General features: G+C 35.0%; 6 protein-coding genes and 3 pseudogenes across 14 annotated transcripts in view; 2 read left to right on the top strand and 7 right to left on the bottom strand.

The window, feature by feature from the left end:
* Nucleotides 1–24,332: 24,332 nt before the first annotated feature.
* On the bottom strand, nucleotides 24,333–28,699 carry LOC147386374 (putative E3 ubiquitin-protein ligase LIN). Of its 4 annotated transcripts, XM_086424299.1 has the most exons (9): nucleotides 28,189–28,699; nucleotides 27,994–28,085; nucleotides 27,097–27,157; nucleotides 26,138–26,269; nucleotides 25,914–26,060; nucleotides 24,954–25,354; nucleotides 24,738–24,826; nucleotides 24,536–24,641; nucleotides 24,333–24,436 (listed from the first exon to the last, which is right to left on the bottom strand). In XM_086424299.1, the coding sequence occupies exons 2-6, from the start codon at nucleotides 28,029–28,031 to the stop codon at nucleotides 25,307–25,309; spliced, it is 426 nt and encodes a 141-aa protein (XP_086280425.1). In that variant the 5' UTR covers nucleotides 28,032–28,085; nucleotides 28,189–28,699; the 3' UTR covers nucleotides 24,333–24,436; nucleotides 24,536–24,641; nucleotides 24,738–24,826; nucleotides 24,954–25,306. The 4 variants fall into 4 exon arrangements, 3 of the variants coding, with proteins under 3 accessions (XP_086280425.1, XP_086280424.1, XP_086280426.1); XR_015172266.1 differs by having other exon boundaries at nucleotides 26,138–26,259; nucleotides 27,097–27,161; nucleotides 27,994–28,692; XM_086424298.1 differs by having other exon boundaries at nucleotides 27,994–28,699.
* A 1,427-nt stretch (nucleotides 28,700–30,126) lies between these two features.
* Nucleotides 30,127–33,242, bottom strand: LOC147386373 (endoglucanase 13-like). Its single transcript, XM_086424537.1, has 7 exons — nucleotides 33,189–33,242; nucleotides 32,505–32,646; nucleotides 32,313–32,380; nucleotides 32,143–32,229; nucleotides 31,567–31,719; nucleotides 30,329–30,601; nucleotides 30,127–30,243 (listed from the first exon to the last, which is right to left on the bottom strand). The coding sequence occupies exons 1-7, from the start codon at nucleotides 33,240–33,242 to the stop codon at nucleotides 30,127–30,129; spliced, it is 894 nt and encodes a 297-aa protein (XP_086280663.1).
* Nucleotides 33,243–44,711: 11,469 nt separating this feature from the next.
* Nucleotides 44,712–46,876, top strand: LOC147386372 (L-type lectin-domain containing receptor kinase IV.2 pseudogene; annotated as a pseudogene).
* Nucleotides 46,877–55,219: 8,343 nt separating this feature from the next.
* On the bottom strand, nucleotides 55,220–91,854 carry LOC147386370 (HIPL1 protein-like). 6 transcript variants are annotated; one of them, XM_086422402.1, is made up of 13 exons: nucleotides 91,447–91,854; nucleotides 89,805–89,955; nucleotides 88,325–88,459; nucleotides 87,608–87,747; nucleotides 85,478–85,519; nucleotides 84,169–84,219; nucleotides 83,863–84,035; nucleotides 83,542–83,775; nucleotides 83,047–83,115; nucleotides 58,662–58,751; nucleotides 58,522–58,576; nucleotides 56,779–56,846; nucleotides 55,220–56,669 (listed from the first exon to the last, which is right to left on the bottom strand). In XM_086422402.1, the coding sequence occupies exons 3-6, from the start codon at nucleotides 88,374–88,376 to the stop codon at nucleotides 84,208–84,210; spliced, it is 246 nt and encodes an 81-aa protein (XP_086278528.1). In that variant the 5' UTR covers nucleotides 88,377–88,459; nucleotides 89,805–89,955; nucleotides 91,447–91,854; the 3' UTR covers nucleotides 55,220–56,669; nucleotides 56,779–56,846; nucleotides 58,522–58,576; nucleotides 58,662–58,751; nucleotides 83,047–83,115; nucleotides 83,542–83,775; nucleotides 83,863–84,035; nucleotides 84,169–84,207. The 6 variants fall into 6 exon arrangements, 1 of the variants encoding a protein (XP_086278528.1); XR_015171728.1 differs by lacking the exons at nucleotides 83,863–84,035; nucleotides 84,169–84,219; nucleotides 85,478–85,519 and having other exon boundaries at nucleotides 89,805–89,836; nucleotides 91,447–91,850; XR_015171732.1 differs by lacking the exons at nucleotides 83,047–83,115; nucleotides 83,542–83,775; nucleotides 83,863–84,035; ... (4 more) ...; nucleotides 89,805–89,955; nucleotides 91,447–91,854 and adding an exon at nucleotides 60,379–60,691.
* On the bottom strand, nucleotides 63,431–83,985 carry LOC147386371 (pentatricopeptide repeat-containing protein At5g48910 pseudogene; annotated as a pseudogene).
* A 16,517-nt stretch (nucleotides 91,855–108,371) lies between the features above and the next one.
* Nucleotides 108,372–116,515, bottom strand: LOC147386369 (uncharacterized; annotated as a pseudogene).
* Nucleotides 116,516–125,441: 8,926 nt separating this feature from the next.
* Nucleotides 125,442–134,544, top strand: LOC147386368 (inactive receptor-like serine/threonine-protein kinase At2g40270). Its single transcript, XM_086422613.1, has 10 exons — nucleotides 125,442–125,600; nucleotides 125,962–126,119; nucleotides 126,215–126,353; nucleotides 128,146–128,217; nucleotides 128,480–128,623; nucleotides 128,711–128,845; nucleotides 129,841–130,433; nucleotides 130,874–131,064; nucleotides 131,647–131,779; nucleotides 133,703–134,544. Exons 2-10 carry the CDS (start codon nucleotides 126,011–126,013, stop codon nucleotides 134,296–134,298), a joined length of 2,112 nt encoding a protein of 703 aa, XP_086278739.1. The 5' UTR covers nucleotides 125,442–125,600; nucleotides 125,962–126,010; the 3' UTR covers nucleotides 134,299–134,544.
* A 4,640-nt stretch (nucleotides 134,545–139,184) lies between these two features.
* Nucleotides 139,185–139,613, bottom strand: LOC147386367 (uncharacterized). Its single transcript, XM_086424536.1, has one exon. It carries the CDS (start codon nucleotides 139,611–139,613, stop codon nucleotides 139,185–139,187), a length of 429 nt encoding a protein of 142 aa, XP_086280662.1.
* A 2,927-nt stretch (nucleotides 139,614–142,540) lies between these two features.
* The window catches only part of LOC147386366 (exosome complex exonuclease), a 2,408-nt gene continuing 769 nt past the window's right edge, over nucleotides 142,541–144,179 (bottom strand). Inside the window, exon 2 of the mRNA XM_086424322.1 lies at nucleotides 142,541–144,179. This exon is cut by the window's right edge and continues 256 nt beyond it. Coding sequence (XP_086280448.1) covers nucleotides 142,659–143,951 — 1,293 coding nt within the window. The 5' untranslated portion in view covers nucleotides 143,952–144,179 and the 3' untranslated portion in view covers nucleotides 142,541–142,658.

Raw genomic sequence — 144,179 nt, 5'->3', positions numbered from 1 at the left:
ATAACTGACAAAACAAAAGAAAAAAAAGATGGTTAACAGATATAATTGCTACTTTCAAAAAAGAAAAAAACATTGGATATGTAGTTAGTATAGTGAAGAGAGAAACTTACTAATCAATTTTGGATTTCAATTAATTGCTTTCCATAGAAAGCACTTCTCCACTAATGGACCATTAAGTATTTGAAACAGTAGAAATTTGTTGGATCATCCAATAGTCCCCTCTTTCTTCTTTTCCTTCTTCTACTATTTCACCTCCACGATGGTGGCACAACCTCTTGATGAAGTCCTCTAGCATGTTTTTTATTCTGAAATCATGGAAGGATTTGAGATGTTGAAAACCAAATAGGAAGATTTTTCAACTTTGGGCATTCATCTATAGCGAGATCTTGTAGGCAAGGCATTACCCCCTTTTATATCTCACTCAACTCCTCCAGCTCAAACATCTTCCTTATAATGAAAAATCTTAGTTTTGGAAAACTTAATCTTCCCTCATTTATGTTGTTGCCACCCCAACCAATCTGCTTTCCCAAGTAAACATTAGTATTTAGTATAAGTATCTCAAAATTAGGAAGTTGTGCCAAGATGCTAACTGGTTCTTCCATTAAATTGTTCCATCCTAATGCACATTTCTCGAGGCATATCCATTGAGGTAAATGCCCTTCCTTCAAAACCACACCTAAACACGATTTCTCAAGACTAACGGGGGAGGTGCTGACATGGTTCCCAAATCAAGGATTTTCGTAGTATCAACTTCACATATTTTCAAAGAGTGAATGTATTGCATCTTTTCAATGGTAGCACAGAGCTTTACACAGTATTCTTCTTTGACTTGAATAAGAACTAATTTTCAAAGTTGGATCAAGTAACAAAGTTGACTTACTAAGCTTTCATCAATGAACATGAATCTTAGTGTTTGCAGGTTACTTTAGCTGCTATTGGTTCTTTCTAATGTAGTAGATAATCACAAATGGACTTCTAGTTCATAACTCAAGAGAAGATGCCTCAGTAGTGGAAACAATAGAAGACTCTCCACCTTTGTACCATGAACATCCAAAGTTTGTAAGCTGTATAGCTTACGCAATGAATCCGGAATTTCATTTACCTGTGTCCCCTCACACTTAAATAATGCAAGTGAATCAAGTGAACCACATTACTTGGAAGATGTTCGATGTTTGCTCCAAACAAATCTACCACCTTCAACCCTTTGATGCTAAATACCATTTGAAATAAGGTAGATGGAAAAAATTGGTCGATAGAAAATGTTAAAAAGGAGTGGAACTTTATATTAATTGTGGAAGGTATTTCTTGGGGCAATTGACACGTGGAAATCCCGAGGAATCTAAACCGACCTTCTAGGTTACATTATTTTCTTTAGGTCGAGTAAGCTTCGTGAGGCCTGATAGGTCAAGTATGCCTATTCTTGCAACTGACAGTTAAGTGTAACTACTCCCACAAAAATCGAGGTAGATCACAGAGCAGGCACAACCACCCAAACAGGAATCTCCGAGAAGATCTAAAGAGATCTGTTAGTGGGAAACTCTATAAATACCAATGCACCCAAAATGTTAGAAAAAATCTTCCTAGAGAGCACTTTATTAGCTCGACACTAAAATTTTAACTTGATCGTCGGAGTGGTTTTGTTGCAGGCCACCCACTGAGCTTAAGAACTCTCAAGGAGGATCTCGAGATAGAGCAAAAAAGTGCATTTACAATTTGGCATCGTCTGTAGGATACGTTACAAGGAGAAAAATAACCAATATGGTGAGGGCAAGAGGTAAAGGACGCGGAGAGCCATCAAACCTCTTACTAGTGGACTCACCTCTATCACTACAAGATCCAATGCTTACAATGTATCATTTCCTAACGAAGATGAGAGAAGAGATGCGTAAGGGACTAGAGAAACAAAATGACGAGATCACAACAATAAGAAGAGAAAATGAGGAACTCAAACAAAGACTGAGTGAGGGAACTAAGATAGGAGGATGTCTAAAGGGAGAAAGTAGTCAGGGGCACATGCTCCTTGCAGCAGAACGAACTGAGGGTGATCAAAAAATGGATTCGATAGTAGTAAGAACGCAGTAGGAGTTGGGAGTCTATCTAATAGCTACAACATTTTCCATAAGCTCGATGCTATTCAAAGTAAACATCGGGTGAGAATATCCTATTTATTATATAAACAAAATGCTCAGCCCATCAGAGGTCAAATATACAAAGACCGAGAAAGTCGGCCTATTTTTGGTTTACTCAACCAACAAACTTCGACCATACTTTTTGTCTCATCGAATTTGGGTAGTAATTTACCACCCATTGAAGGACATGATGTGTAGCTCAGATAAGTCCAGAAGAATTGCAAGATAGGCAGTAATTCTTGGGGAGTATGATTTGCAGTTCTGGGGTCGAGCAGTGTTAAAGGGGCAAGTGTTGGCGGATTTCCTACCAAATTTCCCAATTGAAGATCCTAACTGGGAGTAAGATGCGGAATAAGATAAAAAAGTAGAGGAGGCCAACACATGGAGTAGACAAATAAAGTGGAGGATGTTTGTTGACAGATCGTCAAATTACACTGGGTCAGGCGTCGAAATAGTATTGGTAACCCCAAGCATGACAGGCTCGAGAAAGTATTAAAGCTCTGGTATGGGGCTTCGAACAACGAGGCAGAATATGAAACCTTCATAAACGGGCTCAAAATGATAAAAGACCTCAAGATCGATAGACTTCTGGTGTTTACCGACTCGTAGTTAGTTGCACATTAGTACACTGGGGAGTACGAAGCTAAAGATAAGTGGACAGCAAAGTATTTGGTGACGGTGAGAAATGAACTCAGCTGGTTCACCAAGGTAAAAATAAATAAAATTTTGAGAGATGAGAATAGGCACGTTGATTCACTGGCGTTCATTGTTTCAATGCTCGGAGATTCGGAATCCCAAGCGATACCCGTGGAATACTAGCAAAAGGCAAGCATCGGCTGCCTTAAGTCCTCATTTGGATTTATGCATCTATTTATTTCCTAAGTCTTAAGTCCTTATAAACCAAGCACAAGTTGAAAATTTTCTATATCAGATTGAATCATCAGTATGAAATCGAAAATCTTTTGAGACTACTCGATTTTTAGAACAAAGCATGCAAAAGAAAATTTTCTCATTAATGAAAAGCAAAGTTCATTACAGACATATTACAAAAAAGTTTTCTTAGTTTTAGCAGCATGGTTGGCATCGTTAGGGGTTTCTCGAGAACCCTCGGGTACAACGGGAGGGTAGTGGTAACCTTCAGGGACAACTCGATTTTCTGCAGTTTTTCCTTGAGCTTGTTGTAAGCTTTCTCCCATTCTGACTCTGATGTATCCAACTGAGCTTGAAGGGTGGCTAGCTAATCTTCGAGTGCCTTTTCTTTTTCTACCTCCTTGACCTCTAGTTGCCCCTTCAATGAAGCAATTTCCCTCTCTACCAAAATGAGATTATTCTTCGTCTGTTCTAGCTCGAACCTTGTGTCATCCAAATTACCTTGGATCTTTAGAGAATGGGACGTGGCAGCGTCCTTTTCACCTTGGTGCTTCTTTGTGAGCCCCTTAGCTTTGTCACGATCGGTTAGTGGCTCGTCCCTTGAATGACCAAGCTTAGCCACGATGTGTTGCACCAGAAAAATTATCAAATAAACAAGTGTTAAAGCTCGGTGTATAATGATAAAAGGAAGTCAAGATAATTAAAAATCTCACTATGATTAGAGTTTAGAAGGTATCATTAAAGAACCTCGCCGGATCTTTGGTGAAGTGTCTGTTGGTGATTGCTAGGTCTCTCGGGAGAACTGACAATTCAAAGAAAGCATGCACCACCCGAGAATTGGTTAGCGCGGAATCTTGGTCCGTCACAGGTTGGCCACCCACGATCGGGTTGACTACCCATGGGGAGGGCGGGGAACCGATTTCCCTGTGCCCCAACCTAATTGTCGAGGTCGAGGCTTGAGATGGCTCAATAGGGGTAGGAAGGGCAGTGGCAACCACCGATGGGGCAGGAGATCAGGGAGTAGTAACTCTAGCTTGTGAAGGCTGAGAGTCGATACCCCTCCTAAGCCTTTTAAAAAATGACTGTTCATCTTGTTCATCATCGTTTCCAAAGTTGAAAGGAGGTACTTCCATCACCTCGTCCTCATAGTCGTCAAAATTGATAGTGGGGATTGGACGATTAGATCGAAGAGACATGTCTTCGTCGCCTGAAGGTTGAGGTCGGGGATGTGTCGCCTTGGTTGGTCAATGGGAAAAAATGACTTGGTGGCATGGTGGTTCAACTTTGGATCGGAAAGCAAGTAAGTAATAACCACCGAGTCCCCAACACCCTTGTCCTTGCTCGGGCCTGCAATTATGGGAGAGAAAGAGTCAATATCCTGTGAAACTGCCTAAGAGGCTGCAAGAAGAAAAAAAGGTAAAGACTCATCGTGAGCATTAAAAGAATTGTACACCAAAAAGGGAAGCTCGTCCCCAGGCACACTCTCCCATCAATCGGTTATCTTTGTCGAGAATAAAAACCATTCCTTGTCCGAGTCGGGGAGCTCGAACAAGGACGGCTTCCCTCTCCTTTTAGTTAAATAAAAGAATCCATGTTTTTTGGGTCACCTCTTTAAGGTAAATTGGGCCTTGATATCGAGGAGTCTGAGTTGCAGACCTTTGTTTAATCGAGCATTCATTTGCTCAAGGCCATGGATTAAGTAGAAGAATTTCTCACTCATTTGGCCTTGGGCCCTCTGATAAAATTTCAGCACCTCTCGACTTAGCCTACTTAATGGGACTCAGAGGCTAGCCTTAAGTTTCCCCCTGTATACCATTGTAGTACTTGGGGAAAAGCTCTGAGAGGATGAGTATTCATCTGTGAAGAACATACCCACGTCATCAGGAATAGCATAAGGCTCCCTAGATCTCGGCCAACGGAGGGCATGTGGGGGAATAAGTTTTCCCCTTGGCCATGGGAAGATGAATAAGTAAAGGAAAAATAGATTTTTTAGGAGAGGGATGGGGTCTTGACCTCTAACCTTATGAAAGCAACTGGAAAAGGGAGCTTGCAGGTGCCGAGCTTAAAGAAAGAGTAAGAGCAAAAGACAAGAAGGCAAAGAGAAAGAGCATAAAACGAAAAGTAAAAATGGAAAATGAAGAGGAAAGGGGTATTTACAGGCTGAGGGAGCCTCGAGATACACAACCTAATGAATGGTCTGGATGCCCTCGATAAGCAAAGTAGTAATGAGTAAGACGACGCATTAATTAGCATCAGAAACAAGGGAAAGAGGAATGTACATGCGTGTGGAATCAACCATTCTTGGAGCACCACTTGTAAACATCACACAAATACGCCACATAACAAAGTAGTCAGGAGCACGCATTACAAGGGAAATAATTGCTTACGCTGTCATCAAAGTTTGAATGCTCGGACTTCAAGAATTAATGCGATTAAATGAGACAACCCATGTGAAGCCCAATGAGAGATCGCCACGTGTTTACAATTTGTTTTACAGTCTCGAGGTCTCGGATCAAGATCTAAAACCTCGAGAGGGGGTATTGTGGAAGGTATTTCTTGGGGTAATTGACACATGGAAATCCCAAGGAATCTAAACCTACTTTCTAGGTTACGTTATTTTCATTAGGTCGAGTAAGCTTTGTGAGGCCTAACAGGTCAAGTATACCTACTCCTACAATTGATAGGTCAAGTGTACTTGTCCTTGTAATTGACAGGTCAAGTATACCTATTCCTGCAACTGATAGTTAGGTGTAACTACTCCTGCAGAAATCGAGGCAGGTCATAAAGTAGGCATAACTACCTCGGCAGGAATCTCCGAGAAGATTTGAAGAGATCTATTAGTAGGGAACTCTATAAATACCTGTTAGCAACATGCCTAAAAGGTTAGAAAAAATCTTCCTAAAGAGCACTTTATTCGCTTGGCACTAACGATCTAACTTGATCGTCGGAGTGGTTTTGTTACAGGCTACCCAATGAGCTTAAGAACTCTCAGGGAGGATCTCGAGGTAGAGCAAAAAAGTGTATCTATATTAACTACGTTAGATGAAATGCTAAATGACGTGTTTTGAACTATTCACAATGTTTTCCCTCAATGATTATGTTATCACTTTGCCTAGTAAAAACGTCACCAAATTCTTCCTTCTTAATTACATGAATGGAAATGTCACACATGAGGTGCAATCTACAAGCCACTAGCCCAGAATTGTAAACCTTGTTATCAGCTTGCAACATACTCCTATCAAGGAGCTGAATGAGGTACCCATCAACAACCTCCTATGGTGTTTTTCGAGGCTGATCTTCAATAAAACCTTCGACTACCCACAAACGGACCGACCTTGATATCTAGATTCGATGATCTTTAGGAAACGGACCACAACACAAGAAACAATATTTTAGGTGAGGAAGTAAAGACGTGTAACTTGTTAATAAGACCCAACTTAATCTTTCAAGATCTTGATTATTACTTAGTTCCCAATCAAGATTCCCAAGTATGTTATTCCATTTTAATTCATTTGGGCTTTCTTCAACATGGGACCACCGATAACAACAATTGCCAGTGGCAATCCCCCACACCTTTTTATCATTTCCTTTCCGATTTGCTCCAAGTGTTGTGGACAATAATATAGATGGGATTCATTCTTGAATGTTTTTTTTTTTTTTGCAAAATAGACTCCAAGCTGATGCATGGGATAATGGCTCTACTTGATGAATATAGCAAGTCTCTTCTATAGGAGAAGCTACATACCTATTCCAAGTTGTGAAGATGACCCTACCACCACTTTCACGTGATAATGCCTATTTTACTCCTTCCCAAGCATTAACATTCCTAATATCATAAAGGATGAGTACATACCTTTTCCCTTGCAAATAGTTGTATATTGTTTCGCGGAACTGATTCGGTGTCATGCATCTGTATTACTAGGAATTTCTTCCTTCCTACTTTCATGAAATTCTTGGAGTAGTTGTTTCAACATCTCATTTACTTGAAATTCTTGGGACACAGAGATATTATAGCCTAATAACTGTGTGGCCCAATTGACCTACATGTTTTTAGAGACATCAATAAATAAGGATAAATCCTAATTAAATTAGAATTAGATATACTCTAGTATTTAGTAGGAAACCTTGATGGATAGGAATCCTACTAAAAGAGGATCTCTAGGTCCTTTATTTCCATCAATTTAAGTGGATCGACACCCTATAATAGAATAAGGCATACGCATAAAATGTAAGAAGAGATTGGATTTTGAATAGTGGTGATCTCCATCAATCACTAGAACCCTAGCTAGTCTAACATAGAAAAGAGAGAGAAGGTGAGTCTGGAAAATTAAAGAACACATGGATCAAAGTTCACGACTTGGGAATTTGCGCACAGCAAATCATTGTCACGTGGATTACAAAAGGCACATTTCTAACTATATCTTAGATCATTGATTTAACTTATGACACAAGGTAAGTACCCTAAATTTTTTATCTTTAGGAACATGAATAGGTTTCTTGAGATATATGAACGATTATTGATCTTGGTAAAGTATAGACTTATAGTTATGTGAATAAAGATTTAGAATGTTAGAAATCTCATATGTAGTATCAGAGCTATAGGTTCTTGAATCTTTATATCTTGTATTAAAGTCTATTCATGCATGATTATTATCATATTGGTTATATTCCTTTTGAAATCTTGTAGAAATGTTATGGTTATTAAACCCAAAAAATTTCGATTTCGTTTTGGGTACTATACCAATAAATTTCAGATTTTATTTTGGGCATTAAATCTATAAATTTCAGATTTCGCTTTGGGCAATATACCCATAAAGTTTTGATTTCGTTTTGGGTACTATACTCATAAAATTTAAATTTCGTTTCGAGCATTAAAATCAAAAATTTAAGATTTCATCTTTAGTACTATACCTATAGATTTTAGATTTCATTTGGGGTTATTTAAACCCATATTTTTCATATTTCGATTTTTTGTTTGGGATATTCAAACCCACAAATCTTAGATTTCAAATTTCATTTGGGTTTTATGAACCCATTAAAATTCTAGTTGTTAATTTTAGTTTGGATCTTACAAATCCATATCTTTTTTTCTTTACTTTTTCGATTTGCAATTGGCAAAACTTGTAGAAATTATATTTCGAATTATCAATAACTTTATTTAAATCATTAAGTAGTTTGATTCCTACTTATCATTAATTTCTTTATTGCCATTGTTTTAATGTTTCTTGCTCATTAATAATTTTTTAATTGTAACCTCACACTATAGCAGTTTTACGTAATATTATTATTAAAATATTTTGAGAATAACATAAAATTTTAATGAATATTATTGTTCGATTCAGATATCCATATATTTTATTAATTTTTCAGTCATCAAAGTAGCCTAAATTAGTAAAATTTATGAAATACATAATTTTATTAAACTGTGGTCATTGAGGTGACATTAAAGAACAATAATATTTACAATGATATATTTTATTAGGTAAATGTCATCAATCCAAAAGAGCATTTCATTTAACTACTTGAAATCTGGTTAAGATAATATAATCTACATAAATTTAACAGAACTAGGATTGGATATCAAAAGGTAATAAAATTGACTAAATAAATAATGTAAATTATATTAGCCTTATAAGATAATCTAATTAGACTATTACTCTAAAAATGAGTGAATAATAAATGTATCTATTTTAACCCAAATGATAAATTTTGATGATATTAATAAGTTTATCAAATAAAACTCAAGGCATTTATTAGAGCACTGTCCTTATTTAATTTTAGTACTCGGTACATTGCACTCTTATGCCTTTACTGCTCGATCCTTTTTAGATAATTTTTTTTGAAATAGTATGAGCACATCCAATTCATTCTGGGTGTTTAAGATCTTGACGTATCACTTATTTCTATGAAACCTACAGTCATTCACACTTGGAAAAGATCAAATAGGCTCAATTTGATGTTTATAAGGATGATGATCTCTAACAACATTAAGACATCCCTATCTTTGATTGACAGTACACAGGAGTATCTGAAGAATGTGAAAGAAAAGTTCAAATCTATTGATAAATTGATTGCAAGCATTTTGATGACTGAATTGACGACTATGAAGTATAATGGGGCATGAAGAATTCAAGATCATATCCTAAACATGATTAACAAGGCTGCAAAAGTTAAAAAATTATAAATGAGTATGGATGATTCCTTCTTAATACAGTTTATTCTTAATTTTCTTCCAACTTAGTTTGGTTACTTCAAGATTTATTAAAATACCAATAAGGATAAGTGATGCGTGAACAAATTGATTAGTATGTACATTCAAGAGGAGACAAGATTGAAACAAGAGGGAAACATATTACTTTTATGATGACTCAAGAAGAGAGAAACAAATGAGGAAAGTCAAATAAATGAAAAAAGAATCCATCAGAGAATAGTAAAAGGCATAGGAATGCAAGTTGGGCTGAAGGGAGAAATAACAATAATGTCAAGTGCTACTTTTGTGACAAAGTTTGAAACATAAAAAATGACTGTGCAAAACGGAGAAATTGGTTTGAAAAAAAGGTATGAATCAAATCTAGTTAAAGTTCCTTCAAATACTTAGTTGATTGATTCAAGAGTCATAACTCATTTACAAATTCGATGTAGGAATTCCTTTCAAGCAAGAAGTCGATGTAAAGTGAAAAGTCCATTTTCATGGGGAATCGTCTTGGAGCGCAAATGCTAGTTATGAAAACCTATCGTTTGGTATTGATGATTGAAGGCGCCCTTTATCCACAGGGTGCGCAGATCCGCTTTTGACCCTTGAGGTTTGGGAGTCGCCACCTAATTATTACGGTCTACGAACCGAATACTGACTCTAAAAAAAGGCAAATATTACTAATCTACGAAAGAAAAAAGGGTTCGGGGATCACGTTATGGGGTTGGATGGTGTTAGGCACCAACCCCGCCCGGCCAATGTCAATCTCTACTTATCCCAAATAAGATTACATTGCTAACAATAAAACCTAGATAGAAAAATAACAGAAATTTTACCTTTTGATACACTAAGATCTTGTTCCCTCAAATCTGACAAAAACTGCTCATTGTACCATACTCCTTGCTTCGTTCTGTCTCCGGATCTGATTTTTGATCTCCGAGGTAAGGTATCTCTTTCTTGGATCTAGGTTCTTTGAATTTGCTATAGATTTTGAGGTATTTTTAAGGGTTTCTACATATTTTTCAAGCTAAAATTGAAGTATGGGTGTTAAGTAAGGAGTTGGGACTTCAAAATTAGGGTTTGTGGGAGGCTTTTTGACCTACTTCTCTTAGAGTTTATCATTTGATACGAAAATAGGGTGTGAGGACCCCTATTTATAGATTTTTTTAAGGGTTGATTTAGATAGAATTAGTGTTTAACTAGAATTCTTTTAGTTAGAGTTGTATTTTAGTTAGAATTGTTTTAGGTAAAATTGTATTTTAATTAGAATTATTTTAGGTAGAGTTATATTTTAATTAGAATTCTATTAAATAGAGTTATTATTTAATTAGAACTCAATTAGGAATTTGACTTTTGGTCTTATTTGATTGACTTTAATTTTTTGGAGAACCCCCCTCTATTATATCTTTAATTCTTTGGACCCACAAATTGAGGGGTCCTTGAAGAAATATCTTGCCAACCCTCAACAATTTTGCCTGAGAGCCTGATTGATCGATTTTTTAGTTTAAAATTTTAAATTAATTTCATTAATGTTTCACTTTAATTATTTAATATTTTATTTATTAATTTTAAAATTTTTAATTATGAAAATTATGAAATTATCATTTTGCCCTCGGAGAGGACTTTTTGCGTTTCAAGTCGATTTTTGATGTTCTAAGATGTTTTAGAATCGGTTTTTCGTAAGGAATTCAATGAAAATGTTGGTTTGTGTCATTTAGGAAATTTTTGTGTGAAATGGTCATGAACTTTATGAGGGGCATTTTCATAATTTTGTCAAATTTTGTGAAAATTGATGAAGTGGTTTATTTAGTTTCGATTTATTGTTTTATATGTTTAAAAGGGTTTTCCTAAGCGTAATGTAAGCTCTAGAGATATTTTAAGTTTAGGGGTATTTTGGTAATTTGATCATTTTTTAGTGATTTTTATTGTAAAACTTCTTTTTGATCTGCAAGATAACGATTTCTATATTTCTGGAGTCGTATTTTCCTAGCGTAGCGTGGTTTCTAAGGTTTTGTCTTTCGAGATACCTCATCCGGATTTCTGAAATATATCTGGTAACAGAACAAAGCATTAGAATAAACATCCATCATTAGGAACCGTTGTGATCGGGTTGACGAGTTGATTAATCAGGCGAGTGCAAAAATGAGGTGTCTACAGATGCCCCTCTTTGGCAGAGGGTTGAAGCAAACTAGATAGCAAATCTATTTTGGTAGATAGTGCGATATCCCAATGCCAAAGCTAGTGACAGTTCATTTTGCAGCCTGATTTAGCAATTCGTCGGGGTGTTCGGAACCTTGAGGGAAAACTCTCCTCGAACTAAAAAATGTCAGGTCCTTGAGCGCGAACTCTCATTGATGGTGTCAGATCCTTGAATTTTAGAGAATTCTCCCTGGCTAAAAAGTGCAAGTGTGAGTGTGTGTACTGTGTGAAACTGAGTAAAAATTGAGAAAAACTGAGTATAAACTGATCATAATCTAAGCAAAATTCGGATGTCTTACTCTACCTACCTTGGGTGAAAGAGTAAAATTTTTTTTTTGGGAAGTTCTACTCTACCTACTCGGAGTGAAAGAGTAATGAACTAATTTTTTTGGGAAGTTCTACTCTACCTACTCAGAGTAAAAGAGTAATAAACTAATTTTTTTGGGAGTCCTACTCTACCTGCCCAAGGTGAAAAAGTAATGAACTAAATTTGTAGAGAAGTTTTACTCTACCTACTCGGAGTGAAAGAGTAATGAACTAAGTTTTTTGGGAGTCCTACTCTACCTGCCCAGGGTGAAAGAGTAATGAACTAATTTTTAGGGAAGTTCTACTCTACCTACTCGGAGTGAAAGAGTAATGAACTAATTTTTAGGGAAGTTCTACTCTACCTACTCGGAGTGAAAGAATAATGAACTAAGCTTTTTGGGAGTCCTACTCTACCTGCCCAGGGTGAAAGAGTAATGAACTAATTTTTAAGGAAGTAATGAACTAAGCTCTTTTTTTTTAGGAAGTTCTACTCTACCTACTCGGAGTGAAAGAGTAATGAACTAAGCTTTTTGGGAGTCCTACTCTACCTGCCCAGGGTGAAAGAGTAATGAACTAATTTTTTTGGAAAATTCTACTCTACCTACTCGGAGTGAAAGAGTAATGAACTAAGCTTTTTGGGAGTCCTACTCTACCTACCCAGGGTGAAAGAGTAATAAACTAATTTTTTTGGGAAGTTCTACTCTACCTACTCGGAATGAAAGAGTAATGAACTAAGCTTTTTGGAAGTCCTACTCTACCTACCCAGGGTGAAAAAGTAATGAACTAATTTTTGAGGAAACAAACAGGGGATTAACCTTACATTTGATTTTTTTTTTTTGGTAAATAAAAAGCTGGATTTTATGAAGGTCCGGTAAACAATTTAACTTCTTTGAATCTTATGAGTTTTCAAAATTGCTATCAAAAGGGTAACCTTTACTTCAAAGTTAACCTTATCATTTGGGGTTGGAATTGACCAGGTTTCAGAACCAAAATGCCCCTAGTTTGACAGGGAACATTGCACTGGGGATAATTGAGCATAATTTGAAAAAGAAAGCCTCTAGTATAAGGGGGGAACTGTACTCTTTAGAAAAAGGGAGTGCCCTTGTTATGAAAATTTGAAATCCTTGATTACCACAAGCGTTATAAAGGTTTAACTTTTAATTTTGACTTTATATTGAAGATTTTGAGTCAGGCTCAAAGAAATTGGAAGAAAATATTTCTTTCTGAAATTCATTATAGAATTTATTCTTTCTCCCCGTCGGTTCGCTTAGGGACATGAAACTCTTCAGATCAATCATAGATGAGATACTTGTATCCACTGAGTCTATATTTGTTCAAACTGGGTATTGAAACTTGATCATTCGGACTTCTGATGTTTTGGCTCGGACTGCCTGAGATTTTCTTTTGTTTTTCTTTGTTGCTCTAACTTTTGCCTAGATCGCCTTTCAAGTTTTCGATTTAGCGAGCTTGCTCTAGCTTTTACCTAGATTACCTTTCCTAGTTTTTAATCTAGCGAGCTTTTTTTTTTCTTTTTGCTCTGATTGTTACCAAGTCCGTCCTTTCGGATTTTCAACTTGCGAGCTTGCCTTAGTTTTTGCCTAAGTCGCCATTTTGGGGTTTTCAACCTAGTAGGCTTTTTTTTTCCCTTTCTGAACTTATGGACTTGCTGTCTGATTATGCTTTGTTATCTTCCTTGGTTTTTCGCACGGTACTTAGGAGGACTTTTATAGGTAAGCTTAGGACTGGACAAAAAAAGAAAGGAATTTTGAGGCTCAAAAACCCAAATACCCCTTGTGTGGCATTTCTTTTTAAATTGTTTTCTTTTTTCTTGAATTTTCTTCCCCATTTTGGATGATATTTCTTTTTCTTTTGAATTTTTTTCTTTTTAGATTTTTTCTTTGTAGGGGAATTTATTTTTTTATTTTGATGTGGTCGGGCCTGAAGTAACTTTTCAGGTTGCCTACGTACCCCAAAATTTTAGGATCAGACCAAGACGTAATTCGAATCTTCCCTCCCCTAGGTTAGGTGATCGGGCTGAGAAAGAAAAAAGGCATAATTTTTCTTTTTGAAAAGACTGCAAAGGGGTTGAGAAAGGATATATTGAACTGGGTAACAGGAGAATTGATTCGGCCAAAGATGACCTCCTTAAATGTAGTACCGTTTGATTTGGTCAAGGTTGGTTGGTTCTGGTAATTATATTCCATCATGATCTTGAAGTCTAACAGTTTTTTCAGATAATATTTCCTTAATGATTGAATCTCTCCAATTGGGTTCAAACTTTCTATGATCGAGGAAGAGTACTCAAAATTTTTTTTTTTAGGTAGTCTGATGCTTAGATCCTTGATTTATAAGTGATGAACTTTGACTTTCTTATCAAATATGCGAGTGACTCCTCTCCATTGACAGACCCAATCTATTTCTAACAATTAACTTCCATCAAGACCTTAAGATATAGGATTTTCCCTTTTAACCGATAAGATTGCTTCCATATCATACTAGAGTGACTCTAGTAGAAGACTGTATTGAAGTATAATATGTCCATAATGCGAATGGTAACTTCTCTGGCCAGTCCCGGTGTGATGTGTGATTGACACATTTTCACGATGATTGTCTTGAGATTTTTACTAGCTGCTTCAACTATTCCATCGATTTTAAAATTCCAGCACCGATACATTTTATAATCCCTCCTCTGGCTATGTCAGCCTATTCTGGTTGGTGTTCTCACAGGATGGGTATATATTTCATGTTGAACAACACTCCAAATTTAACCGACATATCCTCATAGGACCATGTAAGCCATGTAAGTAAGTCTTTTGAATTTTCTGAATAAATTCATCATCTCTTTGTACTTCTCTGGGGATAAGTCAGTTCCAATCTGAATTTCTTGGGAATTATTTTTGTTAAGAGGTCAATGACCTTTAGTTCCTCGAACAAAACATTTATCTTCTCATTCAAGAGGGGGTTCCTTATTAGAGGAATTTCTCTTTGAAACCAATTATTAGTTAACTCGTTAATGCGCTCAAGGTATTCAAAAATTTTCTTTATTCAATTAAATTTAGATGGGGCGACTGACACCATTGCAGACTCGACAAACTAACTTGACTTGAACAAAATAAGAAAAAAGACAGACTTAATTACTGAATTGATAGAAAAAACTGAACTCAAGACTCATAAACAACTAAAGACAATTACCCACAACAGGCTTGATTACAGACTGAGAACTCGAGAAACTATTTTCAAGCGATTGGACTGAGTCTTCTTCTTCAGATTCTTTGCATTCTTCAGACTTACTTCTTCTCTCTTGGCCAAGACTGCATTTGGTGGTGAAAACCTCATTAGGGACCGTCACTCTAGTAAGAGGGGGGCTAGGAGGTTTATGATTGACTAATCGGATGAAAAAGATTGGGTCAAACGAGAGTTAAGTATTGGATACCATGTTCAAAGTCTGAGGAGGTGGTAAATGGGTAGAGGGTTTGTAGTAACATTTGACTGCTCAGGGGCAGGGACAGTAACTTTTTTGGCGTTAATGAGGTCTTGAACTATATGACGAAGAGCAACGCAACGATCAGTAAGATGACTAAAATTTTGGTGAAACTCACAAAATAGGTTGGGATTGTGAGAAGTGGGGAGTGGATTTGGTAATGGTTGAGGTTGGAAAGGTGCAATTAGCCCTTTACTTAATAGTTTCTGAAAGACAATGCTCAAAGGCATACCAAGATTGGTGAATTTCTTACGTGGTCGAGGTTGACTAGGGTTAACTTGGTTACTAGGCAACATAGTAGACTGGACGGGTGTAGTAGACGTATGGGTTATATAGGTGTGATCAGCGCTAGACTTGGAATTGGTGAAAGGCTTTTTGAACTTGTTGTCTGAAGGATTGGAAAGGATTCCGGAAGCGAAAGCATCTTCCAATTAGCTACCAGCTTGCAATAGAGACTCGAATGTAGGAAGGCATTGGGAGACTAGATGTTGGGCATACCCTTGCGAGAGATTTTTTAAGATAATAGCCACTTGTTCTTTCTCTGAAGGTCTATCCCACATTTGTGCAGCCTTGGCCCTCCAACTATAAATGAATTCAGTAAATGTTTCCCCATTCTTCTGTTTAGTTGACTCCAAGTCCCTTCTTGAAGTTTCAATTTCGTACTGTATTTGTATTGATGCCAGAAAATCTGACATGTTCTCCCATGTACCTACTGTAGCTAGATCTTGAGACATCAGCCATCGTAGAGCTGATCCTAACAGAGTTCATTGAAACAGTAATGTCATATGTTCAGCGCTAAGCCCCATAGTGCGCATGTTAGTAACGTACACTTTAAGATGCGTTTTTGCACAACCTACCCCACTAAACTTGTCCATTTCAGGCATCACAAATTTTTCTGGCAAATGAATTCTAGGGATACGGTTTAAGGCTTCAATACTCACTGCAATTTCATCGATACCCTTTATACTCTTCATAGCTGACTCCAGTTGAGACATTCTTTTGGCTAACACTGGATTCTCATCAACATACTCTTCGTCTCAATCGAGTTTGAAGACTTTATGAGCAATTCTCGCTGTATTTTCTTCTACCCTTTTTCCTTTAGGATCATCAATGGGATTGCCAGTTGATTCTGAAATCTATTCTAAGACTTCCACTTTGCCCTTTATACTGTTGATATCATTGGCAAAGGCTGTCAAATCTTACGGATTTCTGTGAGCTCAGATTCTGAAGTCATTTCTACCTATTGACTTGGTACCAACATTCGTTCTAACCGACTGGACTTACGACTCCAACTAGGAGGTGGACGCTTGAGTTTGGATGCAATGATAACCCTAAAACCCCATCAAAGGTGGATTACTAGTTACGGACCCTAAAGTAGACTTTTAATAAATAGAGGTTTCTTTTGATAGCATGGGTTAAGTTAACCCCTAGATTCCAAATCTCTAACCAATGAAATATTTCGATCGAGAAATATTATATGAAAATGATTTACTAATCTTGTTAAGTATGAAATATTCAGTCCATTGAATTAAACTGGCTGATGCAAGGTGATTGGGACCATGTTCCCATTTGAGTTTGGGTCGGTTCAACCCCATGGATTTGAATATTTCACTTGCATCACTTCATCCAATATTTTTAAGCCAATTAGTTCAACCGGTCCATATGTTGATCCATAAGATCCATTTACCAATGGGGCTAATTAGTTTAATTTGATATTGACCAGTATGTCTCATCAATTAAGTTTATTGGGTTGGACCGATATTGCGGGTTTGATTGGAACGGTGTGGACCGATCCATCCACTTACCTTTTAGTTGGATTAAATAGAGCAACCCGGGAACACCCACGATAAATTCGAGTCGTGGCCTACAGGGGAGGTTTCTAGACTCTAAGCTTACTATATGCAATGCATTTTTATCTGGCCACCCTTGCCCAAGCAAACCTATATACCTCTCGATACGTGATGACTTAGTTTGATATACCGTATAGGTGATAATCTAAAACTTCAACTCACTTCTCTGAAGCCAAAAACAGCCAGTTTGATCCCCAGTTGAGAGGTGGCACACGATGCTAAGCAAGGGCCCACTTAAATACCTCTCGTCTAGAATAGACGTAGTCTATCCCCCTCGTACAGTAGGATACAGCGGGGCAGGATCTCCCTTAGGCACCGGTTTTGACCAAGAAGTGCAATTGATATACTTGGATTATCTTGTATATACCTACGGGTACGAGTCAAGAGTTGTAGCTTTCATAAATGGTTTACCATCCCACGAGGGGACCGACCACGTACTAGTACTACGTTGGCAATCAGGACATGTGACTGTGTGGCTCACAATAGGTTAAAGGCTCAGGTTGCTCCAGCCTGGGTGCATCAATATACCTCTCAGAATCACCTGATCAGACGGTATTGATGCCCCAGTTTGATATACCCAAAGGTACGTGACTGGAGTTGTGGTTTTCATGAATGACATCGCATCTTCGAAGAAATCGAGCCACGCACTAGTGCCACGTTGGCTTTATGGGATGTGTAAGTGTGCAAAGCAGTAAACGTCCATGTGGTGTGTGCAAAATAGGGTGGGGTGTGCCCGGGACCTTTTCTAAACAAATGGGCCCATGTGTCCAATTAAATCATACAACTTTGATATCATAGAGATAATAATCAAGATAATGCACAAACCAACAACATCAACATTATGATCAAAATAAGCAATTCCCACATACATATCAATCAAGATTACGGCAATCAATAAGCATACCACACAGATTAATAATTAGAGTCAAGCACTTTATTTGATCCAAAAGAGATTTTTATTTTTATTTTTTATGATTCAATCAGGGGTTATTTGGGGTGACCCTAGACAAATTAGGATTTCAAAGAACGCTAAACCAAGGATGAAATAATAATTGAAAACTAATATGATTATCCAAGATTTTTTTTGTTATTATATTTAAATAAAAAAAACAACAAGAAATTTAATAAGAAAAACTACTTAAAAAAAAACAAGCCAAGGTCAATCTAAAAGAAAACTTATTGCCACACCGGTCCGTTTGTAATCGAATAAAGAAAGCGTTAATCAACAACATGATATAATGTGCTCTATGCAGAAAATTCGTGTGATAATAAAATAGTCCAAAATCAAATTTGAAACATTCACAAAACCCAGAATAGAACATAAAATCACAGATTCTAAAAGATCTAAAAGAGACAATTGGCAAAATCAAACTACAAAAAATTTATAACACCTTTTTTTTGCAATAAAAAATTTTGAAATTAGAATGCCTTGAGTCCGATGCGAAGTCTAATCCCTTTTTTAATCGTTACACAAAGGGGCTGTTAATCTAAATAGCAAAAGAAACGAGAGGAAAAGAAGAAAAAAAGAAAAAAAAAACAAAACAAAAAACATTCACTTGATTGGCGAACTCGACTCCTAAAACAGCAAGGTAAGAGCAGGCCTACTTACCCATTTAATTCTCTTAGAAATAATCGGGCGTAAATTCCACTTTTAATTTCAGCCAAAACAACAAATATATCCACAGAATCTGACTTAGACGAATCGACTAATCAACCAACAAAATCAGCAGTGTTATTTGGAAGCAAAACATTGGGAAGCTCTTTTGAAAACCCAACCGATCGGTAAGTTTGGATCCTAACATCCTATGAGCACCAACGATCATTCTAAAATAAAAAAAAACAGCAAGTTGAGATCAGGGAAGATATACTCGCAGCAACTCTCAAACCGAAACGTCGATCACCAATTTTGGACCAACTGATTCCATGATCCGGTTGAACAAAACAGCGAAAAAAAAAAAAAAGACTCCTCTAAGGTACGAGTAAAAATCGATTTGGGTGTTCAAATATTTGAGCTTTTTAACTATCCTAACCGGCGAACCGTGCATTCTTCTTCAACAGAAGAAAGAAATAGAAGAAATTGATTTACGTTTGGTGAAATGCTTCTTCTTTTTTTCCTTTTTGACAAAATCATTTGAGCCAGAATCAATTTCAAGAGGGAAGGACGGTTCTTAGCTTTCACTCATGAAAAAACGACGATTTATGTGGAGTTTCAAGTTGATCTGGACTGACTTCCACAGATCGAACAGAAAGATTGAATCGGTTTCGGTCAAAATCGATGTCATTGGGTGAACTCTAATTCAAGAAGATGAAGTTGTCTGAGAGAGAGAGAGAGAGAAAGCAGAGAATGGAGGGCGTTTTTTCTGTTTTCTTCTTTCTCATGTGGAGAAGAAGATAAAACGGTAAAAAACTCTTTTTTTTTCACACACTAGCCCTTAATTTAAAACAAAGGGTTTAATAGTTAAAAAAAAATTTATTAATGACACACCCACTTAACTCTCCCTAACAGCACGTTTGAAAAGAGGAAATTACCTTTTTTTTTCTTTCTCTTGCTATCAACACAGATCTAAATATTTTTTTTTTTTTTTTTAATAAAAAAAAACTACTGTCAAAGGACAGTTTGACACCCTTAAATAAAAAATTCAAAAAGTATATAAAAGAAATCTACTTACATGAAAATAATAATAATAAATAATAAAAAAAAAAATCAGAATCCAACAATTATTATCTCATCTATTCCCTTGAAATCTATCATTATTCAGGGTCTTTTTAAATAATCCTTGATTGATCCGTAACAAATAACACGCCAAGTCATGGCATCCAAAATCGAAACCAATGATGGTAATAGAGGATAATACAAACCACCAAATAAAAAATAAAAATAGTGAACAAAATATTTAGGGTTAACAACCCGTATTCCATACCTTTACCTTCTTGAAATCCTGTATTATTCAGGGTCATTATGAATGATCCCAAATTGAACCGTAATAAAGATATGCAAAAATATTCAACATCCCAATTAATGATCAACAATAGAACCAAAGAAAATAAAAAATAAATAACAAAAAATTCTAAATAAAATAAGATAAAAACTAGGTCCTACTCGCAATGCTTCCCATACTTGGGGTTTTTCAAGTTTGATCCTCAAAATCCCCAGCGGAGTCGCCACTGAAAGCGTCCTCGATCCGCGGGGTGCACGGATCCGCTTTTGACCCTTAAGGTTTAGGAGTCGCCACCTAGTTATTACGGTCTATGAACCAAATACTGACTCTAAAAAAAGGCAAATATTACTAATCTACGAACGAAAAAAGGGTCCGGGGATCACGTTACGGGGTTGGATGGTATTAGGCACCAACCCTGCCCGGCCAATGCCGATCTCTACTTATCCCAAATAAGATTACATTGCTAACAATAAAACCTAGATAGAAAAATAATAGAAATTTTACCTTTTGATACGTAAAGATCTTGTTCCCTCAGATCCGACAAAAACTGCTCCTTGTACCGTACTCCTTGCTTCGTTCTGTCTCCGGATCTGATTTCTGATCTCCGAGGTAAGGTATCTCTTTCTTGGATCTGGGTTCTTTGAATTCGTTATGGATTTTGGGATATTTTTTAAGGATTTCTACATGTTTTTCAAGCTAAAATTGAAGTATGGGTGTTAGTTAAGGAGTTGGGACTTCAAAATTGGGGTTTGTGGGAGGTTAGGAAGGCTTTTTGACCTATTTCTCTTAGGGTTTATCATTTGATACGAAAATAGGGTGTGAGGACCCCTATTTATAAATTTTTTTAAGGGTTGATTTAGATAGAATTAGTGTTTAATTAGAATTCTTTTAGTTAGAGTTGTATTTTAGCTAGAATTGTTTTAGGTACAATTGTATTTTAATTAGAATTGTTTTAGGTAGAGTTATATTTTAATTAGAATTCTATTAAATAGAGTTATTATTTAATTAGAACTCTATTAGGGTTTTGAATTTTTATCTTATTTGATTGACTTTAATTTTTTGGAGAACCCCCCTCCATTATATCTTTAATTCTTTGGACCCCCAAATGGAGGGGTCCTTGAAGAAATATCTTGGCAACCCTCAACAATTTTGCCTGAGAGCCTGATTGATTGATTTTTTTAGTTTAAATTTTTAAATTAATTTCATTAATGTTTCACTTTAATTATTTAATATTTTATTTATTAATTTTAAAATTTTTAATTATGAAAATTATGAAATTACCGTTTTGCCCTCGGAGATGACTTTTTACGTTTCAAGTCAGTTTTTGATGTTCTAGGATGTTTTAGAATCGATTTTTTGTAAGGAATTCAATGGGAATGTTGGTTTGTATCATTTAAGAAATTTTTTGTGTGAAATGGTCATGAACTTTATGAGGGGCATTTTCGTAATTTTATCATATTTTGTGAAAATTGATGAAGTGGTTTATTTAGTTTCGATTTGTTGTTTTATGTGTTTGAATAAGCGTAATGTAGGCTCTAGAGATATTTTAAGGTTAAGGATATTTTGGTAATTTGATCATTTTTTAGTGATTTTTATCGTAAAATTTTTTTTTGATCTGCAAGATGATTTCTATGTTTCTAGGGTCATATTTTCCTAGCGTAACGTGATTTCTAAGGTTTTGTCAGTTCAAGATACCTCATCCTGATTTCTGAAACATATCTGGTAACAGAATAAAACATTAGAATAAACATCCATCATTGAGAACCGTTGCAATCGGGTTGACGAGTTGATTAATCAGGCGAGTGCAAAAATGGGGTGTCTATAATGATTGATCATCAGATGGATCTAGAGAGTAGTTTTTATGTTCCTACTATAATTAGGAATTTGATTTTTTTAGATAATTTAAGTTATTCAATTTATTTTGAAAGAAGACAAATAAAATTATTTTTATATTCAATTTTAGTTAGATCTAGGATATTATTTGATGGTTTATATAAAATAAATTTGAATTATGATTATGCTTAATCTTTAGTTATCTTGCATTCGAATAATAGTTTGAAACGTGACTTGATAAATGAAAATTCATCTATCTTGTCACATAAACGTCTAGGACACATATCTATAACTAGGATAAAAAAATTGATGAAGGACAAAATTTTAGATAATTTGGATTTCATAAATTTCTCAGTATGTATAGATTACATTAAAGGAAAGCAAACCAAACATACTAAGAAATGAGCGATAAAAAGTAAATAACTTGTTAAGATCACACACATTAATATTTGTGAATATTTTCTCACTACATGTCTAAGTGAAGAAAGATATTTCATCACTTTTATAGATGACCTCTCTAAGTATAGTTATGTTTATTGATACATGAGAAATCTCAATATGTGGATATCCTCCAAATATTATAATTGAGGTAGAAAGACAGTTAGATAGGAAAGTTAAAATTGTTTGGTCAGATAGAGGGGGTGAATACTATAAAAGATTTAATGAATCAAGTAAGAATCCTACTCCTTTTGTTAAACTCTTAGAAAAATTAGGTATTTGTGCATAGTAAACAATGTTTGATACACATCAATAGAATGATGTGGCTGAAAGACGTAATCGTACGCTTATTAATATGGTAGAAATATGTTGAGTAATTCAATAGTTTATGAATTATTGTGGAGAAAAAACATTAAAGATCGCTATGTATATCCAAATAAGGTTCTTAGTAAGGTAGTTCCCAAAACTGCCTTCGAGTTATGGACTGGTAAGAAACTTAGTTTAAGACATTTACATATTTGGGATTGTCCAGCGGAAACAAGGATTTACAATCCACAATAAAAGAAATTAGATCCCAAGACTATTTCATGAGAGATCTGATTGGTCTAGCTTCCTTGAGATTCTTGCAAAAAAAAAAACAAAAAAAACAAAACAAAAAATCACCCAATAAAACATGCTACACAAAGCCACACTACAACAAATATGGAAATTAGGAAAAGTTTATAACCGTTCCTAAACCAGTATGAAACGGTTGATGAACCGTCTTTAATCGAGGCGTCGTTAATGATTTTAAACGGCTAGTGGCCGTTCTAGATCTCAATATTTGGAACAGTTAAAAACCGTTCCAAAACTCAACAAAAAAAATACCTTACGACATCGATTTTAAATCTGATGTCTTATGTCTGAGACTTTAGACATCGGGTACAAACCGATATCTACAGTGGTCATAAACCGATATCTAAAGTTAAAAAAAAAAATTAATTTTTAATTTTTTTTTCTACACACCTATTACCGACGGTCAAATTAATTTTCATTTCTGCCGTGACCAAAATAGCTGTTATTGGTCAAAAAAAATTGGGCACAAAACAATAGAGAAGTAAATTCTTTTGAACTACATTATGACACCATTACACTCAGCATTCACCAAGACCTCAGTCATAATTGCTGTTGCATGACTTGTGGGCTCCTTCGACGCTCTCCATTGTTTTGATTCAGCTTTATTGAGTGAAAGCAATCAAATAGTAAAATGATACAACTAGTAGTGATTTGTTTGTGGTCTTCCCTAGTGAGAAAATTCACCTAATTTTGATTGAGCTTGTTGTCTAAACATTTTGCGATGTGTCGTCTCTATCACTTATAGACTCTTTGGCATTTATTTCCTGGTTTCAACCATCATGAAGAAGCATTTGTAGTCTTTAATCAATCAAGGTACCAATGCAGATCCACAAATTTGAAATGCACCCATATCGATACAACATTACATATGCCATAAAACATACAATACAGGTGGGAATTGAAAAACTATTACCTGACCAGCAAGAGCTAAAGCATCAGTAAGTAAAGAAACAGCCAACCAAACTTGCAAGCAAATTTGATGACCAGCCATAGATAAAGGGTTGATGTGTTAAACTGTTATCTCACCAGTAGATTGAATAATACAATGATTAAAGGGTTGATGGAAGACAAATCGATGATCTATTTGTGTTCGGCAGAGGTTCTTACCTTTGGAAGTCAACGGAGATCGATCGGACCTCGAACAGACCAAACAGGTACAGTATATTGGTTGCCTTGGAAGGAGATGGTGAAATCCCTGTCTTGTTTGCATTGCCAATAAAACAACTACGAGTTTCATTTGATTTTTTTCCTTGTTTGGTTTCTTTTAGAGGCCATCTCGGCCTCCTTGATTGTTGTTTCTCTCCTTTTTATTAATATATTACAATTATCAAAAAAACTACGAGTTTCATTTGTAGAGTACATCGTCGCCTAATGGTAATAATAAAATCAATTATTATATGTTAAAATTTTGTACTTCAAATATATATGCTACAAAAAAAAAAAAATCAAAATTAATCAATACTCACAGTTACTGAATTACCAAACTCTGGTTGAAATATCATCGTAGGTGAGCACCTAATCCATTGATTTCAGAAGGAGATGAAGTTGCTTAAGATGTCCCCATTTTGGTTGATTTAAGTTGCCTATATGATTCATTATTGGCTAATTAAGTATATAATTTACAAAATAATTTTTTATTTCATTTTATATATATATATATATAAATTTTGGTGAATATTAACCATGTAATAATTTTGGAAAGTGCCTCCAAACTGAAAGAAACGAGCAACGGCAAATGCAGGATCTTCAGCAGTTCTGTGTGGATCTTTACCACCCCAATTCTTATACCTGAACAAAAAAAAAAAAAAAAACCCCATTTTAAAATACCAATTTATTTATGATAATAAAATAAGTAAAAATAAATCAAAATAATAATAAACTCACCAGCCAGTCCAATTCTCAGTCCACATCTTTGGACTATTTGGATTGTTAGGCTCAAAACCATCACAGTACCATCCATTGCAAGTGTTGATCTGTTTAGAAATATTAACATAATTTATATAACCTCTATGAGTAAATATAAATATAATTAATTGTGAAAATATGCAAAGAAATGGTAATTAGTGATTATTTAGACTAAAATAATAATAAAATAAGTACCATTGGCTGAGGGACATCTTCCTGTTGGCACATAATCCATGGGACACCGATGGATATTTTTATGCACGAGTCCCTCCGTCTTAATTATTTTTAAGACAAATGAGCATAAACACAAGTGGAGGGACGACAGCCGACAACGATCATGAGCAACCAGCCACACGTGTTAGTTATTCCATACCCTGCACAAGGCCATGTGATGCCTCTCATGAAACTCTCATGTTGCTTGGCTGATAGAGGGTTCAAGATCACATTTGTGAACACTAACTGCATCCATGCTAGAGTCATCATGGCAGCTTCACCAGTGAAGGAAAACAAGGTTGGAAAGATATGTTTAGTTTCCATTTCAGATGGGCTTACACCAGAAGAACGGAGTGATTCCTTGAAGAAATTTGACACCATCCCTAAAACCATGCCGGCCCAATTAGAGAAACTTATTAGGAAGATCATCAAATCTAGTAGAAGTGAGAAGATTGCATGTGTCATCGCCGACACAACCGTAGGATGGGCGACCCCGAATTGCATTTTCCAAATAAAAATAACATTGTCCAAATTTGATGGACTTATATCCTCATGATTGTGTATACAAGGTAAGCATCATCTTTATGCAAATAACATTGTTACTAGTGGTAATAGCATGACATGCATTGAGATTACTTTAGAGGCCTCTAACAATGAAGTAATGACACTCATTCCATACCCACACCACCTCACCCAATTTTCAAGCCTCAATACATTGGGATCTAGACAGTCTTAAGGTTTTCAAATTAGTTTCAAGCTTTCAAGGCAACAGCCTAACATATTGAATCAGCAATCTGAAAATTTTCGTTAAGCGTTAAACACAACTTTAATGCAACTATAAGATAATAGGATATATATATATATATATATATATTAATTAATTATTTATTTAATTTATCTACTTGCAAACTAAAATATGGGATTTTATACTCAAATACTTACCTCACTTTTGAGAGCAGCAGTGGCAGTGCACTGTACCTGGATGCTGTAACCAGTGTAGCCACAATATAGTTTTTCATTTGAGATGGCAAGGCACTTAACATGTTTGTTGAAGTTTATGTTCTTTGGAACTCCACCCCACTTATATACCTGCAAACAAAGAATTTGATTAAGGAAGCGTACTTGTTTCAATTGTTCAAACAGCATCCAGACCATTGATGACTAACCTTAATCCAGTTCCTTGAGAAGCAAAGCATGCAAAGCTGGTATTGGCGACCAACTCGTATACTGCCTCTTTCACATCGTAAATCTGAACACAATGAATTCCTTCTGGTTTGATTTCCCAAACCTATAAATGGTTAAAAATAATTATTATTATTTAGTCCTTTGACAACCAATTATTATCCCATAACTTTACTATCCATCTCATTACATAGCAAGGATTCAGGATTTGCAGATTGATATAGGAAATAAACTCAACAACATCAGTCAGTAGAAAAATGGAAATTGCGTGACTGTCTTTATAGTGCTGATGGACAAGTAATGTGATAAGGACAATTGACCATCTCCAAAGATATGGATAGTAGCACAAATATAATACGACAACAAAAACAATAAAGCCTTATCCCAAGGATTTGGGGTCTGTTATCTCCATCCATTTTCCTTTTTTGTCTTCCTCCCGCTCTTTTAGTATCTTCAATTTGAATATTTCTTCAAACTAGGGATGTAATAGGCCTTCGTTGGACATACCCAAACCGTTTAAGTCGACTTTCTGTAGTTTAGTCAGTATAGCTACATTTTGCAATCAAATATGTGATAAAAATAAAGTGGGGAGGCAGTTGATAAAAGAAAATTACAGAAAATCTTATTTACATGCTCAAGCAAGTTAGAACACAATGGTAACAAACTACAACTCCCACCCTATGACAAAATTAGCATCTCCCATTAAGGATATGGAAGAAGCCGAACCAGATGTCTTACATTCTTTTCCAGAAGCCTGTGAAGAAGCCATATCTTAAGACTATGGGTTGCAATAAAAGAAGTAAATCGATTTAATAAATTTGATGATTGATTGTTAGTATATTAGCAATCAGGCATAAGCCTTAAGACCTCATAAATGAAAAAGAATAAGAAAGGCATAAGCCTTAAGACCTCATAGATGAAAAATATCAAAATGGTCACTTACCACATCTTGTTCCTCCAAATTAGCCAAGGATGTTGATTTCAAGCTTGTGTCGGCCTTCTCCCTAACTGATTAAAATATAGTTAAGTGAAAAATAACACAATTTCTCATCACCCAAATGAAAAAAAGAAAAGACCAAGATAAACAGTAACAACAACAAACATTAACATCTATTTTTCATTAAATCAGCTATGCTATATATAATGAGTATGCTAATTAGTTATACATGCTATTGAATTGCTTCCAAGAAAATAATATACTAAGAGTTGCAAGAACTTGAGCAAACTTGGGCCTCTACCTTAAATCTGGTACAAACTTGGGCCTCTATCTTTAAATCTGGTAAACAAGATCATCAATCTAAACTATCATATCCATAACCACCTCCTGGATTTGATTAATCAGAAAATAAAACCTATAAGACATTCTCAGTGACTACTTTTTCTCACCCTATAGACTCATAAAAAATGTTCTAGAAGGAGTCAAATTCATCAAATAGGATCTTCAATCCATGTGACTTTTCGGGCACTCGCAATAAAGTAGGAAGCCCAACTTTTACTAATTACTTCCCAATTTCTTAAATTATTATCACCCCCCAATTAAAGATTAAAACACAATATTCAAACATTGCAAAGGTTTGGCTCAAGTTATTATCTCAACATTATAACACATTCAAACAATTTTAGTAGTTGTTTACAATTAGGATTAAGCCCATATAAAATCCAATACTCAAATATAGAAATCTAACAAAACAAATGAGAGAGCTTCTAATGGCACCCCAACTTTTACTTGTCCTCAACCATTCATTTATTTTTTATATTTTTAATTGGGGTGTAATAAGTAAAACAATTATTAGATGAATTCTGTATTCCATGTGAACTGGATATTAGAACAAAGCCATACCTTCCACGAATAGAATTAAAATCCCCACAAACTAACATTGGAATGTCTGCACTAACATCAATTTTTTCTAATCCTTTCAAGAGAGTATGGACCTGATACAATAAAAAAGAAACATCTAAGGACACATATTTAAGTTGAAATATAAGATCCATAAGAAAATATGGACTTCACAGTAGAAAATGTTCAGCTAAGAACCTGCCAGAACTTAACATCCTTGAGATCTTGATGAACATTTACATGTGTATTCGCCTTAAATATAATGCCACAAAGAAAATACCAGAAATGGTTACACCATGTTCAGCACTACCAGTGGTCCACTGTACTCATTACTGCTGGTTGGCTTAAAGTCAAAGCATGCACCTTGAGAGGAATGTCCTCAGTCAATCAACTGAGATAAGGGACAACACCTTCCCCTTTAGTCCCTAGCAGGCATGGGCAAGAAACTGGTTCTCAGATTTTGGAGGCATTTTTATTGTCAAAACTAAAGAACTTTGACAAATCCCCCTTCATATCCACCATCCTGAACACACATGAGATCCTATCCTTTGCAGCCCAAACACACTTGTATCCCTAACTAATAACAGAAAAACTAGAATTATATGTTTCCAAATAGTACATCTGGTGCTTCAAATACTTATTAACAATCGTATGGCTACTTACAGAAATCCATAGCTCTGAAAATATAGATTCGATATATCTTAATCCCTTGTAATCTAAAAGATAAACTTCTTATATAAATTGGGATATCGATGTCAAGAGAAAACCTAATAGTTAATAAGAAAATAATCCATTTTTAGAGATGGAACTATAGGTTTACGAAATAGTTCCAATCAAATTATCACTCAAAGAACTACTACAAATCCAGAGAACCATAGCATCAATAGATAAATCCTAATTTCAGATTCTATAGTAATTGAAGAATACATAACCAAAAGCCATACAAAAACTAATAGATGTGGATTCAAGTCACACAAAAAACACATAAATCACTGCATTCATCAATATCTCAAGCATTTAAGATCTAAATTTAAAAAAAAATACACAAAAACAACAAATTTCATCGAATCTGTGACTATTAAAACCTCAGATTTCTCACAGGAACACTCAAATCTGATAACCCCTAATAAAAAATGCACCTACCTTTACCAACTGTGAAGAGAGGTTTCTAAGAGCTCATAAGCTCTCATTAATGGCGACTGCCACTCAAAACCTAGAAACAAAATCATTCCAATCCAACTGAGAGAGAGAGAGAGAGAGAGAGAGATGAGATCGAGGGGGATGAGATCGAGCGAGCGACTGAGAGAAAGAGAGATGAGATCGAGAGGTCGATCAAGGGAGAGATTGAGAGAGCGACTGAAAGAGAGACTGAAAGGTCGATTGAAGGAGCGACTGAGAGGTCGATTGAAAGGTCGATCGAGAGGAGATCGAAAGATCGATTAAGGGAGCGACTGTGTGAGAGAGAGAGATCCGTTGTCATATAATGAGACGGGAAATTGGGACATTTAAAATTTGATTAAAACGGTTTTAATAGGTAAAACGGTTTAAACCCGTTTTTAATTAGAAACGGATAAAATCCGTTTTATAATTCGGTTCCTGATTCACTATTTTCTTGTAGTGCCATAAATAACACTTGGACCATTTACGTGGATCGTGCCCAGTTTCCATATGCCACCCATGCCTTGCTCGTTTTACCCATGATAGCAAGGGTATGCAATCAACTGTGGTGATCGAAGTTGATATCTATGTTTGGGTACTCAACAATAATTCTATCTCCCACAACCAAATACTAGAATTCATTATAGAATTTACGAGAGTTGTTGGGCCTTGCTCGAAACATTTTATTGCTATTATCATTTTAATTAACTCAGATTACAATCACATTCTTTTCCAACAATATAGATTAAGATCCTTTCTTCAATTAACACACTAAGCTCAAATTGCTTGAACATGACTTAATCGAGTTGGTGTAGTACTAACAGTTGCAGGTTCCGCTTGTTGGAAATTTGATCTCGAATCCATGTATGCATCATTCTGATCTGGACCTCCAACAACGCCCCATGCAACACATTTGGATCAGGCTTGTCCTTATTAAACCAAGATTCATAACCACCTTTGCATGTCACGAGCTTGGGGTCATTCTTTATCAACACAATTGAAGCCCCCTCTATGATGGACTTTTGTTGGATAATTTGATCTGACTCCCACCATGTAGCTGATATTCTTCGGGTTGGAACCCAAAATGTAATCCACCTAACAAACCATAAACAATTCAAACATCAATTATTAGAGAGACAATGTACCTACATACATTTGTGCCAATTAGGCTGTTCTGTACCAGTGATTGAGCGTAAGTGATTAGATTAGCGAGACTAACAAGACCACCTTGGCATTGGATACTAGCACTCGCAGTGGTTAGATAGTCTGTCGTCACAAAGACAACAAATGTGATGTATTGAAGATCGTTCCATGGCTGCCACCATAACAAACCTCCAGGTGTCTTTATCACATTGTTGTTACCTTTCTGAACGCAGGAGCAGATAAATTGCTCTGCCTCACTCTTGTACTGTGCCCAAATATCTGTGTTCTCGACTTTTCCCTCCAAGACCAACTGTGAATCATATATATCTGAGGTCACTTGGAACTTAGGGACTTTGAAAGATAATATATTAAATCATAAAATTAATTAATATATGGATAACAGGTTTTATAGATCGCGTGATGATCAATGGATCAAATGAGACCTGAAATCTGATCCGTTATGATCTGATAATAACTTATTGTTTAGATCGAGGATTTGGATTTCCTAGAAGGACCATTAATGACTGAAGGGAATTGAAGGGGGTGCCATGACTCCATTTCTCTAATATCATATCTATCCATTATGATATGGATCTGATCAAATAATATGTGAGAAAATGTGTAAATTATGTTATATATTTATTTTGATACACGGTGTATATCTATATATTAAATCACATTTAGTTCCAAACATTTAGATCCCATAAGATTTTGATATGTTAAGAAATAGGGTAAATTACCATTTCATGAGCAAAATTTGATGAAATTATGATTCTAACTAATTGTTCATTTTAATTCCCAAAATGTGAATCTGCGAGATCACATGTTTTTCAAGTGACGAGATTGCAAGTTTAAAGTGACAAACTCGCTGGTTTGTATAGTGACAATCTCGTTATAAGTGACAAAACCTGTGAGATAATCGCTTGATACCTGCAACATTGTCACTTTAAACTTACAAACTTGTGTGCCACTTTAAAACCTCCGATTGGTAATTAAAATGAACAGTGAACCAGAATAATAAATTGGTCACACTTTCGTAAATATCTCTAAGAAATAAATCAAAGAAGTATCAGAATATTGGTTTTGGATCCAATCCGATTCTTGTCAAATTGTATCCACATTAGTTAATGTTAAACTCTTACATGGGTTCTACTTGACCTAATTACATATTTATAGTTTAATCAATCCCAATTGAAAGTATCATGAGACCCATTGTAGATATTCATTAAATAAGTGCACGTCACGAAGAATTTTGAAGGATCGATCCATTTTTACCTTTGCAACGAGAACCTGTGTGCTGACGAACTTGTCATCCCAAGAGAACATGGACCTCATGCCACCATTATCATAATCTGAATTTAGGTAATCTAAGTATGTTTTGTCACCAGTAGCTCTGTGGAGCCATGCAGCTGCCCACAACAATTCATCCTGTTCAAAATTACAAAATATATTATTAGTAATTCAAATTCTTGAAGTTTCAGTTTTCTTCAAAAATGAAGTGGAAGAAAGAAGCAGGTGTCACCGTAATCCAATGAGTTGTGATAATATGACTCGCCAGGTGGCATACTCAAAGGACTCCATGACATGATATTTGGGGATACTGTAGATCTGTATGCCTCAGGATAAACAATTGCACTTCCCCAGAAAAAAACATGTATCCCAAGGCGTACAGATCTACAGTTCCGAACTTATCGAGGTCATGGAGTCATTTGAGTATGCCACAAGGCGAGTCATATCCAATAGCAGTAGAGCTGTAAATCGATCGTACCAGACAAAATAATCAGAACCATTAACTTGAGATCTGAATCGTGGAGTTGGTCTGTTTCGATCCAAACCCGATTGAATTATTACCTTGAATCCACTTCTTGAATAGAACTTCCCCGCAGCGGGGATGCTGTCTTGGTACTGGCCATGATGGTAATATGCGAAATGGAAGAGCTGCAATTAAAAACAAAATGTGATTTATTATTATTTTCATCTAATTTATTTTAATATTAACTAAGAAAAATAGCCTAGTTTGCATGAGTGAGTAGTAAGTTTGCATATTTAGCATCCGAATTCGTGAAGGCTATCGATGCAGCAGCTAAAGCTGCAGCAGTTTCACCAGCAAGATCAGATATGCAACATTCATAATCAGAGTCACCATCACCAACTTCTCCATAGAGGACATTAGGCTCAGGCCTCAAGGTGTGCTTTTAGTAGGTAATCAGTACCCCATTTGTTGGCTTCCAAGGCATGCGAGAGCTCGGACTTTGTCGCAAGATGGCTATTGTACTCCACGGCACTCCATGCAAGCATTGTTATTGTAAATGCCAATGGAAACCCAAACTTCACATTGTACTCCACAAGATCTATCTGTTACACAAAAATTATTAGAGAATTAAAATTCATCATTGAATAGTTTTCCATCTTTGAAGTGAAAATATTTTACCAAATGATAAAAAATAAAAAGATATCAAGGAAAATTTATCAAAACTTGTTTTTTTTTTATATTTATTAATTCGGTAGATGTGGTTGGGTGAGATAAAAGTCAGATGGTGGCTTTATAAATTTAAGGGAAAATTACTTAATGAACCATGATGAAGGGATTTCTTTCTAAATACCCCTTAAGTTTTGGCAATATCTTGATAGTCCAATCAATTCAAATTGTCGAGATCAACGTTTGCTCCAATTGTCAATCTCGACGTTAGAATATGAATTGTCAAGATCAACAATTAAACGAAGATTTAAATTCCCTACAAGATATGTGTTTCTAAAAAAATACAAGTTGACATAAGAAATGAAAGAGCTATATTATTGTAATTTCATGTATGGTAAGAAAACTTAATTGTAATAAAAATTATTGAATGTTTCTCTCTAACTTATAAACAAAGGTTATTTAGATTGTTCATCCCTACCAGAAAAGCAAATGGATCAGGAATTTTATCTAGGATGTAACTTTTAAGGCCCATGATTTATATTTCTAGTAATTCGGTTATCTCCTCTTTCTTTCTTTTTTTCAAAGACTCGTTAGATCTAATGTTGATTAAATCATATTGATGTTCAAAAATTTACATCAAAGTTAAATCTAAGTTTGAAGAAAGGATGATGGTGTTGAAGGAGTAGCGAATGTAACAATGTATCTTTCAAATGCATATGGTTAAACCAAGTCAACCTCGATCTATTCCCATTGAACGACCCATCGTCTATCCTTAAGAACTCTCTCGTATGTGGGCTTTGTGATTGAATGAAGAGGCACGTCCCTTTTCTAGTCTTAGCTATGGCCCGTGGGAAGGGGAGCCATTGATTAAAGCACATCGTGGAATCACTTTCATTTTATCAGAGCATTTGTTCCCGAGGGATTGGATATTTTGGATAATAAATCCCAATATCCCAACATAAACCCATCATTATTCATGGGTTGGACCATTAGAATCAAGCCCGGGCTTAAGCTTACTTTCTTTAAAATTTTGTCCGTAGAGACCAACAGCATACCAATTTCAGCCCAAAAGAGTGACCTTTGTGCATCAATAATAAGATAGAGAACCTTTATGTTTCACAAACTTTTGTAAAAACAACTCCTTCCAAATCTTACTTCTTCAATTTATTTACAAATATTTTCTTTTCCAAATCATTTATTTTTAAATGACAAGATGCCCCTTTATTTTCAAACGTTAGAAATATACATATAATGTCCATTGTTATCGGACATGAAATATCCAACACAATGTGAAAAAAGTCCAAATTTGACGGCCCTGGGCCGTTAAATTTCATAAAATTCGATGGATCAAGGGGTTGAATTGGAGTCGAATTTTTCATTGTCAAATTTTGTTTGCGACGGGCCGAAACTATTAAATTAATGAAGGATGGGAGAAATTTGACAGCTCTAAGCCATCAAATCTGGGAACATCAAGAATTTCAACGGTCCTAAACCGTCAAAATTCAGTTTCTAAAATTTGTGGGCCTTTGCCCATCAATTTTTTCTGTCGAATTTTCCAGTTTTCACGTCGTGCAACACCATTAAAATATTAACTTTTAAAAGAAAAAAATACTCTCATTTAAAATTGGTAAGGTCCCACTTTTAAAAGAAATCGCTCTTTTTTTTTTATTATTGGATTCGGTCGATTACCTTCGATTGTATAATATCTCAAATCTCAAACACAGAATGCCTAAAAACTTTCCTCATGTTTTTATTCATCTACAGGTGCTTATCAACTCCTGTGTACCATGATCAATAACTAGATATGGATAAGGTGTTTGCCCACTCCCCTTGACGTTTTGATGAATATTTACCACTTGTATTTTCAAGCTGCTGACATGCTCATTTTGACCATCCCGCCCCCCATGTTTTTTAAGTCGTGATGTTCTGATGCCCCCCTATGACGTACACTCCCTGATGTGGCATGGCCTAGAGCCATTGATTTTTTTCCTTTAGATACACAATAATACATCCCATAAATATGCGCAATTGTGTATCCCAAGGAAATCTATAGTTGTAACACATGACGTGATCATATGGGAGTGTATGTCCTTGGGGGTGTTAGAAAATAATTATTCTTTTGTAAATATTTGACATACACCACTTGTGTTTTCAAACCACTTACATACTCACGTTGATCTTTTGTCCCATCCTTCTCAATTGTTGTCTGATTAAGATACCCGTTATCAAATGATGGCTATGTGAATACCTATTAGTGTAAAATTGATGACATTTCCCCTTAACTTCTCAAGTAGACAAATGGGAAATGATTTTCTTCCCACCAAACCCATCATCTTCAAGCTCTTCAACCTTATCATAACCTAGAGTTTTTAAAACAAAACAAAATAGAGCAACACAGTATGCCTTGCCCAATATTACCTTTTTATTCCATTAACATATTTTTTTTTTTAAATATAATGTCAAAAATTAAATATTAGGTTTATGTGTCTTTGTTTGAAATATTTTATAACCAGGTTTGTGAAAGGAAAAAAAAAGAAAAGTAAGAAAATTTAACATGATTTCTAGTTTTAAAAATAAATGAGAGGTAATTCTAACCAACAAGTATTAGGCGTAGTAATCAAGACATCCTTCCAAAATGAGAGAGGCTTTGAGTTTAAGCCTCCTCATTGATCACTCACAAGAATTTATTCCTACTTACTTGGTATGTGTGGTTTGTAGGATATTGCATGTACTCAGAGAATTTGAGCAAGATATGGTGCTCTAAGAGGCCAATTGCCTCACCCTTCCTACTTGGCTTATACGTCTGGAACCCCCCCTAAATTAAAAAAAAGAACTTCTATCTTATAAAAATAAATAAGATTTTAATAGTACTTTATGTTTTGTGCCAAACACCAAAACATACCCGTATCTTTCTTTTATTTATTTATTTATTAGGCTGCAAATAAAGGTAGTGTTGTCATTTAACAATGACAATTTTGTGAAAGAAAATTTATAACCAACTTAAAAAAAGTAAGGCTTGGATAAGGGGTCTCAATGGGTCATTTTCGGTTCCATTCAATTCAATATACCTAAAATCAACCATACAAATGCCCACCATCCATTGGGTATTAAAAACAACTAGAAGTCTTTGTTTATTGTAGTTGAGATATAGAAAGGATAGAAAACATTTAAAAAAAAAAAAAAACCACTATATTCTCCTTAAATTTTAATTTTAGCTAAAGATCTCTTTTGGGTACTTGACAAAAACCGGATTATTAATGTGTTCCCAACATAACTACCTAGAAGAACTAAACTGAAAAATAGTTAGGTTCATGATGAGAAATCTGAAACTGACTAAATAATTTCAAATATCGCAGATAATCGGATTGACACTCGTGGTTTGGAGGGAGTTGCTTCAATATTTGGGGAGAATATGTAAATGGTACTTAGGTTTGGGGTCTGCCCCACCAATAATAAAATGCTTAGGGATTGAAATATCTTGTATGGTGATTCATTTCCTTTGAGAATCCCTAGGGACAATCCTCTCATCTCATCCATTTGTCGTTCCTGAGTTCGACATAATTTTGAAACACCGTGTGGAATACATGCTTACTATTCAATTCACCCTATTTGGAAAATAAAACCCTCCTACAAGTCCAACACGTTATGCTATTTATCGTTGATCTCCAAAGTCAATGCTGACCAGATAATAGGGGAATGATAGTTCTACATGCAATATTCCTCTAATTACATGCTAATCATCTTGTCTTTTTCAATGAAGTTACAGGGAATTTGATTTGCGACTCACAGGACTCCACTCTAATTCAGATCTCTCTTGATTGATAATACAATTTAATAATCCAGTTATTATTTTATTTTATTTTTAATTAAATAAATATTCAAAGTCCACATTCTTATGTATCTTTCATGAGCTTTTTAACGGATATTATAATATATTATGATGATTTGTGATTGTGAATGACAAATGGCATATACATCATTTTGAAGATTTAGGGTATGTTTGTTACAATTGCCAGTTTCTACTTAAGAAATCGTACTTGGGAGAAGCTAGCTTATGCTTTTGGAAAGTTGTGACTAAAAAATTATTGTTTATTAATTAAGTTAGAGACATGTTGTGTTTTTGTTAAAAATCTAAAATTATTGTGAATAAAGTTAAATTGGTTAAAAACGGACACTCAAACACACTCATCTGACGTGATATGTGCAAAGAATCATACATTTTTTTTCCCACAGGATACACAAGAAAACAAATCTATGGTTTTGTGTGCATTCCATGCCAATTACAATGTGAAAAAAAATCCATATTCAACAGTCTAAGATTGTCAAATATCTTTATTTTTACAGGTTGAAATTATCAAATTAATGGTGAATGGGAGAAATTCAACGACTCTAAACCTTTGAATATGGGGATCATAAAAAATTCCAACAGTCATGAATCGTCAAAATTTGATTTCTAAAATTTGTGAGTCTTGTTATGATGAATTTTTTATTTTTCACATCGTGAGGTGAGTGTTTGAATGCTTTTTTATTATTTTATTTTATTTTTTATTTTTTTCACTCACTTTAACATGGTTCAATTATCATCGGTAAATAAAAAATGCTGAACTGACTTCATTGGACACAGTGCAGATGTGGGAGTGCAAAGATAACCATGAATATTTTCTCTTGTATCTCAAAAGAAAAAATGTATGAACTCTATGCACGCCCACGTTAGCACAGTATCCAAGGAAATATGTTTAGAATGACTCTTTGTTGAGTTACCAACTGTTGCATCCTGACAAAATGCCTAGAATGCCTCTTGCATGTATAAGAGACATCAAATGATATACTTCAGCATTCTAAATGAAAAAATACATTTTCAACTATCATTTTGTGGACCCCATTATTAAACTTATAGAAAAAAAAAAACTAACTTAATTTGTGAAAATTGTTGAATAAGTCCAAATAAAATAAAAGTACCCGAATGCCCCTTACTATATAATAATGCACCAATTCATGTTTACAGACATCATATGGGAAATATAAAAGTATGATGTACATTATTATGTCCTTCGTATCATTAAAATAACATTAAATAATCATTTTTTTAATTATTTTTTCTTCTCTTTGTCTAGTAGTTTGTTTACAACTGAATTATGGGAAATGTTCAGCACCAAATATTTTGGCAAAACATTTTTCAAAACATGGGTTAGAAGTTTTGGAATGGGCTGATTTTTGGTGAGGATGATCTCTACGGTGAGGAGATCATCATCACCAAAAATCAGCCCATTCCAAAACTTCTAACCCTATCAAAAATGGTGTACGAAAAATGGATGGTCCACGATTTTTCAACTTGTAAACATGGGACTAGAAGTTTTGGAATGGGCTGATTTTTGGTGAGAATGATCTCCTCACCGTAGAGAACATCCTCACCAAAAATCAGCCCATTCCAAAACTTCTAAATCATGTAGGACAAAAATGGTTGGCTAAAATGTTGGCCAAAATGTTTGGTGCTGAACGGGACCCCTGAATTATATATCCAAAACATTGTTATCTACTTCATTAACCCATAGAAACAAGCTTGCGTGTCATTGAAAAGTAGAAATTTTCATATATCACTATATTAATCAATGATAATTTATTAAATAATACCTTTTATTATTTGTCATGATGGACGTATGTAAAACATTCTTCCATTGTTTTCTTTTGTTGTAGTTATAAATGATTTCATCATTAGATCACAAGAACAACTGAAAGGTGCATAGTGTGTCATCAATATTACATACACACCACCGAAATAATAACAATATCAGTTGAGGAATCATTCAAGTAATAAACGATGAGAGGTAAAACTAAATGGGAGACTGAATTTGAAAGGTTTTTCACAAAACTCTATATCATCACAATGAAAGCAAATCACAAATAAATTTGATAACATCCAAGAAATAAATCTAACCAAATTAAAAACATCTAAAGACAATAAATAAATATTCAGTGATACTGGAGAAGTACAACTTGGTCATAACTCAGCCATTTGTCTTTTAGATATTATTATGCAGCCCCACTAGATACACATTTCCAAATTCATTGAATGAAAAGGAAAGACAAACCTATTTTCTTTTCAAAACTAACCATATATATGTCAAATGCAATATCTTTCTATGCATTTGATATGTGGGTCTCCATTGCCATCTCTATCTCTTTTAAGCATGAAGTTTTCTAGGCCTTTGGACAAGTCAAAATATCTAACAAGGACCACTCCCCACAAGTTTCTCCGTAAGATCTTGTGAAAGTAAAAAATGCAAAAGGAAATAATTGTGCTCTTTTTCTCTGACTCTTTCAAAGAGAGAAGGCTTTGTATTTATTTACATAAGAGATTCAGAGAACATCTTTTTGATTGATACAACCAGCTGAATTTTCCATGTTTAGAATATGATTTACACAAATTTGGTGATGAAATCAAGCAATATATATATGGACTGAATCATTAGTAATCCAAGAGATATGATTCAGTCAACTTTCCTTAACCATTCAACTTTCCTGAACCATCCACATTCTTTAACCATTCAACTTTCTATAACATGCACCCTCAAACATGACGTCACGGGTGTGATGGTGAGTTTGTTGTGAAGATGATGGAATCGAGTAGTACAGAGACCCATAGTTAAGATATCAGCGAGTTGATCCTTCGTGGAAATGAATCTAACATGAAGATCACCTTTAGCCACTCTATCTCTAACAAAGTGGAAATCAATTTTAACATACTTTGTTCGAGCATGGAAGACAAGGTTGGCAGAAAAATATATTGCGCCAATGTTGTCACACCACAAGGTAGGTGAATGAGATAGGAACAAGCTGAGGTAATAAAGTAGAGATTGAAGCCAAGTAAGTTTAGCAGCTGCCTATGCTAGGGCACGGTATTCACTCTCAGTACTCGAATGAGCCACTGTCGATTGTTTGCGCGATTGCCAAGAGATAAGATTGGAGTAAAAAAAAAAATCAAGTTGCCACCTTGGGATTTGTGGTTATCAAGACAACCAGCCCAATCAACATCTGAGTAGGCTGATAGATGGAGTAATGGACACCGAGACAGTATGTTTTAGGTATCGTAAAAGCCTTTTGACAAGTGCCCAATGTTTTTCAGTAGGTTGCTATATGAACTGACATGCCTTATTGACCGCAAATTAGATATTAGGCCTAGTAAGAGTCACATATTGGAGAGCGCCAACGGTGTTACGACATAAGGTGGGATTAAGCATGAGAGTGTCTGAATGCCTTGATAACTTGGTGTTTGATGCAATCGGAGTAGTGACAAGTTTTAAACCATCCATTTTTTTTTACGAAGAATTTTTGAGATGTACTTGCACTGAGAAAGGTGAAGGCTGGATGGAGTAGATGTCACTTCTATGCCCAAAAAGTAGTGTAATACACCCAAGTCCTTAATGAAAAATTCTTTCCCAAGCCGAGAAAGAAGGTGAAAGAGAGTTGTTTCTTGATTACTAGTCACAAGAATATCGTCAACGTAGACAAGGAAGAAGATGATAATTCTATCGCGGCGGTAGATAAACAAAGATATATCAGTTTTGAAACCGACAAAGCCAAGTTCAAGAAGAAAAGAGCTAAGTCGATGAAACCAAGCATGTGGAGCCTGTTTTAAACCATAAAGTAACTTCCTTAATCGACACACATGACGAGGATGTTGCTTGTCAACAAAACCTGGGGGTTGGGCCATATATACTTCTTCCATTAAATTGCCATGGAAAAAGGTGTTACTGACGTCAAGTTGGCGGATTCTCCATCCTTTTGAGACAGTGATAGAAAGGACAATTATAATTGTGGTTGGTTTCACAATCGGGCTAAAAGTATTTGTGTAATCAACTCCTTCTTGTTGATTATACCCCTTAGCAACTAAGTGAGCCTTGTGGCGTTCAATAGAACCATCCACACGACGTTTGATTTTGAAGATCCATTTACGACCAATGATTTTTCAATGGGTAGAGGGAGGTGTGAGAGTCCAAGTACCATTCCGTATGAGAGCATCAAATTCGAAAGACATTGCTTCTTGCCATTTAGGAAATTTGGAGGCTTGGGTAAAGCAAGTGGGTTCAATGTCAATAGTATCAGAAACAGGTAATGGATGTTTTGTGGTTGTATATGTTTGAAAGATGGAGGGAGACAAATATTTGTTGTTGGGTTTGTGGGTGCCAACCTTAAGTCTGGTAGTCATATGATGAGTATGGGATGGTGGTATTTGAGTGGGACAAGGCATAGGTAGAGATGTAAAGGGATGATTAGTAATGATTTCATTGGACTGGGGGTTGATTATGTTAGTTGTACTAGGGGAGTTTTTAGAGACAAGGGGATGAGATAAGGATTGATTAAGGAAGTTGGTAGGTGTAGAAGCTTGTGGGGGTGCACTAGGAGAAGTAGTTGGAAGAGAAGACTGGTTTGTATGAAGAGAATAATATATTGGTGGTGGTGAGGTAGAATAGGACATGGATATGGCTGGACTTTGGATTAAGGAATGATTTGGTATGGTGCAAAGGAATTTATCTTCGTCAAAGATGTCATGGTAAGTGATGATGATCTTACGGGTGGTGAGATTGAAGCATTTGTAGCTACGATGGCATGAACTATATTTGATAAAAACACACAGGGCTGAGCGGTACTGTAATTTGTGAGTTATAAGGACAAAGTAGGGGATAACAAGCACAACCAAAAATGCGTAATGAGGTATAGTCCGGTGCACCTCCATACAATTTTTCCCATGGAGATATATTATTAAGATTCGGAGTTGAAAGCCGATTAATGAGGTGAACTGTCACTTCAAATGCATGATTCCAAAATCGAAGAGGAACGGAACTATGTGCCATTAGAGATAGTCCCATTTCCACGATATGTGTATGATTTCTTTTTGTAGTACCGTTTTGTTCATGCGTATGAGGGCATGATACGCGATGGACGATCCCACAATCGCTTAAATACAGTGAAAGTGAGCATAATTCTCCTCCCCAATCAGATTGAAACTCTTTAATTTTTCAAGAAAACCCATTTTCAAATAATGACTTGAATTTCTGAAAGGTGGATAATACTTCAAATTTATTAAAAAGAGGATACACCCATGTAAACTTAGAAAAATTGTCTAAGAAATGCACATAATATCGATGTCCCTCTATAGATGGTATAGGAAAGGTGTTCCATACATCGGAATAGATGAGATCCAATGGGCCAGTACTTATAAACATAGACCTTGAAAAAGGAAGGTTGTGAGATTTGCCTAGTTGACATGCTAAACATACTCCTGGCCCTTTATTTGAAATGAATGGAAGACCATGTTTGTTGAGAATCTGACGAATAGTACGAAATGCTGGGTGACCAAGCCGATTATACCATTGTTTAAGAGATTGTCTTTCGCCAATAAGAACGGCTTTATGTTTGTTTTTATGGTGAGGGATGAATTGATAAAGCCTGTTGTTACTCGGTCCTTGATGGAGTATCTTCCCCAACATCGATCATTGATGGTGAAATAAGAATGATGAAATCCAAAAAATACGTTATTATCTTGAGTAAAGCGAGAAACAGATAATAAGTTTTTGGTTATTGCAGAAACATGTAGCATATCTTTAAGATAAAAATTAAAAGACTTTGTAGGCAAATTAGAGTGTCCAATATAATGTATGTCCAAACCTATTCCATTTCCAACTTTCACCATTTTTTTACCATTATAATCAGTGTGAAAATTGAGATTGCTGAGTTCAGAAGTGATATGGTTTGTGACCCCAGAATCTGGATACCAAACCTCATGAGGATAATTCATGGAAGCGTAAAGGGCATGAGATGATGATGCATTTGGGATTGCATATAGGGCTGCTGGTAAAGTGCCATTATCTGGAAGAAATGCATGATTAAATTGGTGATGGCACTATAAAGCAGTGTGACCAACCTGATTACAAACTTGGCATGGGGGTCTATAGGCATCCCAATTTGTACGAACCCGTTAGGAAAATCCAAATTTTCTCGAATTGATTCTAATTAAGAACTCAAGTTCCTCAACAGGATTGTATTGCCACGTGGCATTATTTTCATGCATACATGCATCATGACATATAACTTTGCACACTTAATCTTGTCCCTAACCCACTTTAAATCCATATTCATTCTCCATTAATTGACCCCATACCCTAACCCAAATCCATCAACAAAATCCATGCCCTAAGACCTTAACCTAAAGTCCATAATACCATTATCCATAAATCGAGTCTATCTTCTAAACTCAATGCCATTTTAAACCTATAACCCAAATCCATTTCCTAACCCAACTTAAGTCCAAGACAAAGTCCATTATCTAAGTCCTAAATCCAATGCCATTCTAAACCCATAACTCAAATCCATTTTCTAGCTCAACCCAAGCCCAAGACAAAATCCATTCTCTAAGTCCAAAATCAAATCTACTCTAAGCCCAATACCAAACCCATTCTCTCACATCCCCTCAAAAGGTGACACATGTTGATTTCCCATAAACCCTCAATGCCTAATGCTTTATCTAATTGATGTTAAGAGATTCAATTGGGCGTCTTGTGAGAAGAGTGAATTGGGTGTCTTGTGAGAAGAGTAAGAGATGGTATAACTTCCTCAGTAAGTCTATCCTTGATCTTAATGACAGACGGAAAAGGTCAATTGCAGCACAAGTCATCAATCAAATAAGGAGTATTTTTTTTTTTTAAATCTAATTAAAATTATATTTTTATAAAATTAATAAATTCTTTAAAATTACCAAAAATAAAAAGAAACTTGAATGGGCATTCAAGTGATATTTTTTCAAAATGTCTAAAAAACTACAGTTCAAGTATAGTTTTTTAAAATGACTCAAAAATGACAATTCAAATGTAGTTTTTTCAAAAAGAAGCTCTATATATATATATATATATATATATATATATATATATATATACATGTTAAATATTATAATATTTTAGTATTATATTTTAATATTTAGTATTATATGTTGTTATTGTTTTAATTGTATATATTTTGAAATCAAGATAGGGTTAGTAACTTAGTAATATTTGATATCTTACTAAGTGCCATTGACCCAAATGGATTATCATATTTGGCAATTCAACGCAACATTTTCAAGATTCTATGAACAAATCGAGATTCAAAGGAAGAAATAAATAAATCAAATACTAAACTATGGATTATCACATTTGGCACTTAATTTGTTTTTAGTACTTTTGCAGCTTTGTTAATTTTATTAAAATTATTATTTTAATTAATTTTTTAATTTACTCTAATAACAATAACTACATATAATATTAAATATTAAAATATAATACTAAAACATTTTAATATATAACATTTTTTTTTTTGTTGAGTTTTGTACTGAAAAACTACACTTGAAATATAGTTTTTCCACCATTTTGAAAAATTACTTTACGATGGGCATTTTTGCTTTTTTGTAATTTGTCAAAAATGCCTCTTAATTGAATGACTGTTCTAGGGTTTTTTTGTAAATTTAAAAAATGCATTACTTTTATTAAAAATAATATTTTAATTAAGGTTAAAAGAAATTCGCATCAAACCATATATGTCTTTTTTGTCGTGAGAAGGAGACTAGCTAGTAAGAAATATAAATTATGTAAGAAGGCATTTGCAAATTATTAAAAAATTGCAATAAAAAAAATAAAAAATTTCGGAATCAATTAAAAAATGTATATCTTCTTATTGTGAAAAGGAAAGTAGCAAAAAAAAATATAAATTATGTAAGAATGCATTTGCAAATAATTAAAAAAAATATATACAAAAGTTGGGAATCAGCGGAAAAAATAATCTAGAAACTTATGGAAGGTTGAACAAGTCCAAGTTCAAAGTTCTAAATACATACTCTCAGACTCCAAAGTCCACACGCCAATTTTGGTGAACTGATCTAATTTGTATGACTTTGCAAGTCATTGGATGAACTCAGCTTGATCTTATAAGCTGCAAAATTCTAATAAACAGCCTCCAACCTTATAGTAATTCCCAAAATAATTCCATGGCCACAGCTATCCTCCCCCTTGCTTTGCTTTTTCTCTACTTGCTTCCCAACTTTATAATTTCTCAATCAAATAATTTCACCTTCAATGGGTTCATCAATGGAGCTAAACACCTTAGTCAAGATGGATCTTCCACCATCACACCCGATGGATTACTTCAACTAACCAACCAATCTAACTTCATCATAGGCCATGCCTTCTACTCCTCCCCATTCAATATGTTCATCATCAATAGTTCCTCTCCTCCAAAAATTTGTTCCTTCAGCACATCTTTCGTTTTCGCAATTGTCCCCACGGACCCAAAGATGGGGGGTGGTCATGGATTTGCTTTCACTATATCACCATCGACGCAACTTCCCGGGGACTCGCCTAGCCATTATCTTGGACTCTTTAACTCATCAAACAATGGTAAAATTTCGAATCATGTCTTTGCAGCTGAATTCGACACAGTTAATGATCTAGACGAGATCGAGAGCATGGGAAAAAATCTTGTAGGCATTATCATCAACAGCATAGACTCCCTCAAATCAGAGACAGCTTCCTATTATGATAATAGCAATAAATTGGAAGAACTAGACTTGGAGAGTGGGAAGCCAATTCAGGCATGGGTTGACTATGATGGGGTTCATAAAATTGTGAATGTAACTGTATCTCCTATAAATGTACCTAAACCAATGAGGCCCCTATTGTCTCATCCATTAGACCTGTCCATTTTCCTTGTGGAATCCATGTATGTAGGCTTCTCTTCCTCTACTGCGAAGCTATCTAGCTCCCATTACATCTTAGGATGGAGTTTTCAAATGAATGGAGAAGCATTTCCACTTGATCTTTCTCTTCTTCCTTCACTCCCTTCGGGAACTTCGTCAAAATTCACAAAAAATATTGCCCTTGTAATAATCATTGTGAGCTTTCTCTTCTTGGCAACAGTGATCTTTGTTGTCTATTATCAATTGAAAAAGTGGAGGCAAGGTGAGACTCTAGAGGATTGGGAATTGGACTGCCCTCATCGGTTCCAATACAAGGATCTCTATGTTGCTACAAAGGGTTTCAAAGCAAGCGAGGTAATTGGGATTGGAGGATTTGGTGTCGTGTACATGTGCTACCTAAAACGGGAGAACAAGTTGCGGTGAAGAAAATCTCACATAATTCTATACAAGGAGTGAGAGAATTCGTGGCAGAGATCGAAAGCTTGGGAAGGCTAAGACACAAGAATTTGGTTCGTCTTCTAGGATGGTGTAAGAGAAGGGAGGATCTCCTCCTTGTGTACGATTTTGTTCCAAATGGTAGTCTCAATAGTGTACTCTTCAATCGACAAGGAAACTTGGTATTGAGTTGGGAGCAACGATTCAAGATCCTCAAAGGAATTGCATTGGGGCTATTGTATCTGCATGAAGACTGGGACCAGGTAGTAGTTCATCGAGACGTCAAGGCTAGCAATGTCTTACTAGACACTGACATGAATGGGAGGCTAGGCGATTTTGGTCTTGCAAGGTTGTATGATCATGGAGAGAATCCACGAACCACCCATGTTGTAGGCACATTAGGATACATAGCACCAGAATTAGCGCGCACGGGGAGGGCCACCACTAGTACTGATGTGTTTGCCTATGGTACACTACTACTAGTAGTGGCATGTGGAAGAGGATCCCTTGGTCCAATTTCGTGTTACACAACTTTGCTTGAGTGGGTCTATGATTGTCACCGAATGGGTCGGATTCTGGATGTAGTAGATCCAAAGCTCATGTCATCTTACGTGGTCGAGGAGATGGAGATGGTATTGAAGTTAGGACTTCTTTGCACTCAGTTCAAACCAGAATCCAGGCCTTCAATGCGACAGGTGACAAGGTATTTCAATGGTGATAATTCACTTCCTTCTATTAAAGTCTCCTCTGATGCATATATTCATGTTGATGATCGTGCTGAATCGAGATTTCAAGATGTGATTGTACAGGATTCGACCAAGTATTCGCATAATTGGTCCATTGGTTCAATCTCCTCTAATTACTTGGAAGTCGGCAGATAGCTAGAACATCTCATTCTTATGTAACTAATTGTATTTATATTTTGTGGAGGGGGAAAAATATTTTCATTTTATAAGCTTTAATGTAATTATTCTCTCAATTCCAAGAAAATGCAATTATAATGGTGATCAAGGTGTATAATGTGATGATCAATCCATTCAACAATTACACATGTCCAATCCTAGAAATAATTTAACCTATGAAACGGGTATTTTGAGTCGCTAAATGAATATTTTTCTCTATTCAATTTTGTCCAGAGTCATCTTAAGTAGGAATTGATAAACACCTCAAATCAATTATTGAAATGAGGTAGTTTCTCATGTCTTTCCTCCTACACATTTGTCAAGGAGTTTGGCTAGATCATATTACCAAGACTCGCTCGCACCCTTACCAACGTTCCAATGTGATATATATCTTAGACCCAACAGTCAAGTTCATAGAACATATGTTGAAGAATAACCAAACCAAGTGTTGTGGACAATAATGCAGAAGCGATTCATTTTTGAATGTTTTTTTGAAAAAAAAAGGATTCCAAGCTGATGCATGGGATAATGGCTCTACTTGATGAACATATTGGAAACTATTCTTGTATTTATTCACTGTGGGACTAAAGATTTGAAGAGTTCATAACCAAAAACCAAAAAAGAGAATCTTTGACTTTCAACTTATACAAAAATGTAAAAAAAGAAAAAACTCTGTTTAGTTTATGTTTCACCAAATAAGGAAATTTATACACTTTATAAAAAACACTCAAGTGGTCTTGAGTTCAAACCTTATCCTCAAAATAAATGAAAAAACTATGAATTTTACAATAATCTCCCACAGATTCATAGTAAAAAGAGAAGGAAACACTTAATATATCGGATACCTAATGTCGATGTCTCTTGGACTTAATCGACACTTAATATAGATAGACAGAACTCACAAGGACTTGATGTAACTAAGTTACTTAACCCTTTTCTTTTTAGTGTAAGTTAACTATCATATCATATATATCTTTCTTTCTATGACTGATAGAGTTTTTATGATTTGACACTTTGCGGCCATATGTTGAATCTTGTTCTTTCATGAATGCTTAAGAATATTTGCCTATAATATTCATAGGAAACGGTCCCAGATTCACATTCACATAGGTAAGTCCATCAAGTGTGTTTTATGACTATTACACACCGCCCAATAAGATTATAGACTATATTAAGAACTTTTGTTCATCCTCAACTCGTCATAAATGAGTACTACTTAACACCATAGGAAAAGGGACAAAGAGTTTGTTAACTCTTTTTCACTAGTGCTTCATCAATTGGTTTAGTGACTTGTTATTACCCATTGAATATATTTCTTAGGATCTCCAGTCATGTAGATTGGGTTTCTATCACAAACTAATTATTTACATAGGCATTAGTCTTATTCCCTTTGATAATTTACTCACTAACCCTCTAGTTAATGATTTTGTTAATGGATCTGCTAAATTATTTTCTGACCTTACAAAATTCATAGCAATCACTCCATCTGTTAATAATTTCCTGACCACATTATGCCTAAGACGAATGTGTCTACTCTTACCATTATACATATGATTTTTAGCCTTGGCTGTAGCAGCCTGCCTGACTATCACAGTGAATAAATACTAATGGCATTGGTTTTTTTTTTTTTTTATAAAAGAATACTTATCAATAGGTTTCTCAGTCATTCATCTTCAATTCCCGTTAACTCTAATGCAATGAACTCTTATTCCATTGTAGATTTAGCCATATATGTCTACTTGGATGATTTCCAAAAGACAATTCCTCCACTTAGCATAAAAATATAACTACTAGTGGACTTGGATTCATCAGATTCAGAGATCTAGTTGACATCACTGTACCCTTCTAACACATTTGAGTTTTCACTAAAATATAAGCCTATGTCCATGGTTCCTCTCAAATTTCTGAGAACTCTCACCAATGTTGTCTAATAGTCTTTACTAAGATTACTAGTGAACCTACTTAACACCCCACAATAAAAATTATATTTGGATTAGTACAGTTCATTAAATATATCAAATTTCCTATGATCCTTACATATTCTTTTTGTAACACACTATCACTTTTATTCTTTTTTAACCTCATGTTTGGATCTAAGGGAGTCAAAACATATACATTCTCAAAGTGTCCAAACTTCTTTAAAACTTTTTCTACATAGTGACTTTTAGACAATACAAATCCTTCAACTTTTCTTGTTATTTTAATCCCTAACATAACATTAACTTCTCCTAAATCCTTCATCTCAAATTCGAAATTTAGGAAAGATTTAGTTTTCTCAATATTTTTAGATTTATTTCCAAAATTAACATATCATCTACATTCCATTAAAGGGTTCAGATTTCAACAAATCAAGTTTCACATGTTCGGGTTTGAAATCCATGTTTCAAAATTCAAAAATAAAAACAAGATATAAGTAGAATTGGTTTTAAGATTGTTGGAAATTATTCTTGTATTTATCCGATGTGGAACTAAAGATTTGTAGAGTTATCATAACTAAAAAGCAAATAGAGAATCTTTGACTTTCAACTTATACAAAAAAGTAAAGAAAGAAAAAACTCTTTTTAGTTTATGTTTCACCAAATAAGGAAATTTCTACTCTTTACAACAAACACTCACGAGGTCTTGAGTTCAAACCTTATCCTCAAAATAAATGAAAAAAACTATGAATTTTACAATAGAACATAGCAAATGTCTCCTATAAGAGAAGCTACATGCCTATTACGGGTTGTGAAGATGACCCTACCACCACCTTCACGTGGTAAAGCATATTTTACACCTTCCCAAGCATTAACATCCCAAATATCATAAAGGATTAGAACATCCCTTTTCCCTTGCAAATAGTTGTATATTGTTTCACACAACTGATTTGATGCCATTGCATCCACATTACCAGGAATTTCCTCTTTCCTATTTTCATGAAATCCTTGGAGTGTTTGTTTCAGCATCTCCTTTACTTGGAAGTCCTGAGACACAGAAATATTAGAATCTAATAACCATATGGCCCAATTAACCTACATGTTTTTAGAGACGTCGATAAATAAGGATAAATCCTAATTCAATTAGAATTATATATACTCTAATGTTTAGTAGAAAACCTTGATGGATAGGAATCCTACTAAAAGAGGATCTCTAAGCCCTCTATTTCCATCAATTTAAATGGATCGGCACTCCATAATAAAATAAGACATACGCATAAAATGTGAGAAGAGATTGGGTCTTGAATTGTGGTGATCTCTATCAGTCACTTGAACTCTAACCAATCCAATATAGAGAAGAGAGAGAAGATGAGTCTAGAAAATTAAAGAACATGTGGATCACGGTTCACGACTTGGGGATATGCGCACATTGGATCATTGGCACGTGAATTATGAAAGGCACATCTCCAACTATATCTTGGACCATCGATTTAACTTATGACACAAGGTAAGTACCTTAAACTTGATATTTGGGAACATGAATAGGTTTCTTGAGATATATGAACGATTCTTGATCTTGGTAAATGATAGACTTATAGTTATGTGAATAAAGAGTTAAAATGTTATAAATCGCACATGTTGTATCAAAGTCATAGGTTCTTGAATCTTTATATCTTGATAAAAGTCTATTCATGCATGATTATTGTCATATTTGTATAAACTTTATGGTTATTAACCCATAAATTTTCGATTTCGTTTTGGATAATATACCAATAAATATCATATTTTTTTTAGCATTAAACCCATAAATTTCATATTTTGTTTTGGATACTATACTCATAAATTTCAAATTTGGTTTTGAGTATTAAATCCATAAATTTCAGATTTCGTTTTGGACACTATACTCATAAAGTTCTAATTTCGTTTTGGGTACTATACTCATAAAATTCAAAGGGCCAAGCATAGCCTTGCCTGGTTGTTGATCACAAAATGGCCACGCCATTGTTCTTCTAACCTTCCTTTATCTAGTGCACAGGTATATTTTGTACTGACCCTTACTTGTACATATCTAGGGTTAACTTGTTTTGGTTGTTCTTTGTCATTAACTAATCCAGTTGGGCAGTTAATCAGCCCATGTGTGCATGAGATTTGATCTAGCGAATGACCTCATGAACCCTCTTAAGTTAGATTTTCCCTCAACTAAATCCCTCTTAAATTCTCCATGTACCTATCCATTAACCTTTGCTCAATTTCATAACCAAGTTTTTTTTGGTAATCTTTATGTTCTCGTAAACTTGAGCCAAAGTCCTTGATCCCCACTTAAGGTGAATTGCCTCTCTAACCTAATTTTGTTGAGAATCGATAGAAGAAGTTCGCACTTATACCGTTCTAGTTTTCTTCAAGAACCAAATGAATTTCATGGCATTCTATGTTATTTGACTCAGTTCAAGAGCCTATGACCATCTTATCTTATCCTACCTAGAGAATTCTCTAGAATTTTTGTTCAATGACCTATCTATCCTCAATTTGTTAGAAACCTAAATGAGTTAAATGACCAAAATATCCAAAAAAATTATCACCTATTTACTTACCACTTAGCTCAATTCTTTTTAAGTTGACTCAAAGTCAAAGTCTTAGGACTCTTTTAACCTCCCTCAAGAATTCTCTAGAACTTATTATGGTAATCTCTCCCAATAAGTCCTTAATGAGTCGTGCTGGGGTGACATAGGATTTACTATGATTCTCACAATTCTAACGTGGAGATGTGTACATAACCGTAGATGGTTTTTACTCCTACCGTGATGAAATACATCTATGGTTATGTACACATCCCACGTTAGAATTGTGAGAATCGTAGTAAATACCCTGTGTCACCTCAACATTAGTGCATCTTAATTTTCTTGTGTAGATGATTTTACTTATTTACTTTCCATGCAATTTGAATTTCTAGAATAATTATTTCTTTCCTTACTTTATTATAACTTAAAAGGAAGAGAGTAAGCCCTTATTGGAGGTTATTTTCTCTTACTAAGTCCATTACACACATACAATCTATACACACACGCACATCTAAAAAGACTACAAGAAAGGATGTAGGTTCCTATGGACAACCTTTAGAGCAAACAAAAATAGTCCTTCAATGGACAAAATTCTCATGCATAATGTCTTGATCCCTTTGTGGTCTTGTTCAACTCATGAACATAACCTATGGATCAACCAATAAATAATAACTCTCAAGGGAGGACATGTGTTGAAATTGTAACTTGGGGACTCCAAATCATAAAATCAAAGTGGATTTTTCTTAAATCCCAAGCTCACAAAAAAAAATCCAACAAGCACCAACTTCTAGTAGGGGTTTGCTCATCATCTCTTTTTGGTTGTTTTGCAAAACTAGACTATAGTCAATTTTCCCCTTAATCTCTGTAAGACCTTATATCTTCAAAAAACCCAAAAAAAAAAATAGTTATATAACTTCAATTTATGATTATTTTAACAATCATCACTGGATGGGAGGAATAAAGTGCCTAACACTTTCCTTGTCCCTAAACCGAATCTCATTATCTAGCCTTCTAAATAGACCTATACTCTTACTATTGAAAGTGAGTCCTTATAAATCTAAAAGGAATTCAAAAATCATTTTGGTAGTGTTCATTCATACCCAAACTCTTTGAATGATGACAATTCCAAAAATCCTAAGTAGATGAGATCAAAACCTCAAAATGTTTGAATCGTCACGTATCTATAGCTTGTTGACTTTAAAAACCCCAAGTAAATGACATCAAAATCCTAAAAAGTTTTGAATCCTCACGTAACTACAAAAGGGAAAAGGAAGAAAGTTTCAGAAAACAACCCCAAATTATCTATTATAAATTCACATGGAAAGAGAATCCAAAACACCACCACCCTATAATTTAAGTGAAGAAAAAATATCAAATAAAAAGGAACGTCAAATGCAATTCCATTGATTAATTTAAGGATCAACTAGTTGCACACCACCCATTACCAATTGCACTCCATTGCTTAAAATTTTCATTTGCACACCATTTGGATGATTACGCTCCAAAACTAATTAAAAATTGGTGCACTCTTTTTCTTTTCATTATTGTTGGTTTAGTCATTTTTAAGGAATAATTGATTGTTCCTAAATGATGCTTTCAAAGTTGCACGTTTCTAAATTATTTTGCAAGAAATACTTCGGTTTCAAAGAGAACACGAGCAAATTATATCAATCACGAGAAAAATATAACACAAGTAGAGATCATGAGCAAAGTAGAGCATGAGCACATAATACATACCTGTTAAAGGCTATGTATTAAAAAAAAGGTTTTATAAAACACACACAAAAACAAAAATATTTAGAGGTTGGTGTGCACCTAGTTGATCCCTTAATTTATTAAGATAGATCTTAACGGAAATATGACTTGAATATAAAATTGAATGGCAATGTACCATCTATGGTATCCGTCAATTAATAACATTTGAAGCCATGATAATCTGACTCCCCCACGTGGCATACTCAAAATACTCTTCTGATGTGGCATGTGTTAGAACCATAGATTTCTTTATTCACGATACATGTCTGCAAACCTCCATCAATATATGTAGTTGTGTTTCCCGAGGCAAAAAGATCTATGATTCTACCACATGTCACATCAGCAGAGTATTTTGGATATGCCACGTGGGGGAATCAGAAAATCATTACTCTTAGTTAAACTTTACAAGTAAGGTGAAGAGAGTAACTTAGCACTCAATTTTGGATTTTAATTAGTTTAAGTTGAAGCTTTCTGCAAACACCAATTCCTCATTATTGGACAGACTTAGATTTAAAATAGTAAGAATGTGTTGTATCATCCAATGGTTCTCTCATTCCAATCAAACCCAACATGAGCACAAAGTAATAGTATCGGCTGGCTGGCAGGAACAAGTAATAATCTCCACTACATATATGATTGGTTGAAGAAAATAAATTTTAGATTAATTTATAATCTCTATCAGGATTCAGGCCACACATCTTGGTAATTTTTTTTAAAGGAGTTAAGTGTTGACTAAGGAACAGCATCAATTAAGTTACTCTATAATTAAGTATAATAACTTATATTTCAACTTCTTGAAATTATTTTAGGGAATCAAAAATAATAAAAAAATTTAACTTTCAAGATAATATAATAGAATAATGCTGAAGTACCTCATATCACACTTCTTAACGTGCATGGGAACCATAGATGCTTTCATCGAGATACGACTGAAAAAACATCTATGGCTCCTTACCACTTTCATGTCAAGAAGTGTGATATAAGGTTCCAGCTTGAGGTCACTCTAGCACAACTCAACATAATTATCTCACCTAAAATTGATAATAATTCTACATTAATTATTTTGTTTGTCTTGTAGCTTTGATTCTACTTCCCTTCACTGTTTATTTGGATCTTTGAAAGGTAAGAAAATAATTGAATTTTTGAAAAAAAAGTACGCAATTGGTTCATTAATTATTTTCATTGTAGCTAGGTCTAATGTTTTTTTTTGGAGCATATTTAGGGGTTCTTCATTGAATGGATCTATTATGCCAATGCGAAGCCTCATATAAGTGAGTGGACTAGCTTTTGTAGATCTTTATAGTCGAGATTGTCGTTTTACCTATTTTTTGGACAATCCAGTTGACAACCAGTTGACCTATATGAGTTAGAAGTTTTGGAATGGCTGATTTTTTTTTTTTTTTTCGTTAGGATGGTCTCTACGGTGAAAATCATCCTCACCAAAAAAAAATCAATCCACTCTTAAACTACTAACCACATCAAAAGTTGTCTTCATCCATTTCTTTAAAATTAAATAAATAAACAATGATCAAGGGACAAGACATAATAAGTGGACAAAAATCTATGGTTATCTGCCCATTGCCACATCAGTGCAGTGTCGAAGGAAGTCAGTTTAGAACGACTTAAAAATTAATCTAACACCAATGCCAAATGGATGAGGATTTTACCACACCTAAGAGTGGCATCAAGAGACATTATATAAACATGCTATAAATCAAGAAAAATGGAAATGATTCATTGATCTTTGTACACACACTTAAACAAAAATCATGAGAATAAAGAAGAGCGCACATCATGGATAATCCACCATACATCCACATGGAAAGAGAATGTGAAGCACCAACACCCTGTAAGTTTAGTGAGGTTAAAAAAGATCGGAATTATGATATTTCTTAACAAGTTTCAATCACAATTTAAGAATAGCTGATAAAAACTATGTAACGGCACTTGAACTTGCAATGATCCAGACTGGCACTACATCACAAAATGCAAAAAATGACTGTCGTTTTTTAATAAGACGACTGCTCTGTCCATCGCAGTAGTTGTCGTTTTAAAAGGAGTGATTTTTATTTGCGACTGACCAAAGGTGTCAGGAAAAAAGACTGTATAAGACAGTCGGAAAAAACAACTGTTTTAGACAGTCATTTTTTTCTGAATTTATAATATAAAAAAATTTAGGGATTTATAATTTTAAAAAATGGGATTAGCTTTGCATTCACAGATTTTTCTTTTATAGGTAAAAAGCTTTATTAATGAGAGGATGAAAATGCATTTAACACTAAAACAGGGCATATTAGCCATTTCAAATAAGGTCCCATCTAAACAGAATATCCTCAAAATTCTCTAAACAATTTATACTTAAAGAAAACCAATCCTAGAACAACCCAGCAATCACCGGTTAACAAGCTGTCATCCACTGACATATCAGCGTTGAGCTCGTAAACTTGAGGTGGCAGTGTTGTAATAGACTGATTCTGCTGCTTCTGTGATGGCTGTTGCTGTTGTTGTTGCCTGGTCTTTGAAACATAAAATATAAGAGAGTTCCCAATGCCACCATCATCACCACCACTTTGTAGCTGCTGATGCTTATAAAATGATGAAGATCCACTCAACGTGCTTGTGTTGGGATGCCCCTGTTGTGGCTGAGAGTGAGATTGTAGAGGTGGTGGTGGTTGTTGTTTTGCTACTACTGAAACTGTGAATGATGGGGCATCTGAGAGGGATAAGAAGTCCTATTGAAGAATGAAATCACCTGAGGATGGAGGGACTCTCTATAAGGTGGTGGAGCAACGACAGGTGCGGGAAAAGGGAATGGATACCTATTGTTTTGTAATATTGCCAAGTACTGAGCTTCATTAGGAGGCAAATTCTGGTAATTGAAACTCACAGTCAGGGCTGCCACTGTTGCTGTTGAAAAAGGTCTACCCGAAGCTGAATTAGCAGCAATTGATGAAACTACACTCACAATGGCCGAAGCAGATTTTTTAGGTCCAAATCAGTTGCTAGCCACTGCAACGGCTGCCACTGCCTACTGGTAGTTCATAGGGAAGATAAAAGCAGGGGTGATAAAAATAATAAATAAACGAAAACTCAAATTCCATGCCGGCATGAGTAATTCAACAAATGAATATATCTCTCAGAGAACAGGACAATACCATTAAATTACCAGCGGCCACTGGCTGTGGCGCTTGCTGAAGAACAAGTTGTTTGGCGGCCACAAAGCTTTTGTCCTTGCCCACATTTCTTGAAAAAGTCACTTCAACTTGTCCTTTGTCTTGCGAGGAGTTGAAATTCCTCCTAGAATGGTTTCCTCGAGACGGATTGCCAATAATTGCAGTTTCTGTTGGCAGCACAAGATTGAGATTGTAGGCTTTGGTACCATATAGAGATGTAGAAATAGGTGCTGAAGGCCAAAAAAGGGTTCATCCTTGTGAATTGTTGGTGATGGTGGATGTTTCGGGCAATGAGGAAATGAGAGAAGAGAAATTGTGGTGGCTTCAAATTTTCAACAACAAATCCCAAAGGTACAATTAGAGATCTTCCATATGGTTAAGGAGTTTATGTGTTTGACTGAGTAGAAAAACTAGAAATACTTGTAAGATAGGAGAAGCACCAGCATTCCTGTCCAATGGCACAATTCCTTGAAGCAGTTGAACTTGACCCATGCTGTATCTGCACACGAAGATCAAGTTATTTAGCCATTGAAAAAGATCAATTGCACCAATATACCGATAATCAAGTAAACAAAGACATAAATATAATGAGGTAATTGAAATCACACCAGAGAGAAGGAAGTCCGCCAGGCCAGCCAGCAATAGTCATTGATAAAGGCAAAAGAGGTGGATTGAACTGAAGTAAAGAGCAAAAAAAAAAAAATCCAATCAAATTAAACAAATATAACATATTCTGTAGCACAGAAAAATAAGAGATTAATTTCAACGAGAGCCTTCATGACTTTAGGATGGCAATGTCCCTACAACATGTAAATCATGGATTAGAAATTAATTTCTAGTTATAATGTCAAGTAATTGGTCCCAACTCCCAACCCACCATTCATTCATGCAATAAGTTTAGCTCAAATAATATTAAGTGTATATATATGCCTAATCCAAACTTATCCATAAAGCACGCATTTCTATTGTCCTTCCTTCTCTGACTTCAAAACCATCTAGGCTGTTGTGGGTCATGCAGAATGTTACGTTCACCCCAAATTGGACAAGAACATGTAGCTTTCTTGTTTCACCATTCAGCTCCACAGGTATAACTGAACTCGTAAGCACACCCGCAAAATCAATGGACGGTATGAGAGCTGTTATGACTATCGAAATGCTTAAATACTTGTATTATAACTTGGGTTAATCTCCTAACCCTATTGGGATAAATGGGTTTTGGTTCCATGCTGGCCCATTTGAACCTTATTATATTTTGGGAAAAAACAGTTTTCTACATTGCAAATTGGTTCTAATGGATAGGTTAACGTTGATCCAACTCATGCCAGACCCTATATGGCCCAATTTTGAAGTTTCTTCAAGGCTTCTACAGCCACTTGTTAAGAATAGCTAGATGATTAGATAAATCAAAGAGATTTTGAGCCAAAGTGATTATAGTTCTCCCAAGTCCCATCACCTACCAGATCAAGCCTATCTGCTGCATCATTCCTGTCAATGAACATGGTGATACAATCCACAAACTCTTCTATCAGTTCCAAGCTTAAATACTTGGATTCATAGTGTAACAAGGAATCATAAAAAATAAAAATAAAGTTCATGCAGAGAGCAAGAGATTCAGATATAAAAAAAAGTTATATAATCCACTTCCCTTAACCATTTCACCTTCAACTAACTCCCGTTGGCTCACAATTATTTGGTTATGTGCAAGGACTAATGACAAAAACAGTCAAAATGAATGCAACAGTACTATTATGAAGCTTACTTTACATAAAACCCAAAAAACTAGAATATCAGGGGATACATAACCATGCTCCAAACATAAACATAGTACCATCAATTGGTTCTTCTACATATTATTAGCCTTCATCGAAAACATTTTTTTGTTAAAGCATGTTTGAATTAGATAGATATCGAATAACAGCATAATAAAGGGTTATAGAGCAGCGTATTTTCGAAATGGTACTTCATAGGCATTTTAATCATTGATAGAATATTATCCAAATTCAATATATTAATCAAACGGAAAAATAAACTCGACAGGGCTGGTCCTGTAAAGTTTAGAAGAACCTTTTCAATAACTGGACTCGACCATATGAATATATAATTAAACCAGCCTTTCTTGCATGATTCTATTGTAAATAAATGGACTCGACCAAATGTAACTTCAACATTGAAAACATCTCAGTATCACAGATACATGCCAAGCAGATAATTTTCAACTCCATGACACGTGTAAAAATGGTCAGATATCATTGAAGTCTATTAGCAAAAATTTGGGGTCCGCTACGTGGTTCAATATCATGTAAATTTTAATTCATTGATAGAAAAGAAATGAAACAAGATAAAATGCAAACCTTAGTTTATAATAGTTGGTGAACATGATTCCTGCACATTTTCCCATTTTCACCTCTAAAAATCACAGAACAACACCATATTAGACATGAATTGGAATTTGGTGCCACAGGAAGTGCAGGGTGTGGAGTAGATAACAAACCTGAGAAAAATAAATGCATCCCCTGCATTAAGCTTTTGGGAGCTAACAAAGACACTCCAACACAAAGTTCCCCATTTTCAATTACTCACCCTAAATCAACCACAACCAAAGATCAAAACTACAATACACCAAAAAAAAAAAAAAAAAATAGTTGCAATGGAGTCTAAAATGTATATTGAGGAAACTACATGTATAATAAAAGAAAAATAAACATAGATGCTTTGCCGAACAAAAAGAAAAAAATTTATGGAGGGAATCAAAATATTGGTACAAAGCACAATGAAATCTCCTCAATGAGACTAAAACATCATTATCTAGAACCTATGTTGGATGGTTATGCTACAGCCATGTAATAAACAACTTGAACGCCAATTATCCAAGGAATTAAGGGACGACTTGGATTTTCTTCCTTTTTTGTTCATTTTCTTTTCTTGAAATGCAAAACATAAACCATATATGAAACTTACAATAAATGTCAGATCACATAAAAGCCTACATATTCTGTTATATAATTTTATTACTATTAAAAGGAAATAATAGTTATCATGTATCCAAAATCCACAAAATCATGAGCAACTGTTCTAAACCCCCTAAAATCCATAAATTCGTGATAATCACCATCAACAACTCAAAAATCACTGACACATAACTAAAAAATAATCAATATTACCAACTAGAGACAAAATAAAAGCACCAAACCCTCCAAAAATTCAAAAATCTAAAAGAAAAATATGAAACAATGATAACTTTAGCATTAGGTGTGGAAATTGACTGTAAAACCAAATCATTGGAAGAGTAAATCAAATAAAAAACATAAAAATAAAACACAAGAGATGCAAATCAGAGAGAAGAGGGAACGAGATTTCATACCGATTAGCCCTAGTTAGAGCTTCCAGAGCTAAAAATCCATTATGAAGGAGAGTTCGTATCAATTTCTAGATTCTTACCAGGGAAGATGCATACTTGGTGATTGAGTCTATGTGTGAGGTGCAAAAAACCCTAGAGATTCAGAGAGAGATAAGACTAGAGAGCCGAGTTAGAGATCGAGTTGAATGAGAGAAGGTAAATCGTGGGGTTTGAGGCGCAAGAACCCTAGAGATTGAGTTCTAGATCCAATATGATTGAGTCTGTGTGAGAGGCACAAAAACCCTAGAGATTGAGAAGAGAGCAAGCCAGAGAGTCGAGTGAGAAATCGAGTTGAAAATGCAAAAACCCTAAACAATGACGATCGGCCCCCAAACGACACAAGCGAAGCGACGACGTGATTTGCCTTTTAAAATAAACTTTACTAAAATCTGGGTCATTTTTAATGTAGCGACTGCTGGCATCTGTCGCTCAAAAACAACAGCTTAGAACAGTCATTTTTACCGCAAAATCAGCGTCGCTGTTTGCCCATTGTGACGCAGTGTGGTTAGCGTCCCCTTTCACCTTCTCCCTTTCGAAAAGCTATGATAGATCATTAGAAGTATCTTTACAACCTTATTCGATTCTTCTCACTCCGCTGCTACATCTTCTTGTGAGGTCTTTGAATCGAAAATTTACTAGAATAATCAATAAAGGGTGTAATTGACAGGGAAAAAAAAGATGGTTTACAACATACCAATGCTACTTTACTATAGGGGGGAAAAAAAAGAATTATCAGAAAAAGGAAATCTTAGGATATCAATAAACAAATTACTAGTTCAATTTTAATAGTATAGTGAAGAGAGAAACTTACCAAGTAATTAATGTTGGTTGATGTTTTCCTGAGTGATTAGCCTTCTATCGGACACAAGCTGATTTAAAACAATGGGAATGTGTTGGATCATCCAATGGTCCTCTCCTCCTCCTTCTACTATTTCACCTTCACGATGGCGGCGCAACCTCTTTATGAAGTACTCTGGCATGTTTTCTATTCTGAACGTAAGGATGGATTTGAGATGTTGAAAGCCATGGGGAAGCTTTTTCAACATTGGGCATTCACCTATAATGAGATCTTGTAGGCAAGGCATCATCCCCTCCTGTATCTCACTCAACTCCTCCAGCTCAGGCATCTCCCTTATAACAAAATGTCGTAGTTTTGGAAAACTTAATCTTCCCTCGTTTATGTTGCCACCCCAACCAATCTGCTTTCCCAAGTACACATTATTACATATTCCAAGTGCCTCCAAATTAGGAAGTTGTTCTAACTAGGTCTTCAATTAAATTGCTAAAATGTAGTGTACATTCCTGAAGGCATTTCAGAGAGCATGTCCATTGAGGCAAGTGCAATTCCTTCATAGCCCCACTTAAAAACAATTTCTCAAGACTAAGGGGAGGTGCTGACATGATTTCCAAATCAAGGATTTCCTTCGGATCATTGAATCTTAAACATATATTTAAAGAGCGAAGGTATTGCATCTTTTCAATGGCAGCAAAAGCTTTACACAATATTCTTCTTTGACGTTATAAAGAACTAATTTTCGAAGCTGGGTCAGGTAACAAAGTTGACTTACTAAGATTTCATCAGCGGACACTCTCCCCAATGTTTGCAGGCTACTTGAGCTGCTATTGGTTCTTTCTAATGTAAATCTCAAATGGACATCTAGTTCGTCACTCAAAAGAAGATGACTCAGTTGTGGAAACAATAGAAGACTCTCCACATTTGTACTACGAACATCTAAAGTCTGTAAGTTGTATAGCTTATATAATGAAGCCGGAATTTCATTCACTAGTGTCCCCCTCACACTTAAATAGCGCAACTGAATCAAGTGAACCACATTACTAGGAAGATGTTCCACGTTTGTTCCCGACAAATCCAACACTCTCAACCTTTTTATGCTTAATATCATTTGACCGAAGGTCAATGGTAAAAATTAGTCAACAGAAAATGTTAGAAAGGAGCGGGTCTTTGTATTAAATGCGTTCAATGGAATTCTAACAGAGGTCTTCTAAATTGTTACACGACTTTGTCTCATGGTGACTGTGTTATCACTTAGCCTTGTGAAAACCTCACCAAATTCTTCCTTCTTAATTACATAAATGGCAATATCACACATGAGGTTGTGAATTCTACAAGCCATTTGACCAAAATTGTAAATCTTACTATCAGCTTGCAACATGTTCCTATCAATGAGCTCAATGAGGTACCCATGTGCAACCTCCTCTAGTGTTTTCCGAGGATGATCTTCTACAAAAACTTCTGCCACCCACAAACGGATCAATCTTGATGTCTTGATTCGATAATCTTCGGGAAACATACCACAATACAAAAAAACAGTATTTTAGATGAGGAGGTAAATAATTGTAGCTTGCTAACAAGACTCGATGTAATCTTTCAAGATCTTGATTATTACTTAGTTCCCAATCAAGATTCTCAAGTACGTCATTCCATTCTAATTCATTTGGGTTTTTCTTTGACATGAGACCACTAAGAACAACAATTGCCAGTGGCAATCCACCACACCTTTTGACCACTTTCTTTCTGATTTGCTTCGAGTGTTCTGGACAATAATCCAAGAGATATTCATCCTTGAATGCCTTTTACAGAAGAGACTCCAACCCATTTTATGGGATAATGGCTCAACTTGGTGAACATAGCAAGTCTCTCCTATAGGAGAAGCTACGTCCAATATGCGGGTCATGGAGATGACCTTACCCCCATTTTCACGTGGTAATGCATATTTTACTCCTTCCCAAGCAACAACATCCCATATATCATCAAGAACGAGGACATACCTTTTCCCTTGGAGATAGTTGTACATCGTTTTGTGCAACTTGCCTAGTGTCATCGTCTCCACGTCACCAAGAATGGCATCCTTCCTACTTTCATGAAATTCTTGGAGCATGTGTTTCAACATGTCCTTTAATTGGAAATCTTGGGACACATATACCCAAGCATTACATTCAAATTCTCCTCTTGATATGCTCTTGTAAACTTTCTTGAGGATGGTGGTCTTTCCTGATCCTCCCATACCAACCACTGAAACTATAGTCCGTTGATTGGCCTCTTCTTTTTTCAGCAGCCACTCTTGTAACTTCTTAACATCTGCTTCAATCCCTATGATATCATCTTCTTCAACGAAAGGATTAGACATGCCATGATCTCTCTGTTTTTCTTCATTTTCTTCGAGGCTTGAGTTAGTTCCTTATTGTTGAAGGTTGTATCGCAGCCTTCTTGTAGAGATATCATTAATATCCTTCCTAATGATTTCAACCTGAGAATGAAATTGATGACGAGCTCCCATCTTCATGAAGAAAGCAAGTAGACAACCAGCCGGTTCTCTTGACGCGAGAGAACTTTCCATTATATAAATTGAAACTCTTCGAGAACATGTTCAATTTTGTAGGCTTCATCTCTCACTTGTGCCACCCACTGATTCATGACCCCATCTCTTTCTCTTCTCTTCTCTGCATCCCTTAGGAAGGCCTTCATGGTAGAAAGTTCGTCACAGATGAACTTAATGTTGTTGCCAATCCCTCGTTGGATGCACCATTCTGTGACAGCTTCTTCAATTGCCAAGTCTTTTAATTTGGTGATAACAGACTTTACTAAAGCTTCTGCTGCCATTTTCAATTTTCTTCCTAGATTCAAACAGAGCACAGATCTCTCTTGAGCCAACCCTCTTAATTCTTTGCCTTCAAAAGTCAACCTCTGATTTTAAGGAAGAAAAGATTATAAAAAAAAATTTCATTAATATTTATATTAACCATTTAATAAAAAACAATATCATCACTATCTTATTAGTGTTGACCATAGAAGCATGGTTGAATACCACCAACTAGTGGCTCATTGTTTCAATCTTCAAGCTATGTAATAAGTATACATTCAGGCCCTGCTTGGTACCCAAGTATGAATAGATTCTGTTTACTATTTCTCTCTATATGCTACCACCATTTCAAGGTTGGTGAGAAGATGTCACAGTGTTCTTCACTAGTCTTCACAAACTTTCCAACTCTGCTATTAAGATGTCACAAACCTCCCATCCTCGCAGGACTGGTTTTCAAATATGCATATAATGGTAAAATATAACACAAAATCTCAATCAATAAATAATTTTATATTCAACCTCTTGATTAACAATTTAAGGGACTGAAGCTGACACACACCAATAGTTCTTACACGAACAAAACCGATTTTCAAAATGTTGGAACTGATTCTGATCCCTCACAATTATCATACAATTATAAATTTTTGAAATAAGCTTTATAGACGAATGACAATTCTCACACACGTGAGAAGGTTCTTCACTATTCGCATTGTTGTATCTTGCCTTGTACCAATTAAGACAAAAGCGTTCGCAATCTTCTCATTATGATAGTACAAGGCACTCTCTTTCTCTTCCTCGTCCATGTTAAGGAATACCTGTGTGGTTTCCAGTGAGTACCCAATCTACCTTAACTGCTCCGCCATTTCCATCAACATTAAATCGATCTCTTTGGCTCTTGCTTGAGAGTCATCTTCGGCAAGAAACTCGTGAATCAATCCATCGACTTCAATCTAACTCCATAAGGAACTTAGCGACTAGTTTCCCCATCTCGGTGTTTCCATGCATTTTACAAGCACTAAGCTAGGCCTTCAATATCACGTCATCTGGCTTAATGGGCATTTCCAGCATAACTTCCTCGGCTTCGTTAAGTAATCCAGCTCTACGTAAAAGATCAACCATACATCCATAATGTTCAATCCTCGGATTTAACCTATCTATTTTAACCATGTGGTCAAAATACAAATCTTCCCTCATCTACTAACTCTGCATGGCTACACGCACTCAACACACTTATGTAACACATATCCAAAGGCTTTACTCCTACTTGCTTCATCTTCAAGAAATAACCAAGAGCATCCTTAGCCCTACCGTGCATAGCTAACCCTCCAATGATTGTACTCCCAGTGACGGCATTTCTCCTGGAAAGCCTCTCGAATACCTGAATTGCCTTCTCTATGCTCCCACTCTTAGAATACACGTCGATCAAAGCGGATCCAAGTACATCATCCACCTCCATTTCATTCTTTTCTTCATACAAATGAACCCATTTGCCCAATTCAAGTGCCCCTAGAAGTGAAATTGCGGGGTAGAACACTAGCCAAAGTCACATGATTCGGACGCGTTTTCCATTTGCATCGTGAGGAAGATCTCCAAGGCCTCCTTGAAAACCCCATGTTGCGTACCCAGCTATCATTCTGTTCCAAGAGACCACACTTCTTTGGGCCATTGCATTGAACAGTTCCCTTGTAGCATTGAAATCCCTAATTTCAATATACCCATAAATCATCACATTCCAAAGAACCACAATTCCATTGTTCAAAAACTCACAACATCTAATTATGCTTTTTTCAAACAATTGATGAGAGTCACTCATGACCCCACAAATCTCATATAATCGAACAAGATTACTTAGAACAAATTCGTCGGAATTTAACCCTAAACCACGCTTTAGTATCTGACCATGAGCCTGTCTTCCTTCTTTGACCCTACCCATTCCAGCGCACGTTTTTAAAACAGATGGGAAAGTAAAATGATTGGGTTCGATTGATTCATCGTAAAGCATTTGACAGGAAATGACTAAAGCTTCTAGAGATTAGTGATTGCTTTCGAAGAAAGCTCCAATAATGGTGTTCCAAGAAAAGCAATTAGGTTGCTCCATTCGATCGAAAACCAAACAAGCCTATTCGAGATCTCCATGCTCTGCCAAAGCACAGAATCGTAAGATCTTTCCAGCAGCGAAAGGGTCTCGAATTCGAGCGTATTGTTGAGTAGTGTGGAATTTGAAAGTGTGAGCGTATGTGACCGTTATTAACGGCTCATTTCATTTTATCTATTTATAACTGAATTTGGAATCCTTATTTTGTACTCTACTTGGAACATGTTTGTGTACTTAATGAAGAGGGATTTCGTTCTAAACACCCCTTAGCTTTGAGAGCTGCTATTGGCACCCCCAATTTTTTTTACTTAGAACAGCACAAATCCTTAAATTATTTATCACACCCCATTTAAAAATTAAAACAAACTCTTCGAACATAACAAAGATTTGGCTCAAATTATAATCTTAATATTACAACATTCCCTTCAAACCATTTCAGTAGCTGTTTATATTAATTATTTTTAAGCTCATATAAAATCCTAAACCAAAAAATTGAAATCTATAAAACTAAAAATTTTAAAATTTTAAAAAAAATGTTGAACCTCCAAATCATGCACTAAATTTGCAAAAATTCTGTTTTTGGAATACAGTCGATATTAATTCCCAAAACATGCACAACTTGTTACAGTGTTGAAATTTTCACACAGGAAATTACTTTTATGCCCTTTTTTACTTATCACACCTCAATTTCTTATATTATTTATCACAGCCCAATTACAGAATAAGACATATTGTTAAAACATTACAAAGGTTTGGCCCAAATTATTATCTCAACGTTATAACACTCTCAAACAATTTCAGTAGTTGTTTACTTTATGATTAGGCTCATATAAAATCATAAATTTGAAAAAAAAAAAATCTAGCAAGAGAAAATGATAGTTTCTATTGGCACCTCAACTTTTACTCACTGTTAACCATTCACTTATTTTCTTGGGTGAATCTCCATTTCTTGCGCTAAATGTGATGAAATTCAAGTTCGGTACACTGTTCATTTTAATTCCCAAAACATGTATGTCGAGTGAATTCATCACTTTTATAACCTACGAACTCATGAGTTTGCCACTTTTAATATCTAGAAATTTGTAAATATAGCACCAAATTCATTAGTTATAGAAGTGACGAATTTACTCGAATTCTGGATTGGGAATAGATTTTTTTAGGAATAAGTTGAAGAAAAAGGATGATCCTTCCACTTGATGTGTGATTTGCATACCCCTACACTTCTACCAGACTTATTTATGTTGTTATTTCTAATACGATAGGCATTTGTATTTGACTTAGATTATATTTGTATCCATGCCTTAGAAAATGAACTATTCAGCTATAAAGTAATGGTAAATGTGTTAAATCGTATGGTATAAGGGTTGGGTTAATGAATAGAGTAGGAGCCTAAAAAGAATTAAAATAGGATAATGAGGGACTGAGGAATTCTAGAATCAAGCCAAGGCCTTTGCCTAGTCACATGTACAAGAAAACATCAAAATCACTACCATCAGAAAGGTTAACATATTTTTTTTAGTTTCTTAATTTTTGATTTCTGTAGGTTTTTTAGTAGCTTTGCAGTCCCTTTTGAAATAACCCTTCTTCCTCTAATTCTAGCAACCATCTCTTTTTTCTAGTGGTGTTCTAGACTTGCCCCTTTTCAAACTTGATCAGGCTTTATTTTAGTCTCTCCTATTGGATTTCCTTCCTTTTTCCTCAACACTCAAGGCATTCTCTGAAGTATCAACTGATCACAAGGATTTTTTATGAGTTTCCGCATTTAAGATGACGCCAACATCATAAAACTTTAATTTTGCGGAACCAGAAAAATTGCTCATAGCCATTACCAAACTATACCAGCCATTAAGATGATGCCAACAACATCATCAAACTTTAATTTTTTGGAACCAAAAAAATTGCTCACAACCATTACCAAACTATCCCAACTATTTGGTAATCTAAATAAAATCATTAGGGTTCTGATTTCATCTTCAAAGATAATCTCAACGGATGTCAACTGTGTTGTGACTATATTAAATTTGTTCAGATGTTAAATCACACTACCATCGTCGACCATCTTCATATTGAATAACCTTTTTATCAAGAAAACTTTGTTTTAGGCAAAGACTTTCTCGTACATCCTTGACAAAGCATATATCAAATTTATTGTAGTCTTCTCCTTAGAGATATTGAAAGTCCCAAACAAAGCGAGAGATAATCAAATGGTACCCAAGGCTTTCCTATCGAGAATCTCCCAATCTTCATCTATCATGCTTGGTGGTTTCTTCTTTTTTCCTACCAGAAGACGATAAAGTTCCTTCTGATAAAGAAAATCCTTTTTCACCCTCTACAATCTAAAATTTGAATTATTGAACTTCTCGATTCTTACCTTCGCTTCATCCATTACTCCTACTAAAACTAAAACCTAACTCTGATATTAGTCGTTAAGAAAACATGTGCAATCAAAACAAGAAAACTAATCGAAAAATCAAATACTAATTACACAAAGAAACACAAAGATTTTACATGGTTCCCTCTAGATTAAGGTAAATCCACGAATTACATCGATTCCACTATGAAGAAAAACTTGCAGCTACAGATTACACACTTTAACCAAAAATGATAAATATAAATACCCTAGGAAATCAAACTAGGGTTTTACATAAGATTAGTGAAATTACATGCCAAGCTCGACTAGCGTGAAGGCATGGCATGATTTACAATACCTCCTTCTTGACCAGTACTACCAAACTCGACAAACCTCAACACCATCCTTGACTGTGACGCCCCGCCGAACGCTAACACAAATCCCAATGCCAAATCTCAACGTACTAGGTGGCACCTCGAAATTTCGGCATGGTCTCTTTTGTTTATATTAGCATTCAACGGAACACAAAACCTGATAATCCAAGTTATAACAAAACTTGTATATAAAGATGTAATTACAGGGATAACAACAGAAGACTAAATACAGCTAACATGTAAATAGATCAGAGAACGGAAGATTTAACAATATACAGGCTTACAAAAGTCCATCCTCACTCTAACATATCCTAGCACTCGGCCCAAAATACTATGTATACTTCCTAGGACGAACAAACTCCTAAGGGAAGTAACCCCAATACTCACCAAGTAATGGACACTGGTCGTCGATCTGACCAACCAGATGTTCCTCAGTCAATGGCTCAACACTCATCTCCCCAAGCACCGGCTCTACAACTAAAAAAAATAGAAGAAAAGGGTGAATAACAATGGTTACCCAGTAGGTCCACAATCAATTCCTACTAGTAACCCTTCCTAAACATAATCGAATAAAACATACTGAACATTTTAATACATGTAAGGTTTTATAGAATAAAATACGATCAACTGGTACATATAGTCAGGAATGAGCAACTAAACAGTTTAAAAGTTACACATAGCATCAATCATCCATACTCATTATACATTTTTCATTTTATGCAAATATCGTTGGCAGCATTGAAATAATAGACATGCTTTTCAGTTTATAATTCGAAATATAACAATAGATACATAGTACAAGTGGTGGAGTAATGGAATCTGAGCGTTGGGATTCACGACTGGATCGTTCCCAGTCGGGACATGATTGAAAGCGCCCTCAATCCGCGGGGTGCGCGGATCCGCTTTTGACCCTTGAGGTTTGGGAGTCGCAACCTAGTTATTGTGGTCTAGGAACCAAACTGACTCTAAAATGGATAAAAAGGAACTAATCTACTATAGAAATCTGAATCCGGAGATCATGTTACGGGGTTGGAAGGTGTTAGGCACCAACCCCGCCTGGCCAATACCGGTCTCTACTTATTCCAAATATAACTACATCGCTAATGATAAAACCTAGATAAAAAAATAATAAAAAAAAACCTTACCTTCGATCTGTAAAAGTATTATTCCCTCAGATCTGAAAAACAGTTCCTTGTACCGTACTCCTTGCTTCGTTCTGTCTCCGGATCTGATTTCTGATCTCCGAGGCAAGGTATCTCCTTCTTGGATCTGGATGCTTTGAATTTATTATGGATTTTTGGAGTGTTTTTGAAAGGTTTCTAGGTGTTTTTTTAGGCTAAAATCGAAGTAGGGGTGTTAGGTAAGGAGTTGGGACTTCAAAATTAGGGTTTTGGAGGGGTTGTGGAGGCTTCTTCACCTACTTTTTCTAGGGTTTTTTCTTTGATACGAAAATAGGGTGTGGAGGCTCCTATTTATAAAGTTTTTAGAAGCATTAGGGTTTGATTAGGGTTTCTTTTAGGGTTTTGACTTAGTCTTTAGGGTTTTAGGGTTTTGACTTTAGTCTTATGAGATTGACTTGATTAGTTTTAGATTAGGATTTGGATTTTGGGTTTTGACCTTAGTCTTATGAGATTGACTTGATTAGTTTAGATTAGGATTTTGACTTTAGTCTTATGAGATTGACTTTAATTTTGACTTCAGTCTTGCTTGATTGACTTTAATTTTGACTTCAGTCTCACTTGATGGACCTTGACTTCAGTCTTGCTTGATTTACTTTTATTTTGACTTTGGTCTTATTTGATTGACTTTAATATCTTGACTTTAGTCTTGCTTGATTGATTTTAAATTTTTAGAGAACCCCTTTCTATTATATCTTTAATTCTTTGGACCCCCAAATGGAGGGGTCCTTAAAGAAATATCCCACGAACCCTCAACAATTTTGCCTGAGAGTCCAATTAATCGATTTTTTAGGTTCAACTTTTTAAATTAATTTCATTAATGTTTCACTTTAATTATTTAATATTTTATTTACTAATTTCAAATTTTTTAATTATGAAAATTGTGAAATTACCGTTTTGCCTTCGGAGAGGATTTTTTACGTTTTAAGTCGTTTTTCAATGTTCCAAGATGTTTTGGAATCAGTTTTTCGTAAGGAATTTAATGGGAATGTTGGTTTTTGTTATTTATGAAGTTTTTTGTATGAAATGATTGTGAACTTTATGAGGGGTATTTTCGTAATTTTGTCAAATTTTGTGAAAATTGGCGAAGTGGTTTACTTGGTTTCGATTTGTTGTTTAATGTGTTTGAGTGGGTTTTCCTAAGTGTAATGCAGGCTCTAGGGTTGTTTTGATGTAGGGGTAATTTGGTAATTTTAGTGATTTTTATCGTGAAGCTTCTTTTTGATTTGCAAGATGATGATTTCTATGTTTCTGGGGTCGTATTTTCCTAGCGTAGCGTGGTTTCTAAGTTTTGTCAGTTCGAGATACCTCATCTGGATTTCTGAAACATATCTGGTAACAAAATAAAGCATTGGAATAGACATCCATCATTGGGAACCTTTGCGATCGGGTCGACGAGTTGATTAATCAGGCGAATGCAAAAATGGGGTGTCTACAATGATATTCCTCAATAACATTGTAGTTCTTGATTTTGTGGCTAGTCGCTGCGAGATCATTTATCTAACTCAGGCTAGTCGTTTAACGTAACCGTAAGTAATGGGTCTCCTTTTGATGTGTCAGAACGTTTGACTACTACTAGATTGTTAGTGATCACTGACTAATCATCTTCGTCTATGCCTATCAAGCATGCATGTGATTCTCAAAATAGCACTCCACTTGTATACGACCACCTTTACAATACACGTTCACTGGTAAAGATAAGAAAGGAATGGACTCGGATTCCAATTGTGACTCTACTCTCATACGCGTCCCATACAACATATGAGCTTGGTGGTCCCTACCGTACATCCTAGGATAGTGCACCCCTTCGGATGATGTGACGCACTATCCCTTCAGGCATTCACAAACCCTTTAACAGCTCACAAAATAACTATATATATATATATATATATATATATATATATATATATATATATATATATATATATATATATATATATGATTTTTCATTTAAAACAAAAGAGAAATTTACAAAACAGGGTTGAGAATGGATATCCAATTCCTACCATGCAACTGTGACCACCCGGCCGAAAAATAAATAACAGTACTCAGCGCATGCGCTAACATAATCGTAAATAAACATGCAACCCTTTCATTAATAACCTGGATATCCTTTCACCAACCTACATACAACATACAATGTAAAATGCAGACATCACCCCTTGGGTATGACTCTGACATTTTACCGATTCATCCATTTTTCCATTCTCTCGATATTCTCACTTTTCGTCTTTCCAAATCAAATCATTCATTTTCAATACTTTAAAGTCATTCTTGGTCTTTCCATCGAAAATCATCAAAATTTATTCAAAACAAGGTCCCGACGATGTATGGGACCAAAACTGTTAAAAATAAGGAAAGCTGGTGAAAATTTGGCTAAGTGTCGGAAACTCAAATTTTCAAAGTTTTCAAAATTGAAAATGGGTTTTTCGAAATGAAAGTCTCTATCACGAGATTCGACACCATATAGTTTTTATAATCTAATTCAAAGTAATGCGAAAGTTATTACATTTGAAAATTTGCAGAAAACGTCGAAATCTACGTTTTGTTCTTGAAACTAAAATTCAGATTTTGATCCTTTGAGATTTAGATCTTGAAACCATTCCCATTGTTCTGAAATGGGGGGTAAAACCTTAATTTCATTAAAGAACTTAAAGTAATTGGACATTTACTTAAATGTTTTTAATGAAATGAAGGGTGGAAAATCAAGTATAGGCAATGGGGAGGTCAAGGCAAAAGTTAGAACTCAGTTCTAAAGAAAACTGTTTCTATCGGTGGGTGTCGACGGCAGAATCAGGATGCTGTTGGTGGAACTGACAGAATGCTCATCGGTAGGTGTCTGTGGGACCGATGGCTACTGTCGACAGAACAATTTTCTCGCGGTTCTTGATTTTGTTAGTGGCAGAAGCCTCATTCTATCGGTCAACAGAATGCCTTCGGCAGGTGCCGGTGGCACCGATCCTTCCCACCGATAGTCCTGAACCTCACTCGAAACTTCGAGTTTTTCGATCTCCTTTTCAATTTCTTCTTCCATTCTTCGAACCATTCAACCCCCACAAGTTTGTAGTTAAAACTTGATAAAACATCATCAAAACATCTACTTCTACCATGAATTTGAAACTAAACACCAATTTCTACGATTTAAATGCAAACAATAAGTTTTATTTCAAAACCTAAATGCACATTTTGGAAACCTAAAGTTACCAATAGGAATCGAAAGTCCCCTACTTGGTTTGTGGACGTCGAACGTAATAAACTCGCACAATGATCAAGGTTGGTGGTGAAAGAGTAGATGTTGAGCTGAGTTTGATGCAAAGAGGGCGAGGGTTTGCAACTCTTTCGACGACGACACTCATCTTTACTTCTACACTAGAAGATGAGCCTCTACTAACAAAGTGAAGCTTCGAGTTTGATGATACCCTAATGTACTTACTGATTTTTGGTGGAGGGTGAGGAAACGGACGTGAATGGGTTAACAAAGAGGGTGAGGTTGTAGCTATCGTTGTAGCCGACAACTTTGTTTTCTTCGTTGGGGTTCAACGGTCATTCGTTCTCAACGGATCTTGAGGAGAAGAGAAGAGAACCCTAGGTATGAGAAAAATCCGAGTTTGGGTGCTTTGCAGAAGAAAGAGAGTGACTTAAAAGAAAATAAATTTTATTTTATAACAAGGGCGAGGGCATACTTGTAATTTTCTTATTATTTCTAGTTTCAACCGTAACTTGCCTATCCGGACTCGAAAAATGATGAACGAGTATACCATTTCAAATAATTTTTTGTTGCAAACCTAATGATGTGGTCGAATCCTCATGATTCTCCCTCTAACAAAATTTTTCTATTTTGGATCCTATTCAACACGAAATTCGAGGATTGGTTAACTTTTCCATCCGAACTTGAATTCAAACTTGCTTACAAGCTAATGTATATATTTCGATCATTTTGAATCTAATGGCGAAGTCGATTTTCCTTGAAATTAATCATAACAATATTCGAGTATTTTATTCTAAGTCTCTCTTTCGATATTTTTCTCCAAATCTCACCATTTAATTTCCTCGAGATATGAGTTGAAAATCCAGGGTGTTACATTGACCATTTTTTATTCAAAAATGAAGCAAGAGAATTGAAAAACCTTAGTTTTTTTACATACATCTTCAAAATGCTTGGAAAAATCCTTGAAAATGGTTTCTTCTTCCTTCTCAAATCCTTTTTGTCGGACTAGAGTTTCTGAAACTCAATAGGGATGCCAAAAATCTAATTCTTTTGAACGAAAAATGATGAGTTTGAATGTTTAGGGCAATGTAGACATTTCAATCATGCAAATTTCTAGAATGGAATTTAGGGACTATTTTGAAAAGAGGGATTTACTAAATGGACTATTTTGATAATTCACAAAAATTAATGACTAAATTGAAAGAAAAGTTAGCACTAGGGACTATGAAGTAATTTTCCCAATAAAATTACTAATAAGAGCCGTGATAATCGGACACTCTTCTTTTTAGACACACCCATCACAAAATTATAGATCATTTGTCTCGAGATACACATGAAAAAGATTTATGATTCTATAACACCTAATCAGGGTCTAGAAAGTCGTTTCTAGAGCCCTAATCACATAGACTTTATCAGTAAATTATATACTAAACTTTCTAATTGCATATAGATCATTGTTAGTCCATAATAATTCGTATTATCCATTTAATTATGTAATTCAAAACTAATTACTGTTATTTATATGTAACAGGAATTATTCGTGAAGTTTCAAAGTGAATTAGGAAAATCTGAAGTTACCACTGTAATCCAGGATCCAAAAGAAGACTGTGGAACAAAAGTCAAATCAATTAACCAAAACTTTACCGTGGCGCCATGGTCAACGATGACGACGCTGTCAACTAAGAAGGTCAAGCCTCGAAATTTATACTAAAGCTTGGCAGCTGAAAGACATTCGTATTGAAGTAGGACTTTAATATTTTTTGTAATCACAGAATGTTTCCGAAATCCTAATTACCCAGGAAATCCTAATCTGGTCTCTCTATAAATAGAAGACCAAACCAAAGGGAAGAAGATCTTTTGGGAAATCTCCAATTCCCCCCGGAGGTCAAATTCTCTTTCTTTTAGTTTAGGTTTTTATATTTTTTCTTTTTTAATTTGATGAAAGTTGTAAGAAGGCTTTGCTTTATTATTCTTGTGCTGATTGTTAGCTAAATTTTCGTTAGATCGGTTGAGAAAGTCGAAGCAAGATTTGTCAATATTTTCATTATTCTCAAATTGCTTCATAGTTTTATTGTGATAATGTTAGGTTTGTATTATTAGGCTAACCATTGAATGTTTCTCAAAGTTCTGATGCTTCTCTCTTTGATAAGTTCAAGAAGAATCATACTTTATAGAGAACAGTCAATGTTTATCTAATAATCTCAGCCTGAGTTATTGAGATAATATAGGTTTTTATTATTAGGTTGAATATTAAATGTTTCTCATAGTTTTGATGGTTTCTTTCTTTGATAAGTTCAAAAAGAATCATACTTCACAGAGAACAGCTAATGTTTATCTAATAAGCTCTGCCTAAATTATTGCATACTTTTGATCTCGTTTATATTTTAACTGCTTGATTTTTCGATCCACAAACATTAATTTTGTTTAGTGGATCGAGATAAAAAGAGAACCAGAATTCACTGATAAAGATTGTGAAGGTGGATCCAATTGATCTATACTTCTCTATCGTAATTTTTTTAGTTTTTATTTCAGTAGTTTGTTTTAGATAAATCTCTCTCGCAATTGTTTTTAAATCACTTGTTAAAATCGAATTGTATTTGAAGTAAAAATTATTTGGATTAACGCTGTCTCTGTGGTTTGACCCTTGCTTGCCAAGGTTTTCTTTTGTTCTTTATTTTATTATCATCTACAACTCGAACAAATTAGCGTCGCTGTCGAGGACAACGGTGTAATTCAATATTTTTTTATCCAAAAATCTGATTTGGTTTTCTGTCGATTAAAATTTTTATTTCAGAAAAATCCAAAAATAATACTGCTAAATTCCTGAAGTCAGCACGAACAAAACCCTAAAATTTGAGTCAATTTCTTCAAAAAATTTCCGCGCCACCTAGGTCAACTGTGGCGCTGCAATCAAACCTCGAGATTCGCACTTTAAATTTTTGCATAATTTTTTTCAGACTTCTGGATTTCAATGAACATATAATTTTTCTAGAATTCTAATTTTGATTTGTCTTCTGTTTTCAGTCGAAAGATTCGACAAGGAGCAACGTGGTTGGGAAATTGTATTCCACCACCTGGATCCGATTTTTTGACGAAAAGCAGGAATTTTTATTTTAAGTAGAACTACTATAGGATTTTATTTTTAGAAGTTTTAATTTATTTTAATTTAATTTTAATTATTCTGAGAAGGCACAGATTGTAATAGAATTAAGGGAGGACGACAGTGGGACGTAAATGTCTCGGCTCTTCGGGTTCGTACACCGAGTTTGGTGTCGGTGGCCCAAATCGACTCAAATTGATCAACGCTCGTCTAGAATGGGAGGTAAAACTCTAAACCCCCACGCATCCCTTCCAAGTGTGTTTCTGTATTGAATTTGAGTGAGTTAACTGCACACTTCCGATTGCACAATAGTAAAAAGGGCACCCTTACAAGGATGGCACAAACAAGATAAGAATCGGATTTCATCACCGCATTCTTGCCCTATTAGGAAATTAATTCACACAAGATCAAATTTAATTAAAATCTTATTAGACTTTACCATAGGTCCCATCGAGCTCAATAGGCAAAGCTAGCCTAAGTTGTACCAATTGCACTTCTTGATCGAAGTCAGTACCTAAGCGAAGTCTTGCTTGCTATACCCTACTGTACGAGGGGGATAGACTACGTCTATTCTAGACGAAGAGGTGATTTAAGAGTGCCCTTGCTCAGCATCGTACGCCACCTCTCATCTGGGGATTAAACTGACTGATTTTGATTTCAGATAACTGGGTTGGAGGCTCAAGCTATCCCTTTGAAACAATTAGGAGCTATCTAGTCTAATAGGAACCCATCAAGTACGTGTGAAATTCCTCCCTACTATCTGTGTTCATCATTAGTGCATGTTAGGTAGGAGATCTCAAAAGAATCCACTTGAACCATTTGATCATGAGATCATAAGATCTCATCCACTTCAAGGGATTAGAAGAGAATTTAATTCATCACCTATCTCTTAGCCACCCGAGATGGCTCAACCGATTGCCCTACCTCAAATAATCCAAGAAGATCAACGAACTCTTAAAGAGTTATTTGCACCCACTATAGTCATTCCCCCTTCTTGTATTGTCTTGCCAACAACTAATGTGGCATAATTCGAAATTCCCTAAGTTTCATGGGTTCGAGAGTGAACAACCCTAACCATTTGAATAAATTTCAGACCATATGTCAAATCTTTCAAAATGATCACCTCGATGATGAAAATGTCAAGTTAAGGTTGTTCCCTCTATCTCTAGAAGATCATGCAGCAGCATGGTTGAACTAGATGCCCTCTTACTCGATCACTACTTGGGATAAGTTATCCCGTAAATTCATGGCTAAGTTCTTTCCAATGGAAAAAATAAAACAAATCAAAAATGTCATTATGAACTTCAAAGGCAAAGCCGATGAAGAATTTTCTAAAACATGGGAAAGATTTCATGACCTACTTGTAAAATGCCCACATGATGGGATTGATAAAGTCGAATTAGTAAATTTCTTCTATCGTGGTCTTACGACAGCACAACATATCCTTTTGGAGTCTATGCACAAGGGAAAATTCATGAATCAGACCCCAAATCAAGCTTACGATTTCCTTGTAGAACTTGTTGAAAATGCTCGAAACTGGAGCACCAATTTAGGAGACTCTGATAGGAGTGACTTTGGAATAAATAAACCAGGAACATACGAGATCAAAAGTGATCCTGATCTCAAAAACGTAATGAATACTCTGGTTAGTACTATGCAAAACTTAAATAAAAAATTTGATGTTTTCAGCATCAAAACTAGCCAATAAAAGGTACATTCTGCACTCCAAGTAAATTCAAAGATGCCTTTCGCATGTAACATATGCGAAACTTTTGACCACCTCACAGAGAACTGTTCTATGGCCACTACAGAAGAAGCCAATACCATTGGGTCATATAACACTTTTAAGAAACGCACTTCAAACTCGTACAATCAAACTTACCACCCTGACAATAGGTTTCACCCCAACTTCTCCTATCATCAGAACGAACCTATCTAATAGGGTGGTGCTCCAGGTTTTCAAAAAGGTTATAATAGGCAGTCTCAATCCAATGCGAATCTTCTTTTGATTCCACAAGCATCTTACTCTTCACCCCACACGTCTGATCAAAAGGCGATTGTTGTCGACCCTATGACCAACGATTCTCCCCCAGTTGTACAAACAAACTCTGCATTAGAAACAATGGTGATAGAGATGTTCAAGCAACAACAAAAATTCATGCAGGACCAGGATCAAAAGAGTCAGAGGCATAAATAATCAATTAAAAATCTTGAGGTTCAACTAGGGAAATTATCGCTCTCTCTTGGGGAGAGAAACAAAAGTCAATTTCCAAGTCAAATTATGCCTAACCCAAGAGGAACTGTCTCAAAAGTAAAGTATGAAATAGCAAGTCAACCTGTTTCTTCTAATAATTCTGTTCAAGCAGTCCACACATTACGTTCTAGTAAGTTAGTGGATAACCAAGTACACATGCCCAATGAGGTCCTAATACAAGAAGACATCCAAAGTGCACCTTCAACAGAGGAAGAGAACCAACAAAAAAAAACTCATACTCAAATGGAAAAAGAAATTACCATTCTCAAGGCTCCATTTCCATATAGATTAGCAGACAATAAAAAGGAAAAGCAATTAGAAGGTATTCTTAAAGTTTTCAAAAATGTTCAGATTAAACTGTCAAATTCCTTCATATGCTAAGTTCTTTAAAGATCTCACTACGGTAAAAAGAAAAATCCTTGTGCCTAAAGAGGCTACAATGCAGCCCAATCATCTTGTCTGATTCAACAGACAATAGTGCCTAAATTCAAGGATCCAGGCTGTCCAACAATCTCTATGCATATAGGAGAAACAATGATTGAGAAATGTCTGCTAAATCTAAGGGTCAATGTGAATCTTCTACCCTTTTCTGTCTATAAACAACTAGGTTTGGGGGAACTCAAACCTACAGATATCACTCTCAATTTGGCAATAGATCAATCAAGATTCCCAAAGGGGTTGTGGAGGATGTAATAATCAAGGTTAAAGACTTATATTTTCTCGTTGATTTTGTGGTACATGACACTGAACTCGTCATAAACCTAGACAATCATGTTCCAGTAATCTTGGGTTGACCATTCTTAGCCACATCTGATGCTGTGATCAGATGTAGAAAAGGGATCATAACCTTAGTCTTTCGAGACATGAAAGTAAAATTGAATGTCTTCCACAACAAGTGTCAATCCATTGACATGGATAATATGGAGTAGGTCAATATGATTGATACATTGGTCAGCAGAACATTCCAGGATGCGGAGAACATTGACTTGCTAGAAGAAAACTTAGGTCAATTTGACCTCGAGTTTGATGAAGAACAGTCCATCAAGGAGGTAAATGCCCTCCTAAAATCTGTCCCCGAGATGGACTTTGCAAATTGACAACCTAAAATAGAAAGTCTCCCCACATCTTCATCCCAACCTTCAATTGAAGAGATTCCTAAACCTGAACTCAAACAGTTGCCTAACACGTTAAAATATACGTTCTTAGGGAAGGCCAAAACCTTTCTTGTAATCTTATCACCCAACTTAAAAAAGTTTGAAGAAGAGCAGTTATTAGAGGTCTTTCGGGAACATAAGGAAGCTATTAGTTGGACTATAGCTGATATCAAGGGCATCAGTCCCTCTATGGTTATGCACCAAATACACCTCGAGGATAACTACAAACCTCGAGATAACCGCAAAGGAGATTGAATCTGATCTTACAAGAGATTGTCCTAGGAGAAGTCCTCAAATTGCTAAATGCAGGTATTATTTATCCCATCTCAGATAGTAAATGGGTAAGTCTTGTTCAAGTAGTCCCAAAGAAATTCAGTGTCATCGTTGTGACCAACAAGGACAATGAACTACTACTAACCCGTATCCAAATTGGGTGGCGAGTTTGTATAGACTACAGGAAGTTGAACTCTATGACACGAAAAGATCACTTCCCTCTCCCATTCATAGATCAAATGCTCGAACGCCTAGTTGGACACGCCTACTACTGCTTTCTTGATGGACATTCGGGGTACAACCAGATCCCGATTGCCCCTAAAGATTAATAAAAAATAACTTTCACATGTCCCTTCGGGACTTTTGCCTATCGACGCATGCCATTTAGGTTTTGCAATGCTCCTGCAACTTTTCAACGATATATGTTGAGCATTTTCTTCGATATGGTAGAAAATTTTCTTAAAGTCTTCATGGATGACTTTTCAGTCTTCGGATCTAATTTTGATAATTGTCTACATCACTTAAAGTTAGTCTTAGCTAGATGCCATGAAAAGAATCTATTGTTAAATTGGGAAAAGTGTCATTTCATGGTCACTTCCGGAATTGTGTTGGGACACATCATAATCCCACAAGGGAATTGAGGTAGATCAGGCAAAAATTAACCTTATCGCTAATCTACCTCCCCCTAAAACTGTGAAGGAATTCCGTTCTTTCCTAGGGCATGTAGGTTTTTACAGGCACTTCATTAAGGATTTTGAAAAGATTTTCAAACCTCTATGCGACTTATTATCCAAAGATGCAAACTTTAAACTTTCTATCACCTGTTTAAACGCATTTGACAAACTCAAAACTGAGTTAACAACAGCACATATCATCCAACCACCAAACTGAAATTTGCCCTTTGAGGTGATGTGTGATGCTTCAGACTATGCAATAGGTGCTGTACTGGGGTAAAGAATTGACAAAATCCCTCATGTTATCCAGTATACGAGCAAAACGTTGAATGATGCCCAACTAAATTATTCAACTACAGAGAAAGAACTGCTAGCAGTAGTCTTTGTTCTGGAAAAATTTTGCTCCTACTTAATAGGATCCAAGGTTATAATCTTCATAGATCATGCAGTATTAAAATACCTTCTTTCCAAGAAGGATGCAAAAGTAAGGTTAATCCGATCGGTTCTTTTACTACAAGAATTTGATCTGGAAATCCAAGATAAGAAAAGATGTGAGAATGTGGTTGCCGATCACTTATCCAGACTGGTAGTTGAAACAAGTTCCGACTCCATCCCAATTTCTGAGAACTTCCAGATGAACAACTGATGTCAATCTCCAATATGGATACACCTTGGTACGCTGACATTGTCAATTATCTAGTAACTGGACAAACACCGACCTCATTGAAGAAACAAGAGCGATTAAAATTTCTCACTCAAGCTAAATGGTTCTTTTGGGATGACATGTACTTATTAAGTACTGTCCAGATCAAATAATTCGTCGGTGTATTTCTGACCAGGATCAGAAACATATACTCGATTTTTGCCACAACCACGCTTGTGGTGGATACTTTGACGGTAAGAAAACAGCAACAAAAATGTTGCAATGCAGTTTTTACTGGCCAACACTTTTTCGTGATGCTCATATCTTCACTAAGTCTAGTGATCGATGCCAACATTTAAGAAAGATTAGTCGAAGGAATGAAATGCCTCAACAACCCATTTTGATCATTGAAATTTTTTATGTTTGGGGCATTAATTTCATGGGACCCTTCCCCATTTCGCATGGATTCTAATTTATTTTAGTCGCAGTCGACTACGTATCTAAATGGGTAGAAACAACAGCATGTCGGACTAACGATCACAAAGTCATTGTCAACTTCCTTAAAAATATCGTATTTGCTCGTTTCGTACCCCAAGGGCGATCATTAGCGACGGAGGTAAGCATTTCTGTAATCGAATTTTCAAAAGTCTCATGCGTAAATACGTTATTACTCACAAGGTCACCACTCCATATCACCCTCAAATGAGTAGACAGGTTGAAATCTCCAATCGCAAAGTTAAGATCATTCTTGAAAAAATAGTAAATCCTTCACAAAAGGATTGGACTTCGCAATTAAATGATGCATTGTGGGCATATCGTACTGCTTTCAAAACTCCAATGGCATGTCCCCCTTATTGTCTCATCTCACTACAACATTTTTTATCTACAGCGGCGGATTTTTCCGCCGGTAAAAGCTATTGCGACGATGAGCAGCGGAACCAAAGATCCGTCGTTGATTCCTCCGTCGCTAACTATAGCAGCGGATAATGTATTCCGCTGTTGCAGGTAGTACATTTAGCGGCGGATATTAAGATCCGCTGCAATAGGTCGAATTTTTAACAAATAGAATATAATACATATAGCGGCGGATATTAAGATCCGCTACAATAGGTCAATTTTTTTAATAAATAGAATATAATACATATAGCGGCGGATATTAAGATCCGCTGCAATAGGTCAATTTTTTAATAAATAGAATATAATACATATAGCGGCGGATATTAAGATCCGCTGCAATAGGTCAATTTTTTTAAAAAAAATATAACACATATAGTGGCGGCTATTAAGATCCGCTGCAATAGGTCAATTTTTAAAAAAATATATATAATACATATAGCGGCGGATATTAAAATCCGCTGCTATACGCTCTTTTTTTTTTTTTTTAAATTATTATATACCCTTCAAAAACAATATATAAAGATGGAATTTGTATCCACTACTGTAATTTTTTTTCATATATATATATATATATATATATATATATATATATATATATATATATATGCATTTAACCTGTGTCCTCCAACCTGTACAGATTGAAAACTTTAAAATAAATAATATAAGAGAGCTGCTATTGCCACACTAACTTTTAATAATCCCGTACTAATACATAAGTAAATCACCAAAGAACTGCACATGTTTATAGTTTAAACTAACATCTTTATTCAGGAGTCAAGACTATATTGACAAAAACAAATTAGTTTTAAAAAAAAAAAAAACAACATTAGAGACAGTTCAAAACCGCCTCTAATGTTATAAAAAAATTATAAAATATTCATTCCAAAATAAAACCTACAATTATATAAAGAAAAAGAGCTGCTATTGGCACTACAAATTTCACTTATCACTTGTTTATAAAAAAAATACCACAACCTGTAAATGAATATTTTACCAAACATAAACTACAATCTACCAAACATGCATCTACGAAATCGAAAAACAAATTACGCATTCACAAATATTTTCACTATAAATGCATATATGAATGTATGGCACCATAAATAAAATACAGATAATGTAATATACTATAAGCTTGCAACAGTAAGCTTATCATATTCACAATGTTCCGAGAAGCTTGTATTGACTATAACCAAACATTACAGGTGAATACTTAGATTTTAAGGTTATCTAAGCAGTCACCTAAAAAGCCAAGTATATAACCTAAGTTCCATAAAAAAAGCAGTCACCTTTGACAATACAGTTTCTTTTTATAAGCAAGCATGTTTAGTGGTTAGGTTAGTCATTAGTATGTGAAGACAGGCATTGAACCCAGGTCATGGTATCAACCCTCACATACTTAAACCAACTTTGCAAGCTGACACATTCACCTTCGACAACACAGTGAGAAAAAATAAAGATTGACCTGAAGCCAAATATTTATGTTTCATTCAAATGTCAAACCAACATACACCACTAACAGACTCCCCTCCTTGGGAAGTTGGAAACTTAGAATGAAAAAAAAAAAAAACATTATATTTCAAAAGAGGGCATGCATGCATCATTTCCTCTCTCTAGTTTCTTGGGTAGAAAAAGAAATCCATCAAAACTATAAGCATGAAGAAAGAGATATCTCACCTGGTCCATCCCACCAGATTGTATTCCAATGTGGCGTTCACATTCACATGTAAGCTGGGCAATCTCTTTCTGTAAAATAAGGAACAAGTGAATTAATGGAAGTAGCAGGAAAGTAATGGGACAACAAGCAATATACAATTGTTAACAAACTTTCAAATTACATGATGTATTTAGAATAAAATCCTACAAAATCTTTACATTATTTTCATAGTTTCCAGGAAAAAGAAAAGTAACAATAATAAATTAGTGCTCTTTTCTGACATTGGATACACATGCAGGATCAATAATCTGAGACATTGAATCCTCTATATAAAACTAATAATTCTATTTTGTATATATTCAATCTTCTTTGGTAAGAAAATCATATAAAAACGAACTCTACAACTCATCTTGTGGTAGACACACTCTCCCTCTCAAAGCAATGTAAAGAGGAGAATTTTACAAAAAAAATTTTGAAAAAGGAAACACAAAATAGGATATATAATATAGACTTACTCTTCTCCCACATCTCTGAGGATGTTAGTAAGTTGATTATCGATACCTAAATAGAACGCAGCTTCATAAATTGTGGATAGAAGTTGGAGATTCAAGTGCAATTCCCATAACAGGAACGCTCATTAGGCCAACCGTTCTAGCCACATAGTTGCAATAGAGATAAAGCTCTTGAAAATTCTGGTACCAACATTTCCTTGTATCCATTCACAATCCTTCGATCATGTCCTTGAAGGGCTACAACACTCAAAATTTTAACTTCTTGTTCAGTTTAGAGTAATCTTTGTACAATGAAAAAAGATATTAAATTAATTTTATTAGTACCTTGATGTCTATGGGGAATTGTTAGACAATAGCAGTTAATGTAGCATCGAACATATCGTAAGGGCGTTCATTGAAGATATCTAGAAGTCTCTCCTCCCATCTATCAAGAACTACGGTGCTCATATGGATGGCGTTGAGGCCGCCAACCAGCTCATCTGTCATTCTACACCACACTATTTAAAATCATTATTTGCATCTATATATATATATATATATATATATATATATATATATATATATATATATGTATGTATATACCAATTCAATCCTATTTGCTAATCATCAAATACATCTATAACAATTTACCATAAATAGCCCATATCACTTTTTGACGTTCCTCGGTTATTAATAAAGTTCCTGAAATATGGTCAATTAATAGCCAAATCATACATAAATCCCATAGTTAATTGTGTGATTGTGAGAATATGTGCTTGGTGAGAAAGAAATTAAGGGTGAGTGAGAGAACCAAAGTAAAAGGTCTTAGCATATTCAGCGTGCAAAGGCATCGACAACGTTCGTAAGCTTCTTCTAAGAATATAGGATGAAATTCAGGTCTTCTACAAGCATTCGTCATGGCTAAGTTGCTGGTCTGTGATTGCTTATCTATGATTTCATCTTTATTTATCCAACAGATATAGAACATTTGATAAATATAGATTCGATGGACAATAACCATTGTTGTTTATATGTAGAAAATGCTGAAACAAAGGCACAAGTAATGTAATAGATGTATGACGTATGAGCACATTATAAAGTAACTGAACCCCAAGATTCAAAGATGAAACCTATTGTAACAAGTAATTTCATTTTATTGCTAAAGCTATTGTAACCATAACATAAGTCGGAGCTGTAAATGCCCAATACCCTAAATGGGAAATATCAATCCTACAGTTTAGTCAAGCACAAGGATTGACAAAATAATCCTAGCAAAGGTAACTCTTGGGCCAAAAATCGACTATTGGCATGAATGTAATTAATTGATTATGTTACTAGGATTGAAGATCCAAGAAGTTGTTAATAGGATAAAGTACAAAGATATCTCCCCATATAGCCACTATATACTCTTAAATTCTTCTTTTATGTATCATAGCAGACATTCTTTGAGTGAGGAAGGAATTATGTTTATCAAGAACTATCAGAATAGTGCAAAATTTATCAGTAATTCCCAAAAGAAACAGAGCTATCAGAACTATAACATGAGATATTTCAGCCAATGGATGGCAATAAGTCATTGCATTTAATATATTAAATGCAATTGGAAACATAGACCGTTGTTGTGCCACCTCACCCAAAATTTATATATATACATATATTGAATTATAGTTACTCCAAATTCAAAAAAGCTACCCAAAATTTTGGAACAAAGAGACCACCATATCGATGCAGTGAATTCGAACAAGCGTAAGGTCCTACACTGAATTTCTGTTACAATTGATATAGGATTAGTCTAGGAGATCTTCAATGGTTCTACTTGTATTGAATTATTTGACTATTTTAAGCAATGCAAATGATTTAGCTAATCTTTCCAAGCAAGAGGTTTTTTGCCACCCAAAGAGGAAAATCAGAACAATTTTGTCAATTGTGATCATTATGTCCTCAAATTTACATAACAAACCTCAGTAACAAGGAGCTTCTCCTGCAGATGTTTAAATAGAACCTGCACAAGAGGAAAGCCCATTGGAGTAAACCATCATTCACACGATTTTATCTATAAACAACTTAACATGCATTGAATCAAGTACAATTGTAAAGTCAGTCTATTTGACATATAGAGGCGGATAAAATGATCCGCTGTTATAAAACGCCGCTGTAGGTCAAAAATGTTGTAGTGAGATCACAAAGACATTAGCCCACAAGGATCACCATATCTAAACCACATTCATATGTCATTCAATCACCAAATAAACAAAAAGATCATCCTTTCAGTGAGATATGTAAAAAAATAAATATAATAATATGTCATTTTGTACCAATTCCTATAGCCCCCTACACCACTAACCATTAGAGTAAATCAAAGTTAAACCAGGAAAAAAAATTGATCTCTGAATATAAACTTAACGCCTATGGTAACTCTCCCTTGAAATCTGGAAATGTTGGAATAAATGCCAATGAGCTATAAAGCACAATAGACAAAGTAGTGATCAAGCATCATGATTAAATAACCGAACATCTAACATATAGTTCTATCATTTCATCGCAATTCATAAGGGCATCATCTTATTTATTTATTTTCTTACTAATTTGAACACAAAAATTTAGCCATTATATCCCCTGTGTGGCTAAACCCTACTATCCCATTTTAGGATCGTCCTTGAGGGGATATTTCAAGCTTTCCACTTAAGGGCCTATCCCCTATTTTATTCACATGTTTATCATTTTTTTTTTCACAACAGTCACCCAACAGAACATGTATCATAATAAAAACAGAATCTATATATCTTACTTGTATTCTTCACAATAACAATGCCTCATTATGTAACAAAATCATCATTTATTCATTTTTATTTGTTGCTGATAAATATGTGAAAGTAACTACAGCTACCTAAAAAAAATTTCACCAAGCTTCTTGAATCTTTCTACTTTCTTACTCACTTAGTCTCTATTTCTTATTCTTGCAATGAGTTGAAGAGGACAAAAGTAGCAAATGTTAATTGAAAGGAAAAAAAAAAACCTAGAAAAGACAATTAGAAGGTGGTGAAAAAAAATTAACATGGGAGGAGCTCCAATGGCTCCATTGTTTCTAAGCTCTACCCCCATTTTCTACCTCTCTTCCTATATCTACCTTGATTGAAATAATAAATATAACTTCCATCCTTGAAAGACCTCATTTGTTCTCACATGGAAAAATTCTTTACTAAATAGATCCAGTTGGCTAACCAAAAAGGAATTTAAAATTTGAATTTCAATTCCATAGTCTCAAGCATTTGGGAGGGTGGATCTTGAAAAAGTTGGCAATCAAGGAGTTACCAAAATGAATGGTACATCCCCCCTTCCTTTATTCCTTCCTAAATGGTGGTTTGGAAAAAGACCATTCTTGGCCCCACTTAAGATCTCACTATCACAATTTATTACCATAAAACTTATCCCCTAAACCCAAACACCCTTAGAGCTTGGTCGACCAATCTTAACCACTGAAACTAATGGGTTCAGCCCATTGAAAAAATGTCCAAATAAAAAATAGTAATAATTACATACTAATAAATAAATAATAAAAAGTTAAATAAGTAAAACTTGGGTTTCTATGGATGCATTGCTTAGGTAGGCCTAATCAATACTGGGGGTGTCAATAGGTACTAGAATAAAATCAGAACCAAAATCAAAATCAAAACCAAAAACCCTAATATCCAACTATGGTTGCTCAATAATTAGAACATCTCTTTATGATATTGTGCTGTTGTATTTTAATTATCCAACTATGGTAGGTTTATTTGGATTGCAAATAATTTAGTTGATTTTTCGCCTACAAATTAGGTAGATAAGACCCCGACAAATTAATAGGCAATTTTGATGGATGTGATAATGCATGGAAGTTTGCACACCACACTCCCCAAGCTAACTTACCATAAGTACATCTTTGTAAGCATCAAGGCTTTGGAAAGCCCCAAATGCTCCAAAAATCCCTTACTTGGAGAATATCCTAGTAGTTTTTTCTCCATACAACTCTTCCACAAACTACACATGTAGTCAAGTTCACACCCATTGCATGTAAAAAACAAGTTCATGAGATTAAGAGCATGAGACGTACCATACACCAACTACAACACCATGGATTTCTCAACCTGAGGGCCCAAATTTCTGGCTGCAAGTCCTTATCATCGAAATATGGATTTTCACTTGGGATCGAATAGTTTCCCCATAGACCAAGGTCATCTATTTCACTGGCACCTGAATATATGCATGACAAGGATGGAACACAAAAAAGGATTATAAATGATAAGTTAAGTAAGAAATAAGCATACAATTCCAACTTACTACAAGGAATGAGAATACTAATGACGTTTCTTCAAGCACCTACAATAAAAAATCCAATGCAATGTTCAAGGAATGAGAATACTAATGATAAGTTTTAATATAGTGCTCTGCAGACTTAACCCATCTTTGATTTCATCATCATTGAAGCCTAATAGATTTGGGATCAGCTACACAAATCCTATTCCTCCATTCAATTATGTCCAGAGCATTGCCTTCTGTAACATAACAAAATGCTAATTAACACAGATATTTAAATTATTGGAAAGAATCTGGTATCAGGTATTTTACAAACTTGTGCTGGGAATTAGTTGAATAGGTACATCTGTAGTAGCCAACAGTATTCAAGCATTCAGACAAAAAGAGTTATACTTGCCATGACATATTGTGGGTGAAATTAATGTCCTTCAATGATGTTCATAGGTTATAAAGCCAAATGGTAAGTTTACATCTTTTCATAGAAGGAATTTTAACATGTGCAACAGAATCTTACCATGAAGGAGGCCTTGCCTTAAGGTATGTTGAATATGACTGAGGAGCATCATCAATACATCCTTTGCTTTAGGATAAGTTTCATAATCCAGTGCACGATCAGGAGAAACTCCATTTTCACATATCCAAGGATGACCTAAATTTTAGAAAGCCAACATAGTATATCTTAGAGAGGGTAATAGAACTCCAAGCAAGCATTTTAACTAGACCTAACAACACTTATTACCCAGGTCGAATTTAGAATTTATTTGAATTTTGTGACTTTTTATATGATGTGATAGTATTAGTTTTCCTCAAATTAGGGGATAAAACATGAACATAGTAGGTGGTGAGGAGGCACAATTGGCTAATTAAGCTTAGGGACCTACACCTCATAAAGCATCACATGGGTTTTCTCATTTAGTGTTCTTATCCATCCATCAATTGATGTTGCATCAGAACCACTTATGCATTTGAATTCATTATTCAAATAAACATTAGAGCTTCATAACAGATAGATTAACTTATAACAACAAAAAACCGGTACATGTGATGGTGTTGGGTGTACGAACAAAATGACCATGAAGATGATATGAGCACAGGCCTACATCTAAGATTCCGAAAAAAAATATGGAAACAGAACAATAAATGCTTGTATTGTTCTAACATGGCATGATGAATTTGTATATTGGCACAAATTATTATGTTAAAAACAACTAAAGGGCTGTAAAAACATCAACGCCCCACCCACTAAATGTTATCAGAAATTCTATTATCTTCATCTTCATTTGATTTTGATAGTCGGGATACTTTTTTGCTCATAATTATTACAAAGAAAAGTAGTTGATACAGGTTCAATCATTGTTAGTGTTTTATGACCAACCATCCATAGTCTTACACTTCCATTCAACCATTTCTCATGTCGGAGACAAAGATACATTTCTACACTGCAAATCATCGAGAACATGATGCTTATATGAACAAAACATTTAGATCATCATTGTCGTCAAATTGTTAGCCCGCAAAATTTAGTGTAATGTAGATCAGAACCCAATTTCACAACAAGAAGGTGATATAAATCAAAGGAAACATAAAATGATTTATGTTGTTTGGCAGCACCCAAATCCATAGATGAGATGAGAGTGATTTACCATGTTTGACAAAGAAATTACAGCCTCTTGCATGTAAAGCTATAACATGCAAGAGACAAGTCTTTGCCACACTTCCAACGATGGAAACATAAATTCTAGTATTAATTATTCACGACTTTAAGTGCTTATTATGCACTCTATAATAAGGGGTAAGATCATAAAATCCTAGACTACACTTAACAATGCATCATATTGTAAATGTGCAGAAAAATACAGATATCCATCAATATTTTTTACTATGAACCTACACTACAATAGCTAAATTTCTGATATTCAATCCACATGTTGCATTAATAGTAGTATAAGCATTGATCCGTCTGAAATTTCAAAAATGTCGAGATAAATACTAACCACAATCTCTCGTCCGGTACCGGTTCCAGGCTCTGCATAAAATCAGAAATGTTTATACTTTGGTCCTTTGAGAACTTTTTGGTTAGCTTAAATTAGCACCCGATCGGATATTTTTTTATATGGTTCATTGTTCCTTTCGCTCTAGAATAACCTTAGCAATGAGTAGAAATGGAAGCAAATTAAAGATAATCTTTAAAGTATAGTTGATAGGAATCAACACACCATAGTTTACATCACGGAAAATGAATTTGAGGTATACAATTAAGAAAGCAACCATCTTGGGTCATAGGTAGTGAGTAATCTATATTTTACCACAGAGGAAAGTCTAAATGCCTCAAAGAAGGCTACTATCACTAACTATTTTATGTTTTTTGGGTAACTCAAGGTGTCCCCACCCCTTACGAAGCGGGACTATTCCCTGAGGTTGCACATTGACCGCCAACAAACCCCTCACATCAATTTCATTCAAGGAGTGGTATTGAACTCACGACCTTGGACAAGAAGTCCAATGCCTTGTGCCAACTCCACCGTCCCCTGGTGGGTCGCTACTATCACTATAGTTCTCAAACAAATAAAAAATAATGCACACATCATGTATGCATATGCGACAGTAAGGGAATACATAAAAGTAAATCAATATTGATAGGTGTGCATCTATGTGATATATTAAGTTTTAAATGTACCAATTCTCCAGCAAATATGGTTGGGAACACATCAGCAATTTGACCCGAAAGCATAACAGTTGATTGACTTGTGTTGTATGAGGGGTTTCTCTTCACTCATACAAGTGTTACCTTGGCTTATTGTCTCTTCTAGTCTACACCAGCTTTAGTTTGCTTAACATGCTATTAAACATGGAATATTTATTTATTTATTTTAATTTTTTTTAATTAATAGATTTGCATGACAAACCCATGTAAGATATATATGTATAAAACCAGCCAATATTATACTAAAGAGAAGTTCTATTGGGTCTTCTATCTATTTTAATTCTGAAAATTCTCAAACAAAATGACTAATTTTTCTTGAAGTTTCCTTATTTTACATTATAATTTTCATTAATTTTGGTATCTTTTTTTTGTGCCCTCACATAACAGGTATGGAAATGTTTTCAAATCTCACATATTGGGGTGGCCCACAAAGAATATCTCAAAGTATGCCTTCTTTTGTTTCTCATTAAGTTTTTCTTCAATTTCTGTTACACTATATCTCAAACAGTTGGGATGCCATCAATATCCCTGATTAGTTCTCTGATTGATATCAGTTCAATCAGTCATATGTAAACAAACACAATTAAGAAAAAGGAAAAGAAAGTGAAAGATTTGTTTACTGAGTTTGTCATGAATCAAACCACCAACTACATGCCTTTTCTTCCCCAATGAAATCTATAATCCTTCCCTTTAAATAGACAAATCAAATCTTCCAAAAATAAAAACAAAAAAGGAACACAATTAATCCTGATCTTTCTAAAATTGTGACTTCTAATTCAAATAAGTTAACCACTCTCATTTAAGATCTTTCCATTTTTAGGTTTCATTAAGCATAATATGGAGTATCCCATTTATGGAATATGTTCATCCTGTACATGGACCTTATTGAGATAAGGTAACATACATGTAGAAGTTCAACATCAAAAGAATACCTGAGATCTGAATCGAAATTGAAGACTGAGGTTGAGGGTTCAAGTCCCTCCCTCCGCTCCTGGCGGTACAGGCCAGATATGGTGGCTAAACAATCCGGCGTCAACCTTCACGACAGTGACCACGAAGCTGGTGCTACACGAAGCCGGTGCTACACGAAGCTGGCGCTACAAAAAATGATGAAATCAAGGGCCGACGAAGCCTCTAAACAGAAGAAGGGTCGACTGAAACTCCAACGAGACTCGAGTGGAAGAACGAAGGGATTAAACTCCAAGATTTATGGATTTCAAAGAAATGGAGAGAATGAGAAGAAGAAAGGAGAACATGGCTGAACTTTTGAACCTTTATCCTCCAAAATTATAGCTAAAAACTTTTGCGCCAAATTTGGTCGGGGTTTGGGGAATGAAGTATAGCTGCGGACCAAACAATCCACCCTTATAATGTGAAAAAGAACTATTTTTTAGCGGCGGATCTAAAAAACCGCTGCTATATTATTTTTTTTTTTCACTAATACACCTATTTTAGTGACGGATTTACATCTCCGCTGCTACATTAATTTTTTTTAACAAAAACAACTATTTTTTTTAGCGGCGGATCTAGCAAACCGCTGCTATATTATTTTTTTTATACTAATAAACCTATTTTTTTAGTGACGGATCTACATCTCCGTTGCTATTTTAATTTTTTTTTACAAAAACAACTATTTTTTAGTGGCGGATCCAAATATCCGCTGATATACTAATTTTTTTACTAAAACAACTATTTTTTTAGTGGCGGATCTACCAATCCGCTGCTATATTAATTTAAAAAACATCATTAATGAAAGAAATTAATTTTTAACGGCGGCAAAATGGATCCGCTCCTATATTAAATCTCACAAAAATGAAATATTTAAAAAATTTATTCTATAGCGGCGGCAATAATAATCCGCTGTTATATTCAATTAAAAATATTTTTATACTTGAAAAAAAATAATAAAATAAAAATTAATTTTTTAATGGCGGCAAAATTATACCGCTGTTACATTCTTTTTTACTAAATATTTAAAAAATTCATTTTATAGTGGCGAATATCCTGAGCCGTCGCTATATTCAATTTAAAATTAATTGATAAAGTGCATCACATTAATAGAATTTTTTATATTAAAAAATTCAATTTTTACTGGCGGATTTTCAAAGCCGCTGCTATATTCAATTAAAAAAAATTTATAAGGAGAAGTCACTAAATCGGAAAAGAAATTTTTGTTTTGTAGTGGCGGATATAAGGTTCCGCTGCTATAGGACTTGAATTGGCATTTACTTAGGGATCTATAGCGGCGGATATAATTATCCGCTGCAGCATGTACATATATAGAGGCAGATAACATAATCCGTTGCTATAGGGATTCAATACAGCGGCGGAGATAAGTATCCGCTGTAGCTCAAAAATGTTGTAGTGTCTTTAGAAAAGCCTGTCACCTTCTAGTAGAACTCTAACACCGTGCATATTGGGTTGTAAAACATCTTAACTTTGATCTTGCCAGAACAGGATAGCACAGAAAACTTCAACTCTCTGAGTTGGAAGAACTGCGTAACGATGCATACGATAGTGCTTGACTAGACAAGGATCGTACAAAGGCCTGGCATGACAAATACATTCAAAGAAAGTCCTTCCATATAAGTCAACAGGTATTACTCTATAATTCTCGCCTCCACCTATTTCCTGAAAAATTGAAATCTCGATGGACAGGACCATTTCTGGTCTATAAAATTAATTCATATGGCAACATCGAGATACTCAATACAACGGATGGTAGTATTTTCTATGTCAATGGTCAACGGCTCAAGCCATTTCTCACACCACCACGCAAAGAAAAAGATTCTTATATGAGGGATCATGTGTATCAGGATTAGTCTCATGTTATTGTCTGGTTGAAGACAATAAACTTAATATTTCTTGGGAGGCAACCTATGTGTTTTTTATTTGTTTTTAGTAGTATAATTAGGATTTCCTTCTTTAGATTAATATGTTTTTAATTAGACTATTTTTTAATTATTAGCTAGGATTTCTTTATATAAAAAAAACTATTTCGAAAATTATCATTGTTATAACTTTCACTCTTTTCAAATTAGTTGTAACAAACTTTTCACATTAATCCTCAATCTGTTTCAAGTATGATCTAACCCTTCTCTTTCTTTACTGTTTGCATATTGAGGACAATATGTCATTTAGGTTTGTGGGTATTAGGTTAGCTCACAATTGCAGTGCATTTTATTGATAGTTTAGTTTCATATTTAATTCAGTGCTAGTTTAGTTTCATGTTTTCAAAAATAAAAACTGAAAAAAAATATTTAGCACTTTTGAAATATTTTCTTCAAATTTTTTCTATGTACTATTTACATATGAATTTCAAATTTCAGGTTCATGTCCTAATTTTTTATCATAAGTTTTTGTGGGTATTCCTCATAAAGAAAATCAAAAGAATATTTTAAAAAATTCATGACACTTCTGATTAAGTAAAAATAAGATTTTATGAAATAAGTTTTGACCCTCTTCTCTTTCTAAAGTGTTAGGAGAAACTAAATCTAATGAATTATGACTTATTTGTCCCTTGGTTGGCTGGTTAGAAGAAAAATAGAACTGGAGATAATATGACTTGCACAGCAACCATAGGATTAGACTAGGTACTTTGAAAAGGGCTACCTGCTTTTTATAACAAGAACACCAAAAAAATGATGATGTGTGCAGAAATTGAAAAATAAATTAAAAAAATGGTAAAATTGAGAAAAGAAAAAAGTAGAAATATATAGAAAAGACCAAATCAAAACAAATATACTTGAGCTAGAAAAAAAAACACAAAAAGAAAAGAGTTCAATAAGACTAAATAGTTTCAGTAGGGTAAAAGCCGTCAATAGTAAAAACGTAAGTAAACTGGAATATCACAGATAAAGTCCCGTAGAGGTATTAAAGTGAACATCCACACCTCTCACAATCCCAGATAGGATGCTTAGTTTTGAGTTAGAACTGAGGAAGAACCGACTATTCTTAGAAGTTAGGAGGTGAAATCTTGTTCCTACAAAAGATGTTATTTTTAAAGAAAAATAAAAAAAATTACACGGGCACTCAAGTTATCTTTGAAATTTTCTAAACTAATGAGTGAAAACTAGACTTTGCTTAAACGTATGAACTTTTGACTGATTTGTGAAATATCGTTATGTTTGCCTTATATCTATTGAGTTTGACTTTGTGTAGACACCCCATTTTTGCATTCGTCTGATTAATCAACTCGTCAATCCGATCACAACGATTCCCAATGATGGATGATTATTCCAATGCTTTATTTGTTGCTAGATATGTTTTAGAAATTCGGATGAGGTATCTCAAACTAATAAAACTATAGAAATCACGTTACGCTAGGAAAATATAATCCCAAAAACATAGAAATAATTATTTTTCAGACAAAAAGAAATTTTACAATAAAAATAATTAAAAAATGATCAAATTATCAAAATACCCCTAACCTTAAAACATCTCTAAAGCCTAAGTTACGCTTAGGAAAATCCTTTCAAACATATAAAATAACAAATCGAAACCAAATAAATCATTTCGTCAATTTTCATAAAATTTGATAAAATTACGAAAATACCCCTCATAAAGTTCACAACCATTTCGCACAAAAAATTTCATAAATGACACAAATCAATACTCCTATTGAATTCCTTATGAAAAATTAATTCTAAAACATCTTGGAACATCAAATATCGACTTGAAATGCAATAGTTCTCTTCAAGGGGCAAAATCGTAATTTTTCAATTAAAAACATTTTAAATTCTGAAATTAATAAATAAAATATTAAATAATGTAAAGTGAAACATTAATAAAATTAATTTAAAATTTTAAACCTATAAAATCGATCAATCAAGCTCTTAGGCAAAATTGTTGATGGTTGCCAAGATATTTATTCAAGGACCCCTCCATCTAGGGGCCCAAAAAATTAAACATATAATAAAAGGGGTTCTCCAAAAAATTAAAGTCAATCTAGTAAGACTAAAGTCAAAATCTTAAAATCACTCAAGTAAGACTAAAGTCAAGATATTAAAGTCAACCAAGTAAGACTAAAGTCAAAATCTTAAAGTCAATCAAATGTGACTAAAAGCCAAAACCCTAATAGAATTCTAATTAAATAATAACTCTATTTAATAGAATTCTAATTAAATAACAACTCTCTCTAAAAGAATTATAATTAAACATTAACTATATCTAAAAGGCACTTGAAAAAATCTATAAATAGGGGGTCCCTATACCCTATTTTCGTATCAAATAAAAAACCCTAAGAGGAGTAGGTCAAAAAACTTCCCTAGCCTCCCATAAATCCTAATTTTAAAGTCCTAACTCCTTACCTAACACCCATACCTCAATTTTAGCTCGAAAAATACCTAGAAGCCCTTCAAAAATACCTAGAAATCCATAAACAAATTCAAAGAATCCAGATCTAAGAAAAAGATACATTGTCTCGGAGATCAGAAATCAGATCCGAAGACAGAACGAAGCGATGAGTACTGTACAAGGAGTTACTCTATTAGATCTGAGGGAACAAGACCATTGTCTTCAGAAAGGTATATAAATTTCTTATTTTTTTATTCTTACTTAGGTCTTTTAGCAATGTAGTTTATTTGGGAATTAGTAGAAACCGACGTTTGTCGGGTGGGGTTGGTGCCTAACACCTTCCAATCCCATAATTTGATCCCCAAACTCAGTTATTTTTTAAGTAGATTAATTATTTTTATCTGTTTAGAGTCGATGTTCGGTTCCTAGACCGTAATAACTAGGTGACGACTCCCAAACCTCAAGGATCAAAAGCGGTTCCTCGCACCCCGCGAATCGAGAGCACTTTCAGTGGCGACTCCACTGGGGACTATTGAGGATCAGACTTGAAAAACCTCAAATATGGGAACATTGCCAGGATGACCTAGTTTTTTTTATTATTTAGTTCGATTTATTTTATTTATTTATTTATTTATTTATTTTTGTGGCTTAATTGTGGATGACTTTGGGTATTGTATTTTTATCCAATTAAGGGTCACTTTTTGATGACCCTTAAATAATGAAAGATTCAAATTGACATATGAAAAGGATGGAATGATGAAGGTTGGGATAGCAATGTTAAAATATTTTTACAGGATATTTTAATGAGAATTAAATTTGGCATCTTTTAATAAAATGTAAATCTCATCAAGTAAATTAATTTAGAATCTAAATTCACTCAATTACGTTGTTGGGAGCCTTTGATATCATCGATGCAAGTTTAATCTGTAAATCTGAAATTATTGCTGAATGAAGGTTGGGACAGCAATGCTAAAACATTTTTATAGAATATTCTAGTGAGAATTAAGTCTAGGCATCTGTTAATAAAACATAGATCTCATCGAGTACATTAATTTAGAATCTGAATTCACTCGATTTCGTTGTTGGGAGCCTTGGATATCATCGATGCAAGTTCAATCTGTAAATCTGGAATTGTTGTTGAATGAAAGTTGTGATAGCAATGTTAAAACGTTTTTACAGAACATTCTAGTTAGAATTAAATCTGGGAACCTGTTAATAAAACGTAGATCTCATCGAGTAGATTAATTTAGAATCTTAATTCACTCAATTTCATTATCGAGAGCCTTGGATATCATCGATGCAAGTTCAACCTATAAATCTGGAATTGTTACTTAAAGAAGGTTGGGACAACAATGTTAAAACATTTTTGCAGAATATTCTAGTGAGAATTAAGTCTGGGAACCTATTTATAAATCGTAGATCTCATTGATTAGATTAATTTAGAATCTGAATCCACTCAATTTCGTTATCGAGAGCCTTAGATATCATAGACGCAAGTTCAACCTGTAAATCTGGAATTGTTGCTGGAAGAAGGTTAGGACAACAATGTTAAAATATTTTTATAGAACATTCTATTCATAACTAGGTCTGGACACCTATTAATAAAATATAGATCCCATCGATTAGATTAATTTAGAATCTGAATTCACTCGATTTCGTTGTCGGGAGCCTTGGATATCATCGATGCAAGTTCAATCTATAAATCTGGAATTGTTGCTGGAAAAAGGTTGGGACAGCAATGTTAAAACATTTTTACAGAATATTCTATTCCGAATTAGGTCTGGACACCTATTAATAAAATGTAGATCCCATCAATTAGATTAATTTAGAATCTGAATTCACTCGATTTCGTTGTCGGGAGCATTGGATATCATTGATGAAAGTTCAATCTATAAATCTGGAATTGTTGCTGAATGAAAGTTGTGATAGCAATGTTAAAACGTTTTTACAGAACATTCTAGTTAGAATTAAGTCTGAGAACCTATTAATAAAATGTAGATCTCTCGAGTAGATTAATTTAGAACCTTAATTCACTCAATTTCATTAACGGGAGCCTTGGATATCATCGATGCAAGTTCAACCTATAAATCTGAAATTATTACTTAAAGAAGGTTGGGACAGCAATGTTAAAACGTTTTTGCAGAACATTTTAGTGAGAATTAAGTCTGGGCACCTATTTATAAATCGTAGATCTCATTGATTAGATTAATTTAGAATCTGAATTCACTCAATTTCGTTATCGAGAGCCTTAGATATCATCGACGCAAATTCAACTTGTACATCTAGAATTGTTGCTGGAAGAAGGTTGGGATAGCAATGTTAAAACATTTTTACAGAACATTCTATTCAGAATTAGGTCTGGACACCTATTAATAAAATGTAGATCCCATCGATTAGATTAATTTAGAATTTGAATTCACTTAATTTCATTATCGAGAGTATTAGATATTATCGATGCAAGTTCAGATTATATTTTCCTAATTCACAGAAAATCCAAATTTATCTAGTGTTAGCAGAGTTAATGTTCATATTTTATTTTGTGAGAGCAAACTCATTTGACACTAGGATCTTTCTTTTTTATTTTTTTTTAGAATGTATTTCTAGTTTTTTTTTATATAATTAAACAAAACAACAAGGGTTCATCACTCTTTTTTTCTACAACTATCAATCCATCTTCAATTCAATGTTCGGTGAAAACTCAATTTGTTTTGGGTTGCTCAAAGCGATCTTTGATTGGACCATTAAAAATAAATCCTTTTATTTTGAAAAAAATAAAAATTTCTTCTGCCTATCTCAATGTTTATGTGTCATCATTGATTGATCACTTTCGTTTTATTTTGCCATGATCTAATTGATTGTCTATCTAATATGCCATGATTTGACTGATATATCTCTATGATGTGTATGCTTTGATCTCGAATTGAATGTATGGATGATGTGTATATTTTGTTCAATATGTGTTATGATGGCATGATCAGGCCCATGGGCCTATGTGTTTGAAAAAGGGTTCGGGCATACCCCACCCTATTTTGCACACACCACATGCACGCTTGCATGTCCCATATAGCCCACGTGGCACTAGTGCGTGGCCCGATCTCTTCGGAGATGCGACGTCATTCATGAAAACCACAACTCCAGTCACGTACCTTAAAGTATATCAAACTGGGACATCAGTACCGTCTGATCAGGTGGCTCTGAAAGGTATATCGATGCACCCAGGCTAGAGCGACCTGAGCCTTTAACCTATTGTAAGGCACACAGTCACATGTCCTGATTGCCAACGTAGTACTAGTACGTGGTCGGTTCTTTCGTAGGATGCCAAACCATTTATGAAAGCCACAACTCTTGACTCGTACCCATAGGTATATTAAAGATGATCCAAGTACTTCAGTTGCACTTATTGGTCAAAACCAATGCCTAGATCCTGCTCCGATGTACTACGACACTAGGAGGATAGACTACGTCTATTCTAAAAAAGAGGTGATTTAAGAGTGCCTTTGCTCAAGCATCGCGCTCCACCTCTAATCTAGGGAACTGACTATTTTTGACTTCAGAAAAGTGGGTTGACATTTTGAATTATCACCTATACAGTATATCAAACCAAGTCACCACGTACCGTCTGATTGATTAAGCTCGAGAGGTATATAGGTGTACTTGGGCAAGGGTGGCCAAATAAAAATGCATTGCACGTAGTAAGCCTAGAGTCTAGAAACCTCTCCCATAGGACACAACTCGAGTTTATCGTGGGTGTTCATGGGTTGTTTATTAAGTGGGACTTTGTGAATGATAGATGTATATAAATGATGAGATTAGAACGTATGGTTGTCCTTAAAGATTAAAGTTTTTGCTTTATCTGATTAAAATGGGTGCATCGACCCAATAAAGAATCCATTTTAAATTTGGCAATGGTTCATAAAGACGCAATCCATCTCGATCCAACGATCATGATGGACCAGACCATTTGAATCAAATTGGAATTCAAACACTTTTCTAATTTGGGTTTCAACCCATTTTAAAAGAAGAAAAATATTTTCCAAAAGACAAAAATGATTTGCAAAAAAAAAGGGGGGTTTAAATCAGATTTGTTGAAAGTTGTTATTCAATGAAAATATTATTTGTCAATGATTTTCAATAATTCAATAAACTTATTTTTCCTCTTGAAATGATCATTGTATAAATGAATTATTTAATGGATTGGTGTACAAAATTCAATAAAATCTCAGGGTTCATTTAAAATGTTATCAAGGGGGTAACACTGAATTGATAATCCACATTTGATGGGGTTTCAAGGTTGTCATTATACCTAAGCTCAATCGTCCATTGTCTAGCTAAGATTGTAAATCCGGTCAGAACAAACGTCAATATCAAGTCAACAGTCAGAAATGGCCTCAAAAATTTTCAACATCGTCCAGTTGTTCCCTGAAAATCACCGTGCCTCAATTCTATTGGTTGTAGGCAATGTCTCGGTCCTCAGTCCTAATCAAGCCCGTTGTGGGTAGTTGTCTTGAGTTTTCATAAGTTATTTGAGTTAGCTCGAGTTAATTTTTCAATGTCATGTTTTCTTTAGATCGAGTTTACTCTTTTTCTATTGAGTCAAGTTAATCTGTCAAGTCTATAAAGGTGTTTGTCGTCCCATCTAAATTTGATTTGATAAATAAATTTTTTGAATACCTCGAGTGTATTAACGAATTAACTAATAATTTGACTTCAAAGATATATTCCTCTCTTGAACAAGAAGATAAGAGTCGAGCTCAACTTTTAATCAAGAAAACAAAGGTCATTGACCTCGGAACAAAAATAATTCCTAAGAAATTTAGATTGGAACTAACTTATCCCCAGAGGAGCACAAAGAGATGATGAATTTATTCAGAAAATTCAAAAGACTTGCTTACATGGTCCTATGAGGATATGTCAGTTAAATTTGGGGTGTTGTTCAACATGAACTATATACCCGTCTTGTGAAAACACCACATGTACAAACCAGAATAGACTCACATAGTGAGAAAAGAGATTACAAAATGTATTAGTGCTGGACTTTTAAAAAAAGTTTACTATTTTCAGATCGATGGAATAGTTGAAGTAGCCAGTAAAAATCTCAAAACAATCATCGTGAAAATGTGTCAATCACACATCACACCGGGATTGGCTAAAGAAGTTACCATTTGCGTTATGGTCGCGTTATAGACATATTACACTTCAATACAGTCTTCCACTAGAGTCATTCTAGTGTATGATATGGAAGTAATCTTACCTGTTAGAAGGGAAAATCATATATTTCAAGGTCTTGATGAAAGTCAATTGTTAGAAACAGATTGAGTCTGTAATGGCGAAAAGTTACTCGCATGTTTGACAAGAAAGTCAAAGTACATCACTTATAAGTCAAGGATCTAACCATCAGATTACCAAAAAAATTGAGCACTCTTCCTCAATCATAGGAGGAAGTTTGAACCCAATTGAAGAGATTCAATCATTAAGGAAATACTATCTGGAAAAACTGTTAGACTTCAAGATCATGATGGAATCGAATTACCAGAGTCAACTAACCTTGACTAAATCAAACGGTAATTCATTTAAGGAGGCCATCTTTGGCCGAATCAATTCTCTTATTATCCAGTTCAATATATCCTTTCTCAACCCTTTGCAGTCTTTTCAAAAAGAAAAATTATGCATTTTTCTTTCTCAGCCCGATCACCTAACCTAGGGGAGAGAAGATTCGAACTACGTTTTGGTCTGATCCCAAAATTCTAGGGTACGTAGACAACCTGAGAAGTTACTTTAGGCCTGACCACATCAAAATAAAACTCTATTTCCCCACACAAAAAATCCAAAAAAAAAATTTTTTAAGAAAAAAAAGAAATATCTTCAAAATAGGGAAGAAAATTCAAAGCAAAATAAAAGAAATGCAACACAAGAGGCATTCGGATTTTTGAGCCTCAAAATCTCTTTCTTTTTATACTTAGTCCTAAGCTTACTCATGAAAGTCCTCCTAAGTACCATGCGAAAAAGTAAGGAAGGTAGTAAAGTATGATCAGACAGTAACTCCAGAAGTTCAGAAAGGAATAAAAGAAAAAAAAAAAGAAAAAAAAAGGGAGCCTGCTAGGTTGAAAATCAAAAAAAGGCAACTTCGACAAAAATTAAGGCAAGCTCGTAAGGTTGAAAATCTGAAAGGACGGTCCTGACAACAATCAGAGCAAAGAAAAAAGAAAAAGTTCGCTAGATCGAAAACCTGAAAAGGTGATCTAGGCAAAAGTTAAAGCAATAAAAAAATAGAAGAAAATCTCAAGAGGTTCGAGCCGAGATATTTGAAGTTAGAATAATCAAGTTCAACACTTAGCTTAAATCAGGCAGAGACTCAGAAATCACAAGTATCTTGTCTACGATGGATCTGAAAATTTTCTACTTCTCCAAATGAACCAAGGGGGAAAAGGGTGAATTCTATTATGAGTCTCAAAAGGAAATACTTTGTTCTCTTAAGCCTGACTCAAAATCTTCAATAAAATTAATCAAAATTAAAAGTTTGATCTTTATTGCGCTTATGGTAATCAAATATTTCAAACCTTCATACAATGGGCATTTTCTTTCTACTTTAATATGTAATTTTTCTTGCTTATACTAGGAGTATTTTTTATTACATGATGTGTTCAATTATCTCCAATGCCATATTTCCTGTCAAACTAGGGGCATTTTATTTTTAAGGTTGAGCAATATTAATCTTAAAAGATAAAAGAAATCCCAAACTTAAGGTTACCCTCTTGATAATAATTTTTCGAAAACCCTTGAGGTTCAAAAGAAATAAAAACTCAGGTTTTAAATTCATAAAACCTTTGAAAAAAACAACCTTGAGGGTAAAACAAAAGTATTCCTGATCTCATATTTTGATTTTTGCCCAGAAAATAACTCATTTACCTAGAGTAGGAGATAGGGCATTCTTTCATTCCCAGATTCATTAATCCTTTTCCAGATCTATTCATTCCTAGATTCGATCATTCTCTTTCAGATTCATTATCTTCCAGATTTATTTTTAATCATTCGTTCCCTGATTCAATCGTTATTTTCCAGATTCATTTTCAACCTAATCCAGATTCATTTTAATCATTCTTCTCCAGATTCAATCATTCTTTACCAAGATTCATTTATTCCTCAGTCAATTTTGCTCAGCTGTCGCCAAGGATTATGTTGGATTTTGCTCAGTTGTCGTCACGAATTATTTTGGATTTTGCTCAGTTGCCACTAAGGGTTAACTTGGATTTTGCTCAGATGTCGCCAAGGGTTAACTTGGATTTTGCTCAGTTGCCGCCAAGGGTTATCTTAGATTTTGCTCAGATGCCACCAAGGGTTATTTTGGATTTTGCTCAGTTGCCGCCAAGGGTTAACTTGGATTTTGCTCAGTTGCCGCCAAGGGTTATCTTAGATTTTGCTCAGTTGCTGCCAAGGGTTACCTTAGATTTTGCTCAGATGCCGCCAAGGGTTATTTTGGATTTTGTTCAATTGCCGCTAAGGGTTAACTTGGATTTTGCTCAGATGCCGTCGAGGGTTTTCTTGGATTTTGCTAGTTCATTACTCTTTCATCCTGAGTAGGTAGAATAGAACTCCTAGAAAATAGTTCATTACTCTTTTACTCTGAGTAGGTAGAGTAGAACTTCCCAAAAAAAAATTAGATCATTACTCTTTCACCCCGAACAGGTAGAGTAGAACTTCCCAAAAAAAATTAGTTCATTACTCTTTCACCCTAGGTAGGTAGAGTAGGACTCCTAAAAAGCTTAGTTCATTACTCTTTCACTCAGAGTAGGTAGAGTAAAACTTCCCAAAAAAAAATTAGTTCATTACTCTTTCACCCCGAGCAGGTAGAGTAGAGCTTTCTAAAAAAATTAGTTTATTACTCTTTTACCCTGGGCAGGTAGAGTAGGACTCTCAAAAAATTAGTTCATTACTCTTTCACCCTGAGCAGGTAGAGTAAAACTTCCAAAAAAAAATTTAGTTCATTACTTTTTCACCCTGAGCAGGTAGAATAAGACTCCAAAAAAAAAAATTAGTTCATTACTCTTTCACTTCGAGTAGGTAGAATAAAACTTCCCAAAAGGCTTAGTTCATTACTCTTTCACCCTGAGCAGGTAGAGTAAAACTTCCAAAAAAAAAATTAGTTCATTACTCTTTCACTCCGAGTAGGTAGAGTAGAACTTCCAAAAAAAAATAGTTTATTACTCTTTCACCCTGGGCAGGTAGAATAGGACTCCCAAAAAGCTTAGTTCATTACTCTTTCACTCCATGTAGGTAGAGTAGAACTTCCCAAAAAGCTTAGTTCATTACTCTTTCACTCCGAGTAGGTAGAGTAGAACTTCCCCAAAAAATTAATTCATTACTCTTTCACCCAGACCAGGTCGAGTAGGACTCCCAAAAAACTTAGTTCATTACTCTTTCACTCCAAGTAGTTAGAGTAGAACTTCCCAAAAAAATTAGTTCATTACTCTTTCACCCTGGGTAGGTAGAGTAGGACTTCCAAAAAATTAGTTTACTACTCTTTCACCTAAGGCAGGTAGAGTAAGACATTCAGATTTTGCTTAGAATGCTCAGTTTTTTTTTCAAATTTTACTCAATTTCACATAGTACACACACTTACACTTACACTTTTTAGTTAGGGAGAATTCTCCAAAATTTAAAGATCTGACACTGTCAGTGAGAGTTTGCGCTCAAGGACCTGACCTTTTTTAGTTCGGGGAAAGTTTTACCCTCAAGGATCCGAATGCCTCGACGAATTGTTAAATCAGGTTGCAAAATGAACTATCACTAGCTTTGGCATTCGGATATCGCACTATCTACCAAAATAGATTTGCTATCTAGTTTGATTCAACCCTCTGCTAAAGAGGGGTATCTGTAGACACCCCATTTTTGCATTCGCTTGATTAATCAACTAGTCAACCCGATCGCAACGGTTCCCAATGATGGATGATTATTCCAATGCTTTATTTTTTGTTGGATATGTTTCAGAAATTCGGAGGAGGTACCTCAAACTAACAAAACTGTAGAAACCTCGTTACGCTAGGAAAATACAACGCCAAAAACATAAAAATCATCATTTTTCAGACAAAAAGAAATTTTACGATAAAAATTATTTAAAAATGATCAAATTATCAAAATACCCATAACCTTAAAACATCCCTAGAGTCTACGTTACGTTTAGGAAAATCCTTTCAAACATATAAAATAATAAATCGAAATTAAATAAATCATTTCACCAATTTTCATAAAATTTGATAAAATTATAAAAATACCCCTCATAAAGTTCACAACCATTTCGCATAAAAAATTTCATAAATGACACAAACCAATATTCCCATTGAATTCCTTACGAAAAATCAATTCTAAAACATCTTGGAACATCAAAAATCGACTTGAAATGCAAAAGTTCTCTTCAGGGGGCAAAACGATAATTTTTCAATTAAAAAAATTTTAAATTCTGAAATTAATAAATAAAATATTAAATAATATAAATTAAAATATTAATAAAATTAATTTAAAATTTTGAACCTATAAAATTGATCAATCAAGCTCTCAGGCAAAATTGTTGATGGTTGCCAAGATATTTATTCAAGGACCCCTCCATTTAGGGGCCCAAAGAATTAAATATATAATAAAGGGGGTTCTCCAAAAAACTAAAGTCAATCAAGTAAGACAAAAGTTAATCAAGTAAGACTAAAGTCAAGATCTTAAAGTCACTCAAGTAAGACTAAAATCAAGATATTAAAGTCAACCAAGTAAGACTAAAGTCAAAATCTTAAAGTCAATCAAATGTGACTAAAAGTCAAAATCCTAATAGAGTTCTAATTAAATAATAAATTTATTTAATAGAATTTTAACTAAATAATAACTCTATTTAATAGAATTCTAATTAAATAACAACTCTCTCTAAAAGAATTATAATTAAATACTAACTCTATCTAAAAAGTACTTTAAAAAATCTATAAATAGGGGTCCCTACACCCTATTTTCGTATTAAATAAAAAACCCTAAGAGATGTAGGTCAAAAAGCTTCCCTAGCCTCCCATAAACCCTAATTTTGAAGTCCTAACTCCTTACCTAACACCCATACCTTAATTTTATCTCGAAAATACCTAGAAACCCTTCAAAAATACTTATAAATTTATAAACAAATCCAAAGAATCCAGATCTAAGAAAGAGATACCTTACCTCGGAGATCAAAAATCAGATCTGGAGACAGAACAAAGCGAGGATTACTGTACAAGGAGTTACTCTATCAGATCTGAGAGAACAAGACCGTTGTCTTCAGAAAGGTATATAAATTTCTTATTTTTTTTTATTATTACTTAGGTCTCTTAGCAATGTAGTTTATTTGGGAATTAGCAGAGACCGACGTTTGTCGGGCGGGGTTGGTGCCTAACACCTTCTAATTCAGTAATTTGATCTTTGAACTCAGTTATTTTTTAAGTAGATTAGTTGTTTTTATCCGTTTAGAGTCAATGTTCGGTTCCTAGACTGTAATAACTAGGTGGCGACTCCCAAACCTCAAAGGTCAAAAGCAGATCCGTGCACCCTGCGGATCGAAGGGCGTTTTCACTTTGATATTTTTATAAAGCGTTAGAATTTTGTGGGTATATTCATTACAAACCCTCACGAGTCAAACTCGTCTACTAAGGGTAACCAAGGGTTTAAGTGCTTACTGCATACGTTAAATGCAATCGTGAAACCTACGAAAGTGATTTGTAACATAGTTTTTATTTTATTTTTGTTCGGGACGAGCGAAATCTAGTTTTGGGGTGTGATCAGGGTCTAGAAAGTCGTTTCTATAGTCCTAATTACATAGATTTTATCAGTAAATTATACACTAAACCCTCTAATTGCATATAGTTTATTGTTAATCCATAATAATGCATGTTTTCCATTTAATTATGTAATTCGGATCTAATTACTGTTATTTACGTGTAACAGGAATTATTCATGAAGTTTCAAAATGAATCAGGAAAATATGAAGTTACCACTGTAATCCAAGATCCAAAAGAAGATTGTGAAACAAAAGTCAAGTCAATTGACTAAAACTTTACCGCGGTGCCATGATCAACAGCGGCGGCGCGGTCAACTAAGAAAGTCAAGCCTTGAAATTTGTACTAAAGCTTGACGGTTGAAAAACATTCGTATTGAAGTAGGACTTTAATATTTTTATAATCACAGAGTGCTTTCAAAACCCTAATTACCTAGAAAACCCTAATCTGGTCTCTCTATAAATAGAAGACCAAACCAAATGGAAGAAGATCTTTTAGGGAATCTCCAATTCTCCCCAGATGTCAAATTCTTTTTCTTTTAGTTTAGGTTTTTATATATTTCTTTTTTAGTTTGATGAAAGTTGTAAGGAGGTTCTACTAGTTTCAAGTCAAGCAATAAAGATATTTTCTTTCTTTCATCTCTCTTCTCTTTCTTTGTTTTCTTTACTTTATTTTTGCTTTATTGTTCTTACGATGATTGTTGGCTAAATTTTCGTTAGATCGGTTGAGAAAGTCGGAGCAAGATTTGTCAGTGTTTTGATTGTTCTCAAATTGCTTCATAGTTTTATTGTGATAATGTTAGGTTTGTATTATTAAACTAACCATTGAATGTTTCTCAAATTTCTGATACTTCTCTCTTTGATAAGTTCAAGAAGAATCATACTTTACAGAGAACAGTCAATGTTTATCTAATAATCTCGGCTTAAGTTATTATGATAATGTAGGTTTTTATTATTAGATTGAATACTAAATGTTTCTCATAGTTTTGATGGTTTTTTTCTTTGATAAGTTCAAGAATAACCATACTTCACAAAGAATAGTTAATGTTTATCTAATAAGCTCTGCCTAAATTATTGCATACTTTTGATATAGTTTATATTTTAACTACTTGATTTTCTGATCCACAAACATTAGCTTTATTTAGTGGATCAAGATAAAAAAGAGAACCAGAATTCACTGATAAAGCTTGTGAAGGTGGATCCAATTGATCTATACTTTTCTATCGTAATTTTTTTAGTTTTTATTTCAGTAGTTTGTTTTAGATAGATCTCTCTCGCAACTGTTTTTAAATCACTTGTTAAAATCGAATTGGATTGGAAGTAAAAATTCTTTGGACTAACGTTGTCTCTGTGGTTCGACCTTTGATTGCCAAGATTTTCTTTTGTTCTTTATTTTATTATCATTTACAGCTTAAACAACAGCCAAGTCATAGAGTATCAGATTATCATTAGTCTAATAATAACTCAGCCTTTTAAAGCTCTCAATCTAGTAAGAGAGAAGGAGAGAGTATCTATAATTGAGCTAAGTAATAAGAAAAGAAGACTAAAAAAACACAAAATATCTGCACAAAACGAGATAGCCATTGATATAAGAAGATCTTATTAGATCTAAATGTACAAAACTTCTAAAAAACATGTGTTTTTTAAATTACTAAAGAATTTTATTACTTACACCTACCTCCCCAATGCACAACCAACTTATTTTAACCAGAATCAAAATTAAAAACCCCAAAAATCACTCTTATTCTCTCCTCCTACTATACCCTAACCCTCAACCTCTCCATTTGCTCACCTTCCCCCACTCATGACGGAGACAACGAAGGTGACAACGATAGCGATGGCAACGTGCAACCTCCCCACACAATCCAACCTGTTGTTTTAACCAAAATCAAATAAAAAAGAAAATTCAAAATCATTATCTTCCTCTCTTAAACCCTAACCCTTCAATCTCTCCATTTTCTCATCTTCTCTACTCACCGAAGATGATGACAAATACGGAGAATGCAACGTGTAACCTTTCCACTATCTTCCTATATATCTACTAGAGATTCTTAATCATCAACCAAATATAGTATTTCACTATTTCTCAAGTAAGAATATTCTATTTTTCTCTCAAGAGATTTCTAATTGCATTTCTTTTGATACCATAAAATGTTTTCTCTACAACAGATTTGAAAATAAAAGCAAAATTTTTCTCCAATATATTCATATATGCTATTGTTAGTAATTTCTAATTTTTCCACCTTATATAACTAAAGACAAAACCCAAAAATCGATTCCCAGACATGTGATTCTAATCTAATCTACTTTATTTTTCCACTAAGTTTGGCATTTTTCTTTTTTTATAGGTAAATGTGGAACACTAGATCAAATCCACAATCTCACAGTCTTGATACAGAGCACCAACTAGTTGAGTTGTATGCTCATCCAACGTAATTGTGTCAGTCCCACACATCTCACTGTCATTAATCCTCATGTTAGCAATGAATACTGAGTTGAGGAGGCAAACATTTTAGATTCATATATCAATGAGTGAAAGAATTGGAGAACACTAAGGTTCGTAAGTAACGAATACATAGTTGAGACAAACATTTCAAATTCAAAAGTTATGCTGAGTTGAGTACAAACTCATATGATTATGGCTGGCCTCTCTTTGTAGCTTCATATGATTATGTGATCTCAAAAATCAAATTGATTTCTAATTTTATATTTCTATTTAGAGTGTTTCTTAATACCCCCTTTGTAAAATTATTTGCAAGGAATTTTATCCCTTAATTGTTTTTTTGTTATTTAGTTAAATTAATTAGAAGTATAATTGGATGATATTTGTTTTAGATAATTGATTACCTTCTAAGAGTTATCATGGATACGATTAATGTTAAAAAGTATGGGAGTGTGCTTATCGATGAAAATTTGGAGAGTGTGTATATCGATGAAGATATGAGGAGTTAGTCTATCGGTGAAAATCTAGGAAGTGTCCATATTGGTGAAAATGTAAGATCATCATCGGCCATCCAAGTAGATATTGGGGAACATGTTCATTACCAAAGTCCCAGCAAAAATATTAAAAAGTTAAATACTCTGTATGTAGGAATGTTTTTTTACACTATTGAGAAAGCGAAAAAATACTATGAAAATTATGCACATCAGGAAAGTTTTTGCATTCATGTACGAACTACAAATAAAATATTATGGGGTTCAAATCAGGTGATCAGAATAATATATGTTTACATACACGAAGATAAACATGCCCCAAAAGTAAAAGAAAAAACGATAACACATAGGAATGAAAGGGGCAAAAAGACGATTACAAAAGGTTGTTCAACTTTTAAATGTGAATGTGAGGCATACATGTGTATCGTATTTGAAAAATATATAGTAAAATGGAAAGTATCTCTCTTCAACGACAGTCAGTGAGAAGAATGAAAATGAGATCAAATCGAAGTATATCAAAAATAGCTAAAGATTTATTTGAAATATTTCGAAGAGAAAATATTCAAGTTAGTAAAGTTCCAACAATTCTTGGTGGGAAACTGGTCAACTTCAAAGATAGAGACTGTTACAACCACCTGAGGGATGTTAGGCATAAGGAGTTGGAAAAAGGATATGCAAATTTTGTATTCAATTACTTCATGAAAAAATAAACGAAAATCCATAATTTTTCTATACAATACAATACGATAACGATAGGATGGCGATAAACTTTTTTTGGCTAAATGCTAGGTCAAGATTGTCATATGAGTATTTCGGTGATGTTGTTACATTTGATATAACTTATAAGATAAATAAGTACGAGATGTCGTTTGATCCATTTACGGAACTAAATCATCATTTCAATCTATCCAATTTGGATGCGCTCTTCTACAAAATGAAACAAAGACTATTTTTGTATGATCATTTGAGACCTGGCTTCAAGCTATGAGAAGACGACATCCAATTTCGATAATCACAGATCAAGATTTGGCAATGAGAAATACAATTATCAAAGTTTCTTCAAACACTCGTCATCGCTTATGTATTTGGCATATTAAGAAAAAGTTTGCAAAAAAGTTATTTCATAAATACTTTGAAGGTTCTAATTTCAAAGGAAGATAGAAAAAATGTATTTGGTCAACATACACAAGACGAGTTGGAAAAATAATGGAATATCGTGATTGACAAAAATGGATTAGAAGGAAATGAATGGCTTTAACAATTATTTTAGATACGGGAGGCTTGGGTGCCTACTTATAATCGAAGTATTTTTTTTACTAGTATGAATACCACTGGGCATAATAAAAGCATTAATGCATTCTTTGATGGATTCGTTAATTCGACAACAAATCTCAGAGAATTTGTTGTCAAGTATGAACAAACATTGAAGGATATTGTGAAAAAGGAGAGTGATTTAGATTATAAGGCATAGCATAAGTTTCAATGTATTAATGATGAGTCTGAAAATTTTCTTTTAAAATTCAATGTGGATACCGACAAGGGTATATGCGAATGTAAACAATTTGAGTTTCTTGAAATTCTTTCTCAATATTTTTTAAATGTGTTTGCACACCCTGACATTGATGATATACCATTACACTTTATTCTTGAAAGATGGTAACAAAATGGCTAACAAATTTAAGATGATGAATGCACAAATAACAAGCGATGGAAAAGAACTATCAAACATATTGAGATTTGGCAATATGTGTCAACAAACTATTAAATTGGCTAGTTTTGCAACACCTTCAATGAAAACATATGCATTATTCATGCATACTTTAAATGAAACTATCCAAACAAATTTGTGAAATTTGATGTGATGAAATGTCAAGTATTGTGGTTCTTGCAATCGGAGGCAAACATAAACAATGTAATAATAACCTATCTCAATTGTTACTTTTGAACCCGAATATCTCGCAAACAAAGGATAAGAAGAAGGACGAGAAAGAGAGAAAAAATATTGATACTACAGGTAGATTGAAAAGTGGTATTGAGTTAAGCCAACAAAAGAATAAAATAAAATGTGCACTGTCACAAACTCGGACACGACGACAAATATGATAGATTCTACTATCCAAGGTAATTGTAATTTTTTTTAAGTTAAGTTCTTAGTTCCATATTTTTAATTAATTGAATAAATTATAACAAATAGTCTTATTTATTATGTTTTCCTCAAATAATTATGATCTACAATAATTAGACCAAGATATGGAAAGTGGTCATGAGGCATTTCCTTTGTAATAAACACTTAGTAATCGTTTGTGTTTTCTTTTGATATATTTTGCTATGATGTTTATGATATTTATTGCATCACATTATTTAATTTGTAATTTTCTTAAATTATAGATATGAAAATTTATAAACTTACCTTGAATAAATTTTTATTGCATCACATCCATATATTTAAAACATCTTGTTGCTATTGTGTGTAGGGAAAAAAATATACAAGTGGTAATACTATGAAGGTTATGCGATTAGGGAATTAGTGGAGTTTGTATAATCAGTGGATCATGGATAGCTATTAACGGCAACAGGGTGGACTGCATTGCCAACTTTCATGTCAGATCTTGTCACTCTGTTAGGCCTTTCTATACTCTTTTAATTGTTAATTCTTTGTAACCTTAAATCAACCAAGAAGATTAATACAAGTTCTTAATATACGCAATTGCATTTGGGGTTAATATATTTACTCATTGTTATGTATTTTGTATATTGTGTGGAATGCTTGTCATTTTTATAGTGGTGGTTCTGGGTTTTGTAAGTGTATCAGTTCTATTGTCGTGAAATCAAGTTATAGAGTTGTGCCAATACAAGAGCCCATTTATAGTGAAGAAGTTTGATATACTAATCAATTTTATAACATTCTTGAATTTGTTTATTTTAACTGTATTTCTATTTAAATTATTATTTCTATCAACTTTTGGTGTGATCTGCTAGCAAATGATTGGGTTTCTTTATCAAAAAGGGTGAACATGATGGAAGTGGCTTTAAAATCATTAAAGAAAAACAAAATTATGATTACCAATGGGTTGTTCATGAGGTTTAGCTCCCTTCTGCTCAATAATCATAAATAACCTTTAATGGACTCATCTTTTATCTCAACCAAAAAAAAAAAAAAAACATCTCTTGAAATCTACTTTCCCCAAAACTATGTACAGGCTCTTCAATGAAATTAGTTGCCTTTCTGATTGTGGTTAGAGAACCCAATGTTCTCAAAGGCCAAGTACTTGTACATTTTGAAATCAATTATGATTCTAACTAAAAATCCATTTTCACTCACCTTGCTCATAATGTATGTTGTAGTTAATGAATGAGAACAAATAAAATTAAAACCTCAACTTGTTTTGGTAAGGCTCCATCTGCAATTATCATCAAACATTCCTATTCAATTATTATTCCGAAGATCACAAAGAATGTTAATTAGGATCCTTTTAATAGAATTCATGATCCTTCACACCAGTTGGATTAAGTGAAACAAATTAATTATAGTTGGATATTGTTGAATCAGATACCAAAGGTGATATGATTCCTCTTGGAAACTCCTCTTGATGATCTCTTTTAGGAATCTTTTAATTCGAAAGAAACACAAGTTGTGTAGAAACAAAAGATGATGTTCATCGGATTAAAACCTTAAGGAAGCTATGTCCTTAAAATCCCAACCTTGAGATGCCACAAAGGATGATCACTCCTTTGATAAGTCGAAGATTCATGCCCTCCTTTAAGAACTCGAACAAGAACTCATAAAGAACTCATAAAGATCTCATAAAGAACTCAAACTAGAACACATGAAACAAAATAAAGTTCTTGAAGAAACTTCAATTCTCATAAAATGTTGGGTCGAACTTTGGCATGTAAATCTTTCACAAAATCTACATTTTTCTTACCATCAAGATTAGCATGTTCATTAGTAGGCAAAGGTAAAATATCCACAGGCGTTAAAGGATTAAAATCATAAACAATCTCAAATAGAGAAAATGAAGTAGTTGAATTAATAGTCATATTATATGCGAACTCAATATGTGGTAAACACTTCTCCCAATGTTTTAAATTTTTTTGTATGATAGCACACAACAAAGTAGTGAGTGTCTTATTAACTACTTCAGTTTGGTCATCCGTTTGAGGATGTGCAACACTAGAACATAGAAGTTTAGTTCCTAACTTACTTCATAAAGTACGCCAAAAATAACTTAGGAACTTAACATCTCTATCACTAACAATTGACTTAGGTAGCCCATGCAATCGAACTACCTCTTTAAAGAACAAATCAACAATATGTGTTGCGTCGTTGGTTTATTGCAAGCAATAAAATGGGCCTTCTTACTAAACCTATCAACAACAACAAATATACTATCTTTACCATTTTGAGTCCTTGACAATCCTAAAACAAAATCCATAGAAATATCAATGTAATGCTGATCAGGTACATGCAAAGGGGTATACAAGCCATGCGGTTGAATTTTAGACTTTGCTTGCTTGCATGTCATACACTTGTCACAAACAGATTGCACATCATGTTTTATATGGGGCCAATAAAAATGCTCACGTAAGATATCTAAAGTTTTTAGGACACCAAAGTGACCCATTAAACCTCCCCCCATGACTTTCCTTTACAAATAACTCACGAACAGAACAATTAGGCACGTACAATTTATCTTTCTTGAAAAAAAAATCCTTCATGCCCATAAAAGTCACCAAACACACACTTAGCACATGCATTCTATACTTGGCTGAAATCAGAATCATTGGCATACAAATCTTTAATCAAGTCAAAACCAAGTAGTTTAGTTTGCAATGAAGTAAGTAATACTTACCTTCTTGACAATGCATCGGTCACAATATTTTCCTTCCCACGTTTATATTTAATTACATAAGGAAATATTTTATAAACTCCAACCATTTAGCATGTCTTTTATTAAGCTTACCTTGGGTCTTCAGGAATTTCAAGCTCTCATGATCAGAATGAATGATAAATTTCCTCGGTCATAAATAATGTTGTCATGTTCAAAGAGTTCTCACTAATGCATAAAGCTCTTTGTCATAAGTAGGATAATTCAATGCTACCCCACTTAGCTTTTCACTAAAATAAGCTATTGGTTTAGAATCCTACATCAAAACAGCTCTTACTTCAATCCCGGATGCATCACACTCTATTTCAAAAACTTTATCAAAGTTAGGCAAACACAACAAAGGTGTATTAGTTAACTTATCTTTCAAAGTTTGGAAAGCCTGATCATGCATATTAACCCAATTAAAAACAACATTCTTTTTAACAAGTTCATTCAAAGGTGCAGCAATATAACTAAAATCCTTAACAACCTTCGATAAAAACTTGTTAAACCATGAAAACTTCTTACCTCGTTCGCATTCTTAGGTGTAGGCCAATCCTTTATTGCCCTTACCTTTTCCTCATCAACACTAATTCCCTGCGAACTAAAATCAAATCCAAGAAACACAATAGATTCCATACAAAAATGTGTATTTCTTAAGATTAATATATAATTGGTGTTCTCTTAACACACTAAACACAATATGCAAATGCTTCACATGGTCATCAACATTTTTGCTATAGACTAAAATATCATCAAAGTAAACTACCACAAATTTTCTCATGAAAGCACGCAAGACATGATTCATTAATCTCATGAATGTACTAGGTGCGTTAGTTAAACCGAAGGGTATTACTAACCATTCATACAACCCATATCTAGTTTTAAATACAGTTTTCCATTCATCTCCCTCTTTCATGCGAATTTGATAATACCCATTCTTTAAATCAATTTTAGAAAATAAATGAGAGCCATGTAATTCATCAAACATATCATCTAACCTAGGGATAGGATGCCTATATTTTACCGTTATCTTATTAATAGCTCGACAATCTACACACATGCGCCATGTTCCATCTTTCTTTGATACTAAAAGAATAGGAACCGAACATGGGCTGAGACTCTCCCTTACAAATCCCTTCTGCAACAATTCATCCACTTGCCTCTATATCTCCTTTGTTTCCTCGAGATTAGCTCTATAAGCAGGTCTATTTGGTATAGCAGAACCAGGTATGAAATCTATTTGGTGCTCAATTCCTCTTAAAGGAGGTAAACCATGTGGAATCTCCTCGGGAAAAAGATCCTCAAAATCCTGCAATAAAGACACAACAACACAAGGCAAAGATGAGTTAAGATCGTCGGTGGAAAAATAAACATCTTTGTACATAAGAATTAGAACTTGTGGCCTTGCTATCATTACACTTTTAACATCATGTTTTTCAGCAAGTACACTCAATACTTTATTCTTCTCCCCATGTTGTTCACGTTGCTCTCCTTTTTCCTCACACCTTTGTTTCTCTCTCATTTTGTACTCACTTGCTATCCTGACCTGGTCCTCATAAGCTTGCAAAGGTTTGAGAGGGGCCAATACAATTTTTCAATTGTTCATATTACAAAAGAATAACGATTTTTATACCCATCATGCGATACTCTCCTATCAAATTTCCATGGTCGATCGAGCAATATATGACCAGCATGCATCCGTGCCACATCACAAATAACCTCATCCACATACTTGCCTATTGAGAAAGGAATCCGAACTTGCTTGTTTACTTTTACTTCCCCACAATCATTCAGTCATTGTAGCTTATACAATTTAGGATGTTTCTGTCATTTCAAATTCAACTTCTCTACCAACAAGGTACTAGCAACATTGGTACAACTCCCACTATCAATAATCAATGTACAGAATTTATCCTTTACATGGCATCTTCTGTGAAAAATATACTCACGTTACTCCTTATCTCCTTCATCCTTAGGTTGTATACTCAAAACTCTCCTGGTGACAAGTAAATCACCATGCACAGGCTCTTCTACTTCAACATCAGAACAATCCTCTAATGGAGGCATCTTTTTGTCACTTGAACTAGCACTTTCAATGTCTCTGTTTGCCAATACAACCATAACCATTTTGTTTAGGCATTCAGAAGCAATGTGTCCGAACCCTTGGCACCTAAAACACTTAATCTGACGTGACTTAATAAGAGGCTTTGTTTCAGGTCTATCTTTAGGAATAGAAACCGAAGGCTTCGACTTTGCGTCTTCTTTTGGTTTGAAAGAAATTTTGTTGTCCTTCCAATTTGGTCTCCACGGATTATTAGAAAATCTGAACCTTCTAGAGTTGATTTACTTTTCTACTTTAATGGCTTTATGCAGTAACTCTTCCATCTCCACATAATGGTGCAACTTAACCACATCAGCAATCTCTTTGTTCAATCCGACAATGAATCTAGTCATGGTTGCTTCTCTATCTTCCTCTATGTTTGCTCTAATCATGACAATCTTCATTTCTTTATAATAATCCTTTACACTCATGGAACCTTGAACCAGCCCTTGCAATTTGATATACAAATCTCGATAGTAATGGCTAGGAATAAATCTTTTTCGCATCACTGACTTCAACCCATCCCATGATCGAATAGGTCTCTCACCATTTCTGCACCTATTGATCACCAATTGATCGCACCACATATTGGCATAGTTTGTAAATTTCACGGTGGCTAGCTTTATTTTTTTATCCTCAGAATAATTATGACAATCAAAAACGTGCTCAACCTTTCTTTCCCACTCCAAATATAATTCAGGATCATTCTTTCCGTGAAAGGTCGGAATCGTCATCTTTATGCTACGCAAATTGTTATCTTCTTTGAAATCAACTTTCTTTTCCCGTCGATAATGTACTCTCTCCGTTTAGGAATGAACATCTTCTTCTCCGTCGAACTCATGTCTTCGATATGGTTTAGATTCATAAGAGGATTCCATATTGTCCAACCTTGAATTCAACAATTTAAATTAGTTATGAACGGCTTTGATGAATAATTTCAGGTCGGTCTCATGTGGTTCTCCTCCTTCCTTACTCATGGTTGAAACCTGTAATTTTAAATAAATGAAATAACAAAAGAATACAATAATCTTGTAAGTCCTAGAAAGTGATGAAAACGATGTAATTAGAAGTCGAAACAATGTGAAACAAGGTTACACCTATTCAACTTGTAGATCTTGAAAAGAGCTTCGATTTGATATGCACTAATAGTCGTTCCGATACCCGGTTCAAAAGTTATGGCCGTTTGAAGTTAGCAACTCCAAATTATTGATTTTCTGTAACTACGAACAGCGAATAACAATCCTCCTTTTTTTTTATTCGCTTTCATTGAATTCAGAAACTTATGGGTGATAGAATATAAACACACAACAACAACTTGTTGACTTTTCTTGTTGTCCATAAATGTTTTCTTGCTGAAATTCCACCATAGCATTTTCTTTTTCTAATTCTGATTTGTATTTGTTTCTTTCTTTGATGTATTACATACAAAAACGTTAATTCTAATTTCCAAATTGTCTATATACATATATACATTTGCTTCTTGTTGTTCAACACATTCTCTTCGAATTAAAAAAAAAATAACTACATATCTTAAAAACACATTGCAACATCTACACCATTTAACATCAAAATAATGGTAAGAAAATGCTTCAAAGCCAAATTGTCATATCAGGTGACACTTTAGAAAAGGAGTTGAAAAATAAGAAATCTTTGCTGGTAGTTCATCAACAACTTTTAAGGCTTGTTACAGATAATAATCCATGAAACCCTATAATTTCAATTCTATGTGCTCCAAGCAACTTGTCTTTTATTCCAGAGCTTCATTTCACTTTTTTCAATTTCTTGCTCTCCCGGCTTTTCAATTTCTTGAGCTACAAAGAAAATGAAACAGAACATATCTTGTGAGAAAAATACATGTGGGTCTACCCAAAAGAGAGCGAAGTGTGTAACTCATGGATGAAAAAAACGAGCAAAAAGTAAGGGGTTTTATTTGTCGTTATCTCCTTAAGAAGACAAGCAGAGATAAAGGAGTTTCATTCGTCTTCTTCGCATGTTGGCTTAAATCCTCTCTGTCTCCATCTTCATCGTCGTTTTCAGTGAATGGGGAAGATGAGAAAATGGAGAGGTTGAAGGGTTAAGATTTGAGATAGGAAGATAATGATTTTGAGTTTCTTTTTTATTTGATTTTGGTTAAAACAACAGGTTAGATTGTGCGGGGAGGTTGCATGTTGCCATCGCTATCACCGTCATGAGTGGGGGAAGGTGAGTAAATGGAGAGGTTGAAGGTTAAGGTGCAACAGGAGAAGAGAAGTAGAGTGATTTTTGGGGATTTTTTTATTTTGATTTTGCTTAAAGCAAGTTGGTTGTGCAGCAAGGAGGTAGTTGTAAATAATAAAAATTCTTTAATAATTTAAAAAGCACATGCCTTTTAGAAGTTTTGTACGGTCAGATCTAGTGACATCTTCTTATATCCAATGGCTGTCTCGTTTTGTGCGGATCTTGGCGTGAGACTTTGGTTGTTGATCTCAACCCTATTATAAAATTTACATCAATTTTTTTTTTAATATTCTTAGTAATTCCCAAGAGTAGGTGCAACTAGTTTAGTTGGTGAAGTGTATGGGTGAGGATACCATAGACCTGTGTTTGATTCCCACCAGCATCAATAAATTTTATGATTTCATTTAAAGCAGACTTATTGATTAAAAAAACATACCAAGTGATTATCCCTTATAATGTTGAAAGAAATGAAAAAAATAAAAATAAAAGAATAAGAATAAAAACAAAGAATTGGCAATATGACGAAGATGAAGACATGTAGATGAGTATATGTCTTATTTACAATAGACGTGTACGCTTTCATTTCATTTGAAAATCAAAGATGCTATTGGATTTTGACAAATCCATCTTCAAAAAATAAATGATCTTAACCTTTTCTAGAACCGTATCCCCTCAAAGTTGTCTCTAACAATAATAGAGAACTTGTCCCACAGATTTTCAGATGTATCATACATCTTAAACACTAATTAGCAAAAAGTATATTAAAATTAAAGATATTTACGAAAAAGTAATCAACTTTTGACGAAGTTACGAATCCGACTCATTGTTCATTTTAATTTTCAAAACTAATGATAACGAATTTGGAGTATTTTAAAGTGATTATTTCACAGATTTAAAGCGACAATTTCAGAGGTTTAAAGTCACTAATTGGAAATAGTCACTTTAAACCTGTGAAATAATCACTTTAAAATCGTTGAATTCGTTATCGTTTTGATTTTTTTTTTTTTAACGTAAACATGATCATTCACATTTTAGTAATTAAAATGAACAGTTAGTCGGAATGATAAATAACTCATTGTCAGCTCATGAAATGGTAATTCACCCTTAAAATTATATTGAGAAAAATAGATTCTATAACTTTAATAATTTTTGGGTACCTACAATCTAATGGGGATTGGACTATTTTAAGATACCAAACCCCTTGGAGGCACAGATCGGACTGACTCATGACTACCAATCAAAATGCCACCCTTAGGATCTCATCCAAAGAAATCTTAACACATCATAAAATTAATCATTAGGCAAATGATGTTTTGACCCCCCCCCCCCTCTTTGGCATATGCCCCAGTCACATAACCATTGATCATTTGCTTTGGGATACATAGAATCATAAATCTTTTCTTATGTATCCCAAGGCAAATGCTCTATGATTCTGTGATGGGATATATAGGGGTGTCAAATTATCACAACTCATAATTATAACATAATTAGATAATCATAATTGTCTGTTAATACTATTTTAGATGAAATATTACAATCATCCAATTATTTCAATTATTGGTACATGAGATGTACTATGTGACTGGGGCCTAATAAAATGCCTTTCATTAACCAATTATGTGATCCATGAGATTGGTTCCCAAAAGTTACTTCCATTGGACTCAACTTAATAATGCAAGTGGTGAAGATGACGAATTTTAGTAATCAAATTTCAAAGGCCCATGATTATCAAAAAAAATTATGTTCCCCAATTCGACGGCTTAAAATCGTCAAATTTCTCTCATCCTCCATTAATTTGATGGTTTTGGCCCGTTTTTTTTTAAAAAAAAATCGATAATAAAAAATTGACACGTTGATTCGTCGAATTTTATGAAATTTGATGGGCTTGGACCATCGAATATGGCATTTTTTCATGTTGTGTATTGAGTTGATTTATCTGAGCAATCTCATCTTATTGGACACGCCAACCCATTTAAATCATTTTAAAATTATTTTAATAATTATATTTTATTATTATAAGATAATTTAATAAATGATCAATTACAAAATCTTATTTTTGATAAATAATAAATAGATAAATCACAAATATATGTATTAGTTAACACACAAAACTGAATTGACTTGGTTGAGTTTTTATTAATTCGTCCAATATTTTCAAAATATCAGCTGAATTATCTTAGATCTATGATTTAAGAAATTTTCCATGATTGAGATGACTTTCCTAAGTTATCTTGCTATCATTCTTGAAAGAGCAAGATTTTCGCTGTGAATCATCATTCACATTGATTCATCGATGTCCAATATAACTCCTCCAATATTTTGAAAATAATAAGGGGTGGCAATCTTAATATGACCAGCAAACACGACTCGAAAATGATACAAAATAAGTGGGTTTGGGTCAAGCCTAAATGGGTTTGGGACATAATAATGTTGACTTGTCTAACACGATTATTAAACGGGTCATGTTTAAGTTATAGACGTCAACCTACTTATTTCGTTTAAACACGTTTAATTATTATGTTATTAATGTGTCATTTTAAATTATGAAACATATGAGGTATCACAAATATCAATAATTATTTGAGAGTTTTTAAAATTACCCATTTTTACTAAGGGAAGTTTATTGACTGCTGCATCTTGTGAAATCCAAAACCATGATCTGATGCCATAGGGATGTATAGGAAAAAATTCCCAAAATGTTGGAATTTGTGTGTGTGTGTGAAACGGAACTTATTTTTTTCACTTGAGATTAGAATTTTACTGAACATGTTGTACGAGTTTGGTCAGGTTACCTATTAAATAAACGTGTTTGAAAATTTAACTTAAACCCATGATTTAAAATATTACATTGAAATGTACATTGATTCTCACATTTTTGATATGGAGGTGCACACATAACCATAGATGCTTTTCACTCATATCTCGATGAAAAGCATCTATGGTTTCGAAGTTACATCCACATCTATGATTTGAGAATCGATCATTTTTATGTTACTTCAACATTTTTCATTTTTAAAATACCCTTAATATAAGACAAACACAACATGACCCAACCCATTACCACCCCTAGAAAATATCTATTAAGTAAATAAAACTCGGCCAAATCAACAAAGATTTTGTAGTTTTTGATAAAAATAATTAGTGTTAATAATTTAAATACTTATTATCTAAGTAGAAACATGATCTAGTGAATGAGCTTCTAAGACTCCACCTTATTTTCAAAAAAATAATTATAATTATTTGAATATAAATAGATATTAATAAATAACTTTAAATCAAGTCAAATTGTTTATCTCATAATAGACCTCAAACAAATCAACTCGATATCAATGGAGGAACAAGACGGGTGGGTTCTAAAATCATACTCAGATCTCGAATCAATTTGATGGACGATTCACAATGACTATCTTGCTAAGGAATTCATGAGACCATTATAACTCGTCCGGGTCATCTCGGTCTCGGAAGAGTTCAAAAACCATAGTTAAGCAGTTGAATTGGCCCAAAGGCATTTTCTAATTTATATTATATTATATAATATTTTTCGGAGGTTACACAGTCATTTGGATAGAGCAAGGAAGTCTACCTGCACTCACAGATCACAAGTCACTGAGTTTGGTCCAGCTAAAAAGACACGTAGAACAGACGCGAACGAGGAGATGGGGTCGACCACTAGCGGCTAGAATGGTACAGCAGTGGGTCCAACCCCAAACTGAAGCAACATTTAATTAAGATAAAATACATTTTAATATATATATAAGTGATTGACTATTGTGAATTTGAGATGAGCTTTTGTCCTCACTATTAGAATCCAAATACACCCATCCAAAGCTTTTAGGTACAGTGGGGCCACCCTTTGTCCTTCTAACTTTAAAATAGAAACAAGGGATGGGGGCCCACCTGTTTTATGGATGTTTCCATGCTAGATATAGTTTTTAAAACATCAAATTTATTGAATAATAAGAAATATTATATGGTGCCATTTATAGATCTAATGGATAGAATTTGTTCGATTATAATGATTTTACAAAGAATCGTAATAATTTGACGCCCCCCCTACAGTCCCATCACAGAATCATACATCATTTGCATTTGCCTCGAGATACATAAAAAAAGATTTATGCTTCTGCATATCCCAAGACAAATGATCTATAATTCTATGACGGGGGCGAAGGTTAGAGTAGGGAATCAAAAAATCATTATTCTTTTACTTTTTTACAAATCAGGAGACCTCAAGTAGAAGGAACATACAAGTTTAAGATTATACAAAAAGTGAATTGAGATAATAAGAACAGATATAAATATACTTAGAATAACAAATGATAGAATTAAATAGAAGAACAAGATCAGCTCAACCGACCCAAATAGAACATAATGGTCTACCCAAACCCATTCTCTCATTTTTCAAGTCGATCAATTTGGACCCAATCGTAATCACATGTTATTGGTAATCTATACTAATTTCCTATTCACTTGTCGGATTGACGGATACAACTGATATGTAATAGACCAATAGCATTTGGTTCATATATATATACCCGAATTACGTGGATCGGTAAGGACTAAATTTTATTATGGATACCAAGTCAATGTCGAAGGGTTTAGATTTTTTTTTTTTTTTAATACTTTAGGGAATCATGTGGAACCAATAATAAGGATTGGGTATTGTTCAACAAAAAAGAGGTTCTTGACACCTAAGTTACTCAATGTCAGCTGGGTCAATCTAATTGAGTTCTCAATGACATGAAAATTCTCTTTGGGAGCACTGGGTGGCCCACAACACAAACAAGTCTTTCTCATAACTTTTTATTACCAAAATAACCCCATCTAATTGGGGTTATAACATACAAACATAAATCAAAGAGGAGATTCAAAGTAAGATTTCAAATCTTATCAAGGGTGGTTGAGCTCAAATAGATTATCAAATTTGCAATAACAACACAGTCCTCTAGATTTCATGGAAGAATTTAGATTAAAAAAGATGTCAAAATCAAAATCAAAATCAAAAGAATAATCTTTTTAGGCTTGATCAATGATTTTGAAAATGATTGGTCACTAAACTCTCAAATTCAAAATTAAAATTTATCGAAGAAAAATAACTTTTTTTGTTTTTTGTTTATTAAGTTCATAGGATTTTGTCCTTTACATCCTTTTGGCATCATACCACATTTTTTATTGCCACAAGGTGAGCTCAACGACTCTTGGTAGATTTGAAATCTTACTCAGTTTGTAAGGCTAGACTTACTCTAATACAAGAGACATAGAGAAAAAGATGGAAAGAGAATAGAAGATAAAAGAGGCTATTCTTAGAAAATCCTAAATGAGAGAGTCTAAGAGAAGGATAAGTTATCACTTAAATAAAAAAAATCCTAATTTTATTATGTTAATTAATATGTAAGATAATTTCAATTAAAATAAGTGCATGTTAATGATTGAGATATGGAGGTATGTGTAAGACCGTGTTTATAATTTAAAAAGATTTAAATTTAAAATTAAAATTAAAAAAAAAACTAATGTGGATTTGGATAAATAATATAAACTCTTTTCTCATTTATAGAAGTAAAAAAATTTGTTGGACAAATCTAAAATCATAATTCCAACACTTCTTAATGAGGATTTCCACCATCTTAGAGCTTTGGATCCTACATTTCGACCGTTGAGTAATAACTCCATGTCTCCTCTTCCAACAAATGGTACACTCTGTTGGCCACACTAACCCATAAATGCTTCAACCATTTTTTGGTGGATTTAAAGGATTATGGGCCATATCAGAATTTTTTTTTGTTTTTAGAACTTTGGGTCTCCCTGTAGACAATGGATTGGACCCGTATCTGGACTTTGCACAATCATAGACAATGGTCTTATCCAAGGATTAGTTTCTCGGGACACGTGCAATACCTACACATCAAAGGTTTGAAAATGGATGGTCATTGAACTTTCAAATATAAACAAACAGATTTTGTTGTTTTGAAGACGTGCTACTCTCTCAATAGTAGAAAAGAATTACAAGAAAATCTTGCTCCAAAGGATATGCTCTCCTTTACTTCTTGTGAGCATTGAATAGTTTAAGCTTGTAAAACAATGCCACGTTGATGAATTGGTCGCATTTTTTTTATTTGACGGGCTACACATATCAACCATCCTAGCATGTGTTCAGTAGTTAAATATAGTCACTTTTATGTGGAGGAGGTTATAGAGATTCGAATGTGTGACATGGGGAGCAAATCCAGTCGTCCTTACCATCTCAACTAACCCTTAATGGTAATTGGTCACATAAGGACATTAAAGTAAATGTTAAATTGGTTCAATTGTGGTTTAATTCTATTTAATTTGTTTGGATGGACTTACATTTGTTTTTAAAAAAAAAATCTTTTTGCCTAAATTATCTTTAATTATTTTTTCAAAGAAAAAAAAAATTGATGCTTGCATCATCACCAAATCAGACACAATTAATGGCCCTATTTCTACAATTGTAATATAAAGTTGGAACTCATTTTTCACTGTATGAAGTTGAGAGAAGCACATCTAATGTTTGGTATGAAGGACCATCAAAAGATGGTCCAAAATTAAAGTTCCAAGCCAAATATTTAGGTATTAACAACGTATGAGAGAGGTATTCATGTTCAACACCTGATATTATTATCTGGAGAAAATTAAAATGTAAAATTACAGAATTATCCGAATGGCACAACCCACCCAATTTCGGAGAATCGGCACCTTTATATAAACGTGAAAAATTGAAAATTGGAGAAACGTGGCAAAACGACTGTTTCAGTTTTTTGTTTTGTTTCTTTAGAGACTAGAGAGTTTGAAAGAGTCGAAGCTAGCACATGAATGAAACTCAAAGCGTAGCGTATCGTGAATATCGTAACGTTTCAGAAACTCACAACATATCGTGTACGTTCCGTATCTTGTTTTTTGATCTCTTTCTTAGTGTTACTTCGTATCGGTAACTTTTCGGTTTTACTGTTATTCGGGTTTTGTTTTTTGTTAAAAATATTTGTACCGGTACGGTACAGTCGTTTCAACTCTTGTTTGGTCTAAAAATGCTTGCGGTTAAGTTTCAGAGAGAGCTTCCTCCTGCAACAAGTTCTCAAAATCGGAAAAATATTTTTTGTTTTTTTTTTTTTTTTGTTTTTTAGTTTTTTTTCGCATTCGAGAAGCCGTGATTTAGTCCAACTCTCAAACTGTAAAATCCGACTTTTTCTTTTGTGAAATTTGAGAAACTGAGAGAGTTTTTTTATTTGGATCCAAACAGAAGTAGAAGAAAGATTTTAGCTGGAAATTTAGGGTTTTGATATCTTCTGATGGAAGACCGTTGGGAATGGAGTAGATTCAGACTTCGAATAGCTTTGTTGCTGGTTTTATGTTTGTTGAATCAGAATTTGAAGTGTTGTTGGTCTCTCAATGCTGAAGGTAAGAGTTTTGGAGCAAATCTTTGTTGAAATTTGCAATTTAGAAGTTTTTTGTTTTAGAAAGAACGGTATACTAAACGGATTTATTATTTGCAGGGTTGGCACTGTTGAAATTTCGTGAAGGAGTTGTGGAGGATCCGTACGGTGCTCTCTCGAATTGGAACCGTTATAATGGAGACGAAGATCCGTGTTCGTGGTTTGGGATCGAGTGCTCAGATGGAAAAGTCGTAATTTTGTGAGTAAATTTTGCCATAGATTTCAATATTGTAGCTGAAAGTAATGGTTTTTTACTTCCCTAAGACTTAAAATCTTGATTTATAGTGCCCATGAATCGTTTGTTATTATATTCAAATGCAATTTGATTTCAATCTTTAAATTTAACTTTCTGTTCTTGTGATTGTAATGTTTCAATCTTGGGAAATTTGTTTGAGGAATTTTTAAGGTTGTTGTCTTTGAAGATCTTCTATTTAGATGGGATTCCGTTTTTTGTAAGCTAGAGGGCTAACCTAAGACCATTAAGCATCACTTTTTTAATAAAAATCTATTTTAATCTTTCAAAATATAAATATGTTTCAATTGGAAACATCGGTATCAGCTTTTCGTGACTCTGGGTTCTTGTTTTAATTCTAAGTAGAAACTGTTAAAAATACAAAATGCAATTTGTTTGCCAAAAGTAAACATAAGAGAGATGGATTGAGGAATGTATGTTATTAGGTCTGTTCTTTCTATACATATCTCTAGTTAAAGATATCCCAAAGAAGGAACTAGATTGTAGGATAGGTTTTTCCTCAATAAAGAACTAGCTTGTAAGATGGGGTTTTCCTCAATAAGTATTACGTGGTAAAGTTGCTAAGTGAGCTTGGAGAGCTGACCATCTCGAATCGGTCATACTTCTTCCTCAATACGGAACTAGATTGTAGGATGGGGTTTTCCTCAGTAAGTATACATAGACTTCTCTCACCAAACTTCAAGAAACAAAACTGCCATCTTCGATGAAAATTGGAGAAGCCATTTTGCTAAATAAAACAGTTAATGGGGTATGACAGAATGCACTGCCTTGAAGACTAATTCATTACCATCAAAGACTTCTCCCCAAAAATTCTTCTTCTGCACATTAAATAATGTAGTCATATACACAGAAATAAGTATAATAGAGAAAATATAATTAATATCATTGCAAACAATCTGAAATATCAAGAATTGGTTTATGAATAATAAGTGACAATTTGCACTGAACACCGTGCAATAACTATTTCAAGAAATGCGATATGAGGTTCCAGCTTGAGTTCACTCCAGTACGACTCTACTAGAAATGCTATCAACGCCTGTTCAGAAGTGACACAAATGTAACATTATCATAAGCATGCTTAACAATCTCACTAATCGAAAGGCCCATGTGATGTTGAGGGGTCGAGAGTGTAACACTTCCACTTCACATGCTAAGATGACAAGGCAAAATGTTAGATAACCCCTTTTATCGAATCTCCCCATGCGTGACACATCCTAGGTATGTGGACCACTGACTAAGCACCACAACATGGGCCTAGTGGATTGCCTTCACATCACATATGTATGCCATATTTAAACTCGATATGGAGTTTGAGAGGCTAAGGTTTGGATGTTGGGGAGAAGATCTATACAAAGAGGCCATCTTTCCAAGGGAAGATGCCTCTCACATAACAAAAAGTGCCTCTCAGAGTTTGTTCATTATACCAGTCCATGTGGGAATGGAATTTGTTATAACAGTACGAGGGCCTTGTGGACCTTTCTCATCTCACCAAATCTATATAGCAGGACATGGGTACCTGTTATGGCATAGTTTGTAAACTGGGGGAGTTGTACGGCCATCCATTTGGTTTAGGCAGCAACCTGAGTCACCTCGCTTACTTGGTATCCTAACTCATCAAGTCCTTTTCCGCCCACAACAATTATTATGTTAGCTTACCCACACAAGATGTTGTCCTAATTTTTCTTCTTTGTTGATATATCTTGATTGGTTTTGCTGAAGTCAGATATTCTACTTGCAGAAACTTGAAAGATCTTTGTCTTAGAGGAACACTAGCTTCTGGACTTGGGAACCTCATACACATAAAGTCCATGTAAGTATATATGATCCCACTTAGTCTCAAGATATTTATGCATCCCTAGTGTCCACTTCTTGTGTTAAGTAGATTATTTCAAAAAACCTGCGCATCGTGGACATCCAGATGTTTAGTCATAGGGTCTTCTATGGATATATATTCTCAAAAAGGCCATTTTAGTACCAATGAAGACAACAACTAAGAAAATGAGAGAGGCAGGTTCATTTATTTTCTTCTCTTATTGCCTACATTTTATTTAAACCATTGTGCTTCTATGCAGTGTTTTACGCAATAACTCTTTTTCCGGACTCATCCCTAAAGAGGTTGGAGAACTAAAGGAGTTGGAGATTTTGGACTTGGGATACAACAATTTCAGCGGACCACTTCCATTCAATCTTGGAAATAGCCTTTCCTTGGCAATCCTGTGAGTCAATGCCATAAACTGTAAAATTTCCATTATTCTCCCTTTTTTTCTGTACTCTATTAACTCCATCTTCTGTTTATATTGCAGTCTTCTCGACAACAACAATTTCCTAAGTATATCTGCTGAGCTTCAAGAGCTTAATATGCTTTCTGAACTTCAGGTAGATGAGAACCAGATATTCAACACCGCACAAGGAGCAGACAGCATAAGATCCCTTGCATGGTAATATTAATATGAATGCTTTCTCCTATGACTATATAAGAACAGTTCCATACAGACTTAGTGGAGCATGTGGCACGCAGTTTGGATTTCATCTTTTAATTGGGGTCGTCTAGAGGTCTTCTGCACCAGAACAACTAAAAGAAAAATGGGAAAAAAAAATGATCAGATTAGCAAAGGCAAAGATGTCAGTCAGAGAAAACAAGGGAAGCAGTCCAAGAGAAGTCTGCATTTCCGATGCTTACGCCATCCAGATGGAGGAGATCTCTTGTAGGCCTTAAAATGGGTTGGGTTCAGGCTGGATCTGAGTATATCCATATACATATCCAAATCTTTTATTCGGATCCGTATACATCTCGGATCTTCTTAGCTAAAACCATATCTGAACCATTTTGCTTTCACTAAATCCGGATCCAATCCGACCATATTACTTGATTTGGGTCAGTTGGGTCGGATAATTTAGACCGGTCAGCTTATTTTTTGCTATATTTCTTTTCTAATTGCTATTCTATTATATTTTACTATTGTAGTTCTTTTATTACATAAGATTTCATTAAATGAGTACAAGAAAGATATTTTGAAAAATATAAAAATATAATTTTCAAAGCAATATATCATTTGGGTCTAGGCGAATATAGGGATGGATCCATATCCAGCCCGGATCCAGCTGGGATCAAGGAAAATCAACCCATATTCGACCCATTTTTTTTTCAGGTCTACTCCAAGGGTCCAAACTCATGAAATTCGGATTCGGATCACTCGGAATTCAGATAAAATCCAACCCATTTTATGCCTTAATCTCTTGGCTGTGGCCCATGGAATGTTGCTCTTAACACATTTTTGTATGTTATTATTTATACCACACAAGGAGTTAGGACAGACCTCAAGGCTTTTGCAAGTTTTCCTTTTTACCTGGGTTCATTCGAATGATTAACAAAGATCTTAGTCACATATTATTCCCCAAGTTGGCTTTCTAACATGGATCATATCTCCTCTAGGAACAATGCCCAAGATGGAGATGTAGCATTCCGGAGGCTGGTGCAGGTGGCTGATGCTCCTCGTCCCCCAAAAGACCAAACTAATAAAAATCAGGTGAAACAACCATCTCAGTCAGAATCATCACCGTCACATTTGCCAGCATCTTCCCCATCACCTTCTGATTCACTGTCTCCGTTACCTTCATTTATCTCATCACCGTCACTGTCACCATCATCGTCTCCATCACCATCTCCTTCATCTTTCCTATCGACATCTCCAAGTAGAATCTTTCAGACACCTGAACTTTCACCTGCACCAACCCCAGACCTGCCTTCCCCCGCTCCATTAGATCCTCCTCTTGTTGTCGCTGTACCATCTCCTTCCTATTCTGCCCCACTTCCTTCAATCTCAGAAAGTCCTCCACCATCAGAACAAACAAGTGGAAACCCAAAACATAGAGTACAATGGCCAATTTTATCTGGAGCTGTAGGGGCAGGTTCGTTTCTTCTCATTTCAGTCTTCGGGGTTCTCTTCTGTAGAAGAAACAAGGCAGTCACTGTCAAACCTTGGACCACTGGGTTAAGTGGGCAGCTGCAGAAAGCATTCGTAACAGGTTATTCTTCTTTCTCATTAAATCAAAGCATTCTTCATGTTTATATAGTGAGGATATCGAAGGTACTATTAGTTGAATGCATTCCAATAGCATAAGCGAATACTCAGTGCACATGTAGATGGGTAGGTCAACCTTCCAATTTCCCTCTCTAGAGTAAGGAAACATATTTCAAGAGGCTCACAAGGTCTATAAATTGGATGGTTGGGATAATCTTGAGTGGGTCAATTTTTTACTTAACAAGACCTCCTTGTAGGCCCATGGAATGAAAGATCCTAACCCTACTGAATGTGTGCTACTGCAAGGGTGGGGATAGCAACTATTCCTTCAATGGCTCCCATCATGCGCCTGTAGCAATTTTTTTGCTTCTAGTTTTTATTTTTCCAATCTATGAAGGTTATTTTTTCTGCTTATATATTGATGGTTAGGAGACTGCATTTCAGGTGTACCAAAGCTCAAGCGATCAGAGCTTGAAACAGCTTGTGAAGATTTCAGTAATATAATTGGTTCTTCATTAGATGGCACAGTGTACAAAGGAACACTATCAAGTGGAGTTGAAATAGCAGTAACATCAACTGCAGTGTCATCTTCCAAGGATTGGTCAAAACTGTCAGAAGCACAATTTAGGAAGAAGGTACTCCACAAATAGGGCTTAAAATGGGTCTGATTCGGCTTGGATCTGAGCATAGCCATATCTAGATCCGAATTTATTCGGACCCGGATCTGTATCCAAATCCGCTTAGGATCTGACTAGATAAACCATATCTGGACCATTTTTATTTCACTTAATCCGGATCCGACCCAACCAAATTGCTTTATTTGGGTTAAATAATTCTGGATAGTTGAACATTTTTTCTTCTATACTCGTTTATTAATTGCTATACTATTATTCTATTTGACCGTTATAATCATTTTATTTATAAGAACATGTTATATTAAAGTAGTAGAAAAGGATATTTTGAAAAAACCTAAAATATAATTTTCAAAGCAATATATGATTAGGATCTGAGCAGATATATCGATGGATCTGAATCTGACCAGTTCCGTCTCGGATCATGGGACATCAACCATATCTGACCCATATTTTTATTCGGATCTTGTCCAAGGACCCAAACCTGCTAAATCCATTTTATGCCTTATCCACAAACAGATTTTTGTGAAGCTTTATAGTCACCATTCTATGAGTCCCTAACACTTCCCTTTGCTATGGTCTCAGATAGGCACATTATCAAAAGTTAACCACAAGAATTTTGTGAACCTTCTTGGGTATTGCGAGGAAGATGTACCTTTCACGAGGATGATGGTTTTGGAGTATGCTCCTAATGGAACACTCTTTGAGCATCTACACAGTGAGTATCCCACTGAGCCACCAATTTCTATTGCAAACACCATAAATTTACTGTATCATCTCATTCATTTGGTTGGTTATTTTTATCAGTTGATTGCCAAATCCAGCCTTTATGTTCTGAGAAAAAATCTTCAGTATTTTTTAGAATATAGAAATTTTACTGCATGTGTGATGCAAGAACAATGGGCACAGGATTTCACCATTCTAAGGAGCCCAGTACAAAATCATTTTAAGTTGAACTAATTCAAAAGAGCACTAGTTATAATTTCTGCTTCATTTCTTGCTTTCTGACCTCAGAACTAATTAATATAGATAGTGAACAGACCTACACTAAAGTGTATACATTTAATTTAGTACATTTTTTAGATTTAAATAGCAAGTCTAGAGTCTCAATATTGCAATATAAATTTTCACATTTTCACGTCCAATACCAAATTGATTCTTGGTCAATCCTATTCAATCCATCCAAGTTGAGGTAAACCTTTCTTCTTTAAAATCCAAGAAAAATATAAGAAAACCCAGATTGCATGTATGACTGGGGGATAGGGAAGGATCTGTATTATCGTGGATGATAAAGAATATAGATTCATGTTAACCGTTTATGATTTTAATCCTAGGATTGTGTCACTCTTTTGTGGACCTACCCTAAGGCAAATTGTCCCTAGTGATAATTGGGTTGACCTGTCATAACCCTTGATGATTGTATCATAAGGGGTAAAGTCTTCTTCACTTATTCAAAGTGAATCACAAACCAAACAATTAGATCATTTGTATGAATTCCTTGAGATAAAAATCATAAGGATTTTTAGGTGAATCTTATTATTCATAATTTGAATAAAAATATTGGTCGCATTTTCTAGTGAAAATGTGTATATGTTAATATATATTCCTAAACTTTAAAAAATAAGAAAAAAGACAATTAAGTGTTTTAACTGGTTACCTTGCACAACCAATATTGTTGACAGAAATGCATGCTTTTTTTCTTTCCCTGATAACATAGGGTATCCCACATCCCTTTTGAAAATAAGTTGGGACTGTTGACTAAAGATGGGCACTAGTTTAAGTTGACAAAGTGATGGGGAATTATTTTGATTTTTCTTGTGAGAAAAATCTATATTTTGTGTAACTGTGAGTTTAAAACAATCTCTTTAGTGCTTATAGCATGGTAAATTGTTGAATAATGCTGAAGTGACCACAAGCTGGAACCTCATATCGCACTTCATGACGTGAAAGTGGATAGGAACCATAGATGCCTTTTCACTTGTATATCGATGAAAAGCATCTATGGTTCCTATCTACTTTCACATCATGCAGTGCAGTAGGAGGTTCCAGCTTGAGGTCACTCCAGCACGACTCTAAATTGTTTTGTCATCATTTGTATGTGTTTATAGTGTCATTAAATGATAATATGGAATAGTTAGACACATCAAACCTCAACGAGTCATCTCCAAAACTTGGCTGGTTGATTATACTCAATGGGTATAATAAGGTAACTCAGTATACAAGCTTGAAAAGAGTAGATTATCTGAGTCAACTCGGAAGCGAATAGATTCAGAGTCAACTGAGAAACTCGGCTACTTTATGCATGTGATATGTAATGCTCTTTTGGGAAACACCAAATAATATGGTCACAAATTGCTACTATTAAAATACGTTTATATTAATTATTTTATTATTTATTTATCTAAATTGTCCAAGTAAGCTCATGAGTCATCGAGTTCACTTGACACAATGGAAATCCAATTGAATTGGAACCAAAATTATAATTTTACAATCCTATTTGATTCCAACAACATAGATACAGATTTTGTCTGTGTCCTATTATCGCTTTTTGTATCTATTGACCAACATGTCACCTGTTAAAAAAATTTCTAGTGATCTTAAATTCTAACCATGTTCAACAAAATTGTGGTTGGTCCTGCAGTAAAAGAAGCAGAACACTTGGACTGGACTGTACGGTTACGTATCGCGATGGGAATGGCATATTGCCTTGAACACATGCATCAACTGACCCCTCCTGTTATCCATAAAAACTTACAGTCCTCAACTATCTTTCTAACGGAAGATTATGCAGCGAAGATCTCATATCATGATTTCTGGAATGAGGTCTCCACTGTCAAGATGGGATTGTCCGGTAGTACTTTAGGTATGTCATCATCAGGTCCAGAGAGCAATGTTTACAGTTTTGGGGTAATATTGCTGGAGATGATAACTGGTAAGCTCCCATACTTTGTGGACAACGGCCCACTTGTAGACTGGGCATCACAGTATCTAAAAGGGGAGAAACCTGTTAAAGACATGTTGGATCCAACCCTTAAATCTTTCCAAGAGAAAGAGCTCGAGAAACTATGTGAGGTGATAAGTTCATGCATCCATGCCAACCCAAAGCAGAGACCAACAATGAGAAAGGTTACAGCTCAACTGAGAGAGATTACTGCAATGGCACCGGATGGAGCAACGCCGAAATTATCTCCTCTTTGGTGGGCAGAGCTGGAGATTCTTTCTACTGAAGCAACCTAAGAGGTGAGGCTGAGTTGTGTAATAAAAATGTTCTTTTTCTTCTCTCTTGTTTGGATAAAATGGTTGTTGTGGGTTGGTAGACACTGCTTGTATCTGGTGTTTTGAGTGATGGAGTGGATTTGTATATAGTGAGATAGGGAGGTTTGGTGTATTTTGTTTGTTGTACTTTGCTGTGTAGGAGTTGGATGTGAAGATACAAAATACCAATGTACTTCTGAAACAAATAAAAAGGTTCCATTTTCGTTCCTCACCTGTTTGTAAAAGTAGAATGTAAAAGAATTCGACAATTCTCAAATAGAAAAACTAAAAGAGGTTGAAAGTCACATAACCAAAAAGCACCACTGTTATTGTCTTAATTATTGCAAAATCTTATAATTAACCGTTATGATTTTCTAGCGTATAAAGCATGGTTTTAGAACTTGTAAAAGGCTTGCAAGATGCACATATATCATCCATATCGGACGATCACAGCCACCTGTCTTTTACTTAGTGATCAATTGATAAGTGATCCCACTGTAGAAGTTGTCATTATAAATTATAATTATAGTAGCGATAAACTGACTCAAAAAAAGCCACTTGAAATTTACTCGCTAACATGGCATGTGCACAGAACCATAGATCTTTGTCTTTGGGAGACACATACATCACATCAGCAAGTGAAATTCGAGTGGCTTTTTTCAAGTCAGATTTTCATTAGTCTTGTGATTAAACATCCATAAACATGTGCCATTTACTATGTTTCCTTCCCAACGATTGAAAAGAACGACATAAAACAGATGATTTCATGATTATGATATCCTGGCAGGGACGCATCAACAATTGGCCCCAAACCCCTTGACATGAGTAATGACCTTAGTATGATAACGATAAATGGACCATCTTTTATAACCCATAAGAAGGAAATGGACATAAATGCCCTTACACAGAAAGCATAACAGAAATAAATTTATATAAATCAAACTAGAACTAACTATCTATTCTAATATTTCCAATACTCCCCCTCAAGCTGGGGCAAATATATCAACTAGGCCTAGCTTGGCGAGATGAGAGTTTGTGACAGAAGGTCCAACAGACTTTGTAAGCATATCGGCTAGTTGATCTGAAGAAGAAACAAAGATTGTCTTAAGTATACCAGATCGAACTTTTTCCCTGAGAAAGTGAACATCAACCTCAATGTGCTTAGTTCTTTCGTGAAGGACTGAGTCAGATGCAAGCATGATAGTAGACTTGTTGTCACAGAACAGCAAGGATGAGCCAACAGTAGGAAATCCCAACTCTATTAGCAAAGATCTAAGCCAAAGAATCTCACATGTGCCAAGGGCCATAGCACGATACTCAGCTTCAGCAGAGGAACGAGAAACCACATTCTGTTTCTTACTTTTCCATGAGAAAAGATTACCGCCATAGAATGTACAGAAACCAGATGTAGATCTCCTATCTGTAAGAAAACCCGCGTAATCAGCATCAGTGAAACATAACAGATGTGGCTGAGCAGCAGATGAATAAAATAAGCCTAAACCAGGACGAGACTTCAAGTAGCGAAGGATACGATACACGGCATCAAGATGAGAGGTACGCGGAGCATGCATAAACTGACTGACTACACTAACTGCGAAGGTCAAATCCGTTCTAGTGTTAGTTAGATAAATCAAACGGCCTACGAGTCTCTAGTAAGATGAGGGATCAGATAAAAGTTCTCCAGATTCAGCATGAAGGCGATGATTCTGATCCATCGGAGAAGAGGCAGGATGACAATCAAGCATACCAGTGTCCTGAAGAAGATCCAATGTGTATTTACGTTGAGATAACGAAATGCCACGGCGTGAGCGCGCTATCTCTAAACCCAAAAAGTACTTGAGGGGACCTAAGTCCTTAACCTTAAAAGCACTATCCAACTGACTCTTAACCCTATCAATCCAATGTGCATCATCTCCAGTTACTATAATATCATCTACATAAACCAAGACAATAGTATTACGACCATCTACTCCTCGTCGAATAAAGCAAGTATGGTCAGAGTGGCATCTGAAAAATCCCATAGATAAAATGACCTCAGAGAAACGTTGGAACCAAGCTCGCGGAGATTGCTTTAGGCCATACAAAGATTTAAGAAGGCGACATACTTTCCCAGAATACTCCCCCTGAAGACGAAACCCAAGAGGGGGATCCATATAAATGACCTCTATCAGATCACCATTGAGAAATGCATTCTTCACATCAAGCTAGTGAAGAGGCCATGAATGACAGGCCGCTAAAGAGATTAGTAAACAGACAGTAGACAGTTTGGCTACAGGAGCAAATGTGGCCCCAAAGTCCTTTCCCGGAGTCTACGTAAATCCCTTAGCGACGAGTCCAGCCTTGTAGCAATCAACAGTACCATCTACGAGATACTTAACGGTGAAAACTCATTTACAACCAATAGTTCACTCCCCAGAAGGAAGAGAAACAAGATCTCAGGTGTGATTCTTCTGCAATGCATCAATCTCAGTAGTCATGGCTCTAGTCCACATATGATCACGTAAAGCCTCAGATACAGATCGAGGAACCCGAATAAAGTCTGTGGTGGAAAGATAGGCTCGATAGGAAGGAGAAAGACCCTGATAAGAAACAAACTAGGCGATAGGGTGATCAGTAACACACCCTCGCTTACATTTGCGAAGTGCAATAGGTAAGTGAGAGTCAGAAATAGAAGGGGCAGGCGGAAATGTAGAGGGGGATATACCTGAGTCCAAGGAAGAGGTTGGCAAAGTTTGAGAGGGGGGAGGGCGACGAGAATAAACTTGCAGCGACGGCGATGAAGATAAATATGGAGAGAAAATTGGAGATGGTAGCACTATTGGAGAAGAATCCTGTAAAGAAGAAGAGTCTTGCAAAAAAGATGAAGTACGAAAATATGGAACATTTTCAAAAAAAATGACATCCAGGGAATGAATAATACGATGAGAGAAGGGATCATAACACCGATACCCCTTTGACATAGAAGAGTAACCCAAGAAAACACAACGGGTAGCTTTGTCATCTAGTTTGGTGCGATGAGGGGTTTTATCCTGAACAAAGCAAGTACACCCAAAAACTCTAGGTGTAATAGTGAAGAGAGTGCTATCAGATCGAAGAACATGAAGAGGCACATGTCCCCCTAAAGTACGGCTCGGAACACGATTTAGGAGGAAAGCAGCAGTAAGAACTGCCATATTCCAATATGACTTGGGAACATGCATCCCTCGTAGAAGGCAACGGACAATGTTCATGAGGGGGCGATTCTTACGTTCCGCCACCCCGTTTTGCTCAGGAGTGTATGGGCAAGTTAACTGATGAAGCATACCACGCTCATGGAGATGGGAGCGAATCCCATCAAAAATATATTCTCCGCCATTATCTGTTCTAAGAGATTTGACGGTAATGTTGTATTGAGTTTGAATCATTTTAAGGAAATTAACAAAAATAGGTAGTACCTCATAACAAGAACGCATTAAATAAATCCAAGTACAACGAGAATAGTCATCAATAAATGTAACATAATATCTATGACCATTAAAAGCAGTAATAGGGGAAGGTCCCCACACATCAGAATGAACCAAATCAAAAATAGCATTAACTCTATGCATGCGAGGAATATAAGAGGTACAGGTGTGTTTAGAAAGTTCACACATAGAACACTGAAATTTGTGTACACTACAAGATTATTTTAAATTAGGGAATAATGAACATAAGTGCTGAAAATTAGCATGTCCTAAGCGAGCATGCCATAAATCCAAAGTCTGAAAAGAAAAATTATGATTTCCAGTGAGTGGGAGCACGGAAGCTGGAACAACAGTAGATGGAGCTTCAAACATGTACAGCCCATCCCTCTCATATCCCTTGCCAAAAATCCTCCTCGAAGTCAGGTCCTGAAAGACACAGTGAGTAGGAAAAAATGTTACAGAACAATTAAGCGATTTTGTAATACTACTCACAGACAGAAGGTTAAAGGATAAGTGTGGAACATGGAGAACAGAATCAAGAGAAAAATCAGGGTTTAGAGATATAGAACCCTTACTGTGAACTGGGGTAAGAGATCCATCGGCAAGACGAACCTCCTTATGAATAGTAGGAAAAATAGAAAAAATAAAATGATTGGACTCACCGGTCATGTGATCAGAGGCACCAGAATCAATGACCGAAGTCAGAGGAGCAGAACCAGACTGAGTGGCATGAAATGCAGAAGAGATACCTGGAGGAGTGGTAGTAACAGATGCGACTGTCGAGGATGAGGGAGTCTGAGCCTGGAGTTGATCTCGTACAATAGTTGTAATCTGTGTCTGAAGATATTGCAAATCAAGAGTACCAAGGGAAGCATGATCAACAGAGGTAGATTCCACAACAGCAGCACGGGACTGTCCCCCAGAAGATCTCAACAAGTGGGGATAGAGCTGAAAGTAGCGAGCTTTCTCATGGCCCATCTTCCGACAATGACTACATGTAAGACCACCTCCTTTACCATGCCCACGACTCCCACGGCCTCGATTCCCGAATCCTTGAGTACGGGAATTAGAAAAATCTGAATTGGCTGCAAGAGCCATCTGATCTGTATCTAGAGCAGAGATAGTGACATGAGACTGAGTCTGTGAGGGAATGACACGGCGACGATGCTCATCACTATTAATAGTCGCAAATGTCTCAAATAATGAAGGTAGAAGAGTGGTATTAAGGATTTGGGTCCGTAGTGCCTCAAACTCAGGGCGTAAACCCATGAGGAACCGATATGTCTGATGTCGAGCAATCCTCTTGACCACATACCCAGTTGCCTCTGCAGATAACTCAGCCATAGACTCATAGTATGAGAGCTCCTTCCAACGGGACTGGAGGAATCCAAAATAATCTACAACATTCTGATGTCCTTGGGTAGCTTAAGCAATATCCCGGTACAGTTCATAAATCCTTGCGTCATTGCGAGCATGTGCATATGTCTGAGTGAGAGCTACCCACAAAGAAGAAACAGTCTCATGATACATAAACATAGTGTAGATGCGTTGCTCTATGGAATTGAATAACCAACCAAGAATAATGCAATTATCAATTTCCCATTGTTCAAATTTAGGATCAGCGGGGGGTGGTTTAGGAATACTGCCTAACAACCAACCAGATTTCCCTCTACTACCCAAATAAAGGCATACAGACCGAGACCAACTCTGAAAATTACGACCATCTAATGGGGCATTGGTGATGCGTTGGACGGAGAAATTAGTCCCAAGAGTGGTGGTAGAGTCCTTAGTCTCGTGAGTCGTAGTCATTGCAAACAAGTAGTACTGTATTTGGATTGAAGGGAGGTTTCCCATAGTAGTATTGTTTAAGACTAAAGAATCCTACTAATAGTTGTTTGCAACCTAGAAACATCCCCTACTGCTGTTGTGGGGGTGATCTAATCAAAGAAACAACTCCAAAGAATCCTACTAATTGTTGTAGGGGCTGATTATCAATTACCCAACAGCTGTGTGCTGTTGTCGAAGAGCAGATCAGGTCCTGTAGGGCTGATCGAGGTGTACCCAATAGTGGACTGCTGCTGTATGGTGCAATAGAACTGATCGTAGGTGCTATAAGGTGTTGTTGGACAGATCGTAAAAAAGATATAGGCTTGAGGAGGTCTACTGCTGCTGTCGCAAGGCACTCGAGAGAGTGTAGGTGGAATCGCAACACAGGTAAGCACCTGTTGTAAGAACAGGGACCTGTAGAAACCTTTTGTTGTTGTCGCAGATCACTATAGGACTGATAGACCTGATCGCAGATGAGATTCAACCACTCTAGAGCATGTAGGTTAAATCGCAACACCTGTATGAACCTATTGTTGCTGTCGCAGGTCACTGAAGATCATCTAGATCTGATCTTAGGTGGGAGACAGACCTGTATGAACCTACTGTTGCTATCGCACAGCACTTTAGGGCTTGTAGGTCTGATCGCAAATGAGATTCAGACCTACTGCTACTGTCACAAGGTATTAAAAAAGCCTAAAGGCTGATCGCAGGTCAGATTTTGATCTGTTGAAGAGATGTGTGGGCTGACTGCCGAAAGAAACCCTAACGTAGGGTACAAAAAAAAATATTAATCACAGTGCAAATCTCTATTGCAGCATGTGAAGGGTTACTAAAGTCTCTATCGCAACATGCGATTGAGAAGACAAGAATCAGAAAAAAAGAAACCCCCGAAGGGGAGAAAATCCAGATGAAACTGAGTGAAGTAAGTAGGGAGGAGGAGGAACAGAGTTAGGTTTTTTCTTTTTGGCTCTGATACCAAGAAGAATTTTAGAAGAGAAAATATCAAGTCTCATAAAGAGAGCTTGAAATATATTTATAACCCATAAGAAGGAAATGGACATGAATGCCCTTACACAGAAAGCATAACAGAAATAAATTTATATAAATCAAACTAGAACTAAGTATCTATTCTAATATTTCCAATACCATTTATGGTTTTTTCATGATGAGCATTAATGTATTACCATCCATTGGATTAGGGGACCATGACATCATTGTTTTCCAATCGAATAACTCCGCTTGGAGTAGTCCCAATATGAATATATTGAGCTGAAGTGATCACAGCTACTTTGATCTCTAATGACCTTTCATATATAATTCAATTAAGAAAATGAAGGTGGCCTCCATGTATGCAACAAATGTGAAGAACACAAATCTCCTATTATGCGATTAAGTTTCTATATCTCCTTCACATATCTTCTAAGTCTCTCGGCTCTCTAGTCATCTCTCCAAGAAGATATGGCAAACCCAAAGCTCATCGCCATTATCTCGTTGCTTCTATTCTCATTGGCCATTTATTGCTTCCATGAACGTTGTCAAAGTAGCCTCAAACAAAACATCAGAGGAGACGAAGGTTGCTGCTGTAGTGGAAGGCGTGTTTTAACTGGGGCCAAGCCCATCCCGTCTGCCAAAGTGAGTGTCATTTGCAAAGACCACAAGGATCGAGCGAACTTCTACAAGGTATTTGCAACCGATGCTAATGGGTACTTCTATGGCCAACTTGAAGGCTTCAAGATGGACCATTATCTCTTCGACCATGCCCTCCATTCCTATGGTGTGCATCTGGTTTCCTCTCCCCTTCGAAACTGCAACCACCTCTCCAATGTTAATTATGAAATGGGTCCCCTCTTCTCCATCCCTGTGGTGTGCATCTGGTTTCCTCTCCCTTTCTGACTTGTCTGCCTTCTATTGATGGTCATCTCAACCATCAAGAAATTTTACTTCATTAATAAATTTGATATCTTCAAAAAAAAAAAAGTGTCGAGGAAAGTATTGTATCATCACTTCATCAGTTTGGAAACCCAGGAAGGCATCTCAAATATAACCCAAGATGAATAGGGATTTGTCTAAACCTCCCTTCAAATAACACATTATTTCTCATTCTAAATCTTAATCTCAAAATTGAAACAAAATCACATTGATATTTATTAAATAATCCTAAGAAACTGTAGCTCAATACATTCATGGAATTATGGGTTTGATCCCACAGCTTATGACAAAAGAGACCCTTAGCTTTTCAAAGCTAAATGGATACTCATAGACCCTTTAGTCCTTGAAACTGAGCAAGAACTCCAGAAGCCCAGCATCTTAACCTCTCTTTACTGTAAATCTGATTAAATTCTGCCTCCCACTTTGTGATCACACCTTCCACAAGTCTTCAGTTTGCCATGATGCACAAACTAATAATAAAGTTTCAACATAGAAAAGAGGACTACTCAAATAATCAGATGGTTCAAACAAATCACATTCGCTTTCAAATTTGAGGGTAAAAAAAGCATATTGATCACAGGAAAGAAGAGATAGGAATGATCCCCAACCAAGTTAGGTCTCCTGTTTCAAAGAAACAATGGTACCACAAAACAAGAAAAAGCATATTGTTCTCATACCTTATTGAATGAGAATATCATTTACTCAGACGCAAATGACCTATTAAAAAGAAAAATATGGATAATTCATTTAGACACAAAATAATTCATACAAGCATAAATGCAGAATCACCACTTCTGACAAAAAACTCTCTCACCTCTGATAAAATAACTTGCAACCAACAACTTTCAGAAGTAAAATTCCAAGTGACTCTTCCATTGATTTTGTTGATATAATGGTATGTTATATTTTTTGCGACATTTTTTGTTAAAATATTATGATGCATTAGTGGTAGTGACAACTAATGGCTTCATGGATTTCTTGTCAAGCACGGAATAATTCAAGAATTTCACATAAGTAGCTAAGTCTATAGAAAATAAATATTCAATTTCAGAAATTGTCTATGAAGAATCAAGGCATCGGTGACACAATAACAAACATTATGGTTCACATATATAAGGCTGATTATGCTTACAAAAATTATTATCAGAGGGTAATTCCATGAAGAAAGAACACATTTCCTCTATATATAAGAGTCCTGTCCTCGGTCCCGACACACCATAGATGGCCTTGCAACTCAAGAACCCCTTTCATCTCCGCTACTTCCCAAACAAACTTAAATAGCCCAAGAGCCTTGTCCAACTGTTTCACCCCAACCCATACCATCTTCTCATCATCCGATGTCAGTATTTTTCCAATACACAAGCAAAACTTATCCCTACCACCGCCCTCATAAACACCTCCACGAATTTCTACTTCGAGATCTCTAACACTCCCATGGAAATAATACAACAACAGTGTGAATAGGCATTGAGATGAATGACCGAGGGTCTTCGATAGCTTCTTTTGTACTAGGCTCTCTTGATGACGAATCTCCTTGTACCCAATGTCTCTATCCACCAAGACATCCTTGATCTGATACAACCCTTCTTTCATCACCTCAAGCTTGGACATGTGGTATAATAGCCTCTTCTCACTTCTCAAGCATTTCACGAGGTCATTGAACATTTCAAGAAGATCTCCCCATTGGCGGGACGGTGGAGAATCGGATTTTTTTGTTGGTGTAAGTCGCATCCATGACCCTGAGTCAGGGTTGGAGGAAATGTCCATGTCCGATAAGAAACGAATGCAGCTTGAAACTATTTGTTCACTCATCCGAGCCCCTCTTGTTAAGGATTGACGATTCAAGAACTCCATCTCAGATTTCAAGCTATTCAGTATCTCTTCGAGCGTACCAGTCCATATACGGTGTTGCGTCACTTGTTGGCATATTGTGAGACGCACCGACTTCCTCTGTTGTGTCGAAACATTTAGGAAGTTGCACACCTTGGTGAGTGAGTTCAACGTCATGGGTTCTCTTTGGTTTGGTCTACTGAAGCAAGTTTTCAGTACGGACCTCATGGAAGGGGACAAGACTTCTGCCTTTTTCTTCAATGCTTGTTGCATTGAAAAAGGCCCAAGAAATTTCCTGGTGAGAGATTTAAACGTCTGAATTTTTTCTTCAATTTGGTCATCGATAATGGTCAAATTGTCTTCAATGTTGACTACTTTCCCATCAATCAAATCCACATTTTTCAAAATGTGGGTCATTTTTGTAAGCTTTGCAAATGTTGTCTCATACCACTCAAAGGAAGGAAGCTCTTCATAGGGTTCTTCTAACTTATGGTAGAACACCACATTCAAATGCCGAGGTCTACTTTGTGTTGCTTTAAGATACTTTGGGCCATAGAGAAGTTTCATTGCACGCCTGTGGTACATAATTATAGAACAAACTAACATAAGTGGTTTCTTTAACTTAAGTATGTGGTTCACAAAATTGGCACATATCGTCTAATTTTGATCAACTCTCACACTCTGATTCCGCTAATTCGACTTCATGGTCTTCCCTGACACAAAATCCAACAAATACACCAAAAATACCTTGGTGTTAGTGGTGCAAAAAGTTAAATTCATATCTCTTTGGTGTGGTAACATATCCATGACAGTCCATTCCGTGACGGTTTTCAC

Source organism: Akebia trifoliata, chromosome 14 (genome assembly GCF_017979445.1).
Source record: "Akebia trifoliata isolate Shusen 1 chromosome 14, ASM1797944v1, whole genome shotgun sequence".
Classification (NCBI taxonomy): Eukaryota; Viridiplantae; Streptophyta; class Magnoliopsida; order Ranunculales; family Lardizabalaceae; genus Akebia; species Akebia trifoliata.
The sequence above is the reverse complement of the archived record's forward strand: the minus strand, read 5'-3'. Positions and strand labels throughout refer to the sequence as shown.

Coding starts and splice junctions, on each gene's coding strand:
- LOC147386374 (XM_086424298.1), bottom strand. CDS start 28,145: ATGGATCTTATATTTCAACTTAAATATGTGTCCTTAGATGTTTCTTTT. Junction 27,158..27,993: donor TTTAATTCTATTCGTGGAAG/GTATGGCTTTGT, acceptor TTAATCAGTTAG/GGAGAAGGCCGACACAAGCT. Junction 25,355..25,913: donor CTGCTGCTCTCAAAAGTGAG/GTAAGTATTTGA, acceptor GCATGGTTTTAG/GGATGGTGTCAAATTTCTTC.
- LOC147386370 (XM_086422402.1), bottom strand. CDS start 88,376: ATGATGCTCCTCAGTCATATTCAACATACCTTAAGGCAAGGCCTCCTT. Junction 87,748..88,324: donor AAGGCAAGGCCTCCTTCATG/GTAAGATTCTGT, acceptor GCATATATTCAG/GTGCCAGTGAAATAGATGAC. Junction 85,520..87,607: donor GGTGTTGTAGTTGGTGTATG/GTACGTCTCATG, acceptor CCTCTTGTGCAG/GTTCTATTTAAACATCTGCA.
- LOC147386367 (XM_086424536.1), bottom strand. CDS start 139,613: ATGGGAAACCTCCCTTCAATCCAAATACAGTACTACTTGTTTGCAATG.
- LOC147386368 (XM_086422613.1), top strand. CDS start 126,011: ATGGAAGACCGTTGGGAATGGAGTAGATTCAGACTTCGAATAGCTTTG. Junction 126,120..126,214: donor TTGGTCTCTCAATGCTGAAG/GTAAGAGTTTTG, acceptor TATTATTTGCAG/GGTTGGCACTGTTGAAATTT. Junction 128,218..128,479: donor CTCATACACATAAAGTCCAT/GTAAGTATATAT, acceptor GCTTCTATGCAG/TGTTTTACGCAATAACTCTT.
- LOC147386373 (XM_086424537.1), bottom strand. CDS start 33,242: ATGGGCCTTAAAAGTTACATCCTAGATAAAATTCCTGATCCATTTGCT. Junction 32,647..33,188: donor CTGATCCATTTGCTTTTCTG/GTAGGGATGAAC, acceptor TTTGTGTAACAG/ATAGATCTTGTGGAGTACAA. Junction 31,720..32,142: donor ATTCAAGAAGTGGATTCAAG/GTAATAATTCAA, acceptor AATTTTGAACAG/GATGAATTGTTGTGGGCAGC.